The sequence below is a fragment of the Enhydra lutris genome, unplaced genomic scaffold (genome assembly GCF_002288905.1).
Source record: "Enhydra lutris kenyoni isolate GAN:26980312 unplaced genomic scaffold, ASM228890v2 scaffoldscaffold33, whole genome shotgun sequence".
NCBI classification, from domain to species: Eukaryota; Metazoa; Chordata; class Mammalia; order Carnivora; family Mustelidae; genus Enhydra; species Enhydra lutris.
The window spans coordinates 22,570,102-22,694,343 of NW_019154117.1; the positions used below are offsets into that span (position 1 = coordinate 22,570,102).

At 39.8% G+C, this 124,242-nt stretch overlaps 2 protein-coding genes and 1 pseudogene across 7 annotated transcripts; all 3 read right to left on the reverse strand.

Annotated features, from left to right (window-relative positions):
• Positions 1-1,331: 1,331 nt before the first annotated feature.
• On the reverse strand, positions 1,332-79,128 carry LOC111153555 (kinesin family member 27). 6 transcript variants are annotated; one of them, XM_022512643.1, is made up of 17 exons: positions 78,831-79,128; positions 70,437-70,637; positions 66,430-67,388; positions 60,708-60,851; positions 55,359-55,565; positions 48,203-48,372; positions 47,623-47,726; positions 45,564-45,719; positions 42,584-42,789; positions 35,087-35,284; positions 27,853-27,966; positions 24,224-24,400; positions 17,037-17,252; positions 12,784-12,990; positions 11,152-11,350; positions 7,908-8,072; positions 1,332-2,088 (listed from the first exon to the last, which is right to left on the reverse strand). In XM_022512643.1, the coding sequence occupies exons 1-17, from the start codon at positions 79,126-79,128 to the stop codon at positions 1,604-1,606; spliced, it is 4,206 nt and encodes a 1,401-aa protein (XP_022368351.1). In that variant the 3' UTR covers positions 1,332-1,603. The 6 variants fall into 6 exon arrangements, with proteins under 6 accessions (XP_022368351.1, XP_022368352.1, XP_022368354.1 ...); XM_022512644.1 differs by lacking the exon at positions 35,087-35,284; XM_022512646.1 differs by lacking the exons at positions 24,224-24,400; positions 27,853-27,966.
• Positions 79,129-97,149: 18,021 nt separating this feature from the next.
• LOC111153562 (chromosome unknown C9orf64 homolog) lies at positions 97,150-110,263 on the reverse strand. Its single transcript, XM_022512660.1, has 4 exons — positions 109,538-110,263; positions 108,769-109,028; positions 100,683-100,878; positions 97,150-97,922 (listed from the first exon to the last, which is right to left on the reverse strand). The coding sequence occupies exons 1-4, from the start codon at positions 109,872-109,874 to the stop codon at positions 97,690-97,692; spliced, it is 1,026 nt and encodes a 341-aa protein (XP_022368368.1). The 5' UTR covers positions 109,875-110,263; the 3' UTR covers positions 97,150-97,689.
• A 7,054-nt stretch (positions 110,264-117,317) lies between these two features.
• LOC111153600 lies at positions 117,318-120,702 on the reverse strand (annotated as a pseudogene).
• Between the last annotated feature and the right edge of the window lie 3,540 nt (positions 120,703-124,242).

The window sequence follows — 124,242 nt, forward strand, 5'->3', positions numbered from 1 at the left end:
TTCTAACAGTTTAGACAAAGGAATCTAATACCTCCTATTGAAAGTTAAAAGTTCTGTTACTAGTAGGCTTCCTGGGCACTAGAAACCAGAAAAGGAAACCATAAGTATGTGAGCACAGAGTGACAGTTGGGGTCTTTGGTAAGATGGGCAGGGTCAATAACAACAAAGGAAAAGGACCAAAAAAATATCAGTAGCAGCATCACCTTAGAAACACTGGAGTCAGCAAGAATTGAGTAGACATCCATAAGTCAGGGCGGCTTGACCACTGTCCCACTCAAACAGTAGTTAGTTTAAGAAACAACTTTATTTTACAAATGAAAATTTCGAAAAGTAACAAAAATAACAACACAAGTAACAAAAAGTAACAAAATACCTCTGGTCATTATAATGTTTTCTGTGATTAAAAAGTATGATGAAAAGGTACAAAGTATTTGTTGGGCGAATCAGTATTTTCGTTCTTAATTCCAAACTGAAGTTTATATTATATAATAAGATTTAGACTGAAAAAATCTTGATGAAAAATTTCATTTACATATTTACAGCCCCAACGCAGTCTGGCCTGCCGGTGTGCAAGACCCGAGTAAGCAGGCTGTAGAGAAGTCTCCGATGAGGCCCATCAGCTTCTTAGCTGAAGAGCCTCTGGTGAGACTTCAAGCTTTACAGACACACTCGTGTGACCAAATAACTTTTCCTGGAAATGCTAAAATGCTTTACCGTTATTCTGTCTGTTTCCCTGTGGCATGGGACTCCATCCTTTCCCCCCCATCTCATAGCCTAGGGACAGACATGTTGAGTAGACAGGGTAGGAGCAAGATAAAACTTAGATTCCATAATATTAGCAAAATAGCAATATGACATTCTAAAGACAATCCCAGAAAAAGAGCAGAGAACTGTCTTTAGAAAGTCAAGACTGATCACTCAAGCTCTGTGGACTCAGAGGACCATAAATTAACTTCAACCCATCAACCTAGTCAAGTTGCCTTAAACCCACAGACTGTATTTTGGCACAGATTTTTCAGCTATGCCAAAAGATAGGCTGTATGTAACTCCCCCTCTCATACAAGCAATATTTAACTGTAACTCTTCAAAATAACAAATACATTTGAGAATAACAATATTATAAACTTATAAAGTGTAATTCATGTATTATGACATGCTTTTATATTATACAGCAATATTACTATTCCACTCTTTTTCTTCTTTATACATGCTTGGATTTTAAGCAAATTTTTAAGTGGAAATATATTTAAATATTTAATTATTTAAATTAAATTTAAATAGTTAATTAAATTCAAATAAATAAATATTTAAATATGTAAAAATTTAAATTTTCCATTACTTGACAGCATTAGAAAACATGTTCATTTGCTAATTATAATTATTGCTAATTGTCTGCAAATAATTAAAACTTTCCAAACATACCATAGAAGATATATACATCTATAGTATACAAGATGATTCCTTCCTCCCCTTCTTCCTCCTTCCTCCCCTTCTTCCTATATCCTGAAGGAAGAGCTAGTGAGCATAAGCTTTAATTTCTAACAGTTTAGACAAAGGAATCTAATACCTCCTATTGAAAGTTAAAAGTTCTGTTACTAAAGGCCTAAGTTTTTAAGTCACTCGGTTTCCTAGCTCCTTCAATGGAATCAGCAGTCATAGATCCAACCCCAGCTCCAAGAGTGGATCGTCGTAATGATAGTTCCAAGGCAGAAATCTGACGTAACTCTTTACGACACAGTTTTACAGACGTGACACCATGAAGCTGTCCCACATTACCCACCAGCTGGATTTGGGGTGATGGTCGGCTATGAGATTTTGTGAAATGATTTTCATCTACTTCTATTTTATCCTCATTGTTTAAGAAATGTCCACTAGTGGGTGCTAGAGAGCTACAGATCAAAGGCAATTCTGGGCCATCTTCCCAGAGTTTCAGAGGATTTGGTTGTGTTCTTAAACTGCTTGTTGAATTGTCCAGTTCTCTTTCTCTTCCACTTAATCTCATACTTTCAGTTCTGGATGCCCATTTTAATTCTTCTGGAACCATGCCTGATTCATCAGGGTTCAGAACTCTATCCCCAGCATCATGATCTTAAAATAATACAAAAAGCAAAAAAATTAGAGATTTCTTCAAAAACAGGTATTTTGATCGTGATATCCTAACATAATTATATTATTATCACTCAATATATATGATGTCTTTCAGCTTTTTTCCTTTGTTAGGTGACTTAGACAAACAGAAGTTTCACCTGCAGGCATTCTACGTGTGAATGACTGGTAACTTTTAATTCATAGAACAAAGTTGGGAAAATAGTCATCTAGTGATTCTGTTTTTCTCTGGAAACACAAGACTGCTTTGGGCCTCTCTGGTCTCCTTCCACACCTGTCCTCCACTGCCTTGCCACTGGTGAACCACAGTCCACACCTTGGCTAAGTGAAGCAGCACCGGAGAATACTGGCTGTACGTCTGGGGGAGCTTTTGGGATGTGGCATCATGTATGTGAAAGTCTAGTCTTGGTTAGAACTCCCAGCATGATAGCAGGGCTGAGCTCCTTGAAAATACTCTGGGGATCCACCATCAAAATGGAGAGGACAGCGTACCCCCTCAGTGGGGATACCCTGCTGGAATGAGTGAAGGAGTGAGTGGAAAGATCAAAGCTTGAAGTCTTCAAGTCCTAGAATTATCTAATATCAAAGACAAAAATGTACTTGAGAAAAGCCCATCTAGGCCCGAGACCTAATACGATAAAAAATGCCAACGTTAACGTATATTGACACATGATTAGTACACTTCTAGTCCTATGAATACCAAGTTTAAAAACAGAAGTTGCACACTGGCAGTCCCTAGCCAAATCTGGCCCACAGACACATTTTACTTGCCTATGAAATAACACGGGACCCTAGTTTTTTTTGGGACACCCCATTTTTTAATTGGAAACTTTTGTATGAAAATATAGATTTCCGTCTGCTGAAATGAGAACTGCTGATTTCTGCCTGGCCACAGAAGCTGGAGCAGAGCTGGCCCTGCCTGTTGAGACAGCTGCTACCTTCCCTGCTGCTCCCTTTGGCTCCCTGGTGCCTGAAGGCATTTCAGTTTTTGACCCCTGGTTGAAAACATAATTGGTTTTCTAACTTTTAAAATAATCTCATGAACAAACCAGCTGAACTAACAAATGACATAGATTCGCACATGGAACTAGCAGATATTCACCAAGTTAACGGTAGACAGTGGCTCCCAAAGTTTGCCACATGTCAGTCACTGGAAGCTTTTAAAAAAAGTTGATGCTCAGGTCCCGATGTCTGGGGAAGGGAGCCAGGCATCTTATTTTTGAAAAAGCATATGTGAAAGAGCAGAGATGGGCTCGCTGGAGAAGCTCACTTCTTGCCCGACTTGGATACTTCACAGTGGAAAGTTTCCCTCTTCCAAAATTTTACCAGTAGGGAACAAACCAGAGAAAGATTAGTTCACCTGAGGTCACAGAGTGAGGAAAAGAAGTTAGGATTCCAGCCCAACTCTTCTGACTCAAGTATCCTCACACAGAGTTTTATAGTGATTTAAACTGATACAAGGATAGAGTTTTAAATACTTAAATAAGTACATCAACTGCATGTCCATATAAACTGATCATATCCTTACAGATTTTATCCTCACACCCTAATATATTTGTTAGGAAACAGATGCACTGTAACAGAGGCATGACTAAGATATAACCAAGACATTTTAGACTAAGATTAATTTTTCTGCACTTGAAAATGCTAAAAATACTCAAGATAAATATAAGTATGGTATGCAGACACTGAAAAGACTACTATCAAAAAATAATGACTCACGAAACAAACTGAGGGTTGCTGGGCGGTGGCGGGGTAGGGATAGGGTGATGGACATTGGGAAGGGTATGTGCTATGGTGAGTGCTGTGAAATATGTAAGCCTGATGAGTCACAGACCTGTACCCCTGGGGCAAATAATACATTATATGTTAATAGAAAAAATTCAGAAAGCAAACAAACAAACTAACTAACTAACTAATGAACTGAATACCAAGACAGGTAAGTATTAAGATCACTGATTGTGAAGTGCATAACACTTTTTAGGGAACTCAGAATTTGATATATATGAATTGCTATATATATAATTCAAACGAATTTTGTTTAATGTCATTATATTAGAATAGCATTTTGAGATAATAGATATAGTACAAGCTTTATCTCTAATATGATTCCGACTGTAATTTTTCAAAGCATGGGGACAATACTGAAAAGAATTATGCTAAATGTTAATAGTTGTGGGTAGAATTATGACTTTTTTCCAGCTCTTTTTCTATATTTTCAAATTTTCCTACGATGACTATTACTTTTCTTCTTTTTATAGATGTGTCTAGGTGGGATAGCAAGCTAGAAATAGTATCCTCAACATTAGTATCAAGACTAGATTTCCTGGGGCCCCTGGCTGGTTTAGTCGGTGGAGCATGCAACTCTTGATCTTGGGGTTGTGAGTTCGAGGCCCATGTTGGTGGCAGAGTTTACTTAAAAACAAACAAGACTAGATTCCCAAGTAAGTTAGTCAGACAGATTCAAAACTTTATGTAACTCCAAGATTACTTAACTTCTTCAGTTTTCTGCATTTGTCTCATTAAAGAGCAGGATGAAGGTGCAGAACGAGGGTGAAACCTCTATATCCCCACACCACACTGGCATTTTAAAAGATGTCTAGTTGACTCGCAATATAAACATGGGCCATTTAAACACTAGGTATTGGGTGCCTGGGTGGCTCACTGGGTTAAAGCCTCTGCCTTCAGCTCAGGTCATGATCTCAGGGTCCTGGGATCGAGCCCCACATTGGGTTCTCCGCTCAGCAGGGAGTCTGCTTCCCCCCCCTCCCCTGCCTGCCTCTCTGCCTACTTCTGATCTCTGCCTGTCAAATAAATAAATAAAATATTTAAAAAAAAACCACTTAAAAAAAAACTAGGTATCTAATTTTATTTTATTTTTTTATTTTTTTTTAAAGATTTTATTTATTTATTTGACAGAGATCACAAGTAGACAGAGAGGCAGGCAGAGAGAGAGAGAGGGAAGCAGGCTCCCCGCTGAGCAGAGAGCCCGATGCGGGACTCGATCCCAGGACCCCGAGACCATGACCTGAGCCGAAGGCAGCGGCTTAACCCACTGAGCCACCCAGGCGCCCCGGTATCTAATTTTAGATGTCTCAAGTTTGAAAGTGGATTTTTTAAAGCTAAAATGGTCTCTTTTTTTAATAAAGATTTTACTTATTTATTTGACAGAGAGAGAGAGAGAGAGAGATCACAAGTAGGCAGAGAGGCAGGCAGAGAGAAGGGAGCAGATTCCCCGCTGAGCCGAGAGCCCAATGCGGGACTCGATCCCAAGACCCTGAGACCATGACCTGAGCCGAAGGCAGAGGCTTAACCCACTGAGCCACCTAGGCACCCCAAAGCTAAAATGGTCTTTTTTTTTTTTTTAACAATTTTTTTTTTTTAAGATTTTATTTATTTGACAGACAGAGATCACAAGTAAGCAGAGAGGCAGGCAGAGAGAGAGGAGGAAGCAGGCTCCCTGCTGAGCAGAGAGCCCTATGCGGGGCTCGATCCCAGGACCCTGAGATCATAACCTGAGCTAAAGGCAGAGGCTTTAACCCACTGAGCCATCCAGGCGCCCCTAAAATGGTCTTATGCTGATTGTTCTGTTTGCTACTTAACATTTGTTTATTTTTTAATTTTTTGTAAGTCGTGTTTCAAGTAAAAGGTGCAGCTATATAATGCAGGCAGTATTTCAAGTAAATATTCTAGTTACATTAATAACTCTGCATTACTACATTGAAAATCAGAAAATGTAGTCTCTCTGGCAGGATCTGTCTGTCTGTGTCACATCTCTGTCCTAAGACAACTTTTATTGTAGAATGTTAAACCAGGAATCATAAGATGAAGGACCTGAGACCATGTTATAATTACTGTTGTGTTTTTAAGTTACTTGACCTAGGTTTCGATTCTTTTTTTTGAAAATGGCATTAGCTGACACTGACCCACCTAACTACTTGTGAAAATAACTATAAATTACAAATATCATAACCATAAGGTAGCATTAGAACTACTTTTCTAGGGGCACCTGGGTGGCTCAGTCATCAAGCCTCTACCTTCGGCTCAGGTCATGATCCCAAGGTCCTGGGATCGAGCTCCGCATCAGGCTCCCTGCTCGGCTGGAAGCCTGCTTCTCCCTCTCCCACTCCCCCTGCTGTGTTCCCTCTCTCGCTGTGTCTCTCCCTGTCAAATAAATAAATAAATAAAATCTTCAAAAAAAAAAAAAAACTACTTTTCTAAGATATTACTGTTTTAAACTTTAAAGCTATGTTAATTCTGCTTACATTATATATTCAGCAGGTATCTTTTCATTATGCATAGATATCGTTTCCACTGGTCTCTCTACAATCTTGTTGTACCCATCTTTAAGTGGTCTTCTTTACAGATACAGAATAGGTCTGTGTTCCTAAAAGGTTGTAAAGTCAACTATGCATAAGCCATACTTGACTTAGTAGAATAACTTCTCTAAAGGCAGGCTAATTCTTTTATAAAATGTAAAATATATTAGGACTCCTCGGTGGCTCAGATTGTTATGCGTCTGCCTTCCGGTCAGGTTATGATCGCAGGGTCCTGGGATGAAGCCCTGCTTTGTGCTCCCTGCCCAGCAGGGAGCCTGCTCCTCCTCTCTCCACCCCTCCTCCCTGCTTGTACTCTCTTCCTCCCTCTCTCTCTCTCAAATAAATAAATAAAATCTTTGAAAAAATGTAAAATATGTTATTCTAGAAATATTGATTCTTCTCTAACTGGGAGACTTCAAAAGGGTGTATTTTAATCATGGCACTTTCTTGTTTAGTTATGTCATGTTTTAGGGTCAGGGTCAGGCAGACAAGTATTTTTTTTGGTTTATAGAGAAAAACCCAAGTTCAATCTCTAATTCTAAACAACCAAATCAAACCAAATTTGTTTTGTTTCTTATATTCCACTTAGGAGTGAGAGCATATGGTATTTGTCTTTCTCTGACTCACTTCACTTAGCATTATAACCTCTAGATCCATCCCTGTCCTTGCAAATGGCAAGGTTTCATTCTCTTTATGGCTGAATTAATATTCCATTGTATGTATACACCACATTTTCTTTACCCATTCATCTATCAGACATTTGGGTTGTTCCATAATTTGGCTGTTGTAAATAATGCTACAATAAACATAGGGATGCTCATATCTTTTCAAATTAGTGTTTTCATCTTCTTTGGGTAAACACCCAGTAGTGGAATTACTGAACCATATAGTAATTCTGTTTGGTTTTTGTTTGTTTTTTTTTTTTAAAGATTTTATTTATTTGACAGACAGAGATCACAAGCAGGCAGAGAGGCAGGCAGAGAGAGAGGAGGAAGCAGGCTCCCCACCGAGCAGAGAGCCCGATGTGGGGCTCGATCCCAGGACCCTGGGATCATGACCTGAGCTGAAGGCAGAGGCTCAACCCACTGAGCCACCCAGGCACCCCAACAGTAATTCTGTTTTTAATCTGAGGATCCTCCATACTGTTTTCCAGAGTGGCTACACCAGTTTGCATTCCCACCAACAGTGCAGGAGGGCTCCTTTTTCTCCACATCCTCACCAACACTTGTTTTTTTTTGTGTTGTTGGTTTCAGCCATTCTGACAGGTGGGAGGTGATTTCACATTGTGGTTTTGATTTGCATTTCCCTGGTGATTAGGACTAGACAACTATTTTTGTTTACAGAGACAAATACAAGTTCAATATCTAATTCTAAATAACCAAATCAATTGGGAAAGGCTAAACTGTTAAGGCAGGCACAACTTCACCGAATATTAGCTACATCACATACTGTTAGCATGACAAGTGACATGAAAAGTCTTACGTTCAGATGCTGCTAGTTGCCGCCGAACTGCTTCCCCTACCAGTTCCTTAAGTTTCTTCTTAAGATCTCTGCTGGTTTTCTTATAGAAATAAAGATCTTTTTCCAGCTGCTGGATTTTATCTTCATATGTTTTTAACATTTCCATAAGGCCTTCACCATCTTGCTCTATGAAACAGAGATTTGTATTTAAAATCAGTTTAAACTAAATGACTAAAAATCATGTTCTAACACAGTCTCCAGACTGTATTTAAAGGGTCAGAATTATGTTACATGTATCTGTTACCTGAATGGATTTGCTTTCAGATACAGTTTGGATTCTTCTGCCCTTAGTCACCGTCTCCGTCCAACCCCCTACCAACTACCGCATCTTCATGATTCATAAGCACTTTTTGAGTAACATTAACTAGATTTATCCTTGAAACAGCAGAAATAAGGTGTTCCCTATAAAAAATTCATGTTTGGAACTCTATCTATCAGTTGCATCAATATCTTATTTAAAGTTCATATCAGGGGGCGCCTGGGTGGCTCAGTCGATTACGCATCTGCCTTCAGCTCAGGTCATGATCCAAGAGTCCCGGAATCAAGTCCCACATCAGGCTTCCTGCTCAGGGGGAGCCTGCTTCTCCCTCTCCCTCTGCAGTTCCCCCTCTTTGTGCTCACACACTCTCACTCTGTCAAATAAATAAAATCTTAAAAGTAAAAAATAAAAAAATAAAGTTCATATCAGGAACTGTGGATATATAGAAAATCAGAGGCCCAGGTTTATAAGCCCAAGAAATCTATAGCCAAAAAACCCCAAAAACCAAAAACCTGTCAAAAGAGGCTACAGAGATTAAATTACAAAAGAAAACACCCATACAAAAAAGACGGGAAACAGCAATAAGTTGTAGCTTATGCTACAATATAACTTAAAGCTTCTACTTAATATTTATGAATCTATAAAACCGTCCCTATTGGGTATGTTTTAGAACCGGTAAAATCTAGTTTATTGACCTTCTGCAAATACATACTCTTAGACCTATTCTTTCCTATTGGTATTTATAAGATGATCCTACAGGTTTTTTTTTTTAATTTTTAATTTTTAATTTATTTAAATTCAATTAGCCAATCTATAGTACATCATTAGTTTTTATGTAGCTTAATGATTCATTAATTGCATATAACATGATCCTACTGGTTTTAATGTTTTTTTTTTGTAACTGGCTGTTTTGAAAAATTTGATCTAAGTATATTGGATATTCTAAATTAACCCATTATCTGTTTTTTTTTTTAAATATTTTATTTATTTATTTGACACAGAGAGAGATCACAAGTAGGCAGAGAGGCAGGCAGAGAGAGAGGGGAAGCAGGATCCCTGCTGAGCAGAGAGCCCAATGCGGGGCTCGATCCCAGGACCCTAAGATCATGACTTGAGCTGAAGGCAGAGGCTTAACCCACTGAGCCACGGAGGTGCCCCCCCCATTATCTTGTATTTAAAAATAAAACTTTAAGGGGTGCATGAGTGGCTCAATCAGTTAAGCATCAGGCTCTTGATTTTGGCTAGGTCATGATCTCAGGGTTGTGGGATCAAGCCCTGTGTTGGGCTCTGTGCTCAGTGGGGAGTTTTCTTGAGTTTTCTCCCTCTTATTCTGCCCCTCCCCACCAAACTCTATCTCTTCTCTCTAAAATAAATAAATCTTTAAAAAATAAATAAATACTTTAATAACACCATAAATCAGAATCCTCATAAAGAATATAATCTATGTCAGGGTGCCTGGGTTGCTCAGTGGTTAAGCCTCTGCCTTCAGCTCAGGTCATGATCTCAGGGTCCTGGGACTGAGCCCCGCTTCGGGCTCTCTGCTCAGCAGGGAGCCTGCTTCCCCCTCTCTCTCTGCCTACTTGTGCTCTCTCTCTCTGTCAAATAAATAAATAAAATCTTAAAAAAAAAAAAAAAAGAATATCATCTATGTCAACTGAATTTTATACAACATAGTCAGTTGAAATTAGAAAGTTCATAAATTATCATTTTTAGCTACAACTTTGTTAGAAAAACTAATCCCAGGTATAGAAATAAATGATTTTTAAAATGTCCTCATTTGGCTATAGCATGAGCTTTTGTGGTACAATGCCAATCACTTGAAAAATACATTAAAAAGTCTATGAAAATATCACTTTATAGAGACGGTAAGATAGAACTAAAAATAAGGAAAGGAGGGCATGTTTGAATGAAGCGAGATGTAGGATCCTGTCATCAGGCAACTGGTTGTTAATCGACTGGTTATTTTTTTTTTTTAAGATTTTATTTATTTATTTGACAGAGAAATCACAAGTAGGCAGAGAGGCAGGCAGAGAGAGAGGAGGAAGCAGGCTCCCTGTTGAGCAGAAAGCCCGATGTGGGGCTTGAACCCAGGACCTGGGATCATGACCTGAGCTGAAGGCAGCGGCTTAACCCACTGAGCCACCCAGGCGCCCCTCGACTGGTTATTGAATTAACCTAGGGGCAAATTGCCTCAACACTCAAATTTATATATTTTCCAATTTTCTGCTTACTCAGATTGTTTCTCCAGATCCTTTCTAACCCGTTTCCAGCTACAGAGTCACAAGAATCTAGGCTAAGCAGCTTAAGCAGCCTGGACTGAAGCATTACCAGTGCGGCCAGGCAGGGGTTTGTTGCCATAGCAACCCTTTGTGTGCTGGCCAAATGCCCAGGTAACATGAGGACCAACTGCTGTGACAGCTCTTTCCACACCAGAGCTGACGGCTGAACTACTGTGCACTGATAACAGTACGTGTCCAATGGTGGTAGGCTAATTTTGACCTAAGATATAACCTTTATGCATCAAATTTACAATCAACTGAAAATTATAACAAGAAATATAACTAGAAATCTGACGGGGTGCCTATCATGTTAATTATGTCAAGGGAAAGTAATTTAAATATCAAAGTACTCCCTCCTTGAGAGCGAGACCCTTTTCAACTGTACACCAGAAGCCAGGATTGCCGCAGTTGTACATAAAAAAGAGACCAACAACTGATGGGTGGGAGTTCTTATGTGTGGCCCTGGGGACAGACAGAGGGAGGGCATTTCAAGCACCAAGAGCCCTACATCCCAGTCCCCTCTCCCCACATGCAGGAACCCAGACACGTGAAGCTCGAAACCAAATAAGTAGGAACTATTTATTATGTGACGAGCTTCTGTTCCTGGCTTCCCCTCCCAGCCCCTCCGACACATAGCCTTTCTGCAGCAGACCAGAAGGGGCAGTACCTTGGAAATGCTGTAACAGCAGCTGCATCTTTTGCTCATGCTCCTTCTGCTGAAGGGTCAGTCTCCGGTCACACTGTAGCTTCAGATGCTCAAGGGCAGACTCCAGTTCACGAACCATATTATCCCGTTCCAGAACCTTCATTTTCATTTCTTCATTCTGTAACTGGAGCTTCCGTTCAGTTTCTCGCAAATGGACCACCTAGCAAAGACATTTTTTGACCTTCTAAGTGTGTCTTCCATAGCCTCGTAATAGCCTACTTCTCTTAGGCTACATGAACAACTTCCTTAGCCACTGTGGTGTAACTAAGCAAATGCTCATACCCAACAAAATAGCCTAAGAGCCTATTGAGTTTGCTGGGATTCTGAACCAGTAACAACTTTACTTTTAATATCATGTGGCTCTAACTATCACCCTCCATCATCTCTCAGTCATGGTCGTTGCAATTTACAGTGACAATCATCTAAACCCATTTCTTTGGTCTTAAGAAGAGAATGGGGAAAAAAAGAGAGAGAGAATGGGAACTTAGAGACTCTTGTAACATCTAGATACCGCCCAGTGTTAACTCCAAAATGCATGTTATAAATAAGTAACAGACTTTTTAAAACTATATGGAGTTCAGTCTCAGATTGCACATTTAGTGCAATGGGCTCTTCTCTGCATGGCTATGGAGTGAATATACTTTGATGTATGTGTCACAGAACTTGCTAATGTAAAACCATCTCTCTAGAAAAATACTAATTTCTACAAGGGTACCCAGGGTCAGAAAATCCACTGACCTTGGCCTGTGTGGTTTGGGTTAAGAACCTTTTCTCTAAGAACACCAGAAAAGAATTCTATCAAAGCTTCCAATAGCACTGCACCATTTTTTCTGCCCTCCACACATGCCGTGATGGGATGCACTTTTATCAATAATAGTAGCTCACTACTGACAGTCATTACCCAAGAGGAGGGCTGTCCCTAACATTTCCATTCATTTCTTCATCTTTATTTCACTTGTCTAACAGAACTGGAACTTTATTTTCAAACTCCAATGTTTTATTTTTCATTAATGCTCTGATACTCCCTTAAACGGAAGATACCTTTCAGAGAAAAGAGCTATTATTTGCTTAACACTTCATAATATATGCCTTAAGAGAAGACATTATTCAGGTTAATGTGAAAATCTATTATTATCTTTGCCACTGAAGCACCACTTCATTTTCATTTCAGTTCATAGGTATGATGATAAAGTACACGTAACCCAACCCTATAGCAATGAGGGAAAGGAAGCCTGATTTTGGAGGGCCCTTGATTTTTCATGAATGCTGAGTAGCAACAACCAAATCTTGAAAATATCCAAGAAATAGTGATTGAGGAATACAACTTAAATTCTTGGGTTTTTAAGCCTATTTGAAAAAGCCCTTATTTCAAAAGGCCCATCCCACGTTAAGAACCTCCCAAAGTGAGGCATGCACACTTGGATAAGCACACAGCTCTCAGACGACCACATTCAGTAGAGGGAGGAGAAATCATGCTTAAGTCTGTAGTTACACCATCAAAGCTTTAGGCCTTTCAATTTCTGAAACCTGACATATGTAACCATCCAGCTTGGCCCCCCGTACAAGAAAATCCTCTGTCCTTCCGAAACAAACCTTATTGAAATATCTGAAAAGAATAGCTCTCATCTCTACAGGACTCAGGCAAATGAGTTTTTCCAAGACATTTGCTTCACTACGAGAGAGGTTTTGGAGTGAGGCTCTGAGCGAGTTCTGGCGACTCTGGATACTTTCATTCTTGTATTCAATTGCAGCTTCCAAAGCTTCAATCCCTTCTTCAAGTTGGAAAAGAACATGTTCTTCCTAGATAAAATAGAAATCACTCATTGTAAAGGAGATAATTAACTTGGACTTCATGTCATACACTAAGATCTCACTCTGCTATCTGAGTCTAACGGACTTACCATTTGTCTACTAAATCTGAAGAAAATGTTTATTGAGTGTGTACACACACATATATAAAACATACAGTTACTGAATCCTCGTAATAAACCTCATGTATGAAAGATCCCAAGGCCACACAGCAAATGAGGATAACCAAGGAACACACTTGAACAAAGCCTCAGCCCCCAGGACCAGGACTAGAGCCATGTATCTCCCCTCCACAGCTCCTCAAGTGCATAGTATGTGTTAGATCTGGAGACTCCCGGTGTCCCCTCAGGGATCTATCGAAACGACAGACTGCCAGGAGGGAAAGAAGAAATAGACTTAGAATAAATTATTAAGAATGAGTCATCAAAAGAGGGTCTCTAGGAAAAAAAGAGTATGACATTAAAAAAAAGTAGGGAGGATCTAAGGACATGAAACATTTCAAAAAATTCCTGAGATGCCATTAACGGGCAAACAAAGGCATTAAAAATGTGGATGATGGAACACTTTTTCATAAGCTAGAGAAGATTTCCTTTGTAGGGGACCAAAAAAACCCAAACAAACAAACAAACAAAAATAACCAAAAAAACTTTGATGAATCCCTGTCAGAAAACCTAGTTCTTTGAACTATCCGAACATCTTATTTGAGGGTATTCAAATTTCTAGTAAGAAATTATTTCAGACCCAGTGAGACTTGGGTAGATATTTCTGTATTACCTATATGTGTGGTGGAGGCTACCACAACTTTAGGTTCCTTGATGGCAGATCATCTTGTCCATACTCATGTCCTTACTGCCTAGTACAGTATATATCACACAGTTTAAACTCAATTAAGTATCTGCTGAATGGGTTTTTGAGGGAAAAGGAGAAAAAGATATTTTCATATGTCTGATTAGATGACCCAAATATTTCTCTCCACTCCTTCCTCCAGCACTTCAAAGGAAAAGAAGGTTAATATTTCCGATCTACCTAAAGAATAGTTAATGTGACTTCCAGAACTCCTGTTTTGGAATTCAGGGAAAAGGTATGTAATAACCTGAGAACAATTTAGCAGAAATTTAGTTTCTATAGTTTTGGACCTAAGTTAGGGAAGTACTATGAATGGCAATGAGAAACTGGCCCAGGATGAAAAATTTGCCCCATGACAAACAACAGATTATGGGGTTGACTATGCTTAATGAGAGAGCACTGCTTTTCACACAGGCACCAGGGATCTTGTTAAAAATGCATATTTCTCATTCAGCAGGTCTGGATGGGCTCACCCCCCCCACCCCACCACCCCCCTGCCCTGAGGCTCCTGCTGTTGATAGAGACCTCACACTGTGAGCAACAAGGACCTAACTCAGGTCTCCCAACAGTTTAGGTCACACATCCTTATCAGTAAAACAAACAAACAAGCAAACAAAGCAAAACCTTTTAAGAAAGCCCTGCATATTTGTATATTTCTCCATAAATTATACGTATGTTCTAATGCTAAAACATGAAATCGAAAGTGTATTAGATGAAATAAACATAGATATAATAGTTCTTATGTTTTCTTCCTATATCCCACTTACTGAGCAACTTGCTCTGCATTAGAAAATGGAGCCAGAAGTTTTGTGTGTTTTTTTTTTTTTAATTTCTTTATGGAGTTTTCCCAAAAAAGTAAGTATTTGTCTGTATTAAATTGTTGGGTAATCCTGTACTAGTACAAGTGATCTAAAATCAATCCCTTCTCATTAAGCAGTACGATTATGAAAATGATTTAATTTATTTTGGAAAGAGAAAGTAATCCTAAACTAGTTAAAAGAGATAGAAGCAGCAGACTGTTCCGCCCAGATGTTACTGATGTCACATCAGAATCTCACGTGGCCGATCATCTGTCACTGGCAGATCTATCTGGTAAGAGTAATCTTGGCTTTAAGGAAACAGTGGTGAGAGCAGAGCCCACCTCAGAGTGGTGCTCAGAAGAACCAGCCCTGTGGAAGGAGGCTGCGCAGAAGCTCACATGGCTGCCGGAACCCCACCGTGGCAGGGGGCTCATCATTCCCTCGAACCAGTCCAAGATGAGATGCTAAACAGGTATTACGCATGGTTTTCACCACAAACCCTACATCATGATTTGTAGTCACAGAATTCCACATGAAACAGAAAAGTCAACGTTTCTTGAAGACAACGGGCCCTCTACCCTTCCGCAAACATCATTTGCTCATTCCCTTCTCCATGCCTTATTTAATGGTGTTCTAGCTACAAAGTCCTTCTTTCTTATATCTACCAGCATCATGGTTTTCATGATACAGCTCGAAAAGCTGCCTCAATGAATCTTCCCCCGCAAATGACCACTGCATCGTTTTGTATAAATAATGTAACAAATATAGTTTTAGTATATTATTATCACTTGCTTTTTTAAATGTTCTTCAGGGTATAGAGTTTTCTTGTATCTGTCACTTTTCCCCAGAGAGAGTATGAATTTCTCAAAGGAAGCATAATGCTTTTTATAGTTTCTTTGGTTTCTTTCATAGGGCCCAGTAATAGTCCTGGGCAGGCAAGAATTCCTTAAATATTCCTACTTTGTGCTATTTAAGGATCTTACAACCCTCAAATCTACAAGGCCAGGCTCTAATTTAACACCCTCAGGAGGACAGTCTGATTCTGTGATCCTATGCACAAACTCAGACTATAAAACAGGGCAATGAGGTTTATGATGCCACCTTACCCCCGATCCAGTCTTCAATTTCTTTCATCCATGCAGTGAACAACAATCTTTTTATGAAACCCTTGCTCCTGTTCCTTCCTTTTTTTTTTTTAAGATTTTATTTATTTATTTGACAGAAAGAGAGATCACAAGTAGGCAGAGGGGGGGGGGAAGCAGGCTCCCCCCCAAGCGGAGAGCCCAATGTGGGGCTCGATCCCAGGACCCTGAGATCATGACCCGAGCCGAAGGCAGAGGCTTTAACCCACTGAGCCACCCAGGTGCCCTGCTCCTGTTCCTTCTTAACCAGCCCCCTTAACAGTCTCTTCAGCTTGCTCCATTCTAACACTATACAAGATTCAGCAAGGTATGGGATTCCCAACTACTCACTTTCTCTTAGCAATTTTTTCTTGCTTTGATCATGACAGGACATCAACAATAAACATTTGCAGAGAAAATTCAGGCTCAAAAATTCATACTTGGCCTGATAAAGTAAGGGACGGGACTGCCAACTGATGTAAAATTTTGAAAATAGGCAGTCTGGGGGAATTTCACAACCATAAATATATTTTTACATAGTTTAAAAAAGAAAGGTGAGAGGAGCCATATGCTCCTCATAAATGAAGACTCACACTCAGAGGTATTTTTTTTAGATTTTTATGTTGTTTTTATATTTTTTTCTTTTTTTTAATCTAAATTCAATTAGCCAACTTATAGTACATCATTTGTTTCAGATGTAGTGTTCAATAAACTGATAAATTATCAGTTACAGATAGATTTTAAAAAGCTATTTTTATTGGGATTTGAATTCCATGCATCTACTGGCTGGAACATGCTCTCAAAGGTTGGGACTTTCTGGAAGAATTAACCGTTAGTGCCCTAGCCATCCATAGTAAGAGACAGGTTACCGAGGATTGTTTGAGAAAGAAGCAGAGAGAGAAGGTAGGAGCTCTCTTTAAAAGAATGGAGGAAAAGATTCCCTTCGAATCATCTTCTATATTCAGTGATGTCAGGTGACAAACCCCAGCTGAGAAAGGCCCTACTCGAAGGGAAGTGTTAGTGTCCCAGTCCCTGGCAATGCCAGAAAGGGGCCACGTCATGGACCCGTTTGTGAGGGTATCACAGTCTCTAGTCAAGCATGGCTTATGGCATCGAAAAGGAGCCCCGTAAACTCATTACATTTGACAAAGTCTCAAGGAAACAAAGTTTATCAGATTTCTCATTTTTATGTTTAAGTTAACAGAGACAAAGGAAATCATTCAAGTGACCCATCATAGAGCACTTCCAGTTCTAAAGCGTACTGACTTACTTCAGGCGATAACACACTACCATTTTTAAGTTTCTCATCTACGCTGTTCCTTCGTCTCTGTAGCTGATCCTTTTCTTTCTGGAGGGCTTGAACTCGTTCCGAAATCTTTATTTTCTCCTCAGCTGTGCTGTGTTGAAGCTCTACATTCTTTTCAGACAACTCTTGGTCCAACAAATTCAGGCGAGTTGATATTTTCAAACTATCTGTGCTTAAGACCTAAAAGACACAATCAATCAAACACCCCAAAAACAGTGATTTGAAATTCAGGCGGCATACAAACTAGAAAAATAGAGAAAATTATTAACTGAGTATATTTTTAGCTCCCACGTGTTGTTCTCTTGTGGGGTTTTTGTTGAGGGGCAGGGTTCATTTTCTAAAATCTTAAGTTGAATGCCTTTTTTTTTAAAAAATGGAGATTCGGAATGCCTGGGTGGCACAGTCCGTTCAGCATCTGCCTTCGGCTCAGGTTATGATCCCAGGGTTCTGGTATCGAGTCCCACATCAGGCTCTCTGCTCAGAGGGGAGCCTGCTTCTCCCTCTGCCTGCAGCTCCCACTGCATGTGTGAGCTCTCTCTCTGACCAAAAAAACCCAAAAAACAAAAAAACACACCTTAAAAAAAAATAGAGATTCAAGGGGCACCTGGGTGGCATAATCAGTTAAGCGTGTGACTCTTGATTTCGGCTCAGGTCATGATCTCAGGGTAGTAAGATCAAGTCCCATGTCAGGTTCTGCGTGGGCGTGAAGCCTGCTTGAAATTCTCTCTCTGCCTCTCTCCTCCCTCCTGCACTCCATTCATATTCTCTTGCCCCCCCCCCCAAAAAGGAGATTTAAATGTTGAATTTATTGCCAGGCATTGCTTGGCCACACCAGACTACAGAATATTGGTTTTGAGAGGTAGTATTTTTCTTTTTTATTATCTCCTAAATTAAAGTTTCCTTCCTTGGTCTGTTACATGGTTTTATGACTTATAACTATATTATAATTTCCCTAAAGGTTGAGATTTGGTTTGTCACTGCTTAAATATGTATTTTGTTTCTATTCTTATTTCATTCTGGTCAGAAAATATGGCCAGTTACAGTAATGGAGAGTTTCATTATGGTCTAACCTAAGAGAATTTTAAAAATAGTTTTGCATCTAAGTAATTATATGTATATATAATTAAAAATTATAAATTTTTTTAATTTAATTTTTTTCAGTGTTCCAAAATTCATTATTTATGCACCATACCCAGTGCTCCATGCAATATGTGCCCCCCTTAATACCCACCACCAGGCTCACCCAACTTCCCACCCCCTCCCCTCCAAAACCCTCAGTTTGTCTCTCAGAGTCCACAGTCTCTCATGATTTGTCTCCCCGCTCCAATACCACAAGTTTACTATTATTTTTTTTAAAGCAGCCCCTTACCTCACCCTTTTACCTGAGTCCCACTCCCCAGAAGCAATCATCTTCAACCTTTCTAGCCGTTTCTCCTGGTGTTAATGTCCACGTTCCTAAATAACATGACCCATTTCAGATATTGTCTATGGACTGACTATTATGGAAGACAAAGACTTGGCACCATTATGCTTCCTCTACTTCCCACTCCTCTAGTCTCCCAAAATAAGGTATATTGCAATTTTATGTTAAATCAATACTCTGTTGGGACACCCAGTTGGTTCAATAGATTAAGCATCTGCCTTCGGCTCAGGTCATGATCCCAGGGTCCTGGGATGGAGCCCCACATTGGGCTCCCCGCTCAGCAGAGAGCCTGCTTCTCTCTCTCTCCCTCTGCCCCTCCCCCAACTTGTGCTCTATCTCGCTCACTGACTCTCTCAAATAAATGAGTAGAATCTTTAAAAATAAATCAATACTCAGTTTACATGGCTTTGTGAATACTACTCACAGCTGAACTATCTAGTATAAAATGACCCTTTTCCATAAGATACAACTCTTGGTACCATTTACTGATTCTTCCCCTAAAAGAAAATACACTTCCTCTCAATACTGTTTTTTTCACTTGACCAAACTTAAATCAGGGAGTCTGTTTGTTTCACACTTTTCTGGAAGCATTTTGTCTGAAGTCTCCATCCTCCTGGTCCAAACTGGTTGTTCCAGGATCTCCTTTCGGTGTTACCCTGGGAATTTCCACGTTGGATCACACTTTCAGGACCCTGAGTCTTCTTTTTTCACAGCTGATGCCCTCACATTTGTGGAGCACGTCCTCTAGTATTTTCCTGAGAGACTAGGTTGGAAATCATTTTTTCACCTGAAAATGTCCTTATTCTGCCTTCATATTTGATTCAGAGTTAGGCTCAAGAGAGAAGCCTTGATTGGAAATCACTTTCATTCTGCAGTTTGAAGACGGCTGCAAGTCCCTTAGTTTCTACTGAAGAAGGTAAAGAAATCCAGTGCCATTCTGATTGTTGAGATTTGCAAGTGACTCATCTCTTCCATTTGGTAGCTTTTGGGATCTTTTTTTTTCCTTAGTGTACTCAAAACTTCACAATGATAAACCTTTGGCACTCATTTTGTCAGGCCCTTGATGACCTATTTCAATCTAGAGTCTCATGTCCTCAGAGTTGGGAAAAATTTTTATATTGTCTTTGATAATCCCCTCTCCCATTTTCTCTGTTATATCTTTCCAAAATTCCTATTTCTTGGATGTTGGACTTTCCAGATTTATCTGCCAACTAAATTTTTTTTCCCATTTTTTTTTTATTTTTTATTTTATTTATTTATTTGACACAGAGAGAGAGAGAGAGAGAGAGAGAGATCACAAGTAGGCAGAGAGGCAGGCAGAGAGAGGAGGAAGCAGGCTCACTGCTGAGCAGAGAGCCCGATGCGGGGCTTGATCCCAAGACCCTGAGATCATGACCTGAGCCGAAGGCAGAGGCTTAACCCACTGAGCCACCCAGGCGCCCCTCCCATTTTCTATTTATCCTTCTATTTACTTTCTGGGATATTTACTCAATGTTCTCCTCCAACCTTTAAAATTTCCAGAAGTTCCCATTTCATGGATAGAGCATCACCTTTCACCACCTTGACAAATATTAAGGATTTGCTGGAAGCTTTTTCAGCTCCTTCGCCTATCTCTAATGTCTCTGAGTTTCCTTTTTTCTCAGTCTCCGTCTTTCATGTTAGTAACATTCCTGAAATGGCTGTCCCATGTAAGAGTCAGGTATGAAAATGCTGATATCCTATGTGGTGGGTATGCTTTGTCACCATAGTGTATATCTGGGGTCTGGCCACTTAGTTGGGGGTGTCCTAGGGTGTTTGGTGTTTGTAGGCCTTTTTTTCAGGGACTGTTTCAGAAAATCCACCAATGTCCCACTTGGGAGGTATAAATCTGGGTGCCAGCATTCTGGGATCCAAGTAGGGTTAGGAAATGGCTGTCTCAGGATTCGTATGTAGACTGGACTTTCATGTGTTCCCTGCTGAGTATTCTGATTTACCCAAACCTCTGTTGTACCTGGTTCAACATTCAGAAGATAAACTGTCTAGATTCAGAGTGGGAAAGAATGACTTCCTGATGACTCTCTGTTTTCATCCTTATGCCTCACCCCTGCCTTCTGAAAATCTCAGTACCTTCATTTCTGAGTCTTTTTTTTTTTAAGATTTTACTTAATTTATTTATTTAGATGGAGAGAACATGTGCATGAGCAGAGGCGGTGGAGGTGGGGGGCAGAGGGAGAGGGAGAGAGAATCCCAGGCCCCACATGGGGCTCAATCTCACGACTTTGAGATCACGACCTGAGCGGAAATCAAAGAGTCAGACGCTTAATGAACTGAGCCACCAGGTGCATCTCTGAGTCTTTTTTAATTTTATCTATGTGAATTCTATATTATAAAGGTGTTATTATCTTAAAAAAAAAAAAAAGGCTAATGCTACAGCTATGGCTCTCACAGATGTCCCTCTCAAGGTGCTTGGATTGCAGCCTCTTTGCTATGTCAGTAACTACTTATTTGTTGCTTTCCATTTTATATTTCTTGGTAATCTTTTGTCTTCTGTTGTCTTATCTTTTTTTTTTCCCTTTACGGATATATAGTTTTTGCCTAATAGCTTTATTGAGAGATAAGTCACATATCATAGAGTTCAACTATTTATTTTATTGATTAAGATTTTCTATTTTTTAAGTAATCTCTATACCCAATGTGGGGCTCAAACTCACAACCCCAAGATCAAGAGTCATATATTCCACCAATGGAGCCAGCCAGGAGCCCCTAACTTACCTATTTAAAGTGTATAATTCAATAGTTTTTAGTATATTCAGCGTTGCACAACCATCACCACAATCAATTTTAGAACGTTTTCACCCTCTCCAAAAATGAAACCCCATGCCCATTCGCAGTCATTCCTTTCTTCTCAACCCACAGCCCAGCCCTAAATAACCACTACTCTACTTTCTGTCTCTATGGAATTGCCTCATCTGCACATTGATACAAATGGAGTCATACAATCCGTGTTCTTTTGTGGCTGGCACCTTTCCCCTAACACAACATTTTGGGGTTCATCCATGTGATAGCATGGATCAGAACTTCATTCCTTTCTCTTGCTGAGTAATATCCCACGGTATGGATATATCGCTTTCTGTTTATCCATTCATCAGCTGAGTTTTTTCCATTTGGGGTCTATTATGAGTAATGCTGTAATGCACATTCATGCACAGGTTATTGTGTGGACACGTGTTTTCACTTCTCTTGGATGGATACTAGGAGTGGCACCGCTGGGTGGTGCAGTAACTCTATGTTTAACCTTTTGAGGAACTGCAAGATCCCAGGCAACTGCACCAATCCCATAGGCAGCGTAGGAAAAGTCTAATTCCTTCATATCATCACCAACACTTCTCATCTAGTTTTCTGACCACAGCCGTCCTATTTTTTTAATTTTTTTAAAGATTTTTATTTATTCCTTTGACAGAGATCACAAGTAGGCAGAGAAGCAGGCAGAGAGAAAGAGACATGGGGGAAGCAGGCTCCCCGCTGAGCAGAGAGCCCGATGCGGGACTTGATCCCAGGACCCTGAGATCATGACCTGAGCCGGAGGCAGAGGCTTAACCCACTGAGCCACCCAGGCATCCCCACAGCTGTCCTATAAGTGTAAAGTAGGAGCGCATCTATGTTTTGATTTGCATTTCCCTGATGGCTAGTGATGTTGAGCATCCTTTCATGTTTATCGGCCATTTGAATCTCTTTTTCGAGAAATGTCTATTAGATCCTTTGTCCATTTTTTAACTCAGTTGTCTTTTTACTTTTAAGACTTCTTTATATATTCTAGATACAAGACCTTTATCAGGTACATGATTTGCAAATATTTTCTCCCATTCTGTGGGTTGTCTTTTCAACACCCACTTTCTTGATGGTGGCCTTTGCATAACAAATGTTTTTAATTATGACTAAGACCAATTTATCTAATATTTCTTTTATTGCTTGTGCTTCAGGTGTAATATCAAAGAAATCACTGCTCAACCCAAGGTCACAAAGATTTACACCTTTGTTTTCTTCTAAGAGTTTTATATAGTTTTATTTTACATTTAGGTCTTTGACTTATTTTGAGTTGAAATTGTATATGGTATGAAAATATTTTTTAATATCACATTCCTTGTCCGAAATGCATAGGATTGAATCTTGTATTTCTTAAACACTGAAAAAAGATGTAATCTATTTACATTTTGTTCAGAAAAGAACCCAGCAATATAATAGTCTCCAATCTTTCTTCTGTTTCATTAAAACAATCTTCAAAGAATCAATTTCACTTTGCTCTGCTGGGGGTTTCATTTATTTGTACGTCTCTACCGATCTCAGTATGTTCTTGCTCCTAAATTTTACATTGTGTTGAAAGGGGAAAACTTCCCGTTTTTTTTCCCTTGGATCATGAAGTAAACTTATTTCAGGAAAAATATTTTCTTCCTTATTCCTTTTTATTTTTTCATTTTTATTTCTTTTGTGATACAGAGCATATAATAAAGGTCCCAGTTTATTTTCTTCTATTTACTCACGTGGATATTTTGATTTGCTCATCTCCTTTGCTGTCGTTGACATGTTTTGAGGGCTAGCTCTTAAAACTTGACCCTGACAGCCAGCGTGAGCAAGCTACCTGGATACAGCACCAGCAGCTAAGCTGTTTGGAGGGGCTGTCCCTAACCCTGTGTCCCACAGCCTGGTGCTAATAGCTATTGAACAGGACTGGGGAATGGAGGACGGGGAAGAGGTAAGTGCAGGTCTCCATGCTCATCTACCTGCTATACTGAGGAGGGGAGGTTAAGAACACGCCGCCACCATCTCAGATCCTACTGGTCTAGACACTGGCTGAAAGGCAGATCTAATAAAGAGGGAGGTCACTGATTCTCTCTGTTCCACTACTCAGTGTGTCCTCGGCCTGCTGGGTAAAAAGTCCTTTTCAAGTCTGGGGCAAGACAGCTTCATTTTAAGAAGCCATTGGTGCTGCTGTTGAAAATATCTACAGCTCCATCCAAAAAAGCTATTGCCTGGTTCTTCTACTCCCACCACAATCATTCCTTTTGCAGAACTTGAAATTGAGGCAAACTCCTTCATAAAAATCCCTTTTTTTGGCTCATAAAACCCGAGTTCTCCAGCAAAAGTTCTTGTAAAGGCCCCCACCTCATTATAATTTGAAAAATGAACAAATCTTCATTACATAAAGTCTTTCTTCTAAAGGAACCCTGCAAACCCCTAACTTTGGGTAGTTTAGATCATTTTTAAGACTATTTTTCCAAATTACCAGTGTTCTCTACACAGCATCAAACGGTACAACTTATTTCTTAAATAGAGGTTGCCAGGGGAAATGAGAGTTACAGCTTCCTGGTTACAGACTTTCTATTTGGGGTAATAAAATGTTTTGGAAATAGGGTGATGGTTGTATAACCTTGTACCTGTGATTAATGCCGCTGAATCATACACTTAAAAATGGTCAAAATGGCAAATTTTATGTTACGTATATTTTACCATAATTTTTCAATGCCGAAAAAAGTTAATACATCATACTTGGCAGAACACGGAACATTTGATGTTAAAATTGCGATAGATTTTAGTGGTCATTAAATAAGCACTAACATGCAAAATACACTGAAAACCAGAACAGATTTTCTTGCAGTTTTGAATTTCACAGTGGTCTGCTTTACTTCTTAGGAAAAAAAATCCTCCTTCACTGGCTTACAACCACAGTCAAAGAGCATAGCAGAGAGAATACCTGACTTGATCTCAGCTTCTTATTCTCCAGGTGGCTCTTCTCCTGTAACAGGGCCTCCTTCTTACAAACGATGGCCTCTCGCTTCTTTAAGTCTTCTTCCAGCTGCTCCAGTTCTTGACGTTGATTCAGGACTTTCTCTACTTCTTCATCTAACCATTTCTTTCGCTCATCCAGTTTCTACATTAAAATTCCAAAGAAATGTTACATCACTTGTTTTTCTTCTGCCATAAGACGTATATGATAATAAGAGAACTTCTGATTGGCTAAAACACCCTAAATGAACATTTTTAAACTACCTGAAACACCTTAAGTGAACACTTAAAAACTCCCAGCAAGGATAATAAAACAGTGTTCCTGTCTAAACCCATCAAGAATGGCTCCAGTTAACATCTTGCTGTGTCTTATAAGGAATTAAGATGTCTTTCCCAAATATGTTCAAGTCTGGGATTGTCTAGGCTGACAAAGAAAGGGCTGACAGTTTTCCCCATAGATATGAAGGGTCAGTTGTGAGAACATGCTGGGATCTTCTCGGTCACAGAGGAGCGCACCTTCCTCATAGCACTTAGGCTGCCAGCTGCTCTACAGTCTCTCTCCTCTTCTTGAGTTCCTCAATGGACTGCAGAGACTGTCTTTTCTGCCTCGCTATCCCCCATGCCTGGTATACTTCCAGCCCATGACTGGCTTCAGGAAAATGTCAAATGACTGACTAAATGAGTGCCTGATTCCATCAGACACCGAAGTGAATAAATGAACCCACCCCGTGAAAGACACATATGGGGGAGCACAGGAATGCACTCTGCAACATAGCCTGTCGACTTCAAGTAGTTATAAAATAAACAGAGCTGAAAAGATTCCTAAAACAAGCATCTTAGTATTCTCTTGAATCGAGGACACCCAGAAACAAAGAGAACAGAAATATGAATGGAATATGCCTGTCCAAGATGAACTCTACCAAGTGCCCATCTGCACTGCAGACATAGCGACACCAAGCTAAACAACAAATAATGGGAAAACAAATCAATACAGCACTATTTTCCAGTTCTTCTCCAGCTTAAAAATGGTGCCTAGAAATCTATATTAAAACAATGAGATACAGTTGGTTGAGTGTCTGCCTTTGGCTGAGATCATGAGTCTGCTTCTGCTTCTCCCTCTGCTCCTCCCCTCACTTGCTCGCTCTTCCTCCCAAATAAATAAAATCTTAAAAAATAGAAAGGGTTAAAAAAAATGAGATAGTGAATATGCACAAGAAAAAGAGAGCAAGATGGCCAAAGCAAAGAAGATCTAGAGCTATGTAGACCTCCAACCAGACCTACCTAGCACAGTCCTATAAGTGCTATCACATCCAAATAATACTGAAGCCTAAAATAGTAGCTCTACAATCATAAGAAACAGGAAGGGTATCCCAGAGCAGCTACAGGAATACTATAGTTTTGTTATATCTGGTTCTACCTTAGAAACTCTGTATATGACACCCTATGAAGTCTACCAATTAGCTAAAACGCTCTATAAACACTCCTTGACAGTATGTGGCATTTGAAAGATGAATAACAGATCTTTTGTAAGGTCCATTCCAATAGGAGGGAGACCTGAAAAACTCTGATTATTGATAATAAATTCTATATACACCTAAGTCCTAGGTACCGTGTCAGCAAAAATGGAGGGAGAGATTGGCTCTGCCTGGGTAATGGAAGAAATGTCAGTGCTGGCCTCACAGAGTAAGTAATGTTTTAAAAGTGCTTTGAAAAATAGGTAGGAGTCCACATAATACAAGTTTTTTAGGGAAACAATAATAAATGAATAGAATTTTCTGCATTTGAATAATAAAGGTTATGATTTGTATAATTCACTGTATCTTAGTAAGTTTTCTGAAAATTTCTTGATTTGTTTTTCTCTTTTTATAGCAAAGGTTCCTATCACACAGTCCCAATTTTAAATGCTTTCTTATAAAGGAGCTTCATTACAAATCAATGTCCTACTCCAAGCTCTTTGGACACTCGTATGGATTACCTTATAATCTTGTTCTTGTTTAGAGTCAAATCCTAGAAAGCGGGTTTTTGTTTTGCAGTATTAAAAAAACATGAAGTTTCGTTTTTGTTTTATTAATATGTTTAATCCACAGAGTGCAAGCTGTGGGAATCTTCTGGTTATCATATTCATTTAAAATTCAGAACCTTAACATTTTGAAAAACAGGTCTCACTATTCTTTGCATTCCTATCTCTCCTACTCCCCAGCATACCCTGTCTGCCCAGACATATTATTACAAAGCAGCACGGAATGTCAGGGTGAGAGCACTTTAACCAGTGTCTAAAACACATCAGTAAAATAAATAACTGGAGGGGCGCCTGGGTGGCTCAATCGGTTAAGTGTCTCATCTGCCTTTGGCTCGGGTCATGATCCGGGGGTCCTGGGATCAAGTCCCACATCGGGTTCTCTGACCAGTGGGAAGCCTGCTTCTCCCTCTCCCTCTGCTCTCCCTCCTCTGTTGCTTACTCTCCCTCTCTCTCTCATAAATACATAAAATCTTTAAAAAATGAACAAATAAATTGGAAATACATTCAGGTACTAAATTTTATTATTAAGATACATAAAATTTAAGAAAACAAATTTTTCAGCATTAAGGTGACATATTAGCATTTGAGTGTAATTACAGTTTTCAGTGCATTTTTCTTTCAGTAACATTTTTAGAATTGCCATTTTGAATTTACATAAAACAAAGATGTTGTTTCTTTGAACTCTGAGATTAGTTTATGGTTTTCTTTCTTTCTTTCTTTCTTTCTTTCTTTCTTAAGAGAAAGAGAGAGAGAGAGAGCTGAGGAGGGGCAGAGGGCGAGGGAGAGAGAACGAATCCCAAGCAGGCTCCCATACTCAGCACAGAGCCCAACATGGGGCTCAATCTCATGACCCTGAAATCATGACCTGAGTGGAAATGAAGAGTCAGATGTTTAACTGACTGAGCCACCCAGGTGCCCCTGGATTTCATTTTTTAAATGTGGCACTAAAACAAAAACTTTTAAATTCATCATATATGGTACATATGCAATTTGGTTACATAGGAATAGGAGGGAGGGCTCTGATTCTTAGACATATATTGTTTCCATGGGAATAAGCCAGCCTTTATTTGAATATCAAGACTGGTTTAGTCCCTTGGAAACAATCTAGTGAACATGGATTTCATGTTTACATTCTTTTTTTTTTTTTTTAAAGATTTTATTTATTTATTTGACAGAGAGAAATCACAAGTAAGCAGAGAGGCAGGCAGAGAGAGAGGAGGAAGCAGGCTCCCTGCCGAGCAGAAAGCCCGATGTGGGGCTCGAACCCAGGACCTGGGATCATGACCTGAGCCGAAGGCAGTGGCTTAACCCACTGAGCCACCCAGGCGCCCCTCATGTTTACATTCTACAACATTCAAATAAATCCATTTCTACTGAAATAAGAACACAGCACATTTCTGGATGAGAGAGTAATTTTTTAATGAGAGACACATTTCAGAGAAATACTAGAAAATTTGTATTCAAGTGGCAAGGCCTAGTGTTTGCAGATTTTTTTCGGAGTCCACCATATTCTACCTTCATTTAGACCATCACCGGAGCAAACAGAAAGCAGGAAACACTGAATAGAACAGACAAACCTGGAGCTGGTCTGTTCTTCCAAACGAGCCTTTTCTCTTTTTCATCTTAAATGCATCGAGCTCCTCAGCTCTCAGTTTCAGAGCTTCTTCCTGTTCCGTTTTTAACTTTAGTTCCTGCAGAGAACAGAAATTGAAAACATCTTATTGCTTTTACTACCTGGCTATCGTTAAATATTTATCTAATATTTTATTAAATATTTTTGTAAAAAGAAAGAGAATGAGTAGATGAAAGCTGGAGCTATTTGAGAAGAAAACAATGTCAGCCCCTCACCGAAGCAAAAACCAGGAGATATTAACAAAACTAGGGTTTTTTTTTCATGGTTTACCAATGTCACAAATCAGTGTAACAGGGATAAGAGTCTGAAAATTACAAAGGTGCTTTTCTATTCTGCTTTTCTGAGCTCATGTCCTTTAGTTGGGCTACCCAAGGTACCCATCTGCCATAGGGATATTAGAATTTATGACAGTAGAAATATGAAAAGAAGTATTCCGTTTCCGGCATTCAGAAACAGGATTTTGCAGCATGAGAACAGCCTTCCAAGATAGATCATGGTCCTATGAAGAGTATTTTCTAAATTTCTTCCGTTTCCATCCACATCTTAATAGGCCCTGGATGCTCTCCCGGGGTTTAGAGAAGATGCTACTGCCCACCACTAACGCTTAGCAGGAGCAAGGAAGGAGGCCAGGAACCAAAGTGGGTTGGTCCACATTACTATCTCTTACTGGTCCCTGATGGGTAAGTATAGAAATTGAAAGTGTTTAGAAACCTTTAAAACAATGGAAGAGAGTAATTTTATGTCTGTTGAATATTAATAGCTATAATCACGAGAAGATGGGACTTTTATTGTATTTTAATTCTTTATTTCATTTTTCAACCAGTTCATGTTTTACAAAAGTACTGGGCTGTGACAAACTAATAACAACAGGAAAACTGCACCTTCTCCACAGATAATTTCAGAAGAACCGATATAAAGAAAGTAGAAGGAAACTCTACCATTTTCCAGCCTTGGGAAGGACAGAAAGGAGAAAAGAGGTGGTAAGAAAGATGTGTGTCCCTGGCCTCGTGCGTTTTGGCCCCGAAAGGGGGAGAATAAGGTATCACTGAGGGCAGAGGGAGAGAAGGCAGACCGCAGCGCAGAGGTCCCACACGCACCTGGGCCTGCCCAGGCTCGCTGACGGAGTGGGAAGTAGAGTCAGCAAAGACAGACTGATGATAGATTCCATGGCCTCAAGTGACATGGAACCTGAAAGCCAATGGGAGTCAGTTGTCATGGGGCCCTGACCCCAACACTGAAGATAAGGACAGGCCACTGGGCTAGGAAGCTAGACAGAAGACCCAGTCGCCTCCACAGGGACTTACAACGTCATTAGATGAAATGAAGCCGAAGTGCCTCCGTGCTCTAAACTGAAAGCGAGACCGGACTACATGTTACACCAGCTCTGGGCTTCATCATCAGGGCAAAGAAAGGCAGACAAGGGACAGCAGTCACAGTCACACCCAGGGACCAACTGAAATTCAATTGGTTGAAATTCCCTTCCCTTCCACGTGACGCAATGCAGTGAAAGCTGTACAACCACCCACCACATAAACTGCACTCTCTTCAGGGAGAGAGGCACAAGGTGGACGATGGGAGAGACTAAGAAACTGAATATTCTCATTCAGGAGAGCTGGGAATTATTTAAAGAAAATGGCTAAATTACACCAGAACAAAGTCTGAACAGGTTGACATGTGGTTAGTTCCTGTATTTCCAGCAATTATCATGATAAGGGCTGGGCAGAACAAGAGGGGTGCAGGTAGCATAAAGAATAGAGGGCTTCTATTGACTAAATAACACACTTCTACTTCGTCTGTTCATCTGCACTGTATTACAAGTGAATTTGACCCCATTATATTGACCCATTCGTTTTTTCACGCTGCCCAGGCTCTGGTCCATAGTTATAACTTAGCCCCAGTCACAGTCACAACTCCAAGATGTAGAAATAAAGACACCTTATAGGCACTGGGAGCAAACTGTCTGCTATGCGTCTCCCTCCACCAATGCTTTAAAAGTAACTGCAGTAGGTCCTACCCTCTCTGCTACATGTTGCTCTGGATATTACTGCCTTTATCTTATAATATAATCCCTGTTGTAATACTAAAGTAGCTGTGCACTGGTTATGACGCTAGGCTTCTCACAGCTACTTAATTATGCCACTTAATCCTCACAGTCATCTTACGAGACAGAGACTATCGAAAACTCCATGGTGTAGATGGGGAAACTGGTACTTAGAGAAGTAAAAAGCTCAAGGTCACACGATGGCCCACATTTTCAGGGGTTCCCATGCCTTTTCTTTACTGTTCCTCCACAGACTTCTGGTAAGAACTGCTGCTCTAAAGAGAACCTGTGCGGAAATCCTAGTATTCTCTGGAAGCGGTTTAGTCAAATGGAGAACGGACAAACAGCAATGCTAGAAAGTTAGCTCTAAACAGAGGCCTCTGAGCAAAGTTAGCTCCCGACAGAGGACTGTGAGCAGGTTTTCTATTTTTGCGTGAAGTAGTGGAAGCTTCAATATATCTTTGGGGCAGACTGTTCCTTTTCCTGGATACTCGTTCTACCTTTAAATAGGGTCATTTCCCTAGAATGAGAGATATGGCTAAAAGAAGCGAAACTGCCCTAGATAAAAATGTAAAAAGTTTAAGTTACAGGCAGATTTGCATTTCAGCACACTATGCACTATGCACTGCTTAGGGAAAAGAAAAAAAAAAAATCCTCTTATTTTGAGATTTAGAGACTGCTGGGTTTTGTTAGTTTAAACCATGGTCTAGGAGAGAGAAGCTGAGACTCAAAGATCACGTGACTGACAGGCAGGCCTAATCCTCACACTGGAGGAATGACCATAACACAGAGACTAGGTTGTTGGCAGTAGTTACAAGAAACTAACAGATCCAAGATATTCAGAAACAACATCTACAGGCCTTAGTGGTTCATGGGCCATAATGAAGAAGACAGAGTCAAGGATGACAGTTAGTTTACCTATCTGAATGGATCGAAATGTCTGGAAAAGCACATGGAAAACTACATATTCTTCCCTGAGGGAACAGGGAGGGGGAATTGTGGGGCGATACATAAGGAAGATCATGAATTCATATATAAGACAACCTCATGAAGAGGTCAGTGGCCGGACACAGGAATCCAGAGCTCAAAGGCAAATCTGGGATTAAGGATTAAATTTGGAAGTTGTCAGAGTTGAACTATAGCCATGGAAAAAGATGAAGTACCTAAGACAGAATACAGAAGAGGCATAAAGCTAGAGCTCTGAGGAATTCTTTTATGTGAAGGGCTGATAGTGTAGGATGAGTTAGCAAAGACAGAGAAAAACCAAGGGGAAGGACAAGGGGGAAATATTTCAAGATGTTGGGAGTGGTGAACTATGCTGGATACAGCTGAGGTTTTATAAGGACTTTAGTGACAGAGAGAGCACTAATGAATTTCTCCAGAGCTTTGGAGTGGATGGTAGAGCCAGGAGCCAGATGCCAGACTGCAGAGGATGAGAAAATGAATGGAAGCACAAGAAACAGAAACAGGTCCAGTCAACTTTATAATCAAAAAGTTTGGTCATTAAGGGGAGAAGAAAGAGAAAAGTATTAGGTTTAAAGAGGATAATTTTATTTATTTTTTATTTTTTTAAAATTTTTATTTATTTATTTGACGGAGAGAGAAAGAGATCACAGGTAGGCAGAGAGGCAGGCAGAGAGACGGGGAGAAGCAGGCTCCCCGCTGAGCAGGGAGCCAGATGCGGGGCTCAATCCCAGGACCCTGCAATCATGACCTGAGCCAAAGGCAGAGGCTTAACCCACTGAGCCGCTCGGATGCCCCTAAAGAGGATAATTTTAAGATGAGAAAAATCTAAGATGTTAAGAAAGAATCTAGGAGGAAAAAAATTTGAAAATACTGGTGGAAAAAAAGGAATTAAATGAGATACAAAGCACATAAGTGCTTAGAATAGTACTGACTGAAGATAAATGTTAACTACTGCTATAATAACTATTACATTATTAAGAATGAATAGCTCAAAAAAATTAAGATAATAATTATATTTATAATAACATCTAAAAAATTAAATATCTGGAAATAAATTTAAGCAAGGAGGTAAAAGACTGTGCACTGAAAATTATAAAAGATTGCTGAAAGAGATTAAAGAAGACCTAAATAAAAGGCAGCCCATGATCATGAGTAGGAAGACCTAATATTGTCATGATGCAATACACTCTAAGAACTCTGCAGATTCAATGCAATCCATATCAAAATTCCAATGGCCTTTTTTGCAGAAATGGAAAGGCTGATCCTTTAATTCATACGGAATTGCAAGGGGTCTCAAATGATCAAAACCATCTTGAAAAAGAACAACAACAAAGTTGAAGGACTTATTTCCATTTCAAAACTAATTGCAAAGCCAATAATCAAAACAGTGCGGTGCTAGACATACAATACAGACAAATGGAACAGAACTGAGTTTAGATATAAATCCATAAGGCTACAGCCAACTGATCTTTGACAAGAGTACCAAGTCCATTCTATGAGGAAAGAATAATCTCCTTAACAGATGGCACTGGCACAACTAGATTTCCACATGTGAAAGAATGAAGTTTGACCTCAAAATCAATCAACAACCTAAACATGAGCTAAAACCATAAAACTCTTAGAAGAAAACAAAGGGGTAAATCTTTGTGACTTCACATTTGGCAGTGAATCTTTAAAAGACGCCAAAAGCACAGACAACCAAAGAAAAAATAGATAAATCATAACAATCTTGCTCCATCAAAGAATATTATCAAGAAACTTTACAGGGACACCTGGGTGACTAAGTTGATTAAGCATCTGACTCTTGATTTTGGCTCAGATCATGATTTCATGGTTGTGAGATCGAGCCCTCTGTCAGGTTCCACACTGGGAGTGGAACCTGCTTAAGATTCTCTTGGGGCACCGGGGCGGCTCAGTTGGTTAAGTGTCTAACTCTTGATTTCGGCTCAGGTCATGATATCAGGGTTGTGAGATTGAGCCCCACGTCAGGTGCTACACTGATCCGAGAGTGTGCTTGAAGATTTTCTCTCTCCCTCTCTTCTGCACCCCCTCACTCAAAAGCTCACTCTTTCTAAAATAAATAAATCATTAAAGAAAATAGATTCTCTCTCCCTCTCCTTCTGCCCATAACCCCCCCTAAAAAAAAAAAAAAGTTTAAAGACCTACAGAAATGGGAAAAATATTTGGAAGTCATCAAGTAAGTGAGAGTTTAATGTCTGGAGTACATAAACAACACCTATGACTTAATTAAAAAGATAATCCATTTGAAAAGCAGACAAAGAACTTGAAAGACATTTCTCCATAGAAGATATTCAAATGGCCTATAATGATGCTCAACATCATTAGTCATTAGGGAAATACAAATCAGAACCACAATGAGATACCACTTCACACATGCTTGGATGACTGTAATAGAAAGAAAATAATGTGTGTTGGCAAAAATATAGAGAAATTAAAACCCTCATACGTTGTTGGTGGGAATGTAAAATGGTTCTGTTCTCCAACAAAAACAGTTGGTGATTCCTGAAAAAATGAAACATAGAATTATATGACCCAGCAATTCCACTCCTAGGACTTCAATAGTTAACCTGTAGGTCAATTTTTACCACAATATTACTTATAGTAACCAAAAGATGGAAGCAACCCGTGTGTCTACCAAGAGATGAATGGATGGAACAAATGTGATCTAGACACACAATGGAGTATTACTTGGCCACAAAAAATAATGAAATTCTGATACATGCTAACATGGATGAACCCTGAAAATGTTATACGAAGTGAAAGAAGCCAGACACAGGATAAATATTTTAAGATTCCATTTTTATGAAATAGCTAGAATAGGCAAATTCGGAGAGAGAGAATTGGATGAGAAGTTACCAGGGGCTGGAGGGTAAGGGGAAAATGGGAAATTACTGCTTAATGGTTACAGAGTGTCTGTTTGGTTTTTTTGTTTGTTTGTTTGTTTTTTATTTTTTATAAACATATAATATATTTTTATCCCCAGGGGTACAGGTCTGTGAATCGCCAGGTTTACACATTTCACAGCACTCACCATAGCACATACAGAGTGTCTGTTTTGAGTGATGAAAAAGTTTTAAAGATAGCTAGTGATCTCAGTTGTACAATACTATGAATGTAATCAATGTCATGGAACTGTACATTTAAACTTGATTAAAATGGAAAATTTTATGTTTATTTTACCAAAATTTACAAAAATAATGTAATATGCTCAAACCCACTGAACTGTATATTTTACATGAGTGAATTGTATGGCATAGGAAGGATATCTCAATACAGCTGTTAAAAAAAGAATCAGTAACTAGGCTTAAATGTTATTTAACCTTTGTTGCATCACTAAATTCTGTGTTTTTTTTTTTAAGGTCTAAAAATAGATTATATTCCAAAGTTAAAAATCTTGAAATCAATTATGTCCCAAGGCTTCAGTTCAGCTTAACATTTCAATAGAAAAGAGCCTAATACCTAGTGCCAGGTAAGTGTTTGTTATTGCTGTTGTCATGACCATTATTGTCCTCCTCTTTTCAAAAGAGCTCTGTGAGGCAGGCATGATGAAGGCCATTTTCGAGGAGAATAAACAGACTCAGAGAGGGTAAGTGATTTTCTCAGTAAATGACCTGAGGAGGCTGGGATCTGAACCCATGGTAGTCTGGCACCAGAGCCCAGGCAGATGGCTTTAGTTCCTCCCCAGACTAATCCATTCTATAGAATTGCTGGGCAGAGAGGTCTGATCATTCTTCTGCTCATTAGGAATGAAATGGTACCATTTTTACCTCGTGCTTTTCCCCACGCTGTCACATGGACAGTGCATGTTGAAACACTTTGGAAATGGGAAATCCTACCAAATGTTAGATATTTTTTTCGAAAGTCAGCTTTATATGTTTTAGACAGTCTCAAGTAAATAAAGGTCCTTGTTAAGAAACCGTCATCACTGTACCTTCTTTTATGAAGTCAAAGCCTTCAAGACAGTACTCAGAATTCAATAAATAAGTTTTACTATGTAGATGAACAAAGTTTTAAGTGAATGAGGACAGCAGCTGAGGTCAGGCCAAGGTGAGATCCCTCAGAAGCCAAGTAAATGGAGACCTTGGCTTCGTCAGCCCTGAGCCGTTTAACACTTCCTATTAGGCTTAGCAGGAAAGTATGACAGTATTACTTTGATTTTTTGTTGATCCCGCTTGATATCTGCATCCAGTTGCTTCCTTTTTTCATTTTCTTCTCGAAGTCTTTTTTGCAGCTGTACCTTTTGATATTTCATGTGATCTACATTCTGTTCTAGTTCAGTAGCACGTTTCTCATTTTGGATCGACAGTGATGCCAATTTCTTACTGTTTTGTTGCTTCTTCTGTAAGACCTGCGGATCATATGGAATATTTCAAAATGAAAAATTGCATCTCTAACAAACCTCCAGTAAACTTAAACTTTTCATTCTATGGCAAAGGTAAGCATTTTGCCTAGATTTTCATTATTTCTGACAGGCTCCTAATTGTTTCCTACAGGTCTACTTTGACAAATGGGCCACCATTGTAATCTTCACCAGATTTCATGAATGATGAGCCTCCCTGATTCTTATCAGCCAAACAGAACAAAACTGGTATCTTTGCTTTTTTATTGTTTATAAAAATTATAAAAATTAAAATATAAAACTGTACTTCTATTATAAAAGACTTATCTCAGATCTCAAATCTACTGTTCTGTTTCCCAACACCAAATTACCAATTTCTTAATTATTCTTCCAGAAATAATTAATATGCATGCAAATAACTTCATATATATTCTAAATAGACTATTTTTCACCTCACTTTTTCCTCTATTCATCTTAGAGATCTTTTCACAGAAATTTGTTCCATGTGATTGCAAAGTAGTCCACTGGGCTCCTCTTTTTTATCCAGCTATAGCCTAAATAATTAATCCCTGAGTTAAGATAATCAGAACTGATACCATTTGCCTTACAGTGACTAACCGTTACAATTACCATTTTAACTCTCTTAAAGCTTCTCCTCATCTTGCTAAAGTTATTGATGAGTAGCATAAAATATGTGTGAATGTTTGCAAAGAATTTATACTACTAATAGAAAATATCAGTGTCCAATTTAATCCTCATCAAACATATATTTTAAACATGTACTATGTGCTTTAGCATTGCACAAAGTACCTCTCATATGACATAAAAAGAGTGAAGTCATTTGTAAATTATGCAGACTACAGTTATTTCCCTTATCTTCACAATAAATTGTTGGCAAAAACACCTTTTGTTTTCATTAAACTAGGCATTCACAGAGGCTTTGTTGCTTAGAGCAGGACCAGTACGGGCCACAGATTGTTGTCAACTTGCATACTGTTGGGTTCAGCTGACACTGTTTGCATCGAGACCTTTTTGATACAGGGAGCTGTGCCCCCATGTGCCTTTCTCTCGTCATAGATGGATAACGAATGATCCGCTGGTGACTTTGAGCACCACTAGCCTGGAGGTCATAGGACTCTGTAGTTTCGCATCCCTAGATTTGGACACTGGCTGTGCAACTTACTTTTGATAGTAACTGCAATACTGGAGTAAAAATGCTAATACTGGCATTTTAGTGTCTTTCCACATAATACTGGAAATACCAGTAGAAGTACTGATAATCTTCTTTAAGAGTGAGATAGGTTGCCATTGTCTTTTGCACTGATTCTGCACATGCTCAAAAGTGCACCTTACTGGCAGCTTTAAAGCATTAACACACTACATAACTCTCTGCATATATGTAGACATAAAGAATACAGATTTTAGATTTTTTAAATAAAAGAATTTAAGTTTTCAAAACTTAAAAAAACTTCATTGTACCAATAAAAACGCTAGTATTTCAATATTGTAAAATGGCATGAGATGTCAGAGTACTGAAAACTGTTATTGTCACTTCAATTATGTGACTCTGAATGAGTTACTTTACCTTTCCAAACCTTAGTTTTCTCCTTTGTAAAACACAGTAAAAATACTCTCTAAAGGGTTAAATAATGATTAAATAATACATATGAAACATCTAGTATGTAGATGCTTAACTGGTAACTACCATCCTCCTCCACAGCCCTGCCACCATCCACATCCCCGCTGGGTGTGCACGAATAGGTCAAAGGCACAGCCATTTCTTTTTTTTTTTTTTTTTTTTTTTAATTTTATTTTATTTGACAGAGATCACAAGTAAGGCAGAGAGGCAGGCAGAGAGAGAGAGAGAGGAGGAAGCAGGCTCCCTGCCAAGCAGAGACCTGATGCGGGGCTCGATCCCAGGATCCTGGGATCATGACCTGAGCCGAAGGCAGACGCTTTAATCCACTGAGCCACCCAGGCGCCCCGGCACAGCCATTTCTAAAACTATACGGGAATCCTGTCAGTCCCATGCTGTGTGGAATGTTTCTTTTGAGCTTAATTATGTTCTGTGTCTTCTTTCCTTTCCTTATCAATCCCCTTAGCAGAAAAGGATATGCAACAAGAAACATAGTAAACAAAAGACCATGATAATTCTCAAACCCTAATAAAAAGCTTTTATTTAATCTTTTAATTCAATCATTGTCGCTGTGTTAAATATAGAACATATAAAAAATAACTTTTGCTAATTCAGGTCTTCCTCAAAGCAAGAAAATTCTTAAATATACAACCTAAACTTACACCTAAAGGATCTAGGAAGAGAAGAGCAAATAAAGCCTAAAACCACCAGAAGAAGGGAAATAATAAAGATAAGAACAGAAATAAATGATACAGAAATTAAAAAAAAAAAAAAGTAGATCAAAGAAACTTGTTGCTGGAGGCACCTGGGTGGCTCAGTGGGTTAAAGCCTCTGCCTTCGGCTCAGGTCATGATTCCAGGGTCCTGGGATCAAGCCCCACATCAGGCTCTCTGCTCAGCGGGGAGCCTGCTTCCTCCTCTCTGTCTGCCTCTCTGCCTACTCGTGATCTCTGTCAAATAAATAAAAATAAAATCTTTAAAAAAAAAAAAAGAAAGAAAGAAACTTGGAGCTGGTATTTTGAAAGAATTAACAGAGTTGATAAACCCCTAGCCAGACTTATCAAAAGGAAAAGAGAAAGGACCCAAATAAATAAAATCACAAATGAAATGAGAGATCACAACCAAGACTGCAAAAATATAAACAATTAAAAGAGAATATTATGAACACTTATATGCCAAAAAATTGGGCAATATGGAAGAAATAGATAAATTCCTAGAAATGTATAAATTATCAAAACTGAAACAGGTAGAAATAGAAAACTTGAACAGACCCATAACCAGCAAAGAATTTGAATCAGGAATGAAAAGTCTCCCAACAAACGAGTCCAGGACCAGAGGGCTTCCCAGGGGAATTCTACCAAACATTTAAAGAAGAATTAATACCTATTCTCCTGAAACTGTCCCAAAAGATTGAAATGGAAGGAAAATTTCCAAACTCATTCTGTGAAGCCAGCATTACCTTGATCCCAAAACCAGACAGAGATCCCACTCGAAAGAATTACAGATCAACATCCCTGATGAACATGGGTGCAAAAATTCTCAACAAGATACTAGCAAATTGTATACAACAATACATTAAAAGAATTATTCAGCACAATCAAGTGGAATTTATTCCTGGGCTCCAGGGGCGGTTCAATATCTGCAAATCAATCAATCAGTGTGATACACCACATTAATAAAAGGATAAGAACCACACAATCCTCTCAATAGACGCAGAAAAAACATGTGACAAAGCATAGCACCTTTTCTTGATAAAAACCCTCAAGAAAGTAGGCATAGAAGGAACATACCTCAACAACATGAAGGCCATACACAAAAGTCCCGCAGCTAATATCCTCCTCAATGGGGAAAAACTTAGAGCTTTCCCCCTGAGGTCAGGAACACGAGAGATGTCCACTCTCACCACTGCTGTTCAACATAGTACTAGAAGTCCTAGCCTCAGCAGACAACAAAAAGAAATAAAGGGCATTCAGATTGGAAAGGCAGAAGTCAAACTTTCACTCTTCCAGATGACATGATACTCTATGTAGAAAACTCAAAAGACTCTACCAAAAAATTGCTAAAACCGAAACGTGAATTCAGCAAAGCTGCAGGATATAAAATCAACATATAAAAATCTGTTGCATTTCTACACACCAATAATGAAGCAGAAAGAGAAATCAAGGAATTGATTCAATTTACAATTCCACCAAAAAGCATTAGATACCTAGGAATAAACCTAATCAAAGAGGTAAAAGAAAGGAAAGTTTTCCTTCAGAAACCTATACAATACTTATGAAATTGAAGAAGACACAAACAAGTGGAAAAACATTCCATGCTCGTGGATGAGAAGAGCAAATATTGCTCAAATGTCTATACTACCCAAAGCAATCTACACATTCAATACAATTCCTATCAAAATACCACCAGCATTTTTCACACAGCTAGAACAAACAGTTCTAAAATTTGTATGGAACCAGAAAAGACCCTAAATAGCCAAAGCAATGTGGAAAAAGAAAAGCAAAGCAGGAAGCATCATGATTCCGGACTTTAAGCTCTGTTACAAAGCTGTCATCATCAAGACAGTATGGTACTGGCACAAAAACAGACACAGAGACCAATGGAACACAATAGAGAGCCCAGAGATGGACCCACAACTGTATGGTCAATTAATCTTTGACAAAGCAGGAAAAAATACTCAATGACAAAAAGAGAGTCCCTTCAACAAATGGTGTTGGGAAAACTAGACAACAACATGCAGAAGAATGAAATTGGACCACTTTCTTCTACCATACACAAAAATAAATTCAAAATGGGTGAAAGACCTAAATGTGAGACAGGGAACCATGATAATCCTAGAGGAGAACACAAGCAGCAACTTCTTTGACTTCAGCCAGAGCAACTTCTTCCTAGATATATCATCAGAGGCAAGAGAAACAAAAGCAAAAATGAACTACTGGGACTTCATCAAGATAAAAAAACTTCTGCACAGCAAAAGAAACAGTCGACAAAACCAAAAGACAGCCAACAGAATGGGAGAAGATATTTGCAAATGACATATCTGATAAAGGGTTAGCATCCTTTCTAACAGAACTTAGTTAGTATCCTTTCTAACAGAACAAATCTATACAGAACTTACCAAAATCAACACCCCAAAAATAAATAATTCAATTAAGAAATGGGTAGAAGACATGAACAAACATTTTCCCAAGAAAGACATCCAGATGGCTAAAAGACACATGAAAAGACACTCAATGCTTTGAAGTGTGTAAACCTGGTGATTCATAGACCTGTACTCCTGGGGCTAAAAATACATTATATGTTTATAAAAAAAAAAAATTAGCTATCCAAAAAAAAAAAAAAAAACCCAAAACCACTCAACATCCCTTGGCATCACGGAAATACAAATCAAAACCATGATGAGGTACCACCTCACACCTGTCAGAATGGCTAAAATTAATTAATACAGGAAACAGATGTGGCAGGGATACGGAGAAAGGGGAACCCTCTTACTGTTGGTGGGAATGAAAGCTTGTATAGTCACTCTTGAAAACAGTATGGAGGTTCCTCAAAAAGTTAAAATTAGAACTACCCTAGTTCTAATTTTGTAATTAGTGTAATTTTGTAATTAGTGCAGTGTAAATACCTGCACTACTAGATATTTACCTAAAGGCTACAAAAATACAGATTCAAGGGGCACATGCACCCTGATGTTTATAGCAGCATTATCAACAAGAGCCAAACTCTGGAAAGAGCCTAACTGTCCATCAACTGATGAATGGATAATGAAGATGTGAGAGATATATGTATATAAAACAAAATGTGACTCAGCCATCAAAAAAGAATGCAATCTTCCCATTTGCAACAATGTGGATGAAACTAGAGGGTATTATGTTAAGCGAAATAAATCAGAAAAAGACAAATACCATATGGTTTCACTCATATGTTGAATTTAAGAAACAAAACAGATGATCATACGGGAAGGGAAGGAAAAATAAAATGAGAGAGAGAGAGGCAAACCGGAAGAGACTCTTAACTAGAGCGAACAAACTAAGGGTGGATGGAGAGGTGGGGGGTGGAGGGGAAGGGCTAAATGGGTGTTGGGTATTAAGGAGGGCACTTGTAAGCCTTGAGTAAGCCCTGAGTAAGCCCTGGGTGCTGTAAGTGATGAATCACAAAATTCTACTCCTGAAAGCAATACAATTCTATATGTTAACTAACTTGAATTTAAATAAAAACTTGGGGAAAAAATCTTTGCTAAATCCACAAACAAGGCTTAAACCACAGGTGTGTGTATATATGATCAACACTTAAAGGGGCGCCTGGGTGGCTCAGTGGGTTAAAGCCTCTGCCTTCGGCTCAGATCATGATCCCAGGGTCCTGGGATCGAGCCCCACATCAGGCTCTCTGCTCTGCAGGAAGCCTGCTTCCTCCCCTCTCTCTCTCTGCCTGCCTCTCTGCCTACTTGTGATCTCTGTCTGTCAAATAAATAAATAAAATCTTAAAAAAAAAAAAAAACTCCTTAGAAAGACAATCATTTTGATTAATACTGAGAATAAAAATTATAATCAGGACTAAAGTTTGAAAACTATGAAACTATAAGTAAAATTTCATAATAAACACAGAGGAAATATCTTAATTGTTTTGTTCTACTAATGTTCTGTTAACATGAGCACTTTGTTAGACACTGTAGTCCCAATTTTAAGGACTGAAAAGTGAAAAAGAACAGATGCCAAGTCTCTCTGAGGTGAAGTGCTAAATGAAAACACATATTCCTGAAATAAGTATTATGAAGGAAAGTAGGACAGGTGACACATACCACTACCATGTTCTTCTCTAAGCAGTTCATATATTAAGTCCTACTATGCTAGCTCTGTGTTGACAGGCTACTTAGGTAAAAAAAATCTGGGGGGGAGGGCCAGATGTTTGAGGTGGAACTTGGTGTTTGGTCTGCTCATGTGCAGTGGACACTGACCTTGCTGAGAGAAAATAATTGTGGCACAGTTCCAAAAATAAACTGATCATGTTCTGAACAGGTGAACTACAATTCCACTCTCCCCACAGTGGAAACAACAGGAAAGTAATAGATCATGAATGAAAAAAATGGAGATAGCATTCTAGCAAATTCATTAGAATTGGACTGACAAAGCACTCTGATCATCCCCCAAACCATCTGAAAATGGCTTCATTATACACAAAAATCTCCCTGTAATGGAGTGTTTCTCATAGAATGACATTTTTAATGGTAGCTATTTCTGAGGTCATAGCTAAATCCAGCGCTGGGAAATCAAGAATGAGATGTCAGTTCCGAACCTTTCCTAAAGCAATCAGTGATAGTTTCAGAAAACGGTCTGAAATAATAGCATTTGCTGAGTGTGTGCACAAGGTGCCCTATGCCTACCAGATGTTCTCTGTGTATGATTAAATCATCAATCTTTCATCCCTCAGAAAAGAACACAGTTCTGTGGTTATCTTTTTCTCACCATTGGTTTTTGATAAAAACTTTAATATACTTCTCGAATGAAGAATATAGGACCCAGACTGAAAGGAGGCAAACTTGCCAGCATACCAGGAAAGAAGAGCTGCCATCCCATTTCTCTTGCTGGTGAAAACCGAATCCTACTTCTTTCCTAACCAGCTACGAAAGCAGTAAGCCTTAAGTAAGTTTGCACACAATTACATTTTGAAAATTACCTGGACTCTCAGCTTTGCGGCATCCATCTTTTTACGGAACTCCTTCTGTAATTTTACCTTCAAAGCAACATCAGAAAGATCTTTGTTTTCTAGCTCTTGCAGCTGCTTCTCTGTTTCAGTTAATTCCACCTTCGCCCGTTCTGCTTCGTGTTCAAGTTTTGTTACTTTCAGAGAATACTGTTTGCTTACCGACTTGGCATCGTTACCTTCACCACAGTAATAATAGTAACAACAATTATAAATTACGTTTAAAAAAATAAACGAAGTAAAATATCAAAACCTCAAAAATGTTCTATTCTGCAAAATCTGGTTGGGCGTGTAGCTCTTTAAGACCCAGCAGCATGAGCCCAGCTATCCTCGCTCATCCCCATCAAATACAACTTGCCACCTGGGCTCTTAATAATCAGCTGCTTACTGACTGTTCGCACCTGGTGCCAGTCCAGCCTCTCACAGGCTCATCTTTGTGTGTTTCTGATTTTCTGAATTTGGGGTATTAGCTTTGCTGGTATCAGACTCCAGGTAAGAAAAATACTTGGGGTGATTCTTTGGCTTTTTGCTTACTACACTTTGGCTTCCCAGTACCTGTAATCTTGTTTCCTCTACTATGAAAAATTCCCAACATAGCAAAAGTAAAAAAATAATCTGATGAACCCCCATCACTGAGATTCGAGAGTTCACAAGATTTTGCCATAGTTGGCTTCATCTATGCCTGTCTTCCCTTAATTTGCTGAAGAACTATAAAACAATCAGATGTCCTGTCATGGCAACCTACACATACTTCAATAAACATCTATTCCAAATATGGACATAGCCAAAAATTCTGTCACACCTCACAACATTAATCCCTACCTAACCCTATTCAGACTTGCCCAATTGCCTCAAAATGTCTTTTACAATTGGTTTATTGTAATCACCATCCAAAAAAGCCCTAGAATACATCTCATTTTGTCTCTTACAAATCTTTCGTTCTAGAGTGGACCCCCTCTTTTTCCATTCGGTTGAACTTGTCAAAGAAGAATTTTTTCAATCATTTTCTAGTATTTGGAGCATAGAGAAAAACAGAATACAGATATTTCTGTATCTCTTTTCATCCTAAACTCAGCTACTGACCCTAAAAACTTGGTTTTGATTTGTTCTGAACAGCAAACTTATTCCTGAACTAAACTAGCAAACTCGTGGCAATGGAAAAGAGTCCAAAGCTCGTGGAATGAATTATTCCCAGGGGAAGTGTGTTCTACTGCTGTACTGAAAAATCTCCATTTTTTAATAAAAAGCAATGATGGAACTCAATGCACTGTGAGTTGTCTTCTGGCTCTAGAACTCTCTGGTTACATCTATCTTTAAAATACACATGGCTACTATATTTGAATGAATTTAAGACCCCCTATATTGTTCAACACACCAGTACTTTGTGAGTCACTAAGAAGAAAGGGAGAGTGCCATTTACACCAGGTACATGACAAAATGCCCAGATGCCACGCAGGGTAAGGTGCATCCTGCTTTCAAAGATATGAAAATGTAAAAGAAATGATGAGAAATGATGAAATACAGGGTGGTCGTCACTTATTGTTGGCTGAAATCACTGCTCTTTGGGGGAAGACTTCAGTGAGGAGGCTCTGGAAAACAAGCACACGGTGACCCTTTTGCGAGTCACCATCTCTAGGGAAAGCTCCAAACTGCCCTTGGCTCGAACGAGTAAGAAGAGGACCTCTCTGTACAAGTTCAAGTATCCTCTACCTTAAGGCAACCAGGATGAGTACCCTGGGGCTACAAAAGTGTGCTTGTTTAGGGAGAGATCCCACAGCGGCCTCACCTATCAAAAACAAAATCGTTTGTTCCAAAAGGGCAGGCAGCCTTAACTTCCACAGGCTGTACCCTGGTGGAGAAGCTATTTACACTCCTAAATCAGTTCCTCGACGCTCCTGAGAGAGATTTACTAGCATTGATCCTGCCTGTGAAGGAGGAGCATGGTCAAGCTCAGTCAAACATCTGGGACACCAGGAGCTAGAATGATGCACACAGAGCACATTCGTCACTAGGACTGAGGAAGGGAAATGCGTTGGGACAGTGGTTAGGGAGAGGAGGGTGACAAAAGAGGCCAGCCAGCCAAAAAATAAGCTTGCCAGAAAGAGGAAGGAAGTGGGAAGGCAGATTGCCCCTTGCTGGCAGAGGAGCTGGGAGCCACCATCAAACATGTAATCTGAGCATGATTATAGCCTCGGGCTTAAAGGAAAAAAAGGTAACATTTCCTTCAGTTCCCTTAAATGTGACCCATGTTTCACTGAAGCTGAAAAAAGAAATGCTGTGGTTTATTATCCTTTCAATTCCTTACTGAATTCCAAAGTAGTCAAAACTCACCCTTTCAGTCTATTAGGGGCAAAAACCCCAAAAGACTGAGACCAGGTCATGAGACCATGATTTTCAAGACCAGCCTAATGATGTAGCTAAAGGGTGAGGAGAGGATGAGGTACATACACCCAACCAAGCAGAATCTGAAACTAAGGGGAAGAGCTAAAAGCTCAGCTCACTAAGGGAATAGCTCACAAGCATAAATCCTTACATCTTCAGAGAAATTAAAATGATCTACATTTGAAACGTTAATTAATAATGCTGAAAACAAACTATCCAAAAGAATAAGGACTAGTAATTTAATATTAAAGTGAGTTAGAAAAATAGTTGACATATTCCTAGATACCTAGTATAATGTTTCTTAAAAAGTGGCAAAAAACATTAAGTACCCCTAGAGTTTCAGCACAACACAGAGTTCCCAGTGGTAGAACCATTCATAGCTGAAATCCCAGTGTAACAATGTTCTTCTGAGAACTAATGTCCACCTATTGGCTATGAAACAAACATACCTTGTTATGCCAAGTTCCAAGCTACAGTGGACAGAGCTCAGGGTAAAAAACTAAAATAAGTGTTACAACATCAGAAGCAATTTTAGAAGATTTTCTTTCGCTCGTTCACAGGACAGTATTACCTGTTTTTATTAATTCTTTAATTAGATCTTCCTTCATCTTGATGTTAATTGTAAGTTCTCTCATTTTTTGTTTAGCTTCAGTAAGTATGAGTTCTGAATTCCTTAATTTTTGCAAATTCATATCTTGACTCTCCTGAAGACATTCAATCTTTAAATCTTTAAAGAAAAAGAAGCAAAACTGAGAAAACTACAAGCTCATACACTGTTCAATAGCAGTGGAGTTAAATAAGAGAAGCAGACAGAGAAACAGTCTAGAGGTAGCATAGAAAGAGACAAACAGCAAGGGAAAGAAAGGAAAAAAAAAACACATGGCAATTGGGACTTTAATATTCTAGCTTATGGTGAGCTTCAGTCATATCCTGTGGGTTCTGATACATAGTAATTCATTGCCCTTAGATACGTGATTTACAAGTTTTTTTAATCTGAGTTATTTTTTTTAAAAAGGTGTAAGATCAAGGCACCTGGGTGGCTCAGTTAAGTGACTGCCTTCGGCTCAGGTCATGATCCTGGAGTCACAGGATCGAGTTCTGCATTGGGCTCCCTGCTCAGCAGGGAGTCTGCTTCTCCCTCTGACCTTCTCCCCTCTCATGTTCTCACTCTCTCTCATTCTCTCTCTCACATAAATAAATAAAATCTTAAAAAAAAAAAAAAAAAAAAAAAAAGGTGGGCACCTGAGTGGCTCAGTGGGTTAAGCCTCTGCCTTTGGCTTAAGTCATGATCTCAGGGTCCTGGGATCGAGCCCCGCATTGGGCTCTCTGCTCAGCAAGGAGCCTGCTTCCCCCTCTCTCTCTGCCTGCCTCTCTGCCTGCTTGTGATCTCTGTCTGTCAAATAAATAAATAAAGTCTTAAAAAAAAAAAAAAAAAAAACAGGTATAAGATCTCCGGGGTGGGTAGAGGGTTGAAATTTTTTCCCATTAACTTCTACTTTTATTGTAATCGGAGAAAGCGGTCTACACCAGACTAGTCAAAGCGTAGTCCAGCACTGTGGCTACTGGAATGAAAGTCAACTATGTCATTGTTTTAATTCAGCTAATTTCTTTTCTTTCTTTCTTTCTTTCTTTTTTTTTTTTTTCACAGCAAGACTTCCTCAGTTAAGAAGCTAGTGCACTGACTTAAATTCTGGAATAAATTTCTTACCTGATTGTAAACCAGTACCAAACTGGTCAAGGATGGCTACTTGAGTAGGCACTATTTAAACATCTGTAGCACTATCTATACTATTTATACATTTTAAAATGTTTGTGATATAATCATTTTTGTTAATATTACATACATAAGCTCTCAAAGTTAAGAGACTCTATTTTCATAGTGTAGGACTTATCTATTATATAATTGATATTCCCTATGCTCTTTCTTTTCGTGTTTTGACCACTCACAGGCCAAGAGAAATGAGTTAAAAATCACAATAAGTTTTGGCAACACAAACGTTTTGATGCTCATCAGTTGTATACTAGAACATTCTGAGCATTCAGCAGACTAATTTGGCTCTAATGTTGCATGCATCACTACTGGTAGGCAGGTGCACCACTGAAGCAGTAGACAACTAGTACATTACTTTCTCTCTTTTTTAAGATTTTATTTATTTGAGAGAGAGAGAACAAGCAAGGGGTGGGGCAGAGGGAGATGCAAACTCCCCACCAAGCAGGGAGCCCAACGTGGGCTGATCCCAGGACCCTGGGATCATGACCTGAGCCGAAGGCAGACACTTAACCCACTGAGCCACCCAGGCACCCTAGTAAATTACTTAAACTGTATTTTAAAGTAGTCCAGAGTACAATGCAAATATCAACTCAAGTTTGGATACAAGTTTCCCATTCTAAGACATTTAGCCTATAACTCTAGCCAGAATTGATTTTTGGGAAAATTTTTTTTATTAAGCAGTACAGAGTGAAAAATTAGAGATAGAACAGAGAACATAAAAGAAGTTCCACCAACCAGGAAAGCACACTTACCAAGTTCCCATCTTTGAAAACTCCTAGATACTTCTTATATTAATGACTAAAGAAAAAGAGAAGTGTTGTAAACATTAAATCTAAATAACTTGAGAAAGTCTGTGTACCTTCATTCCCCAAACTTGACTTTTGTGTTTGATCCTGAATGTCATTCGATTCAACAAGAGAACAAACAGAGCCTGGCTTTTGAAGCCATGAGCGACTTTTACATCTAAAAAAAAAAAAGATCAGGATCAAAGGTAACTTGTCTGTTAGTGTCTTCTCATCTGCCCTCAAACTGGTTTCCCCAAAACTGACAGTAATATTAAAAAATTATTAATTATATAAACAGAATTTTACTAATATTCCTCAAAACAAAAGGCTATCTCCCCCAAGCTGAACTCAGTGGAAAATGTATTATGTTTGTTGCCACCGTGGCAGCAAAATCAAGAAATCCAAAAATACTCTCTCTGAAAATTAAAATCCAACAACTATAAAAGCCCTACATGCAAAATTATTTTTCAATTTTAAGACGGATAACTTGTGTTCAAACACTGGTTTCATAACACATTAGCAGACAACACATTTAGCAAAAACTACCTACTCTTATATTAAGTGGATTTAATATTACATGTTAATGAAAAAAAGACCTACACCTATATTGATTGCATCATACGTTTATTAAATTAGTTGATTTTTTAAACATACCTAATTTCAGATTTCTCTTGGCCTTCGGATTCTTCATCATCACTGTTGTCAGAAAATTGACAGTGAAGGACTTCATCTTGTTCTTCTATGTGACCCAGTAGCATCTGACTTCGCGTTCGAAATCCGGCAACTACTCGATCCAGAGAGTACACAGAAGGGCTTGTGTAGACCTTACAAGTACCCCAGCCAATAAAAAAAGGGATTTTTAAAAAATGTTTATTTTTATCCTATTACTCAAGATGTTTTTAAAGAGGTTTTTATTTTATTTTTTTTAAGATTATTTATTTATTTGACAGACAGAAATCACAAGTAGGCAGAGAGGCAGAGAGAGAGGAGGAAACAGGCTCCCTGCCAAGCAGAGAGCCCGATGCGGGACTCGATCCCAGGACCCTGGGATCATGACCTGAGCCAAAGGCAGAGGCTCAACCCCCTGAGCCACCCAGGCACCCCTTAAAGAGGTTTTTAGATAGTTATGCTTAAAATGGCCAATTACTGAAAATATGCGAAAGTCAAAATAAATTTCACAGTACCACTGTGCCCCATGGACACACACATCTTTTAGAATCTACACAGCTCTTCCTTCTTCTAGAAAGCTCCCTATTGATTCAAAAATGAAACCAAAGAGAGGCGGAACTGAAAACATCACAGCTCTTTTTTTTTTTTTTTTTAAGATTTTTATTTATTTGACAGATCACAAGTAGGAAGAGAGGCAGGCAGAGAGAGAGAGGAGGAAGCAGGCTCCCCACCGAGCAGAGAGCCCGATGCGGGGCTCGATCCCAGGACCCTGGGGTCACGACCTGAGCCGGAGGCAGAGGCTTTAACCCCCTGAGCCACCCAGGCGCCCCAGCATCTGACTCTTGATATTGGCTCAGGTCGTGATCTCAGGGTTGTGGGATCAAGGCCCACATCAGGCTCTGCGCTCAGCAGGGAGTCTGCTGGAGATTCTTTCTCTCCCTCTGCCCCCACCCCATGCTTGTTCACATGCTTACCCCCCCCAAAATAATAAATAAATCTTTTTTTAAATGACCTTGGAAAACAACAACAAAAATTAGAAACTGCCTTTATTCATTTATTCTAGTTTGAGTCACCAAATACTTCCTTTTTCTCTCTTTCTTTCTTTTTTTTTTTAGATTTTATTTATTTACTTGACAAAGATCACAAGTAGGCAGAAGGACAGAGAGAGAGGGAGGGAAGCAGGCTCACTGCTAAGCAGACAGCCTGATGCAGGGCTCGATCCCAGGACCCTGAGATCATGACCTGAGCCGAAGGCAGAGGCTTAACCCACTGAGCCACCCAGGCGCCCCCAAATATTTCCTTTTTCACCACCTCTTTGTAATCGGACCTCAGAATTTTTTCTCAAAAAAGCCAAATGAAATATTAGAGGAAACATTCGATTTATTACCAGAAATAATTATAAGCTATTAAAATTTTAACATAGAGTGGAATATGTATAACACAGATTCAAGTGATTTAAGTCTCTTACATAATCCCTCCCAGAAAAGCCTTCCTAATGCTAAAGATTCCTTGATATCTGACTTTTGTAGCTCTGCTGTTGGCCACCTAATAAGACCATCTGTCATACTGGTACCATGACGGATGCAGAATAAAGTTTCTAGGTGGATTCCCCATCCTGGCTGTGAGGGAGTAGGGAGGGGAATTACTTACAGAAGAACCAACTCAGAAGTATTAATTTAATAAGCACAATTACCCACAGGTTCATTTTGCCCCCACAACAAACAGGCATAGGGGTTTCTCTTTGTTACAGGAATGGGAATTAATTTCAGGAGCAAATAAAATTTTTTATTCAGAGTCAAATTTTGTTCTCTAGAATCATAACTTGCTTTTAAAATTCCTGTCTACAAAGAAAACCAAATGATCCAGCTTTATAATGAAGACCAAATAAATTCCACAATAATTAATGATATTTAGCAAATTAATTCCTTAACAGTCATCCCACCCAAGACAAAGTGTTCTTTGCCTCTTGTGGGCTCATAAAGGGTTTTATAACCTGGGCCCTTCCCACCTAAGTCCTGGGTCCTGCTTCCCCTGAATTGCTTCTGTATTCCATAGCTCCCCACTTGAGCACTTTCAACCATAACCCCAAATAGTACTGATCACTATGTAAGTACTCAAATAAGCTGATTAATAACTCAGATAACTGAGGTGTCTACAACTAGAAGCCAATATTTTATTATAATCATTTTTTCCTAGAATTATACAGCCACAAGGCTAGAGAGAACTTTAAAGCTTACTGAGTTCAACTATTCACCCCATATCTGACTCTCATCTATAACGTAACTTCTGCTGAAACATTGGTTGCAGGGGCCCTCACAAGCCCTGGGGCCTTGAAAATCATCTCTGGCAGTTTTCACTGATTAACCTTTCTTTATATTCCATAAACGACTTCTCTGTAGTCCTACTTCTAGAGACAAAATATAACAATAACGATAAGCCTTCAAATATTTTTTTAAATTTTATTTATTTATTTGAGAGGAGAGAGAGCATGAGCAGGGAGAAGGAGAAGCAGACTCCCCGCTGAGCTTAGAGCCTGACACAGGGCTCGATCCCAGCTCCCTGAGATCATGACCTGAGCCGAAGGCAGATGCTTAACTGACTAAGCCACCCCAGCACGCAAAGCCTTCAAATATTTGAAAACAGGCATCATGTCCCCTCTGAATCAGAGTAAGTCCAGAGTTACTTTGGATGTTCACCAAGGTCCTTAAGCAACCTGGTTCTCTGAAAATAATCTAATTTGACTTAAAATGTTGTACCCAGACCTGAACTTGATGTTTCACATCATCATACAGAAAGATAATCTCCTACTAGTGATGCATTTGATTTGGATTCATGAGATACGCTACAACGTTGCTCAAGTCATTCACCATACACTACAAATTTTGTACAAAATTTCAATCAACAGTTCCACAAAGGTTTATGAGATATAATTTGTCACTTTGCTACTGTGACGCTGGTGTATACTGCTGGAACGAGCTGCACAGCAAAGGAACCTGGTCTAAGCTAGGCAGACACATCTTCTCTGTGTTCTGCTGTGTTCATTCTTCACCCTGAGCAACTATGTATGCAAAGAATTAAAAAGGAAAGCAAAACAAAAACTAAATATCCCAAGCCTTCCTGTGAGATAAAATCTTAGTGAAACTGTTAACATGTAGTGTGGGGTTATGCACAGAAACTTTGTGACACAAGAATGTAATTCATTCAGAAAAAAGCAAGATTTTACAGATATTTCCACTTTTGTGAAGTTGGAGATTGCAGAAGATTTTTAAAATATATACCTCAAGAATACTTTGGTTGGGGTGCCTGGGTGGCTCAGTGGGTTAAGCGTCTGCCTGTGGCTCAGGTCATGATCCCAGGGTCCTGGGATCAAAGAGTTCCACATCAGGCTCCTTCCTCTACAAGGAGCCTGCTTCTCCCTCTCCCTTTGCCCACCACTCCCCCTGCTTGTGCTTACTTTCTCTTTATCAAATAAATAAAATCTTTAAAAAAGAATACTTTGGTTGGTTTTCTTAGCATACAATTATGTGAAGTACTGAAAGTGATATTAGGGACACCTGGGTGGCTCAGTCAGTTAAGCCTCTGCCTTCAGCTCAGGTCATGATCCCAGGATCCTGGGATCGAGTCCCTCATTGGTCTCCCTGCTCAGTGGGGAGCTTCTCCCGCTACCCTCTGCTCTTCCTGCTTGTGATCTCTTGCTCTGACAAATAAAAAAAAATTTTTTTTAAGTGTATTAGTTTACCCATTGCTTTTATTTCTGTTTTATATCATATTTTATCAAATCTGAAATGCTATCAATTGTAAGACACACCATTATTTTTATTCTATCGAGAAGGAAAAAAAGCTGTCAAACCATGACATGCCATCAATTATAAAACATACCCTGCCATCAAAGATGATAAAATGTGAAAAAAATGTAAGTCTTATGATCAATGAAATGAGCCAGGTTTTCATCAGCATTTGTGATATTATATTATACCTAAGCACGGACTGGGACCACCTCTGTAATTTTTTCTTTCCAAAGTGCCCTGCATATGTATAATACTGGCTCTTGGCTTCAAATGTATCATATTTACCATGTTAAGAAAGTAGAAACCTGTTGTACTTTTTTCTTTAAGTTTAAATCAAGATTCAATAGATAAGTTTTTGGTACTACTGAGACAGAGGTGTTTTTTCTATTTTTTCCTGTTAATTTGATAAATAATTTGGAAACTTTTCCTTTTATTTACCTGTAAACTATTTAGTTGCGGGGTGCGATTTCATTAGGAATTCTGAATAAGTAGATATATCCTATAATTCCATTTTCAGATTAGGAAATAATTGAAAACAAATGTGTAATGATAGGAAAAGGTGCACATCTGTATGCCCCTACGATAAATATTATTCAGCTATTAAAAATCATGATGTTATAAGAGAATACTTAATGACTGTCAAATGTTCATGATATGTTGAGAAAAGCCAGTGATTAAACTACATCCATAAATATAACAAATAATACTTTTAAAATTAAAGAAGAACTTTTCGCTCTTTCCCTCCAATATGTGTAAACAAGCACAGAAGAAATATTTCCTTTAAAAAATACATTCTGGGGCATCTGGATGACTCAGTAGGTTAAGCCTCTGCCTTCAGCTCAGGTCGTGATCTCAGGGTCCTGGGATCGAGACCCGCATCGGGCTCTCTGCTCAGCGGGGAGCCTGCTTCCCCACCCCCCCCCCGCCTACTCGTGATCTCTGTCAAATAAATAAATAAATAAAATCTTTTAAAAAAAATACATTTCCAATAAAGAACAGAACAAAAGAAATATTTCCTCATATGAGGACTATTTGCACTTCAAGAAAATATCAGAGCTAATGAACTCTAAAAGAAATTAACAGAGCTAGAAAATATTAGCTAGACTTCTGCCAAGGAGGCAAAACTCCAGGGAGAAAATGAAGTGGCATTTCAGATGTCCTCTTCAGTGTAATTCAGTTAGTCCTGGTATTCAGTACGAAACCCTCGCCTCACTCTTAGAACAATGGAACAGTAAGCAGGACAGGGCCGGCCATACAATGTGTCTTTCCATGTGAGCCTGCCTTCTCACTCTGCTGCAGCAACCACCCAAACAAGAGACGTGACCTGGATTCCTGGACACACGCCAGGAAAAAGAGAACCACCCCCATCCCCCAAGCTGCTGATCCTATAACTTTTGTATCTTCTTCCTTTCCCCACCTTTTAGTGGCTAACAGGGCTCTTCCAGGGTAGAAGGAAAATTTTTAAAAACAAAACAAAACTAAGGATTCTGCTCTTCTGAAACAATAACCATGGAACTCGTTATTCCAGTCATGTCTGTTTCAAGTCTAATCAAACAGCTAGAGGTAAGAACCCCTAAGGGCCTAACCTTTTTCAAGAGCCCACAGAAGTCTATCTCCTCAGACTATACGCGCGCGCACAAGGGTATGTATGAATGTCGTAAAAAAAGAAAAAGACTGAGAAATCATAAATATGTATGACTTTTGTAATCAGGGGGAAGAACACCCAAATGTTATTTTTAAAAAACAAAAGAATAGAAGAAACGGAAAATTCTTTCCCATTACTAGCCAATAGTTAATTAATTACAGAAGATATATAATTTTAAAGTTGAATTAAGTTATCAAATTTGAATCCTGCAAAGAATGTGCCCTTTGTCATGTTCCACGAAAATTTATCATGTATTTAGCCATAAAGAACATGTCAATAACTCTACAAAGTAAAGCTGAGATTAATAATAACAGTGACTTAGGGTGCCTGGGTGGCTCAGTCGGTTAAGGGTCTGCCTTCGCCTCAGGTCATGATCTCAGGGTCCTGGGGTCGAGTCCCACATCAGGCTCCCTGCTCTATAGGAAGCCTGCTTCTCTTTCTCCCACTCCCTCTGCTGTGTTCCCACTCTTGCTGTGTCTATCTCTGTCAAATAAATAAAATCTTTTAAAAAATAATAACAGTGATTTAAATGTTAAAACCCAATCACTCAGAATAGGTGAGTATTCTCCGGTAAAAGGAGCATCTGTCTTGCTCGCTCTGAGGCACGATCCTGGGACACAAGGGATGCAACCCGTGCGCATGTGCCAGAGACGCAGTGTGCCAGTTTCCAATTCGCTATCTCATGTAAATCCTCTACACCCTCCTTAACATCTCCCCTAGTCTGACAGAAAAGGACCCTGGGGCTCACACAGGTTTAGGCATATGTACAGCAGACCTATGCACAGAGCTGCTCACACCCCAGCCCGCCCGAGGGCACAGCCTCTTAACACCTCTCCTACTATTCATCCCTTTAACTGTAACCCTCAGAGACCCAAACAAATCATTTCCCTTCATAAAACTAATCAATAGAAACCAAAATTCATGAATCTTTTAATCTTTTCCATTAGAGATTTCTATTCCACTAGAGATTTCTTGTTTTCCTTTTTTCTTTTTTAAGATTTTATTTATTTATTTGTCAGAGAAAGAGAGCACAGGCAGTGGGAACAGCAGGCAGAGGGAGCCGTAGACTCCTCGCTGAGCAGGGAGCCGGATGCGGGACTCGATCCCAAGACCCTGAGATCATGACCTGAGTTGAAGGCAGGTGTTTAAACCACTGAGCCACTCAGGCGTCCTGAGATTCCTTGTTTTTCAAGAAAAATCTGTGCGCGTGTATTTACCACCCACGCAAATATTTATAAACAAAAATTAAAATGAAACTTCATACTAATCCTCAGAGACTTGATTATGTTAGCTTGACAAGTTCGAATAACAGATAAATGTCATTTTGAAAATAATAAAACAGGCCAAATAAATCAAAATAAATACCCTCTCATCTTCCCACAACCTTGGTGTGGCTAAAGAAAGAAAAAAAAATTCATGAAGCTATCAGACTAAAGCGTGTCTGAAAATATGATGGCAAAGGATAGCTTTTTCTCCTTGGTGAATATAGACATCACCTTCAACTATTTCTTCCAAATATAACTATACATTCTCCTATTTATTAATTTATTATTTAAAAGAAGCCTGATGAAAAAAGAAAGAATATGCATAAAAGTCCATGAACTCAAACAGAAAAAAACCCTGCTGAGATCATGCAAATACACTGTGATATCATAAAGAATATTTTTTAAATCTCAAAATCAGAAAGAGATCAATGTCTTGGCATTACCTTCCTGGAACCTGGTCTGGCTGGAATATAAATGTAATGTCCCAGACGAGAATCAAAGGGTACAGTGCACGGCCTCTTCGAGGCTGTCCTGGTGTCTGGCCCATCTCCACAAGGTTCCGTAGCTGAAGAGGTCATTGACAGGTTAAGTTTTGATAGTTCTTCGCTCAGTTGATCCACAAGAAGTTGTTGTTCTATTATTTTTTCATTCTTTGTAGAAAAGAGATGCACATTTTTAAAACAGAGAACCTCCATATGTGTGTAATGGTTAAAAATAAATTGTACATTGCCCCAAACCACAACTACCTTAACGGTACCAAAAACTCTCATTTCTCCACTGGTGAGTCTTCTGATATGATACTCACCAGCATCCAGGATCGTTCTGAAGGCTAAAATCTTTTGAAAAGGAAGCAAGGACAGACAGAGAGCTTGAAGAGATAACTACTCAAAGAGAATGCCCCACACACTGTGATTGGTTGGTTTGTCATCCTGAAGCACTCTGATTTGTTGGTCTTTATAAACGGTTGGCCTTTCTGAGGGAAATCCAAGTGGTAACAAGAGAGAAGAAAGTTGCAAGTGGACAAAGAATTGCAAATGGCTGAGATGGCAGCAAAGGAGACGAGCTGGTGACAGGTAGGGTTAAATGAAAGCCTTTACTCAGTGCCAAAGAAAGCCCAAGCACAAAGAGATAAAAGATAGGTAACTGATAGTCCTAGGAGAAAAAAGAACTTGGAAATCAAAAGCTGAACAAATTGTGTATCAGGAATGTGTGTGTGTGTGTGTGTGTGTGTGTGTGTGTGCACGTGCACACGCATGTGTGGCTTAGCTTTCTATGTGTCCTCTAAAAAACTTTTTTTCAGGTATATCCAGTCCAGCAAGCTCTAACATCAATCTCTGTTATATCAGCACAAAGTTATGTAAACAAGAAATTGTCATTCATCTTAATACTTCACATGTACTACAATGTTCAAATGGGGGGAGAAAACCCAAAAGTTTCACAGTGCTAATGCTAAGCTATAAAAAGTCGACCTTATAAAAAATTCACGTATTCAGATAATTAAAGTATATGTCAATGGCATATATTGGAATCTTTGTATTTTCTGGGAAAGGGTAAAATACCAATTATATTAGACTTTATTCAATCAAGAGCGTATGGTATACGCTCCAGGAAAACCACCAAAACCATAAAGAATACAAGTATAAAACCTGAGCTCATGAAGTAAAAACAGAAAAATTAAAAGTGTACAATGAATCCAAAAGAAGATAAGAAAAGAGAAAAAAAGAACATAGAGCAGAATAAGTAAATGGTGGAATTACAACCAAAATATAAGAGTCATTAAATTCTTAAGTGAACTAAGTAATCCAATTAAATATTATAATTCATCAGAGAGGATTATAAAATTATATAACTTGCTGCTTACTAAGAAACACCACTAAAATAGACACACAAAGATGAAAAATGAGATGGAGAAAGACACATTATGTAATATTAATCAAAAGAAAGCTAGTAGGGCTATGTGAACACCCAAGTAGATTTTAAGGCAAAAACCATTAGAAAAGGTAAAAAATATTAAAAAGGGGGACTGGGTGGCTCTGTGGGTTAAAGCCTCCGCCTTCGGCTCAGATCATGATCCGAGGGTCCTGGGATCGAGCCCCACATAGGGCTCCCTACTCAGCAGGGAGCCTGCTTCCCCCTCTTTCTCAGCCTGCCTCTCTGCCTACTTGTGATCTCTCTCTGTCAAATAAATAAATAAAATCTTTAAAAAAAAATAAAAAGTTGAATTCACCAGGATGATGTAACAATCATGCATTTCTATGTACTTAATAACACATCTTCAATACGTAGAATGCAAAAATTGTCAGAACTATAACAAAAAGACCCCAAGAATTAGTAAAAATATAGATGTACAGGGGCACCTGGGTGGCTCAGTTGGTTAAGCATCCAACTCTTGATTTTTGACTCAGGTCACGATCTCAAGGTCGTGAGATCCAGCCCTGCATAAGGCTCTGCACTCAGTGTGGAGTCTGACTAAGATCCTCTCTCTCCATTATGAGGCAAAAAAAAAAAAAAATTCTCTCTCTGCTCCCTCAGCCCCCTGCCCCCACTCATGCATGCACTCTCTCTCAAATAAATAAATAAAATCTTAAAAAAAAAAAAAGAAGAAAATGTCCATCACCAAAAAAGTCCATCAATAGTAGAATAGAGTCAAGCAGAGTCAATTATCATATGGTTTCACTTACTTGTAGAGCACAAGGAATAACACAGAGAACATGGGGAGATGGAGAGGAGAAGTGAGCTGGGGGAAATCCTAGGGGAGATTGTGAGAGACTGTGGACTCTGAGAAACAAACTGAGAGTTTTGGAGGGGAGGGGGTGGGGGGATGGGTGAGATTGGTGGTGGATATTAAGGAGGGTACGTATTGCGTGGAACACTGAGCGTGGTGCATAAACAATGAATCTTGGAACACTAAAAAAATAAAATAAAATTTTTTAAAAATAGTAGAATAGAAATATAAATTGCAATATATTCATACAATGAAATCCTGTATAGCTATAAACTGTAACAAGCTATAGTTACATTGTGGATGAATCAGAACAAAAAGATATTCAATAAAAGCAACTAGATACTAAAGAATATACATACTGAAGGATTAAATTTATAAAAATTCCAAAATGTAAACTGTAGTGTTCAGGGATACACAGTAAAACCACAAAGCAAAGCAGAGAAAGCATTACTCTGAAGTAAGGAAAGTGACTCTCTCTGAGCAGGATGAACTAAGGACTTCTGAGGGGCTGACAGTTTACTATGTCTTTTTTTTTTTTTTTAAGATTTATGTTGTTAAGTTTTTATTTAAATACCGGTTAGTTAACATACAGGGTACTATTAGTTTCAGGTGTACAATAGAGTGACTCAACACCTGCATACAATAGCCGGAGCTCATCACAACAGGTGCATACCTAAATCCCCATCACCTGTTTCCTCCGACCCCCGACCCCCTCGCTGGTAACCATCAGTTTGTTCTCTATAATTAATAGTCTTTTTCTTGGTTTGCCTCTCTCACTCTTTTTTCCCCTATGCTTATTTGTTTTGTTTCCTAAATAGGAGGCTAAGACAGAAAAGTTGAAAGATTTAACCAGAGTTAAAGAGCAAATCACTGATGGGAGTATGAAGGGATGATCTAATAAATTTTAAAGTTTGTGTCTACCTTCCAGCTCTTATCACCATCACATTGCCTATTACCTTGGCAAACAAGAGAATGGAAAGACACAGAGAAAATGCGACCATCATACAATGTGCAAATTAAGTTCCTGGATATCATCTTCCTATTTGTGAAGGATAAATCAGGGTAACAATAAAAATGTTTTCCCCTTACACTGATTTAGGGGAAAAACTCTAATAACACTTTTAGTTGCCTGAAACTGCAACTGAAACCTATTTTTGTAAACACTCCCATTTATCATTTAAAATGCTCCTGTTACAGAGTAGAGAACCCAGATATGGACCCTCAACTCTATGGTCAAATAATCTTCGACAAAGCGGGAAAAAATATACAGTGGAAAAAAGACAGTCTCTTCAATAAATGGTGCTGGGAAAATTGGACAGCTATATGTAGAAGAATGAAACTCGACCATTCTCTAACACATACACAAAGATAAACTCGAAATGGATAAAAGACCTCAATGTGAGACAGGAATCCATCAGAATCCTAGAGGAGAACACAGGCAGTAACCTCTTCGATATCAGCCACAGCAACTTCTTTCAAGATATGTCTCCAAAAGCAAAGGAAATGAAAGCGAAAATGAACTTTTGGGACTTCATCAAGATCAAAAGCTTCTGCACAGCAAAGGAAACAGTCAAGAAAACAAAGAGGCAACCCACGGGATGGGAGAAGATATTTGCAAATGACAGTACAGACAAAAGGTTGATATCCAGGATCTATAAAGAACTTCTCAAACTCAACACACACAAAAGATAATCATATCAAAAAATGGGCAGAAGATATGAACAGACACTTCTCCAATGAAGACATACAAATGGCTCTCAGACACATGAAAAAATGTTCATCATCACTAGCCATCAGGGAGATTCAAATTAAAACCACATTGAGATATCACCTTACACCAGTCAGAATGGCCAAAATTAGCAAGACCGGAAACAACGTGTGTTGTAGAGGATGTGGAGAAAGGGGAACCCTCTTACACTGTTGGTGGGAATGTAAGTTGGTGCAGCCACTTTGGAGAACAGTATGGAGATTCCTTAAGAAATTAAAAATAGAGCTTCCCTGTGACCCTGCAATTGCACTCCTGGGTATTTACCCCAAAGATACAGATGTAGGGACGCCTGGGTGGCTCAGTGGGTTAAAGCCTCTGCCTTCGGCTCAGGTCATGATCCCAGGGTCCTGGGATCGAGTCCCGCATCGGGCTCTCTGCTCAGCAGGGAGCCTGCTTCCTCCTCTCTTTGCCTGCCTCTCTGCCGACTTGTGATCTCTGTCTGTCAAATAAATAAATAAAATCTTAAAAAAAAAAAAAAAGATACAGATGTAGTGAAAAGAAGGGCCATCTGTACCCCAATGTTTATAGCAGCAATGGCCACGGTCGCCAAACTGTGGAAAGAGCCAAGATGCCCTTCAACGGACGAATGGATAAGGAAGATGTGGTCCATATACACTATGGAGTATTATGCCTCCATCAGAAAGGATGAATACCCAACTTTTGTAGCAACATGGACAGGACTGGAAGAGATTATGCTGAGTGAAATAAGTCAAGCAGAGAGAGTCAATTATCATATGGTTTCACTTATTTGTGGAGCATAACAAATAGCATGGAGGACATAGGGAGATGGAGAGGAGAAGGGAGTTGAGGAAAATTGGAAGGGGAGATGAACCATGAGAGACTATGGACTCTGAAAAACAATCTGAGGGTTTTGAAGGGGCGGGGGGTGGGAGGTTGGGGGAGCCAGGTGGTGGGTATTAAGGAGGGCACATATTGCATGGAGCACTGGGTGTGGTGCAAAAACAATGAATTCTGTTATGGTGAAAAGAAATTAAAAAAAAAAGAAAATACCATTTAATAGATTATTTATTTTATTTTTCTGGGTTCTTTGCATCATCTTTGAATATTGTATCTCATATATAGTGGCTACAAAAAATGTTTTGTGTCATATTATTCACTTAAAAATAAATAAAGGTTTTGTCAAACAAAACAAAAACAAAAACAAAAAACAATGAATTCTGTTGTGCTGAAAAGAAATAAATAAAAAAAATTTTTTTAAATAAATAAATAAAATGCTCCTGTTTAGTGAAGTACTAGTTCAACTAAATCTACCGCTCTAAATACGTTAAGAAACTCTACCTGTAATCTATTCACTTTCTGCGCTTCTTTCAAAGATACCACGTGGCCTTTGTTTTCCTGGACCATCATTTGCACTTGGTTCTTTAGTTCCTTCACCTCCAGTTCTCTTTGATGAAACACAACTTCATCGGCAGCCAGCGCACACTGGGAGGAGGGAAAGAGAGCACAAGAGATTCACCATGTTAAAAATTCAGGAGAGCCCAGAAATTACCACAGAAACTGGGGATTTATTAACGATTTGACGATGTTTCTTGAAATTTTTCTTATCCTATTCGCTTTTAAGATTTTTCTCTCCTCGTTAGGAGAAAGAAACAGTGTCGAGGACCTAGCATGACTATAACCTAAGAATTAATTACTGTAATGATAGAAAATTTTTCCTGGTTTTAGTTCCTGATTTTTAAAACCAAAAAGTTACTCAGTTTCTACAGTGCACTCAGTTAAGATTTTTACAAGTTTGCTAGAAGTGCGATGAGATTTTTAATGTGGGCTTTTAAAAATCAAAGAGGTCACATTTTCCAAATTGACCTATAGAGTTAAGAATGCATTTGGATTTTTAAATAAAGAATATCTGCTAATTTTTAAAAAGATTTATTTATTTATTTATTTGACAGACAGAGATCACAAGTAGGCAGAGAGGCAGGCAGAGAGAGAGAGAAAGAGAAGAGGAAACAGGCTCCCCACTGAGCAAACAGCCCGATGTGGGGCTCGATTCCAGGACCCTGGGATCATGACCCGAGCCGAAGGCAGAGGCTTTAACCCACTGAGCAACACAGTCGCCCCATATCTGCTAATTTTATGCACTTTCACTATGAAGAGATATTTTGAAGAGGTCTAAAAATACGGTTAAACAAAGAGTTTTCTTAATTTCTAATGAACTGTGCCTGTTTTCAAATAAACCTGGATATGCAAATAATACTTTAAAACAATTTTTAAATTAAATAAACAGAAAGAAACGTAACATTTGTCAAGAGTCTATTCTATGCCAAATAATGACTTGACATTTTAAAAATATCTCACTGAATAGACAGGGTTACTTTTTCATGAAGAAATTAAGAGATTAAGGCCTCTCCCCAGGATGACACAGTAGATAAACTAAACTCCTGATCTTCTAGCCCAGGGCCTATCTGAATCCAAAGCCCATGCTCTTTCTTCTCAGCTATAGGAAAAGACAAGAACAAGTAGCTGATTTGCAAAAATGAGTATTCACTTTACATAAGATTTCATTCACAGAAACAAGCTATGTATGTGACTTCTCAAGCAATGGCATCAGGGTAGATGGGCCCCCGAACTGAGAACCCACAGCCTGAGGCCTGCCTTGATTTTGCCACAGCCTCATAGTAGCACTTAGGGTAAGGCCCTTCTTTGCTCTGCTTGGGATCCTCAAATGACCAAACAAGGAAAGGACACATGACGCTATTAGTCCTTATGACTCCACACATGTATAGGACCTATGTGACTTCTTTCATAAAATAAGCTATAACTGGGATGCCTGGGTGGCTCAGTGGGTTAAGCAGCTGCCTTCAGCTTAGGTCATGATCTCAGGGTCCTGGGATCAAGCCCTGCATCGGGCTCTCTGCTCAGCAGGGAGCCTGCTTCCCCCGCCCCCTCTCTCTCTCTGCCTGCCACATAAATAAGTAAAATCTTTTTTTTTTAAAGATTTTATTTATTTATGTGACAGACAGAGATCACAAGTAGGCAGAGAGGCAGGCAGAGAGAGAGGAAGGGAGGCAGGCAGGCTCCCCACTGAGCAGAGAGCCCGATGTGGGGCTCGATCCCAGGACCCTGGGATCATGACCTGAGCCGAAAGCAGAGGCTTTAACCCACTGAGCTACCCAGGTGCCCCAAATAAATAAAATCTTTAAAAAAATAATAAAAATTAAAAAATAAAGTACTTATCTGCTTGTGTAATAGGCTCAAGGGAGCAGGGCTGAGCGAAGAGAACATCCACGCCTCTCCCTGCATAGACTTGCTATCTCCCTGCACAGAATTCATCAAGTGGCCTTCACAGCAACCCCTGGCACATGGCCCTGCATACAACTACTAAGTCCAATCACTTAGCTGTCACTAAGTCAGCCCAGGCAGGTGAAAAATGAATGAGATAATAATGAACTGGTATTTATGGTGCCTTACTCCTGGCCAGGCATCATTCTCATCATTTTATGGGAACTAGTGGTTTAATAATCTTCACAACAACCTACAAGGTGCTTGTTAATATTGTTTCTATTTTATAGATGAGGAAACTGAAGCACAGAGAGGTAAAATATTTGCCTGAGGTCACAGAGCGAAGCAGCAAAGGAATCAGGATTCAAACCTTGGGGGTTTGGGTACCTATGTTCTTAACTATTGTGTTTATTCTGTCTCTCTCACAGAAAAGAACAGAAAAGGAAGTTTAAAAAACAACTTTTTAAAGAGACATACAGGGTGAGGAATGACAGCTGTCATTTGTCTCTTTGTTATTCAGTGGTTTCAGGATTACTAATCCTGCAAGATGGCAGACCAAAAAGACAAAAGCCATTTTTTAAAATTGGGAAATACTGGGGTACCTGGGTGGCTCAGTGGGTTATGCCTCTGTCTTCAGCTCAGGTCATGATCTCAGGGTCCTGGGATTGAGTCCTGCATTGGGCTCTCTGCTCAGTAGGGAGCCTGCTTCCCCCTCTCTCTCTGCCTGCCTCTCTGCCACCTTGTGATCTCTATCTGTGTCAAATAAATAAATAAATAAGATCTTTTAAAAAATAAAAATAAAAATAATAAAATTGGGAAATACTGAACATTCTGTCTCTCACTTGAAGATTAATAGCATCCACTAGCACTTTCAAAGTCCTGAGAAGTCTTGGGTTCTCTCTAATCTAACTAGCACTCCCGAAAATCATTTGCTCCTGATCCCCTTTTTCACCAAGACTGTTAATATCTTTGGAAAGTCTTAACCTTGAACGCATCATCTCGAGCAAGTGTAATTCAGGGTTTCCAACAGATGGAGAGAAAAAGTTAGTATCCACCCCATCCTCAACCAAGGGGTTTTATGGGTTTCTACTTTCAGGCACCTTAGTAGCAGGAAGGAAAAGCACTTCCTACTCCTAACCCCTACAGCGCCCCAAGGTTCAAGCTTCCCATCAACCATACTTCCCATTCTGCCAGTGTCTTATACCAAGGAGGAAGGGCCAGGCCTGCCCTATCTACAAGGAAGGTAGGGCAGAGTCACTGCTTTAAAAAAAAAAAAATCCATAATTTTAGAGGTATTACTTTAAATGCTTATATTTAAATATCAGAATCTCTGAGATAGAACCAGCAGTCCTCATAGTGTATTCAGCAAAGACCCTTTTGGCGCGTCCTTTAGGTGCTTTCAGGGCATCCAAGAGATCAAAACTATTTTCCTAATAATATTAAGCCAATATTTTCCCTGTTTACCATGCTGACATTTGCACTGATGGTATATAAGGGTGGGTAAAACTGCTGACTCCTAGCGGGAATAGGGGACATGTCACCAGACTGTACCAGGAGTCACTGTCTTCCTCACTGCCACGTATTCACAATACAAACAAATGCCAGCTTCACTTAAGAATATCTTGATGGGGGGCACCTGGGTGGCTCAGTGGGTTAAGCATCTGTCTTCGGCTCAGGTCATGATCCCAGGGTCCTGGGTTCGAGCCCCGCATCGGGCTCCCTGCTTAGCGGGAAGCCGGCTTCTCCCTCTCCCACTTGCCCTGCTTGTGTTCCCTCTCTCACTGTGTCTCTCTCTGTCAAATAAATAAATAAATAATCTTTTTTAAAAAAGAAAGAAAACCATCATTTCAAGGGAAACAACAATATTTGCTGCAAATGATAAAATTCAAGTTTCATGCAAAAATTAGAATTTTGGAATACATTTCTGCTGCAAGTCTGATGGGTTCCAATACTTATAGACCCTGCTGGTAAGATCAGTAGGTAAGATTAGTGAATGTAATTACTTGATGCTGTCTAATGATAGGCATCAACATTTGGAAGATCTGCATAATTTAGTAAACAAATATTTTCCACATGACCAATAAGTGACATTTTAGAATCATGTGATAAAAGATCCAAAGTACAAGATACAGTGAATTTTAAGGTATAAATATTCATGTAACAAAGACAGTTTCAAATTCCACACAGCCAGTAACCATTAGGAAATCTCTACAGGTTGAGTTTTGGTGTAATAGCAAAGACAAAATATCCATAATTATCTGAAAAAGCCATTAAAAGAGTCCTCCATTCCAACTACAAATCTATATGAAGCTGGTTTTTCTTCATATACTTCAACTAAAACAACATATTGCCGCGAACCGAAAGCTGAAGCAGATATGAAAATCCGCCCACTTTCTATTAAGCCAGACATGTAAAATGTGAAACAATTCCACTCTTACTAACTTCTTTTGTTTTGGAAAATAGTTATCCTTCACGAAAAAAAGTTATTTATTTTACATGTAATCAGGTTACTACTGTTAGTTTTGAGTGTGTTAATTGTTTAAATTCTTGTGTTTTAATTCTAATGTGGTAAATACTAATAGATACAGTCCCCATAAACAAAAGCTCTTTAGAGGACCTTATTTTATTTTATTATTTTTTAAAGATTTTATTTATTTATTTGACAGACAGAGATCACAAGTAGGCAGGGGGGCGGGGGAAGGCTCCCCACAGAGCAGAGAGCCCTATGCGGGGCTCGATCCCAGGACCCTGGGATCATGACCTGAGCCAAAGGCAGAGGCTTTAACCCACTGAGCCACCCAGGCGCCCCTAGAGGACTTCATTTTAAAATTGTAAAGAAATCTTGTGAACAGAGCACCTGGGTGGCTCAGATGGTTAAGCCTCTGCTTTCAGCTCAGGTCATGATCCCAGGCTCTGAGATTGAGTTCCGCATCGGGCTCCCTGCTCAACGGGAAGCCTGCTTCTCCCTCTCCTGCTCCCCCTGCTTGTGCTCTCTCTCTCTCTTTCTCTGTCAAATAAATAAAATCTTTAAAAAGAAAAAAAAAAAGAAATCTTGTGAACAAAAAGTTTAAGAGCTGCTATAATAGAGGTTTCTTTCTAATACATATAAAAAGGTCTTGAGGAATGATTTCTAACTAGAAAGCTATGTTTTTAACTATACATTTTCCTATTTTCAAAAACTGGCAGAATATCCATTTGTCTACCAGACCCCCATGTAAAGAGGACTGGATGTATCTTGTTTCCCATGATTTCCCCAGTGACATAAAATCTTCCCATACTGTGTGTGAATATAAGGTGAGAAGCATAACTCTGAATTCAACGTACATTTATATAATATGAATACGTATACCCACATCCCTTAAATACTGTCAAATAAGATGATTTCTTTGCTTGTTCAAAAAACCCAGCATTCCACACTCAAAGGATGAAGTTTATTTTTTTCCTTCAAGAACCACCGACCCAAAGAGGAATGAAGACTCACTAACGTACAACTTCACTTTGTTTTCTGAAATTGTGTTTTTCTTCATCCTCTAAATCAATGAGCAGGTCCGCAAGATTCTGCTTCATAAATATACCAAGTGAAGATATTAAAAGAGAAAGGAGAAGGAGCTGAGAAGGTGTCAATTAAGAGGACAAAGCGGTAGGAAAAGGGAAGTAACTGAGCAAAGGCAAATGAGATTTCACACATAATCCTTTCGAAAAACTTTTGAGGTTCCAAAATGACCCTTGCCCCAGTAAAAGGAGTCGTCCAACAAGCCACCAACAAAAGGCATCCACGTACCTGGCATTTCTTCAGCTCTCGCTTCAGCTGGAGGACTGTAACATGCTGAGGCCCTTCTCCCAGGTTGCCGAGGCCGTGGCTCCCTCTGAAGGAGGTGAACACCGCCTTCTTGACCTCCTGAGTCATGTTCAGCCACTCCTGCAGTTTGTGCAGCTGCTTTGGGTTCAGTCGGACGGCCTCCTTTAGGTCCACCAGGAAGGTAACGGCCTCCTCCACGCAGTTCTGGTAACACAGACATTCGCCTTGCAGCTGGGCCACTTGCTCCTCCAGAGAATGGATCCTGTTTCTCTCAGAAGTCTCCTCTGGATGGATCTGGCTGGTTTGGCTGATGCTAGCCTGTTGGCTTTGCAAAGCTTCTCGAAGCAACTTAATTTCAAACTCCATTTCGTCCATTCGGTCTGACTCGGGGCTGAAGTTTAAGGTGGGCTTGTTTCTAATGTTGCGGGCTCTGTTGGCATATTTGAGGGAATTTAAGGACTCATCAAAATCTGAGGAGGATGGGCTGACACACGTGATCATGACAGTCTTGGCGCTGCCTCCCAGGGAATCTTTCAGAAGCCGGGTAATTTTCGCGTCCCTATATGGAATATGTGAACTCTTCCTGCGGGGGTCCCCGAGAGCGCTGATGACGTTGCCTAAAGCCAGCAACCCGCTGTTGATCTGAATAGATTCTTTGAACCGTTCGCCAGTATTCCCTGTTTTGGTTACTCTTTCGGAGCCAGCCAAGTCCACAAAGTGGAACTTCGAGACAATCTGCCGACGAGAGTACCACGATCCGTCTTCACCTGCCTCTATGTTTTTCTCCACTTGACAGATGCTGATTGTAAAAATTGCATGTGATCTACTGGAGTGCTCGTTCATTTGCGTGGTCCCTGTATGCCTGGCTGCATTCCCCATCTCCAGGAGACTCATCACCTCATCTGCGCTCTCCACCTGGCATTCTTTGGCCCCAACAATCACTTAAAACAGCAACAGCAAGTTTTTAAACCAAATTTTAATCAAAACCCAATTACAACAGTTAATATTGGCTGAACTGCCCAGGCTAAGAAAAGCTCTTAAAAATAAAAAAATCAATAGCACTTCAAACAACAGTGACATCAGCAAATTCATTAAGTAATTTTAGATAATCTCCCAAAGGAATGATTTTAACAGACAGCACTCATTTTGATGTTTACATTCTAAAAGAAGTTATATATACATATATTTTAAACAATCTGGTTTCTTTGGAGTCACACTCAATTCTTTAAGATGGCTGACTAAAGAAAAGCTCTTTATTCCAGTATTTTGACTTGTAGAGTCTAATAGACTTACTAAAAAAAAACAGATTAAACAGAAAACTCAAAAGAATTAATCAGTAGTAGATTAATGAAGAGAAATTCATGTCTTTTGAGTTTTGTTAATATTCAAGTCATCCTTAGGCTTATGGTTTTTGGTATCGTGTGGTCATGACCAATGATAAATGACAACTTCAGTGTAAATAAAATTGGTTAGTCATCTTAAAAACAGGTATGCCTGGGGCGCCTGGGTGGCTCAGTGGGTTAAAGCCTCTGCCTTCGGCTCAGGTCATGATCCCAGGATCCTGGGATCGAGTCCCGCATCGGGCTCTCTGCTCGGCGGGGAGCCTGCTTCCTCCTCTCTCTCTCTCTCTCTCTGCCTGCCTCTCTGCCTGCTTGTGATCTCTGTCTGTCAAATTAAAACAAAAAAAAAAAACAACAAAAAAAACAAACAGGTATGCCCTACATAATAGCAGAGCATAAGGTAAACAAATGTGATGGCAATTAAAAAAAAAAAAAAGTTTCTATTTCAAGAACAGCGGAATAAGAGCCGCAAATAAGCCAAAGCTTACTGCCCACATTATTTGTTTATATTCAAACATATTTCAAAAAGCAGGAGGCAGATTTGGGATTTGAATCAGAGTAGTAAAGCTCCTGATTCTGTGCTTGAATTACAGTGTCCCATTTCCTCTTTATACAGATCCTGTCATGTCACTGTCTTCTTGAAAAATGATCATTTTGCTTTCATTATTTCCAACATGACACCTTAACAACCGAGAACATTTAAAGTTCTAGAACTTATACTACAAACGGGGAATGCTAAAAGATCAGCAATTATAAAATAGGACAACGTAACTGTAAAGCAAAGGGTAACTTTCATAAATTTTTCCCATTAGGCTACAGCTTAGCACTATCTCTGGTCCTCAAACCCAGCTGCGAATCACCTGGAAGTTTTATAAAAGAGAAAGTAGCAAGGCTCAGGCCCCATTCCAGACAAATTCATGAGAATTTCTGAAAAGTGGGGCCCGAAAGATAGTATTTCTTAAAAAGCTTCCACGATGATACTGATGGTGCAGCATCCCAGGGTGGATACGAAACATTGCTGCACACACAGGAAGTAAATAAATATGTCAAACAAATACACTTTGGTAGTGAATGGAACATTACATAAGACAGATGCCAATCGGTCTTAAGACAATTTGTTGCATCTTCCCAAAACTTTTGCAGAACTGATATTAGCTATTAAGTTTATCAGGAGGGATAGTGTATACTTCTGCATTATTTGACTCTTCTACAATAAACGTGTCATTTCTGTTATCTTCTTAACAGAAGATAAAAACACTCAATAATTATATTTTATACAATACAGGAGCTCAAAACGTTGGTCTGAAGTCTGTCCAGAAAAGAGAAACTATACTGAATTATCTACTGAGACCATAGACTACTATGTCTGCTTTCTTTCTAAAAAACAAAACAAAAACCATTCTCTCCAAACATCGAGGAATGCCAGGGCTGCCAAGACAAGGCCAATTAAGAGGACAAACTTCACTGCCCCTGGAAGGCACTCTGAATGATATTACTTTCCTAACTGCTAGGAAATTTCCTCAAGGAGTCAGTGACTCCTCAGGTGGGATCCTTTATCTCCAAAAAGGGTTCTACCTAAGTATCTTTTCTAAGAGAGAAACACACCCAAGTCAGTGTTGTTAATAATAGTGAAAATCTAGAAACAGCTTAAATGTCCAAGAATGGAGCATTAATTTTAAAAAGCATAATACATTCCAAAGACAAAATTACCACATGACCACGAAGAGTCATAAGTTTGAAAAATATTTAACGGTGTGTGAAAACGCCCACAAAACAAATATTAAGTGAAAAAATAAGGAACAATGTTACACATCAAGTTCTAAGTACATTTTTTAAAAATTTATATGTGCACAGAAAAAGAAATCTAGAAGGAAACACACCAAAAACAGAAGTTGTTCTTTCTGGGTTCTGGGATTAAAGATGATCTTCAACTTTCTTCCTTAAACTTTCCTATGTTTTCAAAGTGTTCTATGCTGAACATATTACCCTTTAAATCAGAAAAGCAGAAAGTGTTATTCTTTAAAATACTTATACTTTGACCCAACTAACCTTCTCCTATTTCTAAACAAATGGATATTTAATGAAATTAACAGGTTGTTAGCACAGAAATTCAGACCACAAGAAGCACAACGATGGACAGTGTCAATATGGAGAAGAAAACACGTAAACGGTGCAAATTTAAAAAAGAGAGAGAGAAAGAGAGAGAGAAAGAGGGAGGAGGCAACAGATGTGGTGGGACAAAATCAAAGAGGAAGAAAGGAGAATTCTGGAACAACTTGGACAAACACCAAAGGAAGAAGCCATCCCCACTCTGGGGAAAACTCTGGGAGGAAAAAAAAAAAAAAGCACAAAAACTAATTTAGCCTATTTCAAAGTCTTGTTGGAGATCAACTCAGAGCAGGGGCAATTATAGAGAATAAGTACCTTGAATTACAACTTATTAACTTAATCTTACCAACCTGTCTGAACTATGTTTCACCTGGGTGATTTAATAGATATTGGTAATCAAAAAGTTACCCAATTTTAAAGTAAAAACAAATGCATTTTGCTTCAATGTCTGTTTTAAAGATTCTTTGGAATACATCCTGAAACTCAATTAAACCACATCTATTTGCTAATGAAGGCTATCAGTTAAGTAGGCTACTTTACCTGTGTTTCCTTTTTCATCTTCTCTGATGTGAAGATCCTTCATAGATGTTTCCAATTCTAGAAGATCTCTTAGGTCTTCCTTATATACTTCGATATAAGACACTTTAATACTAAAATCAATGCTAGGGTTTTCAGAGATGTTTTGAAATATTTCTTGGATAGCTCGAGGAATGATACCCTTTTGTCCTTCCACAACTGAAGCTAAAAATTTAAAGAAAGGACATGTGAAAATTAAAATATAAGAAAGGCTAAAACCCTACATTTACAACATATTTTTTATATAACTGTATTATAAATTTTTAAAACCATAACTTCAAAATTCATGTGTAAAAGTTTCCACAACTTTTTAAACAGTTTTAAAAATTTTAAATAAGCAGAAGAATAAATTGAGACTTAAGGTTAAATATGTTAAGCCAATTTAGAAACCTACCCACCATTTGTAGCATTGTTCCATGGGAAACACATTCCAAGCTACAAAAAGCTGGCTTTCAAATGAACCTTAAAAACAGCTTCCAGGTTGAAAATTACCAATGTTTAGATCTTGGGCAGCATCCTGAAAATCTGAACCTCTATTAACTTGGACTGCCTTTCACCTAATTTAAGATGCAAGACTGCCATCATGTGGCAAGTAAAGGAAGCTATAGGTTTTTCTAATACAAAGGAAAAAATGAAGATTGAAGATTCTTTCCCTTTTTTTTTAAGATTTATTTTATTTATTTTAGAGACACTGTGTGTCATACGCAAACACTGAATCATAGAACACTACATCAAAAACTAATGATGTACTACTGTATGGTGACTAACATGTCATAAAAAAGAATAAAATGGAATCATACCCAAAAAAATTATTTATTTTAGAGAGAATGTGTGTGTATGTGCAAGTGGGGAGAGACTCCCTGAGTGTGGATCCAACAGGATCCCAGGACCCTGAGATCATGATCTGAGCAAAAATCAAGAGTTGGTCACTTAACCCACTGAGCCACCCAGGCAACCCTAAAGATACCTTTTTGAGAGTTTACAAGAACTAGCAACAGCATTATGTATAAATTACAGTGCAATACATGCTTTGTAGATTAGCCAGAATGTAAGGCTGATTTGAAATAGCTCATTCATTCCCCACTTCAACAGATAACAAAGCACAATAATTGAAAAGACTTATCAGAATGCTGAATTTCAAGTAATATTTATAATAAAGTTTCAATATGTATTTCAGTAATCTAAATGTCACACTTTTCAATGTTATACTTACATTCCTGAGATAGACTGTTTCAATAGAGAGAACTTGTAAAGTTTTATATCTCAACAGCCATTATTTAGCTATTATATTATTTACAGTACACACAAGTGTTTCTAGAGAATGTATGCCTGGTACAAGTCAGTAAATCCAAGGTTCTGAGAAGTAGGAAAGTGAATATTAGTAAATAAGCACCATATTGAAAAAATAAGAGATTATTATTCTGCCACAGTGCCTAGCATGGTACCCTACATACACTACAAATGCTCGACAAATTATTTATTGGAAAAAAAAAAACAGAATTATTAAAATCAAACAGCAGATGACTGATCAAGAATTGGAGTCCTTAAAAGCCTAGGAAATAAAAAAATGCTTAACAATTTCACCAATATACCAAGAAATGTAAGTTCAAACAACAAAGTATAATTTTTCACCTATCAGATGACCAAAAAAATATTGTGGATTTATAATATCCAATAAGTGACAAGGATACAAACAAATGGCTTTCATATATTGGTGGTAGGAATTATAGCCTTTTTGGAAGCTGATTTGTCAGTATCTATCTACATTTTAAATGTGCATTCACTTTAACTCAAAAAATCCACTTCTTGGAATCTGTTTTATACAAATACTAACACATGGTGCAAAGTTAAATATACAAAAATATACACTGCAACTTTTTTATGACAGTAAAAATCAGAAACAACCTAAATAAATGTCCATTAATACTGGAATGGAGGAACTATGGTCCATTCAAACTATGGAATTTTATATAGTCCAAAAAATGAGATGAAATTCTATGACCTAGGGCGCCTGGGTGGCTCAGTGGGTTAAGCCGCTGCCTTTGGCTCAGGTCATGATCTCAGGGTCCTGGGATCGAGTCCTGCATCGGGCTCTCTGCTCAGCAGGGAGCCTGCTTCCCTCTCTCTCTCTCTCTGCCTGCCTCTCTGTCTACTTGTGATCTCTCTCTGTCAAATAAATAAATAAAATCTTTAAAAAAAAAAAAAAAAGAAATTCTATGACCTATACAGGAAGTAATGGAATATTTTATATTGTCAAAAGCAAAAATAAAGTTATAGAATCACAGGTATAATAATTCATTAAACAAACAAAACAACAAGAAAAAAAAAATACATGTGTATTTCTAAAATGCCTAGAAAAACATCTAGAGACAGAGACCCAAATAAAATTTCTAATAGAAGGGGAGAAATAAGAACCAACACCACAGATAGACAAACAAACATAACAGAATACTATGAAAACCTGTATGACAACAAACTGGACAACTTAGAAGGAATGGAAAATTCCTAGAAACATATAACCTACCAAAACCAAAACAGGAAGAAATAGAAAATTTGAACAGACCAATCACTAGCAATGAAATTGAATCAGTAATCCAAAAACTCACAAAAAACAAAAATGCAGGACTAAATGACTTCACAGAAGAATTCTACCAAACATTTCAAGAGTTAATACCCATTCTTCTCAGGGCACCTGGGTGGCTCAGTTGGTTAAGCATTCGGCTCTTAATTTCAGCTCAGGTCATGATCTTAGGGTATTAGGCTCCCCACTCAACAGAGTCTGCTTGTCTCCCTCTCTCCCTTGCTCTCATTCTCTCTCTAAAATGAATAAAGAAATCTTCAAAAAAAGTTAATACCCACTCTTCTCAAACCATTCAAAAAAAAAAAAAATACAAGAGGAAAGAAAACTTCCAAATTCAAGCTTTAAAGCCAGTAACACCCTGATACCAAAACCAGATAAAGACACCCCCAAAAAAGAGAACTAAAGGCCAATATCGCTCATGAATATAGATGAAAAAATCCTCAACAAAAGACTAGTCAATTGAATCCAATGATAAAATTTTTAAAATCATACCACTATCAAGTGCAATTTATTCCACGATCCCAGTGTACTCTAATATTTGCAAAACAATCAATGTCATACATCATATCAATAACAGAAAGGATAGGGACACCTGAGTGGCTCTGTTGGTTAAGCAACTGCCTTCGGCTCAGCTCATAATCCTAGGGTCCTGGGATCCTGCTTCTCCCTCTGCCTGCCTCTCTCCTTGCTTGTGCTTGCGTGCTCTCTTTCTCTCTGACAAATAAGCAAATAAAATCTTTAAAAAAAAAAAAATAACAGTAAGGATAAAACCACAGGCTTATTCAATAAATGCAGAAAAAGCATTTGACAAAGTGTAACATCCATTTGTGATAAAAAAAAAACAACAAAAAAACCTTCTGCAAAGTAGGTCCAGAAGGAATATATGTCAACATAATAAAGGCCATTTATGAAAAGCCCACAGCCAACATCATAGTCAACGGTGAAAAACTGAGAGTTTTCCCCCTAGGGTCAGGAATAAAATAAGGATGTCCATTCTCACTACTTTTTTCAACATAGTACTACAAGTCCTAGCCTCAGCAATTAGACAACATAAAGAAATAAAGGGCATCCAATCTGATAAGGAAAAAGTAAAACTCTCACTATTTGCAAACAACATGATACTATATATAGAAAACCCTAAAAAGATTGTACCAAAAAATTACTAAAACTGATAAATAAATTCAGTAAAGCCTCAGGATACAAAATCAATGTTCAGAAATCTGTTGCATTCCTATGCACTAATTATGAAGCAGCAGAAAGAAAATTAAACAATCCCATTTTAAAATCCCATTTAAAATCCCACCAAAAACAATAAAACATCTAAGAATAAACTTAACCAAAGAGGGGAAAGACCTGTACTCTGAAAATTATAAAACACAGATGAAAGAAACTGAAGATGACACAAAGAAATGGAAAGACACTCCATGCTTATGGATTGGAAGAAGAAATACTGTTAAAATACCCACATTACGGGGCGCCTGGGTGGCTGAGTGGGTTAAAGCCTCTGCCTTCAGCTCAGGTCATGATCCCAGAGTTCTGGAATCGGGCCCCTCATCAGGCTCTCTGCTTGGCGGGGAGCCTGCTTCCCCCTCTCTCTCTGCCTGACTCTCTGCCTACTTGTGATCTCTCGCTCTCCCAAATAAATAAATAAAATATTTAAAAAAAAATACCCACATTACCAAAAGCAATCTACACATTCAATGCAATCCCTGTCAAAATACCACCAGCATTTTTCACAGAACTAGAAAAAACATTTCTAAAATTCGTATGGAACCACAAAAGACCCTGAAGAGCCAAAACAGTCTTGAAAAAGAAAAACAAAACTGAGGTATCACAATTCCAGTTATATTCAAGTTATATTAAAAAACTTCAGCAATCTGGGGAAAAACTGAGAGCTTTTCCTCTAAGGTCAGGAACACGGCAGGGCTGTCCACTACCACCACTACTGTTCAACATAGTACTAGAAGTCCTAGCCTCAGGAGTGAGACAACAAAAAGAATTAAAGGCATCCGAATCGGCAAAGAAATCAAACTCCCACTCTTTGCAAATGATATGACGTTTTACATGGAAAACCGAAAAGACTCCACCCAAAACTGCCAGAACTCATACAGAAATTCAGTGAAGTGTCAGGATATAAAATCAATGCACCGAAATCAGTTGCATTTCTATACACCAATAACAAGACAGAAGAGAAATTTACAGTTGCACCCAAAACCGTAAGATACCTAGGAATAAACCTAACCAAAGAGGCAAAGAATCTGTACTCAGAAAACTAGAGAGTACTCACGAAAGAAATTGAGGAAGACACAAAGAAATGGAAAAAGTTCCATGCTTATGGATTGGAAGAACAAATATTGTGAAAATGTCTATGCTACCTAAAGCAACCTACACATTTAACACAATCCCTGATCAAAATACCATCAACTTTTTTCACAGAACTAGAACAAATAATCCTAAAATTTATATGGAACCAGAAAAGACCTCGAATAGCCACAGGAATGTTGCAAAAGAAAACCAAAGCTGGTGGCATCACAGTTTCAGACTTCAAGCTCTATTACAAAGCTGTCACCATCAAGACAGTGTGGTACTGGCACAAAAACAGACACATAGATCAATGGAACAGAATAAAGAGCCCAGAAATGGACCCTCAACTCTATGGTCAAGTAATCTTTGACAAAGCAGGAAAGAATATCTGATGGAAAAAAGAGTTTATTCGGGGCACCTGGGTGGCCCAGTGGGTTAAGCCTCTGCCTTCCACTCAGGTCATGATCTCAGGTTCCTGGGATCAAGGCCCACATCAGGCTCTCTGCTTAGCAGAGAGACTGTTTCTCCCCCTCTCTCTGCCTGCCTCTCTGCCTACTTGTGATCTCTGTCTGTCAAATAAATAAATAAAATCTTTTAAAAAATAAATAAAAAGCAAACTTATCATGATGAAAAAATATAAAATGATTTTTTAAAAAAGAATAAAAAGCTAGAGGAAAAAAGAAAAAACTGCTTCTCATGGTGTTCTCAAGTATAAAGTATTTTAGAGCAGTTAAAATATTCTAGGATAATAGATAAACAATAACTTTTTCCCTTAAGGTATTAAAATTGTATGCATGGCCGCTTAATAAAAGCAATATAGCTATAATTAAGTCACTAAAGCTCTAAGCATTTTATAACTCTCATTAGTAAAAGAACATACTGAGTCTTACAGATCATAAAACATTTTTCCATTAAAAAAAAAAAGCTATGATCCTAAAAAAAACAAAACACAACTTATAGTAGAAAAATTGAATTTTTATTTTGAGACCCTAAAATAATCTAGTATCTTTAATATCCCAAATCCTTCATAACGCTGATTCTGAAAAATGATGGTGAGGGGTGTGGGGAATATTGGGCACTTATGGACCTTCCATTTAGTCTTTGCAATCAGGGCCTCCTCAAACCACACAGCCAGCCTCCAACTCTCCCATCCAATCCCTACATGTAATCAGAAATGTTTCTGAAAGTCACATATTCCATATTTGAAGAGCATGAAAGTAGAAAATACATTGAGAGTCATTACACATATACAGAACACTAGCAATAATGTTAGATAATAATATATATATATGTATAATACTCAAAAGTTTGTCTTTAGTAGAAAAATACCAATACAGTAAGGTCCTCAACAGAGGACCCAGCTTTCAATCCCAGCTGTCATTAGCCCTCTAACTGAGTAAGTCCGTCACTGATCAACGCCATAGATGGAGCTCCACAGTTATAAACAAAGAGAAATGATTCTCAAGTTTCCTTCCAGCTCTACAGGAAATCCTAAGCAGGAGAAATTATAGCCTAAAATATTTAGTATTTAAAATAGAAATCCAGGGGCGCCTGGGTGGCTCAGTGGGTTAAGCCTCTGCCTTCGGCTCAGGTCATGATCTCAGGGTCCTGGGATGGAGCCCCGCATTGGGCTCTCTGCTCGGCAGGGAGCCTGCTTCTCCCTCTCTCTGCTTGCCTCTCTGCCTACTTGTGATCTCTCTCTGTCAAATAAATAAATAAAATCTTTTAAAAAATAAATAAATAAATAAATAAAATAGAAATCCAGGGGTGACGGTGTGGCTCATTCGGTTAAGCATCTGCCTTTAGCTCAAGTCATGATCCCAGGGTCCTGGGATGGAGCTCCACATTGGGCACCCTGCTCAGCAGGGAGTCTGCTTCTCCCTCTGCCCCTCACCCCACCTGTGCTTCTCTCTCTCTCAAATAAATAAAATCTTTAAAAGTAAAATACAATAGAAATCTGTATTTACACGTGAGGTGATGGATGTGTTAACTAGATTGGAGGAATCCTTTGACAACATATACATTCATCAAATCATGACGATGTATACTTTAAATATCATACCATTTTATTTACCAATTGTACCTCAATAAAGCAGAAAAAGCAAAATAAAAATTTGACTTTAAAATGGGGAAAAAAGACCCTTAAACCACATAATAAATTCTTCTTATTGCCTTGAAGTTCTGGTTGTAGCACTCTTTTTTTTTTTTTTTTTTAATTTTATTTATTTATTTGACAGACAGAGATCACAAGTAGGCAGAGAGGCAGGCAGAGAGGCAGGTGGAGGCAGACTCCCTGCGGAGCAGAGAGCCCGATGCGGGGCTCGATCCCAGGACCCTGGGATCATGACCTGAGCCGAAGGCAGAGGCTTAACCCACTGAGCCACCCAGGTGCCCCTGGTTGTAGGACTCTTGATATTTACACGTGGACTATGTTAAAAGATCAAAATCTGGTCAATTTAACTCATTTATTTCTACTTTACAAAGGGTGGTCAGAGGCAGGGAGTGGGGGAAATGGGTGAAGGGTAGTCAAAACATAAAAACTTCCAGTTATAAGTTCTGAGGATGTAATGTACAGCATGGTGACTGTAGTTACTAATACTGTATTGTGTACTTGAAAGCTGCTAAAAGATTAGATCTTAAAAGTTCTTGGGCACCTGGGTGGCCCAGTCAGTTAAGCGTCTGTGGACATGATCCTAGGGTCCAGGGATCAGGCCCTTGCATCAAGCTCCCTGCTTGGTGGGAACCCTGCTTCTCCCTCTGCCCTTCACCCTGCTTGTGCTCTCTCTCCCCCAAATAAATAATAAATAAGCCTTTTTTAAAAGTTCTTATCAGGGGCGCCTGGGTGGGTTAAAGCCTCTGTCTTTGGCTTGGGTCATGATCCCAGGGTCCTGGGATCAAGCCCCACATCAGGCTCTCTGCTCCACGGGGAGCCTGCTTCCTCCTCTTTCTCTCTCTGCCTGCCTCTCTGCCTACTTGTGATCTCTGTCTGTCAAATAAATAAATAAAATCTTTAAAAAAAAAAAAAGTTCTTATCACAAGAAAAAATTTATAACTGTGATGTGACTGGTATTAACTAAACCTACTGTGGTAATCATTTTCTAATATCTACATATACCAAATCATTATATGTACACCTTGGACTAATACAAAGTTGTATGTCAACTGTATCTCAATAAAACGGAAAAAAATGGCAAAGGGCTGAACACCAAACACTGTATTAAACTTGTTTCCTTAATCAAATATAATCATAAATTGAATTGTTGAATGAAACTTCAACATTTAAAAATACATCTTTCAAAGATGATGATCTTATACTTGATTCAAAGATTATACAGGATATATACAAGATATAATATAGGATTATACATTATTTCATTCAATTAATATGCTGAGCACCTTCTATATTTCAGATAGTCATATTTTAGCTTCGTTCCAGCATCTCAAACAAAAGTCAAAGAATATGAGAATCTTACCAACATGGCCTCCTCCAATGGTGTAGGTCTTCCCGGATCCAGTTTGTCCATAGGCAAAAACAGTTGCATTATAGCCCTCAATGAGAGAAAACACTAGTGGCTTTATACATGTATTATAAACTTCATCTTGAGTGGAATTTTTGCCAAAAACAAAATCAAAAGTAAAGACTCTATCTCTCCCAATGATAATTTGCTGGGTGTTTGGAATAACTCTCACACAAGCTTGATGATTATGAAGAACTTCTTTGCACAGCAGAGGTCGGATTCTTACAGCAACTTTTACTGGTATTTCTTCCATAGCAGCTTAGATTTTACTAAATAACTTTCTACTTAATATTCAGTATCTATTGTGAGAATTATCCATTTTATGTAAGATCTGGACTCCTGTGTATCAAAATAAAAACAAAATTCAATTATAGACTTCTCTATCCTAATAAACTAACCATCTTCCAAAACAAAGTCAATTAAAGCACGTTTTATTCCAACATGAGGTAATTAAAACAAGTAAATATGTCTCACAAAAATATACCTATAATTCAGAGATGAAATGATATGAACTGTCTGGATTTGCTGCAAAACAGTCTAAAGGGTAATGTCCATGAGTTGGTAAATGATGAAACATGGGATTCCATCATGCCATTCTTTCTGTAGCAGTAATGTGTTTCCCAGTTCTCTAATCTAAATATTGAATAACCGGGCACTTAAAAAATTAAGGCAAGGAAATTATTGAGTAACTGTACACTTGCGTTGAAAGCAAACCCTTTATTAGATTTTATAGCTGTATCTCTTTGCCACAAATATTAGAAATAAATCCAGGAAAATAGTTTTAAGGGTTTCTATAACTTTAAATGATTTATTTTCAAAAATAATCAAAACTAACTGAAAAACGGCTTTTCCACTCCTACTTATGTTGCACTTGTTTCTGAAAATTGCTGGTAGAATTAATACATTAAAAATTAAATTGGTGTCAGGGCGCCTGGGTGGCTCAGTCATTGAGCGTCTGCCTTCAGTTCAGATCATGATCCCAGTGTTCTGGGACTGAGTCCCATATGGGCTCCCTGCTCAGCGGGGAGTCTGCTTCTCCCTCTCCAGTTCCCCAGTGTTTGTGTTCCCTCTCTCACTCTCTCTTTCTGTCATAAATAAATAAAATCTTTAAAAAAATTAAATTGGTGTCTTTACTTAAAATGAACCTGAAAAATAAATTAAGAAAACAATTCCATTATAGTAGCATCAGAAAGGATAAAATACTCAGAAAGAAATTAAATAAAAGACATATAAAACATACTCTCAAGACTATAAAATATTGTTAAAGAAAGTAAAGATCTAAATACGTGGAGAAACAGCTCATGTTTGTGGGTTGAAAGACTTAACACTGTTAAGATTACAATATTCCATGGGGCACCTGGGTGGCTCAGTGGGTTGAGCCTCTGCCTTTGGCTCAGGTCATGATCTCAGGGTCCTGGGATGGAGCCCCGCATTGGGCTCTCTGATCAGCGGGGAGTCTGTTTCCCTCTCTGTCTGCCTGTCTCTCTGCCTACTTGTGATCTCTGTCAAATAAATAAAATCTTTTTTAAAAATCATTAAAAAATCACAATATTCCTCAAATTTATGTACAGATTCAGTGCAACCCCTATCAAAATCCCAGCTGAATTCTTTGCAGAAATTGACAAGCTGATCCTAAAATTCTTTTTTTTTTTAAGATTTTATTTATTGATTGATCCTAAAATTCGTATGGAAATTCCAGGGGCACAGAATAGCTAAAATAAGATTGAAAAAGAACAAAGTCAGAGGACACACTTCCCCAACTCTAAAACTAAACAACAGAAATCAAGACAGTGTGGTACTGGTATAAGACAAACTTAAAGATCAGTGGAAAAGAACTGAGAATCCAGAAATAAATCCTCATACTTTTTAAAAGATTTTATTTATTTGTCAGAGACAGAGAGAGAAGGAGAGATTACAAGCAGGGGGAGTGGCAGGCAGAGGGAGAAGCAGGCTCCCTGTCAAGCAAGAAGCCCGATGCAGGACTGTGACCTGAGCCGAAAGCAGATGCTTAACCAACTGAACCACCCAGGTGTCCCAATAAATCCTCATATTTATGGGCAAATGATTCTTGACAAGAGTGCCAAGACAATTCAACGGGGAAAGAACAGACTTTTCAACAAATGGTTGACACAACTGGATATCCACATGCATAAGAATGAAATTGGACTCCTGCTTCACATCATATACAAAAGTTGATTCAAAATCGTTCACCTAACCATAAGAGCTAACCATAAGAGCTAAAACTCATAATATTCTTAGAAGAAAATATAGGGGTAACTCTTGATAACCTTGGGTTTGGCAATGGTTTCTCAGGTAAAACTCCAAAAGCAAAAGCAATAAGCTTTACAAGGATGAACAGATGAAATGGATTTAATCAAATTTGAAAGTTTTGTTCCTCAAAGATATGAAAAATGGCTAATAAGCACATGCAAACATACTCAACATCATCAGCAAGCAGGGAAATACAATCAAACCTACAATGAGGTATCACTTCGCACCTGTCAGAATGGCTAGAATCAAAAAGACAAGAAATAGCAAAGAAGACATCCAGATGGCCAAGAGACACATGAAAAAGTGCTCCACATCACTCGGCATCAGGGAAATACAAATCAAAACCACAGTGAGATACCACCTCACACCAGTCAGAATGGCTAAAATTAACAAGTCAGGAAAGACAGATGCTGGCGAGGATATGAAGAAAGAGGAACCCTCCTACACTGTTGGTGGGAACGTAAGCTGGTGCAACCACTCTGGAAAACAGCATGGATGTTCCTCAAAAAGTTGAAAATGGAGCTATCCTATGACCCAGCAATTGCACTACTGGGTATTTACCCTAAAGATACAAACATAGTGATCCTAAGGGGCACGTGCACCCGAATGTTTATAGCAGCAATGTCTACAATAGCCAAACTACGGAAAGAACCTAGATGTCCATCAACAGATGAATGATTAAAGAAGATGTGGTATATATAAACACTGGAATACTATGCAGCCATCAAAAGAAAGGAAATCTTGTCATTTGCAATGACATGGATGGAACTAGAGGGTATTATGCTTAGCAAAATAAGTCAATTCAGGAGAAAGACAACTATCATATGATCTCCCTGATATGAGGAAATGGAGTTGCAATGTGGGGGCTTTGGGGGGTAGGTAAAGAATAAATGAAACAAGATGGGATCGGGAGGGAGACAAACCATAAGAGACTCTTAATCTCACAAAACAAACTAAGGGTTGCCAAGGGGAAGGGGGTACAGAGAGGGTGGTGGGGCTATGGACATTGAGAGGGTATGTGCTATGGTGAGTGCTGTGAAGTGTGTAAACCTGGCGATTCACAGACCTGTACCCCTGGGGCTAATAATACTTTATATGTTTATAAAAAATTTTTTTTAATTATTAAAAAAAAGACAAGAAATAACAAGTGTTAGCAAGAATGTGGAGAAAAAGGAACCCTCAACCATGATCAGTGGGAATGTAAACTAGTGCAGCCAGTCTGGAAAACAGTATGGAGCTTCCTCAAAACATTAAAAATAGAACTAACCTATGATCCTCTAATTGTACTTCTGGGTATTTTACCAACAAATACAAAAACACTAATTCAAAAAGATGTATGTACCACTATGTTTACTATCATTATTTACAAGAGCCTGGATATGGAGGCAACCCAAGCATCCATCAATAAGTGAATGGATAAAGAAGATGTGGTGTATATATATGCAATGGAATATTACCCAGCCATAAAAGTGAATGAAATCTTGCCATTTGCAAAACATGGATGGACCTAGAGGGCCTTATGCTAAGTGAAACAAGTCAGATAGAGAAAGACAAATACCATATAATTTTTTCCTTTCTGTTTAATGTCTATTTATTTATGTATTTATTTTTAAGTAATCTCTGCACCCAATGTGGGGCTCAAATCTCACATATGAGACTAAGGATTATATACTCAGTGGACTGAGCCAGCCAGGTGTGCCCCATATAACCTCCCTTATATGTGGAATCTACAAAACAAAACAAACTAATAAAAAGCAGAATCAGACCCATAAATACAGAGAACAAAATGATGGTGGCCAGATGGTAGCAGGTTGGAGAGATGGGCAAAATGGGTGAAGGGGAGTGGGAGTACAGCTTTCCAGTTATGAAATGAATGAGTCAAGGGATAAAAATTATAGCATAGGGTCAATGGTATTGTAATAGCACTGAATGGTGACAGATGATAGCTGCACTTGTGGTGAGCATAGCACACCACATACACTTGTCTGTACACCAGAAACTAACATAACAGTGTTATGTCAAATGCACTTCAATTTTTAAAAGATGGATATTAAAGTATCAAAAATTTTTTAAACAGACAGATCAAAACACATGTTGGTGAGGGGTACCTGGGTGGCTCAGCTGCTTGGGCACCTGCCTTCAGCTTAGGTCATGATCCTAGAGTCCCAGGATCCAGCCCCTCATAGGCCTCCCTGCTCAGCAGGGAGCCTGCTTCTCCCTCTCCCTCTTTTCCTCCCTCATGCTTGTGCTGCTCTCTCTCTCCCACACTCTTTCAAATAAATAAATAATTAATTTTTAAAAAGATTTTATTTATTTATTTGACAGAGAGAGAGAGAGAGCACAAACAGAGGAAATGGCAGGCCAAGGGAGAGGAAGAAGCAGGCTCCTGTTGAGCAGAGAGCCTAATGTGGGATTTGATCCCAGGACCCTGGAACCATGACCTGAGCTGAAGGCAGAGGCTTAATCCTCTGAGCCACCCAGGCACCCCAAAAAATACAATTTTTTAAAAAATGACAAAAACAAGTGTCAGTGAAAACACACAGAATATGGAAGGAACCTTCACATACTCCAGAGGGAAATATAAAATGATGCACTCAACTTTGGAAAAGAGTCTGGCAGTTCCTCAGAAAGTTAAAACGTAATTATCATTTGACCCAGCAACTCCACTTCTTAGGTATATACCCAAGAGAAATACAAACATAAAGTTTTCATAAAAACTTTTATTTTTTTATTTTTTTTTTAAAGATTATTTATTTATTCGACAGACAGAGATCACAAGCAGGCAGAGAGGCAGGCAGAGAGAGAGGAGGAAGCAGGCTCCCTGCCGAGCAGAGAGCCGGATGTGGGGCTTGATCCCAGGACCCTGAGATCATGACCTGAGCCGAAGGCAGCAGCTTAACCCACTGAGCCACCCAGGCGCCCCATAAAAACTTTTACATGAATGTTCAGGTTTGGTAGGATGAAGCTTACACAATATAAAAGCTAAAGAGAGGGACACCTGGGTGGCTCAGTCGGTTAAGCATCTGCCTTCAGCTCAGGTCATAATCCTAGGGGCCTGGGATGGAGTCCTGAGTTGGGCTCCCTGCTCAGGGGGGACTCTGCTTCTCCCTCTGCTTCTACCACTCCCTCTGCTTGTGCTCTCTCTCCCTGACAAATAAATCATAAAGTCTTAAAATTTTTAAAAAAGCTAAAAAGAAAATGTAACAAATAGTCTTGATAATGTTTAGGTGTAGATAATAAAAAATAATCAGTTTCGGGTGTCGCTGGACTCTTTGGAGAAGTGGAGTCTTGCACAGTCTCATTAAGTAACCTAGTAGACTAGTAGTAGTAGACTATTAACTAGTAGCAGACTATTAACCTAGTAGACTATTAATAGACTAAAATAACATCTTCAGCTCTACTTGCTATGGAAATGTTAATAAAGACATATTTAATATTCACTAGCCTTTAAAAAACTCTGCAGCAGTACTGTGCATTATAATTCTGCGAGTGGATAGTCTGAAAATACATCACTCTACTAAAAGCCCACTGAGAGTAAAAAAAATCAGCTCCCTTGGGCTGCAAAATCCCAAAACAGAGTCAACATGCTGCATTTAATGGCCACAATAAAAGATGTACCTACCTTGGCAGTTTTAACCATTCTAGTTAAAATCAGCTGTGAAAAAATATTCATATGTACAATATATCTTTTCTTGGATCCTAAAGGAGTCCATGATTACTTGGTACTGGAAAACTTTCCAAATAAACTACAAGGATGCTGTATGAGTTGTTTCTTCCAAATGTCTCTAAATATCTACATTTGAAGTTTTTATTATATAGATTTTTTTTTATTTATACCATCACATTAAAACAGAAGTCATGGTCTATGTTAAGCCAAACCTAACTATTTCCAACAAAACTGCTAATAAAAGGTGCAGTGTAATTGGGATATTTTCACTTTCTAGGTTTTTACAATGGGAAAGTTTTGCTACAAGCACAAAAGAAATTCTATCTCTTTATTTTAATAAATAAGGGCCCTAAATCTATGGCTTGCCAAAGATTAATATCCAAGAATTTAAGTATTAAAAAATTCACAGCACTTAAAGTTTAGATTCTGATCAATTGCAGTCATCAGAACCATATGTATCATGTCACCAATAAATGTAATGAAAGGTGAAATCTGATTGGCTAGTGATATTTAGGCATACTCCATGGAGTTTTGAAATCAGAGAAAGGCAAGAGAATCTTTGATCACTGACGCCATGTCACTGATCAAAAAGAAATAAGTGTCTCCAAATACTGTTGCCATCCAGTGCCCGTGGCTTTCCAGAAATAGTGGTTGTCTAAATATTTTGGTTTGCTAATATTTCCGTAAGGAACATCCCAGCAAATGAACAATGAATCCCAAGTATCTCAGAAAAGGTCCCAAATGCATAATAACGAGAACAGAGAAAGTAAAGTAGAAAAACAAAGATCTGCAAACTTGGAGGGAGCGAGGGTGTTATTTAAAAGGTGTTTCAAATAAAGAACTTGGGCACTGTTCTTTCTCAACGAAACCTGCCCCTGAGGGAGGAGGCTTTGAGACTCCTACAGCGCTCGGGTTGCACCAAAGTTTCAACATCCGCACGGAAAACGAGGCCGGCGACAAAACGAAACCCCCATGAGGGTGGGCCTTCCCATCCCCTTCGGTTCCCGCAGCTGGAAGCACCAGCGCCAGAAACAGGATCTGACTTAGTGGGGTTCCGTCTGGCGTTCCCGCGCGTCCCTAATTCCCGGGACCTTCTACCTCCAGGGGGACCCCACTTCCCCCCGGCCGTTCGGCGGAGTTCCCAGCACCGACCCCAGCCCCCTCCGGCGCCGTCCTCGGCTTTGCAGGCGCCCCAACCGCCCTCCACACCCACGAGCCATCTCGCAGCGGCCCCCGACCCCCCCCCACCCCTAGGAGGCGCCCCCTCCCCTCAACAGCGATCCGGAGCGCGGGCGCCACACCGCACCCGGCCCCGCCAGGCCGGCCCTCCACTCACTGACCAGCTCGAGAAAGCCACGGTCTCCGGCGGCGAGCACAGCGCAGGACTACCCAGCTTCCTCCTCCCGGCCGTCGCCTACGCCGCCGCCGCCGCCGCCGCCGCAGCCGCTCAGGCCTTTTGTTGTCGCGGGTTCTCCGGGCAACCGGCGAAGCCAGTCCCGGACGCGCCCCCTCCTGGCCGGGCGCTCCGCCGCGCCCCAGACCCCGCCCCCGACGAGGTCCATCCCGGCAAGCCCCGCCCCACAAGCCCCGCCCCATGGAGGGAAGCCCGCTCTCCGCGTGGCTACAGAGCCAGCTCTCCCGGACCTCTCAGAGGGCTGAACCAGAGTAACTAACCGGTTTGCAAAATGAATGCGAGAAAGACTCACGTTGTTTCAGTATTTTAGCTGCCAATTCCATTTCTTTATATTGAAGTAAAGTTCGTATAACATACATCAAACCGTTTTAAGGTGTATATTAGGCATTCACAAAGTTGCGCAACCATCACCTCTGCTTCCAAAATATTTTGCCCACCCCGAAAGGAAATCCCCATGTCGGTGAGCAGTCACTCCCCTTCCCCTCTTCCACAGACCCTGGCAACCACCAGTCTGCTTTCTCTGTATCGATTTACCTATTTGGGGCATTTTGGATTCACCCAATCATACTGTTTGTGACCTTTTGTGTCTGGCTTCTTTTGCGAAACAGGGTTTTCCTCGTCCATCCATGTTGTAGCATGTATCAGTAATTGTATTCCTTTTTATGCTGAATAATATCCCCTTGTGTGGGCATACCATATGTTATTTATGAATTCATCATTTGATGGACATGGAGGCCGTTTCCACTTCTTGGCTAATGTGAATAATGCTGTTAGGAATTTTCATGTACGAGTATTTGTTTAGTATCTGTTTTCAGTTCTTTTGCTACAGATTTAGGAATGGGATTGTCAGGTCATATGGTAATTCTGTGTTTAACTTTTCCAATTTAGTTTTAAATGCCTTAGTGCCTTCCATTTTTAATAGTACAATCCAAGCATTTTCTTCCAAGAGATTTTTCTTTTTTCCTTAAAAAAAAAAAAGATTTTATTTATTTATTTGACGGAGAGAGAGATCACAAGTAGGCAGAGCAGCAGGCAGAGAGCGACGGGGAAGCCCGCTTCCTGCTGAGCAGAGAGCCCAATGCGGGGCTGCATTCCAGGACCCTGAGTTCATGACCAGAGCAAAAGCAGAGGCTTAACCCTCTGAGCCACCCAGGCACCCCTCTTTTTTTTTTTTTTTAAGTAACTTTCAAAAAGCATCTCTTCTCTCATGAAACTTAGAAATGAAGATGGGGGAAAAAACTCCTTAGTTATTAAACTGAATTACAAGTATCACCTGCTTTTCAAAATTCACACTCTGCCTCTTGGTTGAAAGACCTACATTACTTTTTCCTAACTGGAAAAAATCCAAAGAGGATTTTCACGTCTATGACAAAAGGTGAAAGCCCAAATAAGGTTCAGTGTTTGTTTTGCCTCCAACCCTTACAGAGGCAGTGGGCACCCAAGGGGGAGGAGAGTGGCCCCACCAACCCCCTTCGGGAACTAGACTCAGCACTTGGGCATCAAACCCCCATAGTTTTGAATGTGTCTGTGAGTATCTTGATTTATTTTGTGGATAAATAGATACATGAATAAAGAATCACATGCTGGGGGTGCCTAGGTGGCTCAGTTGGTTAAGCAACTGACTTTGTCTCAGGTCGTAATAATCTCAGGGTCCTGGAATTGAGCTCACATGGTGCTCCCTGCTCAGCACGGAGTCTGCTTTTCCCTCTCCCCCCACCCCTCCCCTCTGTTACTCATTCTCTCTCTCAAATAAATAAAATCTTATAAAAAAAAAAAAGAATCATGTGCAAGAATGTTTATTATACTATTTGTAATAGCAAAAACTTGGAAATGACATAAAAGTTCAATGGAAGAGATTGATAAATTAATGGTACATTTATAAAATAATATTATCCACTCACTGAAACTCATGTTTACAAAAAGTTGGTATAGGAAAATGCTTACAAATAAGGATACAAAATAACATCAAATTTTTTCACCTGAAGAATTGGAATAAAACTCATCCCTATTTCATAGAGTTGTTGTGAGGTTTGAAAGTAGGAATAATTATTCAAAAATTGTTAGGTAGTTAGAACAACAACAGTTTTTTCAATTTTGTTCAGGGAGAAATTCACAGAAAAACACAAGATATTAAAAATATTCAACAAAATTCACCAAAATGATAACCATCAGCAATACTGGGTTAAAGGTCATTTTTATGGTTGAATCAATGGTCTTGGTTCCATGGAACAGAAACCAACTCTGGGTTACTTAAGAAAAAACTTGGTTGAAAAGTTTACCATTAGGGGTGCCTGGGTGGCTCAGTGGGTTAAAGCCTCTGCCTTTGGCTCAGGTCATGATCCCAGGGTCTGGGATGGAGCCTCGCAGCAGGCTCTCTGCTCAGCAGGGAGCCTGCTTCCCCCTCTCTCTGCCTGCTTCTCTGCCTACTTGTGATCTCTCTCTGTCAAATAAATAAATAAAATCTTTAAAAAAATACACATTACATGAAATTTTCCATCTTAACCATTTAAGTGTACAGTTCAGTAGTGTTGAGTACATTCATGTAGTTGTGCAACCAATCTCCAGAACTCTATTCCCATTAAACAACAACTCAAGGTTCTCAAGATTCATCCATGTTGTAGCAAGTGTCAGAACATGCTTTCTTTCTAAGGCTGAGTAATATTCTAGTGTATGCATAGACCACATTTTGATTTTGTTTGTCTACCCATCTCCCCTTGGACACTTAGGTTGTTTCCAACTTTTGCCTATTGTGAGTAATGTTGCTATGAACAAGAGTGTGTACATATTTCTTCAAGATCCCTCTTTCAAGTTTTTTGGATATATACTCAAAGTGTCATTGTTGCCTCATTTAGTAATCTTATTTTTAATTTTTTGTTGAACTGCCATACTGTTTCCAGAGTGGCTGTGCGATTTTACATTCTGACAAACAGTGAACAAGGGTTCCCTTTGCTACACATCTTTGCCAATTCCCACCTTTAAAAAACAAACAAACAAACAAACAAACAAACAAACGGATCTATTGAAGGAACAGTTCCTATTTGTCCTTTAGAACAAATATTCTTGTGGTTTTCTACATAATGCATCGCTTTCCCTTGCTCACTCTCAAAGAGTTTATCTGCTCAAATCAGGATCCAAACATGGTATCTTTGTGTTTTCACTTCATTTTACCTTGTTCCTGTATTTCCTACATTTCCTGAAAACTAGTATTTAGATCTAGATTCCTGATTAGATTCAGGGTCAATTTTTCTGGCAAGAATAATTCATACACAGGACTGTGTACTTCCTATTGCAACACACCAGGAGGAACATATCCTGTGTCTGCATATCCCACTTTTAGCGTTGTTTAAATTACGAGTTTAGATGCCTCCAGCCTGATCCATCTCTTTAAAAAAAGTTTCCCATTAACATTTTGCCTAATGGATTTAACAGACATTGATGATCATTTTCTGGATCTAGTATTTTATTAGGGCTTCCAAAATGGTAATGTTCTAATTCTAATATTCTTTTTTGCATTTATTAGCTGGAATTATTTTATAAAGAAGAGCTTTCCTTCTAACAGGTTATCCTGAAAATAGTACGGCAGATAGGAATGACAGGATACATACTTGATTTTTTTACCTTTACCTTTCATTAATTGATCTTGAGAACAATGAATTGTTGTTCTCAAGTCAACCAACAGGGTTTCTTTTTTGGAGTGGGGGCAGGGTGATTATGAACTCATAGGTTTTCATATTTTGTACTTGCTGTCCAAAGACCATTTTCACCACTCCTCAAGGTATTTCTAGACTTCTTATTAAACACCATTGGGAGCTATTGTTTCTTTTCATTTTAACTAAGGCTTTGTCGAAGTTATTGAGCCTTAACAATTGAATTTCATTTCCCCGCAACCAAAGAATACTAATTAATTCATCTGCCAACCAATCCTCAATCTGTCCTGAGAATATTAAAATCAGAATAGCGAAGGAAGGGAGTTAATAGGCTTTCCCCACCTCCAGACCAGAAATTGGACTAGTTCTTTCCTTGGATCCATTCAGAATGCAGCCCTACCCTTTCCCTAGCTCTTCCTCAGCAGTTCCCAACTTGAAATGATCCTCATCTGCCAAAGAATTCTGAACCAACAACAGTGTAGAAAACAAGGTTTTGGAGCTGCCTCCCCTTCCTCTTCCTTCCTATAAGCAGACCTCCTTCTCTTATTTCTTCAAGAACTGCCCCTGTTCCACCCGGTAAGCCAGCCAATCAACTGGCCTTTGCCCCAGGCCTCAGCAACCTGGACTCAAGCCAGACTCCTCAGCCATGCCCTGGATTTTTGCTTGTGCTATTGGCGAAGATTTGCACTCTGTGGTCCAGAATCACTTGCTATTAGAGTGATCTCTTACAACAGAGCAAAAAGAAATACAAGATGTGGTCTTTGTGCATTTTAATTCCTGGACCATAACTGGGCGTGGCGAAGGCCAGCTCTTTCCCTGGACTTACCTGGGTTTTTGTTTTTGTTTTTCTTTAATCATTACATTTCCTTTTTCACTAAGCTAGTTTCAGTCTAGTTTCTTTCACTTGAAACTAAAATATACTAAACCCAGTGGGATAAATCAAACCGGAAAGGAAAAGGAAAAGAGGGTATGTAGTTTATAGGAAAAACAGAAACAGATGAATGCCACAATAATGTGTTTCTTCAGACTTCCAGTGGCTTGAGTCAGTGAATTTTATATGTGAAAGGAATCTTGCAAATGATTTAGTCCCACCATGCATTTATTAATTTTTTATTTTATATTTAATATCCTTGAGTTAGACAAAAGTTATTTTGGCACATTACTTATTCATACCTGTATTGGGATTCTCCAGAGAAACAGAACCAATAGAATATACCGAGATAAAGATAGGCATAGATATATAATCTGTATCATTTATCCATCCATCAATTCATCTAAAGAGAGAAAAAGTGAGATTTATTTTAAGGAATTGGCTGGGAGCTGGCAAGTCCAAAATCTGGTGGGCAAGCTAGCAAACTGGATACTCAATTAAGAATTGATGTTATAGGGGCCCCTGGGTGGCTCAGCGGGTTAAAGCCTCTGCCTTCAGCTCAGGTTGTGATCCCGGGGTCCTGGGATCGAGCCCCACATCGGGCTCTCTGCTCAGCAGGGACACTGCTTCCTCCTCTCTCTCTGCCTGCCTCTCTGCCTACTTGTGATCTCTCTCTCTCTGTCAAATAAATAAATAAAATCTTAAAAAAAAAAAAAAAGAATTGATGTTATAGTCTTCAGTTTAAAACAGAGGAAAAAGAAATACAAGATGTGGTCTTTGTGCATTTTAAACCCTGGCCCATAATTGGGTGTGGTGAAGGCCAGCTCTTTCCCAGACTTACCTGGGTTTTGTTTTTGTTTTTGTTTTTTTAATCATTATATTTCCTTTTTCACTAAACTAGTTTCAGTCTAGTTTCTTTCACTTGAAACTAAAATATCCTAAACCCAGTGGGATAAATCAAAGTGGAAAGGAAAAGGAAAAGAAGGAATGTAGTTTATAGGAAAAAGAGAAGCTTAGTTGAATGCCACAATAATGTGTTTCTTCAGACTTCCAGTGGCTTGAATCAGTGAATTTTTTTTTTTTTTTAAGATTTATTTATTTGACAGACAGAGATCGTAAGTAGACAGAGAGGCAGGCAGAGAGAGGGAGGAGGAAGCAGGCTCCTTGCTGAGCAGAGAGCCCGACGCTGGGCTCTATCCCAGGACCCTGAGATCATGACCTGAGCTGAAGGCAGAGGCTTAACCCACTGAGCCACTCGGGCGCCCCCCAAGTCAGTGAATTTTATGCGTGAAAGGAATCTTGTAAATGCTTTAGTCCCCCCATGCGTTTATTAGTTTTTTATTTTATAGTCAATATTTTTGAGTTAGACAGCTTTTGACTCTTTCTCATGTCTCCCTTGTTCACCTGTGACAAGGCCTAACACAGATCTTTCCCTTTTTGCCTAAACCTGCTAACACAGCCAGACCCTGCCTGTCCAATCCCTCATTCTTTGTGTTGTTAATGATTAGCTGGGATTAGAACCCTCTGTCTCCCTGAAACCAGCTAGACAGGGAGATAAGCACTTGCAAATCCTGTTCAATGTAGCGAGACTTCCAACTGCAAAACACCCCACCTGTAAACCCCCACCACCTGTCCTGTGTCTACTCCTCCCTAGAAAAGGCTAAGGCAACACCGCCCTACCAAGAGACTCCATTCTTTGGATCTGGGGTGTTCTTCATGGTACAATATGCTGAACAAGATAACCTCCTTACTTGAGCAGGTTTTGTCTTGACAGTCATATCCACTGAACAGCTAAGAATCAAAAACCAAATTTAAAAAAAAAAAAAAAGGAAACAGTGATCTAAGACACTGAGAGAGGTCACAGACTCACAAGGGAAAAGAAGGTGAAGTTGCCTCAAGGCTGCAGTGGTTCATTCAACCTTTACCTCCTCAACCAGATTATTAAACCATGACCCATTGAGCTTCAGGGGAGGGAGGGCGGTGAAGGACCTCAATAAATGAGTTCCCAATTAAATCGAATGATATCTATTCATTTCTTTAGTGCTAGGCAGGGGGAAGTTAAAGGTTGTGAAAGGAACAAACGCAACCTGTGGGAAAGCTGTCCATACATAGACACACACACACACACACACAGAGACACACACACACAGACACTCATACACACACCTACACGCACACACACACACCCTCACAGCACTGCGTGGTAGGCTCCTGCTGAACAGAGTCTCACAGAACACCAATATCAAGACCACGATAAAGTGAGTCGAAATAAGGCTGCTTGTTGTCCAGGCACAGACAAAAACAAGGCCATTGTGCCGCACACACAGTACCAAACATCCTTCTGTCTTGGCTAAACTGGGTGGCATCTGCTGAATGGCTTCCACTTCATCCTTACTCTAAACCGCCCTCTTCATAGACAAGATTTACTGAGAGCCAAAGGTCCAATTGCCCCTGTCTTCTGACAGCATCCAATCTAAAGAGAGCTGCATCTTTAAACTCTCCCCGAAACCGTCCTCTTACTGAGCCACCTCATGCACACACAAGTCATTAGCCCAACTTGTTTGCTTCCGCTGGAGGGAACTGACTTGGTCCCATGGCTACCCTACTTGAGCTTATAGAGAGACAAATCATCAGGGAGCTGCTGAAGAACTTAGGAAGTATGAAAAAAAAAAAAGCCAAAAAGTTTTTGAACTCGTTACAGAGCAAAAGCTTTATTAAAGGAAATTGAGTCACAAAGAAATAAGAATGAATGTTGCATGATTTCTTTTCCCTTAGTGCCAGAAGTTCTTGGTCACGTGGCTTCAAAGAATGAAGAGGTGGACCACGTGAAGAGTGTGGTGGGCAGCAAAGCAAAGTTTACTCAGGGATAGTACAGAGCCCCCAAGGAGGGGACCTGAGGAGGTTGCGGATTTGGTGGTTAAATCTAGGGGGTTTTATGGGCTCCTTGGTGTGGGTTATTTTAATCTGATTAACCCTTCATGAGCCTGTCACCCAGTCAGGAGGGCTCCTTCCAGGGTGGTGTTTCGCAGCCTTGGGGATCAAGAGGGCGGCCACTGACAGAGGATATGCCAGCCATCCGCAGGCCACCAGATCAAGCTCTTTGTTTAAATATCCCACTGGCTGTTGAGCTGGCCCTGGGCCTGGGTTAGGACACCCAAGGCCATTCCCTTCCTTTCTGTCCCATTTAAGGTTTTTTTATATATATATATATTTTAATTTTTTTAATTTATTTTCGGCGTAACAGTATTCATTGTTTTTGCACCACACCCAGTGCTCCATGCAATCCGTGCCCTCTCCAATACCCACCACCTGGTTCCTCCAACCTCCCACCCTCCGCCCCTTCAAAACCCTGATTGTTTTCCAGTGTCCATAGTCTCTAATGGTTCACCTCTCCTTCCAATTTCAAGTTTTAAGTCCTCCCAGACGAAAGACTTAAAGTTGGGGCACTGAGTAAAACCTAGAATAACAGGATGGGGTCTTTTTCCTTTTAAGGTTGGTTTCCTCTTTCGGGGAAAGAAGGAAAAGGGGTACGGGGAGGAGGGGGGATGCCCTTGTCCCGGGCTGCCTTTCTTCCTACTATCCTTCATTACTAATGTTCCCATTTCTGCTAGGAAACTGGTTGAGTGACAACAATAAAAGAGAGCCGGAAGAAAGACAGGTGGGGACAAGCCCACCAGCCCTTAGAGGAAACCACCTTAAAAGGATTTTACACCACCCTGGAAGGAGCCTTACACCCTTTCCCACGTGATAGGTAGATGACAAAAACCTGATCAGGTGACCTGTGCTTGGAGGGTTAATCATATGAAAACAGTCTGCCAGGAAGCCCATTAAAAACCCCTAGACTGGGCACCTGGGTGGTTCAGTGGGTTAAGCCTCTGCCTTTGGCTCAGGTCAAAATCTCAGGCTCCCGGGGCATCAGGCTCTCTGCTCAGCAGGGAGCCTGCTTCCCGCCACCCACCCCCCACCACCGCCTGCCTCTCTGCCTACTTGTAATATCTCTTTCTGTCCAATAAATAAATAAAATCTTCAACCCCCCCCCCAAAAAACAAAAAACCCTTGACTTAGAAATGCCAGTGGCAGTCCTCTTGGGGGCCCCTTCCTCTGCAGGAGCTTTGTACTATCACTCAATAAACTTTGCTGCCCACCACTCTTGGTCTGGTTTACCTCTTCATTCCTCCAAGTGGGGTGACCGAGAACCTCAAGCACTGAAGGAAAAGAAATCCTGTAACAACAGTAAACCAAGGACCTCTCCAGATGGGGGGCTGTGGTGAGGCGACTGCTGGGGCTCTGCCCATTTTCATTAACTGTGTTTAAGAAGGTGTGTAGAATGAATCAACATCACCAAAAACAAAACAAAACCAAAAAACCCTTTCCAGATCCTATTTCAATATTCTCGTCTTCCGGAATGCCACAGGCCAGCTCCATGTTCATATGTTCCTCCAGATGACCCTGAAATCCATTAAGGAGTTATCCTTGCACAGACCCACAAAACCAACAATGTTAGAGCAATTTTGCAATCCCCAATGAAATAATAGGTCTGTAAAATGATCCTCAGCTGTTAAAACCATGAAGTGAAATGTTATTTAAATTCTTAGCCTGTATTAGGTATGAAAGTCATAAAATCCATGCACAGCAGTGAAAACTTGCTCTCTGCCAATATCCATCCATACTTGTTACATAGATTGGCTGGTACATAATTCCTACAAGAGAGACTACTTTCCTGCCCTCCCTGGAGGTCATGAGTTGTGGTCATGTGACTAAGTTCTAGTCAGTGCTGAAAGCAAAAACACATGTGGTAGCTGCTGGAACCTTCCTAGGAACCCCTGCCCTCTTCAGCGTCATTGCTTCTTCAGCCCTGCTGTCCAGATTAGAACATCATTGTGGGTCATGAGTCCAAGCTATGCTCAGTGGCACAAAAGAAAAGACAGCTATGTCTTGGACACAAAAGAGCACCACTGGACTGCCTTCCCTGTCTTCTATGATGGATTAGGAAAACAGGAAGCCCAGGGCTGGCTGGGCCTGAAGGAAGAAGGAGACAAAGGGGAGAGGAGAAGAGGGAGAAGTGAGAGGAGGAAGAGAAAAAAAAGAGGAAAGGGAAGAAAGGGGACGGGAGTAGCGAGAGGGAGAGGGGCAAGAAGGTGGCAGAAGGACACCCCTGAGAGCAGGTTAAACTGCAAATTATTAGTTTTGATACTTTCTACTACAAGTTACAGAAGACTCATTGAAAATGGTGGCAATCAGGCAATGTGTTTATCAGCTCAGGAATGAGGTCCATAGCTGGGACAGGTGCCCTCAGAGCAGGTGCAGCTGGGCTCTGGTTCCACACAAGGGCTACCTACAGCTTCGGGCATCCCGTTCAGACTGAACACTGCTCAGAGGAAGTGGAACCTTCTCTTCTATCTCTTTCTTCAAAATGAAGAAACCTTTTCCCAGAAGCTTCCCCCGCAGACTTCCCCTCCAATGTCATTGGCCAGGAGATTATATACGTACCCCTTACTAAAGTAATCACAGGCAGAAGGATAGAATTATCATCAATAAACCTTTCATATTGAGTCAGTCTGCCTTTTGAGATGAAGATGGGATCACCTTCCCTGAGTCCTATGCAGGAGGGATAAAGACAAAGCTACTTATGGTGGTGCTAGTTGTACAGTGCACATGGGTGGTGGGGGGAGCGGAGGAGTGGGTACAGGGCCAGATGTGTTCACTATTAGTCATTGTCATTTGTAAGGTTAGTATGATAAATTTTCAGCAGATGGCAGTAAAGTGCTTGGGGAAATGATGCCTTTCTCATTCACACACAGTCACAGCGAGCTGACAAGGTTGGTAGCTAACAAAAATCAAGATTATGTTAGAAGGAAGGTGGAGGCGACGGTGGGAAATGAGTGCTTGGTAGGTAACGAAATTTTGACAACATAAAGCAAATAATGAAATTTGGTTAAACCTTGTTTTTTTTAAAGTAGGCTCTATGCTCAGTGTGGGGCCCAACAGCAGGGTATAAACTCACAACACTGAGATCCAGACCTGAGCTGAGATCAAGAGTTAGGATGCTTAACCGACTGAGCCACCCAGGCACCCCTCACTGTAAGCCTTTTTTTTTTTTTTAAAGATTTTATTTATTTATTTGACAGACAGAGATCCCAAGTAGGCAGAGAGGCAGATAGAGAGAGAGAGAGGGGAAAGCAGGCTCCCTGTTGAGCAGAGAGCTGGACGTGGGGCTCGATCAAAGGACCCTGGGATCATGACCCGAGCCGAATGCAGAGGCTTTAACCCACTGAGCCACCCAGGAGCCCCTCACTGTAAGCCTTTTAAAATTAGATGTGGTAAATTCTATTTTAATGAAAAAATCCAATCCAGGTTTAAGAAAAAATTTTAAAACCTTTATTCAATTTCAATATAGTTACACTGAAGAAAAAAAAAAGGAATATTAGATAGCTTTCCTAAACTGACAATCACTATGTACAAAAACCATTGTCAATACCAATGAGAAGCTTAAAATAAGCTGTCAAGATTGATTTGTACAAAAGCCGCAGCTTTCATACAGCAAAGACCCTACCCCGCATATCAAAGGATTAAGGTATATAAGAAACTGGTACACCTTAAGAAAAGATACCAATTGAATGGATGAAATATTATCACTGATGACTAATCACATTATAAGGCATGATTAATTTTAAGAGATGTGAGATTTAAAGAAAGCATTACAGTTCCTTCATTATTCCTGTCATGTGCCCACAGAAAGGGAAAATGTGATCAAAACTCAACAAGCAGACAAAAGTTGGGAATGCAGAGTAACAGGTCAGGAAACATTTTTTAAGTGAGACTGGGTAATCACATTTATTGTTGTTCTCACGCCTATTACCTTCTCTTAATATCAAAGCAAAACTGTACAAATGATTATGTGATACAAAAATGCAAGTTTTCTTTGGATCCGTTTGCACTTGGGGTCAATAATAGATGCAGCGCGTGTGATGAAAGGGAATTCCCTTCATATCTTCTCTGTGGTCACGGGCATAGTCCCACAAGTAATAATCCAGAAGAACAGAATTGATCTCTCCGCTAGTTTTTTCACCCTTTTTTTCAATCAGCTCCAGAAGACAATCCCGGATCAGCTCAACACACCAAAGCGAGCACCCTCTGATTTCTACCTCTTGCCTATCTCCATATGAGAGCATTTCTCCTGCAAGCAAGGAAAAAAAACAGAGCAAGAAGTACATTAATGAAATAAAATCTACACAGACCTGATTTGGGGTCATTTAAACCACTTCTAAAGGATTTTAAAACTGGATGTGATGCCAGGAAAAAAAACATTGCAAAACTTGGAGGACGTCAAGGGGGCCAAAGAAGGAATACCTTCTTTTCTCACTTGAAAAAACTGAACATCGTCTTAGGTACATCCTAAGTGCACCAAGGAGAACCTAGGAAATCAAAGTTGTTCACCTGAGCAAGGAAGACCCCGATTATTCTTTGGATTCAGGATCCTCCAATCAAGCCCTCCCTGAGTATGTAGCTGTGAGCTCCACAGGCCCTGATGTCTTCGGTGCCCACCTCCAGGGTGAGCTGATCCTGCAAGATGGGCACTGGCTGCACTTTGCCACTGAGACTAGAACTGGGCTCATCAACTCAGCTGCCTATAGGATCAAGGAGACAGAGTAAGTGAACGCCACAGCCAGATGCTGGGATCTTAAATAGCATTACTTACGTCCCCTCCATCCAATAAGTAACTGTAGTATTATACTGTGTCCTCCAAGAAGTCATATTCAAGTCCTAACTCCTGGTACAGGTGCACCGTGGCCTTACTTGTAACTAGGATCTTTGCAGATGTAATCAAGGTAAGATAAGGTCATACTGGATTAGGGTGGGCCTTCAATACCATGGTTGGTGTCAGTCCTAGAATCCCAGTGAAGAATCTAAATTTAGCCAAACTGGTTGGGCAGTATATATAATTGGCTAAAAAATACGCCTTTGGTGAAGATGGGTTAAAGATAAAATGGACAGAAAAAACATCTGAATTCATACTAAAATAAAGTGAGAAGACTGTATTTACTCCCCAACTCCAAAAAAAAAAAAAGATAAAATGGATAGAAATCTGGGTAGGTCTTCCAAGGGCTGGCCTGGAGATAATTCAGAAGAGAAGAGAGGGAAAAATACACCTAAGTGCAGCCCATCGTCAAATTTGAAAGATGTATCACCGAAGGCCAGTTAAGGAAGGTTCTATCTCATCTAGTCAAGCTACCTGGTTCTAGATCCCACTTAAGATAGTTTTCAAAACCCAGTGTGCTATACTTGTGTATACTACTTTACATTTACAGTTTTTGTTTCTCCTCTAGTTTGCCAGTGAAGCACTTTTTGAAAAAAGTCCAACTTTGCTTAAATAAACTAAGAAGCAAAGCAATGAGTTCACACTCTGGACATAACAGAAGCAGTCACAACGGCTACAGCTAGACAGCTAGACAAGGGCCTCTGCAGTTGTAATAGATGGCAGAAGAAAATGCAGACCAGGGGCACCTCGGTGGCTCAGTTGATTAAGCCTCTGCCTTCGGATCAGGTCATGATCTCAGGGTCCTGGAATGGAGTCCCACATCAGGCTCTCTGCTCAGTAGGGAGCCTGCCTCCCTGCTCTCTCTGCCTGCTTCTCTGCCTACTTGTGATCTCTCTCTCTGTGTGTCAAATAAATAAAATCTTGAAAAAACAAAAAAGAAAGAAAAGAAAATGCAAACCACTTTGTACAGCTATGGTGCATGATCCCTTCTCAGCAGGGTTTTCCTCACAGTAGCAGAGACAACTGTGTGCTACAAACATTCAGAAGGAGAAGATGCACAAATCATGAAAAGCTGCGAAAAGCTATGTGGGGGAGGTAGCATCTGAGCTAAGGCCTTGTGGATGTGTAGGATTTGAAATGGAAAATAAAAAGTTGGGGTGAGGGAAACCAGGAAAGGGAATGTTTACGGGTAGGAACAAGCAGTGTATACACGGGCCAAAAAAAGATCAGCTGCACGTGGCTACATGGGAAAGAAGCCCGGAATGCTTAAATGTTTAAGGTATCCAACAATTAATGATCTACCACATGAGCATTACAACATAGGACAACTTGTTATTTTTCAAATGAAGAAGCAGAGGGACAAAATGGATTGCCCAAGGCAGCATAAAAACGAGTTAGAAGCAACCACAGCTAATGGTATCTTCATATTCTGTGTTATTCTTATTTTGGGTGATTGAAACCTATTTCACAAGAGAAAGTTATTCAGTCATAAAAACTACTTGCTTTGGGGCACCTGGGTGGCTCAATTAGTTAAGCATCTGTGTTTGGCTCAGGTCATGTTCTGGGATTGAGCCCCACATCGGGCTCTCTGCTCAGCAGGGAGCCTGCTTCCTCCTCTCTCTCTGCCTGCCTCTCTGCCTACTTGTGATCTCTGTCTGTCAAATAAATAAATAAACTCCTAAAAAAAGAAAAAAAAAGAAAAGCAAGTGACTCATGCAAGGTAACCCAGTGGCAGACCTTGGAGCCTCCTGACTTGAAACCCACTGCATGTTACTCATCTCTCAGGCCACCTTTTACTTCATAGGGTAGTGTGCTCTTCACTGCTTAATTAATACTCTTCAAACACTACATCAGAAGGACCTAGCATCCATCACACACCTTCAGATAACAAAAACTTCGGTTTCATTTTATTATGAGGTTCTGAAACTATAATGACCAAATAGTGTAATTTCCTATATTCTACAGTGTAAACAACAACAAAAAGCAATTTTCTTTTTTTTTTTTAAAGCAATTTTCTCTTATTTCAATTGCCCCTGCATTTTTCTTTACATGTGCTTTTAACAATAAACAGTGCTTTTTTTTTTTTTAAGGAAAGGAGAACTTATGTGAAAGAAACCAGACAGAGACTCAACCACAATTCATAGTATTACAAAGAATGTCTTAATTAAGCTGGCAAACCTTTGAGTAGCTTTTCCAATAGTTCCTTGGAGTACTTCAGGGCTCCCAGGTGAACAAGAACCTGAGGTAATCTATAGTCGGCAAACATGGTGATACTGGAGATGTCTTTAAAGCAGCCGTCTCCTTTCCCCTCTAACACACTCCACGTATCCGCTACGAGGATTTGGGCCCGTTTGTAAAAAGAAATTCTTTTCCCCTGATGAGTGAAGAGAACATAAATGTCACCTAGGTATCTGCTAGCTTTTATGTATGCTATAAAAAAAGGGCACACATTGAAAACATTTCTCAAGGGTGCAATAATTTTAGTGTTGGTAAGAATTTATGGACCTTTTATAGAAAAAAAAAAGGGAGTCTAATAAATATTAAATTATCTTTTTCACTCCAAATTTACTTCCTGTATTTTTTAAGGCACATCAAATACAATTGTGGTAATTCTTCACAAATGTGGTATTCTTTTTTAATGACATTACCTCATATATATATTCCTGTGTCATTATAACCCACCTGCTTATTCTTTTTAATGACTGGGCAGTATTTCTTTAGAAAGCTTCTTAAATTTTTCTGACTGCAAGATAATTCATGTTAACTATATAAAATACAGAAGAATATAAAGAAGAAAACAAAAATTCTTAAATTCATTTCTAAAGAGAATCACAATATTCAATTCTTAACTGCTGCCATTCAGATAATATGATAAACATATTCCAGAGATGAAGACATAACTGGTCAATAGCCAGAATTGATCAACTTTACCTTTTTGGAAATGGTCAAAATCCATATGTAAACCCACATAACAAAATAAACTTTAATTATATTTATACAACGAAGCAGCAAATTTAACCAGGCATTATAGGATAGTGGGTATAATTTAACTCAAAAACTCTCTACAAAACTATGAATGCAGATCAGCATAAACTATGGAAAGACAGGATAGTTACAATCTAATCCTAATCCCAAAGGTAATAATCTCAAATCATTGTTTATAGCTGTTTGTCTGCTAAAAGAGAATCATCAGTATTACTGGCTCCCCAAATTTATCCTGACCACCCTGGAGAATGTTTTAATAAGTAAATGACATAAGTAATTAAATAAAAAATGAAATTAAATCCCTCAAGGAAAGGTTCCATGTGAAAATTCCTTAAAATGATAACATAGTTTCCTTATTTACTAAAAAACTCCAATGATACTCTGTCCTAATGAGAAATAACCTAATAATGCCTAACCTTAAGATATACCTATTGCAATCAATCCAGAACTACTTTTACGAAGTAAATTGCGTAAGACCACCTTTAAGAAATTCAGTATCTTGTTTTCAAGAGTAAACACACAGGCTCATTTTCTGACATGATGTAATGTCTATAAATTAGAGTGTGGGGGGGCAGGAACAAAATCACCATTAAGTATCCCTAGGGGCGCCTGGGTGGCTCAGTCAACTTAAGTGTCTGACTTTGCCTCAGGTCATGATCTCAGGCTTTATATTCAGCAGGGAGTCTGCTAGTCCCTCTGCCCCTCCCCCCACTCCAGCAAGCTCGCTTTCTCTTTCTCTCCCTTTCACATAAATAAAACCATAAAAAAAAAAGTATCCGTACATCATCTGGGAATAGTCTATAGTTCCAAACCTAACAAAATATGCTAACCTGGCAATTGTTGGACTGGAAACTACATGGTAGTTTCCTGGTATAAACCTAGTAACTAGATTTATATTCAATATAAACTAGGTTTATATTCAAGTCTAGTGCATTAAAGATAAGATATAAAACTTAATATAAAAAATAAAATTGTACATCAAACACAATTATTCTATCATGTTACTGTAATACATAGAAGCTATTATCCCCTATTTTTAATAAGATCCAAAGATCAAACTGGAAAAATACAGGAACCAGACTTATGTAACAAAATCAGTGCTAGCATCTAACAAAACATAAATTGTCACATCATGACCACCGTTTCCATGGTAGCCAACCAGTATATCACAAAGATTAGATTATAATACCCTTGAAAAACACAAAACAAAAAATAAGATTTAAGTGAGGACTCTAAAAATAAATTCAAGTCATCTATAAAACATTTTCTTCACAAGTTGACATGGTTTTACTAATCAAATGATTTTAGTAATCAAATTCTTCATCTCTAAAATATTAACTGATATCACTGAAAATACCAGCAAATTCCAAAATAACAATTCCCTACATGTCCCATAATATTGCTTGGTGAATAAAATATTTTCAAAAGAGTACCTTTAATGGTTTTTATTTATGTATTTATTTATTTGACAGAGAGAGAGAGAGAGAGAGAGAGAGAGAGAAAGAGACAGCAAGAGAGGGAACACAAGCAGAGGAGTGGGAGAAAGAGAAGCAGGCTCCCTGTCGTGCAGGGAGCCCGATGAGGGCCTTGATCCCAGGACCCTGGAATCATGACCTGAGCCAAAGGGAGACGCTTAACGACTGAGCCACCCAGGTGCCCCAAAACAGTACTTTTATAAAATAATTATTAGCAATGAAAAAAAAATTCATGACCATGAGTTGATTATCTTCAACACATTTATCATGAACAAATTAAGAAAGGTCAAGAATTACAAATGCTTGGGGTACCTGGATGGCTCAGTCGTTAAGTGTCTGCCTTTGGCTCGGGTTATGATCCCAGGGTCCTGGGATGGAACCCAGCATCAGGCTCCCTGCTCGGTGAGAGGCCTGCTTCTCCCTCTCCCTCTGCTTGAGTTCTCTCTCTCACTGCCTCTCTCTCTGTCAAATAAATAAATAAAATCTTAAAAAAATTACAAATGCTTAAGAGTAACATAAAATGTTGATTAAAATATCAAAAAAGGGGATGCCAGGGTGGCTCAGTCAGTTAAGTGGTTACTTTCCACTCAGGTCATGATCCCAGGGTCCTGGGATTGAGTCCCGCATGGGCTCCTTACTCAGTGGGGAGCCTGCTTCTCCCTCTGCCTGCTGCTCCCCCTGCTTATACTCTAGCTCGCTCTCTCTCTCATGTGTGCTCTTTCTCTAGCAAATAAATTAGTAAAAATCTTTAAAAAAAATAAAGTAGCAAAAAAGACCATACATGCACATTTATCAGTATGTCAGAGTAAAGACAATAGCCTGAGGGAAGCTGATTTCTTCATTAGGACTTTTGCATTGTTACTACATGCTCTAAATCAGAGTTGCTTTAGAAATATATCTGAATTTTAAAGCTTTCTGACTGATTCTGGAGTACAGCAGGTTGGGAAATCACTGATTTAAAATATGTCTGAATTAAAATTTTCTAAGTTTATCAATTTGTTTATAATGTTTAAAAACAGGTGATAATCTCAGTAAATAAATATATGTTAAAAAACAATTATGACTATTTTATGCAACTTGTTAAATATTAAAAAATACAGCAACCAATACCATCACCATGTTATGAAGGGGCTGGAAAAAGAGCACTCTCCTTTGCTGATGCTGACTATCTTCGTTCCCTTTATGGAGAACCGTTAGCACTTTTCTGTATTATAAGCCTGAGAATCCAGGCCATGCTCTGACTCAGCAATTCCACTACTATGATTCCATTCTAAGAAAATAATTACAAGTATTAAACGATTGTGCAGTATTGCTTATTATCACATAAAACTGAAAACATGACATAAAATTCAATTTAAAAAATAAAACTATATCAAACATAATTACTGCAATAAAATAGTTGGGCAAATAATTATGGGACTGTACATCCATATAGTGGAATACTGTGAAGTCATTAAAAATGATACTATGAAAAAAAATTGTGCTGTGAGAGAGTTATTATTATTTTTTAATGGGGCACCTGGGTGGCTCAGTCAGTTAAGCATCTGACTCTTGGTTTTGACTCAGGTCATGATCTCGGGGTCCTGGAATCAATCCCTAGGTGGGGCTCCCTGTACAGAGGGGAGTCTGCTTGTCGCCTCTCTGTCTGCCCCTATCCTGCTTCATGCTTTTTCTTAAATCTTAAAGATTTAAGTAAAGAAATCTTAAAACAAAAACAAAACCAAAAAATATACACTTGATTTTAACACCTCTCAACTTCAAAAACAGTCCTAAAAGGCTCAGAATTCCTCTTGATTTGGAGTTAATTGCCAAAGTAATTTATGTATATTTTATTTCATTTAAAAATATTTTATATTTAAGCAATCTCTACACCCAACATGGGGCTTGAATTTACAACCCCAAGATTATGAGTCACATGCTGTACAGAATAAACTAGCCAGGCCACCCTTCATTATTTACATATATTTTAAATGAGTATGCAAAGATAACTGTAAATTGACTAACAAAGCACCCACTATGTGGTCAGTGCTATGTTAGGATGTTTAGGAATCACAGGAACTATCTCGCTTTTGTCTAACACTAATGATAATCTTTTGAAAAAATAAGTGAAAAAAATATAATATTCCTTTAAGAAAGTGTCAGAATCCTTAAGTATGATTTTTGTTACATTTTGGGGATTTTCCTTTTTTTTTTTTTTTTAAGATTTTCTTTATTTAGGGGCGCCTGGGTGGCTCAGTGGGTTAAACCTCTGCCTTCGGCTCAGGTCATGATCCCAGAGTCCTGGGATCGAGCCCCATATCGGGCTCTCTGCTCAGTGGGGAGCCTGCTTCCCCCTCTCTCTCTGCCTACTTGTGATCTCTCTCTGTCAAATAAAGAAAGAAAATCTTAAAAAAAAAAAAAAAAAAAAAAAAAGATTTTCTTTTTCCCACATCGGGTTCCCTCTCAGTGGAAAGCCTGCTTCTCTCTCTCCCTCTGCTGCTCCTACGGCTTGCGCTCTCTCTCTCTCTCAAATAAATAAAATCTTAAAAAAAAAAATTGAGGGACGCCTGGGTGGCTCAGTGGGTTAAGCCTCTGCCTTCGGCTCAGGTCATGATCTCAGGGTCCCGGGATCAAGCCCCGCATCGAGCTCTCTGCTCAGTAGGGAGCCTGCTCCCTTTTCTCTGCCTGCCTCCCTGCCTACTTGTGATCTCTCTCTCTGTCAAATAAATAAATAAAATCTTTAAAAAAAAATTGAATTTTTCAACAAAGCAAATCAAAAGCACTGTGCTATAATAAAACAGAAACTCAGCAAACTGCTTACTAAATTGGTATTATCATCTACAAAAGAAGTTTGTTCTTTATTCCACAAAAACAAAAACTCTGGACTACTTCTAAGCAAACAAACCACACGGCGTCATGAATTTATTCCATCCTGAAGTCATCCTAAATTTACTCTCAGCCCTTCTTCTGCTATAACCAATGTTGATTCTGGAATACATGGATTCTTAGCCACATGAATGACAATCTGATTCTTTCATACACTAATACACTTAGACGGCCTGAATGATGAACCAAGGAACGTAATCCAGAATTTCCTTAAAAAAGGCTGAAATGACGTACTTTAAAGACAAAGATAGAGGCATCTGGGTGGCTCAGTGGGTTCAGCATCTGCCTTCGGCTCAGGTCCTGATTCCTGGGATGGAGCCCCACATCAGGCTCCCTGCTCAATGGGGAGTCGGCTTCTCCCTCAGCCACTCCCCCTGTTCATACTCTCCAGCCCCCACCCCACCCCATCTCACGTACTCTCTAATAAATAAAATCTTAAAAACAAAATAAAACAAAGATAAATTTCAAAGTAACCTCTGCATTAGCAAAACAGTTAATCAGAACAAAATGAAATTTGGCAGTGGCCTAGGGCCTCTTTTCTAGGAACTGCCTCTGCCCCACCCAGATGATTGGAATCGGCCAGGAATTTTAGAACGGTACCTGAGAGGATGTCTGCCTCTCTCCCCGCAACCCCCCCACAGTGGCTGAAGCAATAAGATGCAAAATTCATGAAGAAAGCTTCTACTTCATGGAGAAAGCTAGTCTGCAGTGACGAGAAATACAGAGCCAACAGAAACAAAGAGGAGACAAGGAGACACTGAATCTTGATGGCACTGAGTCCTTGATCCTAGATGTTCCTATCCCCAAAATTCTTCATTTTGCTTAAGGTTTTTCTAATTTTGTGTCTGTCACTTCCAATTAAAAGAATCTTTTTTTTTTTTTAAGATTTTATTTATTTATTTGACAGAGAGAGATCACAAGTAGGCAGAGAGGCAGGTGGGGGGGCGGAGAGCAGGCTCCCTGCTGAGCAGAGAGCCCAAAGTGGGGCTCGATCCCAGGACTCTGGGATCATGACCTGAGCCGAAGGCAGAGGCTTTAACCCACTGAGCCACCCAAGCGCCCCGCAATTAAAAGAATCTTAACAGGGGTCCCTGGGTGGCTCAGATGGTTAAGCATCTGCCTTTGGTTCAAGTCATGATCTCCAGGTCCTGGACAGAGCCCCACATTAGGCTCCCTGCTCAGCGGGGGATCTGTTTTTCCCTCTGCTTCTCTCCCATGCTCATGCTCGCTCTCTCTCTCTCAAATGAATAAAACATTTAAAAGATAAAAGAAAAGAATCTTCTGATCCTTAGATTTCAGAACTCTGTTCCAACATGGCCTAAGAGACCTTTCCAAAAAAGACCATAGCAATGAATCAAGAGACACAGACACACCAAATTCACAGATCAACTGAAAATCCCCATTAAGGCATCTGACCAAAATCCTTACCCAGGTTACGCCATCAAAGACTTGCTTTAGAAGTCAACACTGATGAGTCTAGAATCCAGATTTGGTTTCAGAATTGAAGAGCTAGGCACCAGTGCCAGAAAAAACACAGATAAGGACTTAGAATCAAGCCAAGATCAAGATCACTCTGAAGAGGAGATTGAAAGTGGAGAAGACAGATGGTGCTGTTCCAGCTATACTTTCTCACAACTACACACCCTCATCGAGGTATTTACAAACAACCCTTATCCTGGCATTGATATAATAGAGCAACTTACTAAAGAAATTGGCATTCCAGAGTCAGGAGTCCAAGTAGGCAATGAAGAATTTGACTGCTCCATCTCCCAGGGATGGAGACTATGGGAAGGGGAGCCATGTGGACATGACAGACACATTCCCACTCCAGGACCTTTCCATAAGCTGTTCTCTCCATCTGGTAGGTTCTAGCCCAGGTTCCCTCAAGATAGTTCTCACCCCCTTCAGTTCTTTCTCGTTGTAATCACTGGTTTTGTTTTGTTTTGTTTTTGTCATCTTTTTACTGCATTTATTGCTAATATTTTAAAAATAAAAAAATATATAACCATATACAAAATCGGGCCTCTCTCACTTTACAGAATTGAAAAGCTAGCTATTTATTTCCTGACTAAATGACGCATGATACACCAGTTAACCTTTCTCTCTAGACTTTGGTTCCTGGTCTGCAAACAGGACAATAATAATCCTTGTCCTTAGGCCCCACAAAGCTCTTCCGTGGATCTAATGAGAGTGTGCTTGCAAACACCTTGTAAATCATAAAAAGCGATTTAAACAATATTACTGGTAATTTCTCTTAGTTGTTGCATTGTGATTTCAAAAGGGCACGTTAAAAATTTCAATATGATTTAAGCATCCATGTACTTATTCAATAGATTTATATTATGTGATTCCTCTGAAGTTGCTTTCAATTTTTTGTCACAGTTAAAATACACAATAACGAATTCTAAAAGAATTTTATAAAAACAGAACCCAGTTATACAGTGGGAAGGTACACCAAATGTTTACCACATTATAAGTACATCTGTTTAAAGAAAAAGAAAATAACACTGTTCAAGTATTCCATGTGTGAAAAACAAAACACAGTGTGTGTGTATAAATATATACACACGTTAAAGCCTCAAAAAATACTTATTAGAGAGAATTTAGAAACACATTCTGATTTTCATCCAATGAAGTAAATATTTTGAAGTTGTTCAAGGACCTCAATGTCCCTGAGTTGCATCATATTGAAGGTTCAGTGTTTTGTAGGTTTGAAACATTTTAAAAGGACAAAGAATAAAGAATAAAGGAAACACATTAAATAGAAAACTAAGAAAAGTAACGTCTTTGAAACCCTACTTAACAATCTTGTTACTGTTCCTTGTCCACAAGGAAGGATCTTCAAACCTTAAGTTTTTATTCTCAAAAGGAATTCCGGAAGTAAAAAAGTCAACTACGAGAAGACCATTAATTCTAAATCCCCAGCAGAAGCAGCTCACCTCAAACTGAGTCACATCTCTGTAAGAAGGAAAGCTTTCAACTACCAGGTGCATTAACTTCTGTGCACTTTTTTCACTTTTTCGGACACAATTAAGAAAAGAGCCTTCAAACTTCTCAAGCAGAATTTTCCCGGTTTCATTAAGAATCCGATGCCTCTCTTCGATCAAAGGCATCGGAACGTCCGTGTCAGAACGGAATATATGCTGAACCTGATCCAGGGTCACTGTGGCATAGTAGGAGGCACTGGTTATAGGTATCCCTTAGGGAAAAAAGAACAATGTCATACTTTTAGATTCATCAGACCCTTGCTTTTACAACATAAGAAAGCAAATGAGTGTTACAGGAATGCACTAAAAGGGGATGAAGAATTCCAAGATCAGAAGCATACCCTTCATTTTCTATTGACTCGTCTGTACTTACTCATCCGTTTCTAGCAATTGTTATATTACATCAAATATATTTTGACTGCATAAAATGTGTTTTATTTGTCCCTTTGTTCTTCAGATGTCATCAAAGTGGCATTCTTTAGAAATCTTGTCTGCTTGGCTGCCATGATGATAAGTATTAGCATCATTTCTCACTAAGGTCTTAACTCCAGCCTCTTCCCACATTTGTATTTTAAGCAGGTAAGAGCTGCTACTTGAAGCAATGAAGAACTTCAAGCTCGCCTTATTAACATATGCCATTTCCCGACTCCTTCCTCGGGACCCTCCCGGTAAACCCAAGCCTCACTGTTTGTGGGGTCTGACCTGGAGAAGGGGCACCAACCTTCGTCGAGGGCTCTGTTGACCGCGGCGCACAGGGACCAGTACCCGCTGTACGTTTTCCCCCTATAGCCCACCAGACATTTGTGCTCTTCGTGCTCCGACCAGAAAGAGAAGTTGAGCGTGTCTGTCACGAACACCCAGTTGACTGCGGCCTCGTCAGCGGCCCTGGGATTCAGCTCGTGAAGTGCCTTCCAGCCCCCCAGGTCCAGCTCGGGGCCCGAGACCTTAGCGAGCAGGAGCTCGGCCACCCTCCGCACGCCTCCGCCGTCGATGAACACATCCCGACTATTCTCTGCAATAAATTTTGCGGACTCTCTGGGAGTTAGGGGCCCGTCCATCCCACCCTTCCCTTTGGGACTGGAGAACAGCGCTTCCACTCGCGGGCTGGCCAAACCAGCTTCCCTCTCTGAGAGGGGCAACAGTACGGGTCCTGCAGCTCTCCCTCCCTAGCCACCTTGGGATCACCGCCCTCCCGGGACCGCCCTCCCGGGCGGCCAACTTCCGGGTTCCCTCCCTCCACCGCGCACTGCTAGGGAGCCACGGCCGCCGCGGGATCTTGCGCCCGGCCAAGACCTGAGGCACTTCCGGGAGAGCAGCCCCGCCCACTCCTGCCTGGGATCGCGATTAGGACCCATTTCCGGTTCCGAAAGTCCGGAAGCTGGCCGGAGAGTCCGACGAGAGCCTCCCCGCAATTGAGCTCCGTCCGGCCCAGGCGTGGAGCTCCGCCATTTTGTGCACGTTTCCACCCACGTCCCCCTTCGGGCACGTGGTTCTGCGGCGCGCCGCGGGGGCCGGATTCGCGACGACTCCAAGCGGTGTGCAGCGCTGCCCTCCCTTGGCTCCCGCCCCTCCCCTTTCCCCAGCGGGCGAAATGTGGGCAATATGGCCTCGGCGACGCCCGCATCCGGGTTCCTGGGCCGCGACGAGCCTGATGGCACCCATTCCGGTGATGGGGAGCTCATTCGCCCCCAGGCTGTGGCACTGGTTGGACGGTCCTCCACAACCCCATCTCCCAGGCAGGCCTCTTGTGCTAAATTACTGGCCTATTCGGAGGGCGTATGGACGTTTAAGATTAGCTGAGACGTTTGGATGAAGAAACAAATGTATTAAATTGTTAAATTAACATCGTGTGCCCGGAATTGTGCTTTCGTGCTGAATCTCATATCGTCCTGGCGGTGGCAACAGTCGGCGGTTGTACTCCCCGTTTTGCAAGACAACCTGTATGGTTTCAGCGCTTAGCCCTGGTCACAGCAGTGGTCTGGGTTGGGATTCAAACCATTGTTTAACAGTCCTCAAGTCTGGGGCACTTTCTGTGAACCAAACTCACCCATGCCAACCATTCTGGTCAAGTAGTGACTAAGTTAGTGGCCCTAATGAGACATTATTAGAGGAAATTAGTATCACCTTACAGCCCCAAACTTTTTTTGTTGTTTTTAAGTAATCTCTGTATACCCAACATGGGGCTCAAACTCCCCAAACTTTAAAAAAATATGGGATGAGGAGAGAGGTACCCTAGTCAATTACTGATGATCCAAATTTGCCTACTGAAATTTTAGTATAGAAGCAATGTACTTGTGCTCTCTGTCAGAGACTTAAATCTCCGTGGATAATACGAAATTTTCGTGCCTTTCTGAAAACCAACTATTAAAAGTAACAGTAGTCATCCCTCATTATTGACAGTAAAGAATCTTGGAATTAGAGAATTTTTGGAGGATTTGGAATTTTTAAGTTTGATAACTGTGCCCCCAGAGAAGCAGAACATCATCTTCATCTCTCCAGTTTCATTTTGGTAAGAAAAAGAAATTTTTAAGAATTTCATTAAGGGGCGCCTGGGTGGCTCAGTGGGTTGAGCCGCTGCCTTCGGCTTAGGTCATGATCTCAGGGTCCTGGGATCGAGTCCCACATCAGGCTCTCTGCTCAGCGGGGAGCCTGCTTCCCTTCCTCTCTCTCTGCCTGCCTCTCTGCCTACTTGTGATCTCTCTCTGTCAAATAAATAAATAAAATCTTTAAAAAAAAAAAAAAGAAAAGAATTTCATTATAATTCGCTTTCCCAGAAGAAGTCACTAGTACATTAATACATTACTGTTACTGTAATCTGTTGATTTGGGATTTTTCTGTCTACCCCAGCATCTCTAAGCCTTGGGAGTCAAAGTGATTAGCAAAAGGGGTGCCTGGGTGATAGCTGATTAAGCGTCTGCCTTTGGGTCAAGTCATGATCTCCGTGTTCTAGGATCCTGATCCCCCTATGGGGCTCCCTGCTCAGCGGGAAGTCTGCTTCTTCCTCTCCGTGTGCCCTTTTGCTCCATGCCCCCCCCACCCCACTCATGCTTGCTTTCTCTCTCGCTCTCTTCTCTCAAATAAGTAAAAGCTTCTAAAAAAATTGATTAGCAAGAAAATCTGGCAATCTACAAAAGAATTCAGGAGGTTATATAATTTAGGCTATTTTTCTCTCATGGAGACTTATTGACAGAGAAGGAAAACCAACAACTTAGATCTTAGTGTGTGCAGGATACTGAGTCAGACACTAGTAGTAGGATAAATAAGAAAAGCTTCCTTCTCTCAACTTATTGTTGAGATAAGCATAAATTTTGCATCGTAGGTGGGCTTTTTTTTAAATATGTGGTCAAGATGTTAGGAATACAAAAAGGGAGTTCTTTACCTACTCACTATTCTTTCCCTCCTTCCTTCCCGACAGAATCCTGATGTTGTTCAGGAATCCCTCTTATCCACAGGTGGTATACCAGCTCCACTCCTGGAGCTCAGCATCTTGAGCTCCAGGAGTGGTCTGGACTTGCTTAAGGTAATATCACCCTCTTGCAAGGGGCAGGGTTAGGATCATTTATGTTCCCCAGTTCACCTCAGTGAATTGCAAAGATAGGTTTGTAGGATACTTCCAGAAAAGCTTTTCCAGGAGAACTTACAGAAGAGATTCATGTTCTCTCTAGACATGATTGAGCATGGATATGAGGTGTGAAATTGTTACCATCCTTTTGACGGCAACCTGTGTACAAGGTCAACACATGGAGGGAAGCCAAAAGAATAGCAGAGAAATGGAGCTAGAATAATGGAATTATGTCAGCTCTTAAGTCTGTCCCACTTTTGGATCTCATTATGTGAGTTAATAAACTTCCTTATAATTTAAAGCAATTTTGAGTTGGGTTTTCTGTAACTTGCTATGAAAGCTTCCTATCTTGCACAGGTGGCAAATACAGACATGGTCCCTGACATCTTGTGATCTAGTGAGGAAGACAGACAGTCGAATGGGTAGTATTATACTTCAAGCAACAGAAAACTACATTATAGTGACTAAATACAAAGGGGATTGTTTTTCTCATATAATAAGTCCATAGTCAATGTGCCTGTGTGAAAATGTCAGCAAGAAACTAGGCTCCTTGCTTTCTGTATCACTAGGGATACCTAGTGATACCTTTTTGTTTTTTGGGGTTTTTTTGGTCATTATGGTTGTAGGATGGCTCTACCCTTATGGGCATTGTGTTCACAGAAAGAAGGATGAAATTAAAAGGGGCAAAGAGCCAAAGGAACATGCCTGATGAGTTTTTTTCTTTTGAAAATCTTTGCCAGAAGCTCTACCCTGCAGAAATAGCTTTTGAAGAGATCAAGATGGCCTCTATATAGTCCCTAAACGTGTATTTTCAGGGTTAACAAAGGGAGGAGGCATAATAAATGATGTTGTGTCCCTATCCCTTTTCCCCCTCCTACACAGTATCCAACTTAGATTATTCCAGTCATCAAGAAAGCCATCATTCTGAATAGCTAAATTAAATGTCAAGCATTGGCAACGATCACTGCTACATCTGCTGTTTTCTGTCATGATAGGCTATGGCAGAAACTTAAAGAGTGGGTTAAGAGGTATTCTTAAAGTTGGCAAGAGCAATGGCTGGACAGTAAACATTGCTAGAGAGACAGCTGTCATTTTTCATATATGCGGAAGGAGGAAAGCAGAGAAGTAAAATGGATTTTTGAAGATAGGACCTCTCAATTATTTTCATTTCCCCCCACTCTCCTAAAGTGATCAAGAGACTAAAGCCCCAAGAAGGCTTAGCAGAAAAGAGATAAGGTTCGCTACTGGGTAGCAATTTTCCTCTGTTCCTTTTCTCCTTGATTTATCCATTTATAGCATTTAAAATTGACAACTTCCTTGAAATTCACTCTTGGCTTTTGGGGCATTATATTATCCTGGTTTTCTTAGTACCTTTGGAAGCTCTTTCTCTTCCTCCTCTCATCTTATTGTGTGTAAAATGTTCCATCTACAGGGTTTGGTTTAGGGATAGAATGGACTCTTTCTTTCTGGTGTAAACTCCCACTCTTAAAATAATTTCTGTTTTAAAATATTTAGTTATAACAGAATAAATATATTATCTCCATTATATATCATTAACATTATTACTACATTCAAAATCAATTAGAATTTTTGAATAATAGTTTGCCTTTAACTAGTGAAATTAATATTTCCTACTTGGGAGAAAGAACTAAATATCATAAAAACCAGAGCAGAGTTTCCAGTTTGATGAACACTTAGAGATTTCAGGAAAATGACATGCTCAGAGAGCATTGAAGCTCCATGCCCCTTCCCAGGTAACTTACCCTATCCTCTATCTGGTTGTTCCCGAGTTATATCCTTTTATAATAAACCAGTAATCTATTTGTTTTCCTTGCTATCTAAAAAACACAACAGAGTTGTGGAACAAACTACACAGTCCTTGAGAGGTTCTCTGAGTTCCATTAATGTTCCTTTGTAGGTTATGCATTTAAGTAAATGTCATTGAAGAGGTGATTTGAATGATGTTGAAACTCCTCAGTGCCTGCCTGACAGATTCTCTTCACCACAATGCAGACTTGGTGCATACACTGCTTTTCAAATGGGATCTCTTCGAACAACCTTGAACTCACCACTTTAGGATATAATGCAAAATACCGATGTGGTAACCACCTTCTTTCGCTCGTGGTTGCTAGAAGCTGAGGCTGAGCTGTTTGTGGAATGAATCCTAGAAATTATCAAGCAAGGGGTTCTTGCACAGACAGGCTGAAGAAATTTCCAGAACTGAAATTCAAATATGTAGAAGAGGGGCAGGCCTTCTAGTTATTTTATTTTACTTCTGGGAGGCAGAACTAGACAGAATGTGTCGTGTATCTTCTATTAAAGAGGATCATACAAGCATATTTCCCTTGCATACTTTGACTTGGAGAATTGGTGCTAGTTGACAATAGATCACCCAACTAGACTGCAGTGCAAAAAGTGAGGGAGGGGGACACAACAATAGTAAATGGACTATTTACTAACAATAGTAAAACCTGCTTTTAAAAAAAGTACAGGGGTGCCTGCCTGTCTCAGTCAGTAGAGCACATGACTCATGATCTCAGGGTTATGAGTTCAAGCCCCACGCTGGGTGTAGAGATTACTTTAAAAATAAGATTTAAAAAAAAAGTACGGGGGTGCCCAGGTGGCTCAGTCAGTTAAGCATCTGCCATTGGCTCAGGTCAATCCAGAGTCTTGAGATCAAGTCCCTCATGGGCTCCCTGCTCAGTGGGGAGTCTGCTTCTCCCTCTCCCTCTGCCTACTTGTGCTCTCTCTCTGTCAAATAAACAAATAAAATCTTTTTTTAAAAAAGTACAAAAAGTAAACAGATAAAGACGAATATTTACCTTGAAGAGGGGCAGGGATTTATCTGAGGCAGGGGTTAAGTGCTGATGTTTTATCTGTGAGGTGCCTTCTGAGGACATGGACAGTGAAGGAAAGGGAAAAAGAAGATTCAAATGGAAAGTAATACAAGAGGATGTGATACTGTGCTAGCCACTACTTCCTAGCGAGCCTTGAAGAGACATAGCTAGTCACAGGGTAGGAGTTACACTGGACAAACTATACAGAGAAGCTGCTTTAGAGCAGTTTAAGAGGAAATTCTCCTTTCTCTTTCTGTTTCTGTCTTTCTCTCTCTTTTTAGATATTTTAGGTTTTTAATGTCCTTCACATATTCAACATAACACACCGGCAGTGGATAAACAATAGGGGAAAAGAATCTTCAGCAAAGATCTTCCAGAACTCATAGCATCACTTTGGTCAAACACTATAAAGAGAACCATCAAATGAACAAAGGATAAGGAAATTTGACAGAGAATTTTAATTTTAGTTCAACAACTTACCAAAAAAAATAAAGAACCAAACATACAGCCTTCTCTCTTCTACCTGTTGGAAAGAAAGCAAAAGTGAATTAGAACTATATCTTTTTTGTGAAACAGCTTAAAAGAGGGGCGGGAAGGTGGGATGGGGAACACAGCTGTTGCTAATGTTATAATGCACAAAGTCAAGGATTCTGAGAACTGTATTACTAGAAATATAAAGGCATAAAGACATAAACTGGTATTAAAAACAGACGTTGCGGGGCGCCTGGGTGGCTCAGTGGGTTAAAGCCTCTGCCTTCGGCTCAGGTCATGATCCCAGGGTCCTGGGATCGAGCCCCGCATCTGGCTCTCTGCTCAGCAGGGAGGAGCCTGCTTCCTCCTCTCTCTCTCTCTGCCTGCCTCTCTGCCTGCTTGTGATCTGTCTGTCAAATAAATGAATAAAAAGTTTAAAAAAAAACCAGACATTGCTATATAAACACATAGTATGTCACTTTTATCTCTTTATGAAAATAATGGGATCTGGGGCACCTGGATGGCTCAGAGGATTGAGCCTCTGCCTTCAGCTCGGGTCATGGTCTCAGGGTCCTGGGATCGAGCCCCGAATGGGGCTCTCTGCTTAGTGGAGAGTCTGTTTCCCTCTCTCTCTGCCTGCCTCTCTGCCTACTTGTGATCTCTCTCTCTGTGTCAAATAAATAAATAAATAAATAAAATCTTAAAAAAAGAAAGAAAGAAAGATCCCCCAGCTTGCCCTTGAGACTGGAACCCCTAAACACCACACAGGCAGTGTGGACTTGAATTAACAGGTGCAGGACCCAGGAGAACCTAATGCTGTCATTTCGGAAAGGATCAAGATTCAGCATTCAGAGGACCCCATTTGCCCTCCATGCTGTTGTTTGTGTATCTCCAGAAGCAATTAGCTACAATTTGCATAATTAAGTTCACAGACAAGTTTGAATACTGAGATCTAGCTAGAAAAAGTAGCAAAAAAGACATTAAAAAAAAAAAAAAGGAAAGATGCCATAAACTAGAATTTGTTAGGAAAGCAAAAGGAAGACTTTTAAAAAATATTTCCAGTTCAAGTCAGAATTAAGGTATCTGTTGGGGTGCCTGGTTGGCTCAGTCAAAAGAACATGTGATTTGATCTCGGGGTTGTGAACCTGAGCCCCATGTTAGGTGTAGAGATTACTATAAAAATATAAAAACTTAGGGGCGCCTTGGTGGCTCAGTGGGTTAAGTGTCCGACTCCTGATATCTGCTCAGGTCATGATCTCAGGGTCATGGGATCAAGCCCTGTGATGGCTCTGTGCTGGGCGTGGAGCCTGCCTAAGATTTTTTTCTCTCCCTCCCTTTCTAACCCTCCCTGCCCAGCTCTCTTCTCTTTAAAAAAACAAAACAAACAAAAAAACACACACAAAACCCACTTAATTAAAAATCTCAAAAAAAAAAAAAAGAATCAAGGTGTCTATTAAGTCTCACCACCTTTGCTAGAGTTGTGAATGTTTTGCTGTTGTTCTTTGAAAAAAGAAGAATCTATAATTAAGTGTTCATTCAAGAATACCATGTTTGTTGTTCTGTAGCCATTCCCAAGTTACTTTAAGTTTTGTACATTGTTCAGGGGCAGAATACATATTGGTGAGGTACGTTCATAGCTGATGCATCTCCAAAGAGTTTTTCATGGATGCTGCCAGATTCCAAACATCTTCTATCCCATCAGCATTACACAGAGAGGCCAGATGACTCCCACAGACCTACTCCCTTTCAAGGAGATCATATTGAGTTCAAGAGCTTTAGCAAGTAATCTTTTTTCCTAAAGCATCATCTGCTTTGGCACTGCCACTGAAGAATGGAATAGTCGTCTTGCTTCTATTCTGGGATCCACTGAATATACCTAGAACCCTTGAGAATTATCAGTAATATCATAAATCATTTGTGCTTTGATGGAGTTGAGCTTCTCCAGTGGCCGCACTACCTTGTTCTTAATCCACTTCAGGATCAAGCCCATGTCATAGATGCTGAAATACGGAGGTATGTTGTTTGAGGAGTAGTTTGGAGCTTATACTTTGTATTCCGGGATTGAGGGGGTACTCTCTGAGAGCAAACCCCAGGAGGTCATCACCAATGATCATGAATGTGATCCCTGCAGAGCCAACATTCTTCCGAGCACCAGCGAAAATCACACCAAACTAGGAAACATCCATTGGCTTGGGTAGGAAGTTGGAGGACACGGGGCAAACCATGACTGCTTCCTTAACGTCAGAAATAAAGGTGAACTCCCCTCTGTGCCCAGTCTCATTGGACCAGTAATGTACGTGGGAGGTGTCCGGGCTGAGCTTCCAGGCACTTGAATCTGGAATTTTTACATAAATCCCAAGTTTAGGGTAGATGATATTCATTCCCAAACTTCTACACTCCTGTTGCCTTAACTAACCAAGCTCCTGTCATCTTGCATGTAGCACACCTTCTTGCTTTCAGGCCAATCAGGTTTAAGAGGACAACAGGGGTCTGGCCTTGACACATCTCTATGCACAAAAGTCACCTTGTAGTTGTCTGGAACAGCTGGCAATTTCTGCCCAAGATTGTCTGTGTTGTCAATCATCTTAGCAAAAGCTGACAGACCGTGGTTCAAGAACATTAGTACCAACTCTTATTGTAATCTAATAATTCTTTCTGTATCTCTTAAAAACACCAAGCATTTTTAGACAGCTTGGTAGCCTTGGCCAAACCGACAGCCTGCCCAGGCGTACAGGGCCGGCTGGGCTAGTTGGTGGGAGGGGACTGCTCACCCAGTGGCATGTCTTTCCCCCTGCTTTTTTATTTCCCTTTGGTCCAAGTTTTCCCATCCAGAACTGACTCCTCTTTCCTTCCAAATGGCATCATCCAGCCCCTTTGATAGCTGCTCCAGAAGTCAGTTCTCTTCTCTGTGAGGTGTGGCATTTTATTCAAGTCAAAGTGGAGGCAAAAGCCAGAAACTTGAGGCATGTTGCTGGTTGCCTTTGATGCTCAGTGGCAGCCTTGAGATAGGGCCTGGCAGTCCCCCAGAAAATGATTTATGCCCCAGATGGTCTAACTGTGAAGGTCCAAGTGACACTGGTTGGCAGCAATGGCAGCTGACGTGGAGCGAGCAGCTGCCACCCAGACTGTCGTCCTCCCTGAAATCAGAAATGCTGCTTGGCCCAGAGAGGGCTCAGATTGAAGGACTGCAGAGAACAGCAAGTGGCTGGCTAATTAGTTTAAGCAGAAAGAACTTTTTGAAAAGTTATGAGAAAGCTCTCTGGATAGAAGGAAAGGCTGGGAACAAGACTTCTAAACAGCAATTGGGCAGTTCTAGAAACTGCCCAAAGTTTTCTTCTACTAGTGCTGCTAAAAAAACAAAAACAAAAACAAAAACTTAACTGTGATCATTGTAACTTGCCTGCAATCATTCTGCTCAAGATTCAAATTCCTGGGGCACCTGGGTGGCTCAGTGGGTTAAAGCCTCTGCCTTCAGCTCAGGTCATGATCCCAGGGTCCTGGGATCGAGCCCCGCATCAGGCTCTCTGCTCAGCAGGGAGCCTGCTTCCTCCTCTCTCTCTGCCTGCCTCTCTGCCTACTTGCGATCTCTGTCAAATAAATAAATCTTTAAAAAAAGATTCAAATTCCTGGGACAAATTTGTAGGTAAGGCAAGCCTGGGGCAAATGCTTACTCTCTTGGTGTGAGAAGGACTCTCCCAGGACCAGGATTTCTACCTTGGCAAGTTTACATACAGCTGAGAAAGAAAAACTGCAGAAGCCAAGCTGGGTACTATTAGAAAGGGCAAAGTGAAGCTGTGTTGTTTAACAAAAGAGCCCATTATAACCCACCCCCCTGGCTATTTTGTTCACATACATATACTTTATTTATTTATTTATTTATTTTTAGATTTTATTTATTTGACAGACACATAGCGAGAGAGGGAACAGAAGCAGGGGGAGTGGGAGAGGGAGAAGCAGGCTTCCCGCTGAGCAGGGAGCTGGATGTGGGGCTTGATCCCAGGACCCTGGCATCATGACCTGAGCTGAAGGCAGACACTTAACCACTGAGCCACCCAGGTGCCCCGACATACATATACTTGAAAAAATACTGCCTAACAGAATGCAGCTATTCTCCGTAAAATGAAAAACTCTCACCCCTTCCTCAGAAGGAGATAACTCTATGTCTTGTTACTTCATCAAAATTTAAGTCAAGGATGTCTGGGTGATGTAAATCTCTGTTCTAGCTGCAGCTCAACGGTCTTAGATCGTGTCCCTAAAAGCAGAGCCCCAGCCAGGGATTCTGTGCAAGTGATTCACTAGAGGAATGGTCTCAAGTGAAAGGAAGCCAAGGAAGCAGGATAGGCAGGCAGTGAGTGAAGAGATGATTTGGTCACAACTGGAGATTAGAGTCAGCCTGATAGTGCAGAGTTCTGGAGTCTGAACTGTACAAAGAATTGGTGCCAATCTGAAACACAGATACAAATAAACGATCTAGATAATAAAGCTACCTGATCTCTACCAAATGAAGACCCCAAGCCAACTGGGGCCACCTCCACCTAGAACTTATGATCTGGTTGTATTTGCCTCAACTTTCTTGCTTTTATGGGGACTTCCAGAGCTCTCAGATACCCATATACACCCTCTTTCTCGTTAAGTTCCCAATCCAGTGGTGGTAGAAAAAAACACATATACTTGCCAAGTTAAACGCAAGTTGGTCTTTTCCATTTTTAAATGGTCTAATTTAAGGGAAATAATTATTCAGTTAAAGGTCAGCCCCCTTGGGCACCTGGGTGGCTCAGTTGGTTAAGCCATTGCCTTTGGCTCAGATCATGATTCCGGACTCCTGGGATTGAGTCCCGCATTAGGCTCCCAGCTCTGCGGAGAGTCTGCTTCTCCCTCTGACCTTCTTCCCTCTCATGCTCTCATTCTCTCTCAAGTCTCTTTAAAAAAAAAAAAAAAAAAAAAAAGGTCAGACCCCTTATTAGGGCTGTTTTTTCAAAAAGGCCTTTCACTTCCACCTTTCCGAGACCAGCGCATTGCTGGGCTAGCTACCTTACAGCCTCTGCTATGCAGTAACCTTCCCCTTTGCCATGGCAAGCCCATTAACACTCAATTGGTGTCCCTCTTACGCCATGTAGGAATCAAGGAAATCCTGTGGAGTGTGTGTGTGTGCATAAAATCTCAGGGTCTATTTCAAAACATGATATGCCTCAATTTCTGCTGTGCTTTACTAGCCCATGTGGTCATAGGAATGCTTTGCAGGGTTCCAAATCGAAGTGAGGCTTAAGCCTTCTCTGCTTTTAACTTACTTGGAGCTCCTGCTCTCACTAATCATCCTCTACTTGCCCAGCCTCAGGCTGAACCCTAGGGAGGTCTCTGAGGGACCTAGCTGGTACCTTCTGCTACTCTGTTCCTAATTTCTTGCTATCAAAATGACTTCTTCCCCTTTGTTCCAATAAGCAGCAGTCATATGTGCCCCCCTACGCCCCCAGACTGTTTTAGGTGAACTGACCCTTCCCTTCCATGAAGCCTATCCTTAAAGATAGTAAGAATTCAGGGATAAAGGGGCAAGGGGAATAGGATGATCAAAGGGTAAAATAATTCTGAAAGGATTCTAAGGTTTGAAGTTCTGCTACGTACTTCTCTCACAATTACAGGGCTGGGGATTACATGTCTAAGTTTGGGGGAGTAGGTGGAATGGGTGTAGAGGTATTAAGTGGGAGGACACATTCTGGGCAGAAAATGAGGTGGCTAGGAAGGCTAAGAAGGTTTGAGGTCACAGGATAGCTGGTGTGTCCATTAACCACAACCCTGTTGCCAGCGCCCTGCTGCTCACTTGGCAAACAGGAACCCAAGCCTATAAAATATTTGCCTTTTAGATTTTCCGATGTTCTCGACTCAGATTAACTCCCCTTTTTAAATATAGACGAATGTAAAGTGCTTTATTTTCTAGGTTATTACTTTTTTCTCTCAGGTCAGATTTCTTCCCTGGTTGGGGCCAATGATGGCTACCTGTGTACACAAGCTTTTATTTTTTTCATCGGCTAAGAGGAGCAGGAGACAGACTTTTGGGTCAAAACACAGAGATTTTCCTAGTTTTAACTCTACAATGTTTCAAACATGCTTGTGAATGTGTACACCTGTAGGTACACCCACATTGGTTTCTGCTTTCCTAAACACATCTCCCAACACTGGCTTCTTTTCTCATTGTTACTGGATTCCCTCTCCAAATGAGATGCCTAACCACTGCATCCTTAGGGCCTACCACTGCACCTGTACACCTGGGGAACGAAGTATGGGTGAATTAATGAAAAGGTATGGTAACATACTTGTTTTAGGGTTATTTATTCGAGAGAGCAAGTGAGTACATGTGTAGGGGGTCAGGGTCAGAGGGAGAGTGAGAAGCAGACTTCCCTCTCAGCAGGGAGCCCAACACCAGGCTCAATCCCAGGACCCCGGGATCATGACCTGAGCCAAAGGCGGCAGACTCTCAATGGGCTGAGCCACCAAGGCATCCCCATACGTGTTTTTTACTACATATTGCTGTACTGAATTAGTGTTTAGACTATTGAGTTTGGGGTACCTGGGTAACTCAGTTGGTAGAGCACCCACCCCTTGATTTCGGCTTGGGTCGTGATATGGGGGTCATGAGATAAGCCCTGTGGTGGGGCTCCGCGCTCAACTGAGTCTGCTTGTCCCTCTACAAGTACTCCTCCCCCTGCTCATGTGCCCTCTCTCAAATAAAATCTTAAACAAAAATCACTATTAACTCAAGTTTATAGAATATTCAGATTCCTGGTATCTTCTAGAGATTGTGGTTCAAACAGGCATGGTCCAGATATTTCCGTGTTTAACCAGTGCCACTGATTTTAAATGTGGCCCTAGTATAGTTTGAGAAAACAGTGATAAGTTCTCCATTAAGTTCAGTGCTCCATAAACTGAGTCCATTTCACCTGGAACTTGTCAGCAATGAGTAACCCTTGGTAATAAACAGGAGATGCACAGTGTGTTTTTTAATTTACATTTAGCCACAATCAAGACTGAATCCCTTTCCAAAAAACTGATGGCATTAAACACTTGAAAAAACACAAGCCAACCCAACTTTGCAAACAAAAACATTTTCACTGGCCAAGAGTAAATGTAAAATCTCTCTTTAGCCAGCAGCAATCTTAAGCAAATTACCTTTCATGTTTGTAAAACAGTAATTCCATTCTGAGTACTAACGGAAGACATTATAAATAATTAAAATGATTTTTAAGAGAAAAATTAACTATATTCATTTTCCTCTTCAATTTCCATGCATTCCAGTAGAATCAGGGATTAGATCTAGGAGTAAACTACTGCACTGTTCAATAAAAATATTTTGTAGATTCGTTTTTTTTATTACTTTAGAGTGAGTGAGCAGAAGTGGGAGAGGAAGGAGAATCTGAAGCAGCTTCTGTGCTGAGCACAGAGCCTGACATGGAACTCAAACTCCAGACCCTGAGATCATGAGCTGAGCCAAAACAGTTTGGACGCTTAACCAACTGAGGCCACTCAGGGATCCCTGTAGTCTCATTTTAAAGCCAAATTTAAAAAATCTGAATAGCACAGGTTTTAAAATCTTTATTCCTAAAAAAAAACCTGGTGCAACCTGGTTTTTAGCACATGGGTTGGCATTTCAAAGTTAAGCTTAGAACCTTTTAGGAACTGCACATTTGTTTAAATTTGAGGCTTCCATAGATAAGGACATGTACCAGTTGCTTCTTATAAAATTGGTTCAACGTTCCACATAGTGAATTTTGAACATGTTTTACCAAGAATTTCCCAACTTAACTGAATTTCCAGCCCATATTCTAACACTATTCACAAATAATGGCAACACAAAAGGCCTCTCCCCTCACAAGTGGTACACCCAATTTTTCAGTGCCAGATATTCTTGAGTCTAAATTCTAGTAGGTTATGTTCAAGGCAAAAATGAAAACCCTTCCAGCTAATAATCTATGTACTTAATGTAACTAGTTTTTTAATGGCCTATGCCTGCTTTGAAAGCCAGTGTTATCTCCAGGAATGCCTTCCCGCCAGTCTAAGTTTAAAGCATTATCACTTACTTCTTCTCTAGCAGAAAGGCTCATTTCTACAGAAGTTGGTTATACTGCCCTAAGCCACTCCATCTCAGCCATACCAATATACCCAAGGGGGATACTTAAGTAACACTCATGTGGCAACACAGCCTAATTCCTCCTCCTGGGAAACTATACCACAGGTATCATTCAAAGTTTTAAATCATATTGTGGCAATTTTTCATTCTGAAAAACTTTCTCCCCAAACTAAAAAGGGAGTTTCACCAAAATTCTGCCTCTAAATGAGATTTCCATGCATGTGTTATGTATATTCCAAAAAAACCACCTATTTCATCTTCTACTACATCCTTGTCTTTTTCCTAAACTTAAAAAAGCAGAATTGCATTAAGTGTTTTCCATACAATTGAGCTGTTCTCATGCTTTCTAGACAGCTGGAGATTAACAGGTAGAAGTTTTAGGAACTTATGAGCCAGGAACCTACCCTGCAGTTGTTTTATTTATCAGTGATTACTTT

Excerpts from the sequence above, each read along its gene's own strand:
- LOC111153562 (XM_022512660.1), bottom strand. The coding sequence starts at position 109,874 with ATGGACGGGCCCCTAACTCCCAGAGAGTCCGCAAAATTTATTGCAGAG. Across the intron at positions 100,879-108,768 it reads GAGATGTGACTCAGTTTGAG|GGGAAAAGAATTTCTTTTTA; the intron begins GTGAGCTGCTTC and ends TTCACTCATCAG. Across the intron at positions 97,923-100,682 it reads ATTGGAAAAGCTACTCAAAG|GAGAAATGCTCTCATATGGA; the intron begins GTTTGCCAGCTT and ends CCTTGCTTGCAG.
- LOC111153555 (XM_022512643.1), bottom strand. The coding sequence starts at position 79,128 with ATGGAAGAAATACCAGTAAAAGTTGCTGTAAGAATCCGACCTCTGCTG. Across the intron at positions 60,852-66,429 it reads GAGAGCTGAAGAAATGCCAG|TGTGCGCTGGCTGCCGATGA; the intron begins GTACGTGGATGC and ends CCCTCCTCCCAG. Across the intron at positions 8,073-11,151 it reads GCTGTTACAGCATTTCCAAG|AGCAAGATGGTGAAGGCCTT; the intron begins GTACTGCCCCTT and ends TCTGTTTCATAG.